Source organism: Papio anubis, chromosome 12 (assembly GCF_008728515.1).
Source record: "Papio anubis isolate 15944 chromosome 12, Panubis1.0, whole genome shotgun sequence".
Lineage (NCBI taxonomy): Eukaryota > Metazoa > Chordata > Mammalia > Primates > Cercopithecidae > Papio > Papio anubis.
In genome coordinates this window covers 6,811,492-6,955,670 of record NC_044987.1, presented here as the reverse complement: position 1 = coordinate 6,955,670, position 144,179 = coordinate 6,811,492, and the positions used below count along the sequence as shown (strand labels likewise).

The 144,179-nt window shown below is 37.8% G+C and overlaps 1 long non-coding RNA gene across 1 annotated transcript; it reads right to left on the bottom strand.

Annotated features, from left to right (window-relative positions):
* Positions 1–70,030: 70,030 nt before the first annotated feature.
* Positions 70,031–143,675, bottom strand: LOC103878000. The gene is made up of 5 exons (XR_001895286.3): positions 143,529–143,675; positions 142,085–142,235; positions 127,206–127,344; positions 124,641–126,328; positions 70,031–73,882 (listed from the first exon to the last, which is right to left on the bottom strand). It is a non-coding gene; the product is annotated as an uncharacterized LOC103878000 (long non-coding RNA).
* Positions 143,676–144,179: the final 504 nt, after the last annotated feature.

Sequence of the window (144,179 nt, the reverse complement as noted above, 5' to 3'; positions counted from 1 at the left end):
CTCCTGAGTAGCTGGGATTACAGGCATGTGCCACCACGTCCGGCTAATTTTTGTATTTTTAGTAGAGATGAAGTTTCATCCTGTTGGCCAGGCTGGTCTCCAACTCCTGACCACAAGTGATCCTCCCGCCTTGGCCTCCCAAAGTGTTGGGATTACAGGCGTAAGCCACGGTGCCAGGCCTGATGTATCTTTATGTATTCAAATATGCTCTGCTTATAAGAACAGCAGTCAGATTGGATAACCTCACTTAACCCTAAACGCCTCTTTAAAGACCCTATCTCTAGATATAGTCACATTCTGAAGTACTGTGGATTTGAAATTCAACAAGTATTTTGGGGAGACCCAACTCACTTCATGACACCCAGGTTCACCACTGTTAACATCCAGCCACATTTTTCTTATTACTCTATTTATGTATGCTGCCATTTTTTCCCTGCCACTTGGGAGTAAGTTGCACACTTGGGTGGTCATTACCCTTTAGTACTTCAGTAGGTATTTCCTAAAAACAGGGATGTACTTCTAGAAAACCACCGTATAACCATCCAAATCTGAAAATCAACATTAAGATTAATATTGCCTTCTAACTCAAAGACCCATTTCAATTTTGCTGTTTGCTCCAAAAATGCTCTTCAAGGATTAGATTCCATCCAAAATTCTGTGTACTGTTTAGCTGTCAAACTTCTCTGATAGCCTTCAATTTGAAAAATATTGCAGTGGTTTGCTTGTCTTCTCTGACCTTGACATTTTTGAATAGTATAGGCTAATTATTTTGTAGAATGCCTCTTAGCTTAGGCTTGTGGATTTGGTTCCTCCTGATTAGGTACCTGCGATAGAAATACCACAACAGTGATGCTGTGTTCCTCCTAGTACCCCACAGCAGAAGACACACGATGACATGTGGTATTCAGTTTTATCATATATTTAAGATAGTTTCTGCCAGACTTTTACACTCTAAGATTAAAGAAGAAGGATTCACATTTATTAATTAATATTAGTTGACATTTTACTGTGTGGTAGACACTTCCCTTCTTTATTTATTTACTTAGTTATTTACCTTGGTACAGGCTCATACATTCCTATTTTATTCCAGGTACTATAATCTGTTGCTATAATTATTTACTCTGATACTCAAATTGTTCTTTGTTTGGCTTTCAAACAAGTTCCTATATCCTTTTGATATCTCTACGTTTTTCTATGGGGGAAGTGCCACTGTAGCTTGTCTCACTGTATGGGCAAAGATTGACAGGGGACAGAGGAGAGAAGGTAAGAAATCTGGCCCAAATATTTCATGTAGTATGATGCTTAGAATTTATCATTTTTTTCTGACACAAAGCCAGTCATGCTCCCCATACCTGCCAGGGTAGATCTTGGAGTATCCTTGGAACTAGGCCTGGATGAGTAACTTTCACCTCCTCTGCAGCCATCTGTTTTATTTTTTTACTAAGATTCCTTCCCTCCACTCTGTCCCTCATTGAGAATTCTCTTACTTTCCATTTTCCAGAAATATTTATGGTTTTCTCCTGTACATGTTCTCTACTCCACTTTGTATTGAAAGTAAAAATAAGCTACTTTTGAAACATGGTTACTCTTATGACTCATAAATAATATTACATCATAACTTCAAATTTGTACAGCATATTTTACAATTACCAAGGATAAATCTTTTATCCTTACACTCTGATGAAGGAAGATTAAGAATTATTTTCCCAAAATCAAAAAAAAAAAGATTTTTGAAATTAAACATATTTATTGATATTTTCAAGTTCCTAGAATAAGCAAATGACATATCCAAGGGCTAAAATCTATGGCTTTTCACTTTCACCCATTGGGTTGCAGTGTCTTCTTTCCTTGGAAGGTAAGGTCAGTCTACAGCCCCTATTTTGAATTTTATGACTAAAGGAGTCCTTAGCAGGCTATTTTCCATCTATATTAAACATTTTATCCTTATATTTTATGAAGTCAGGATTATTAAAATCCTTGTTAAGATATATACATTAATACCCAAATACTGTGTGTTTATCATGAAATGATACTTATTGTAGAATTATGCAAATACAATAATTTGAATGTAAAACTTCAAATTAAGACTTTGTAAGAAGAAAACAACCCTTGGTCAGTGATCTTTTTTGTCTCCTTACCTTATAGGAGAAAAGGTAATAAAAATATCTTTCTACCTCTTGAGAATGGCCTTGACACTAATATTTGTAAAGTGCTTCAAAGAAGAAAAGGACTGACTGACTGGTGAGGAGATTGGGTAAATATAAAAAATTCTCTACTATGATAGTGATACTCTTAAATGACAAGTCAGGGAGGGGTTTATCAGGTTCTGTGTCCTGTCTCCATTATTAATAAACTGACATAGCTTTTTGCTTAGATGTTTGTAGTCACAACCAAAGGCAACGTGAGTTTAGCTTAAACCAGTTGAGAACAATTGGATGATTCAAAACCATGTATTTCTATAACACCAGCAGAATGCAATTAAGCAGTTTTATTTTAAGAAAACACTGAAAACAATTTTATCTAATAGCAAAAAGCCTCATTGTTGTGGCTGGACTTTTGGTATTAAAAATATTGTCCATGTTTAAATGCCATTATTTGTTATCAATAATTATCCCACTGGTGCATTTGGGAAGGGGGAGATGAAAGTGGTTTTTATCTCATTAGCATGTCTTCACTGTTAACTGTTTGTAATATTAGTTTGCTTTGATCTTCCTTTTGATGATAGTGTGCAAAGCTGATATAATCTGTTATTATTTCCATTAATAACTAAGTATCTCTTGTGGTTGACAAGACAATTTGTTATTATCAGACTGCCTTTATGCAATGCAAAGAGGTTTACACCCGTTCCCCCACCCAGCCTGTGTAAAACAACAGAAGTTTATCTGCTCCCAGCAGCCTGGAGACATTGCCCTCTTCAAAGAGGTTCCATGAACGCCGCTGGACAAAGACAGGAAGCACCTTGACAGTGAGCTGGAGACGTGGGCACATAGATTCTAATCTGGATATAGTTTCTACCTCAAGGGGATTTGCAAATTGGACAATCTAACCAGGAGCATATTCTGCTGACCCTGTTTTGTTCTGTTTTGTTTTTTTCTTGAGGTTTACGTTGGGCAAGAGAAGGGGGGTTAGAGACAGAAGTGAGATAGTGGTGGCGAAGCTGAAATTTCTCTTGCAACAAGCAGAGTGTATTCTCATCATTATGTCCGCAGCATCTCAGGCTTCCAAAATGTGAGTTCTGGCAGATTATGAAGGCAAAAGATTTGCAACTCAAGGGGCTTTATTGTCAAGTTTCTATATTTGTCTTGTGTTTAACGTCTCTGCCATTCTCATTCCCAGAGATTTTGAGATATTTGACAAATTTTGACACATACAAGGATAATTTCTCTCCACTTCCAAAATGACTGCACTTCCAAGAATAATACCATGGTTGACTCATTAGGAGAGAAAAGACTGTGAGTGGAGTTGAGTTCGAGATACGACAACTTCACATCTTTTAAACAGAGTGGGAGAATTTCAAAACACAAACTTTTTCTAATGGATTTAGTTGGCACTCTGACTTTATTATCTGCCAGTGGAAGTTTCATTTTCTCCAAATCTATTGGTTGGCAGGGCAGATTATATTCTCAGAAGTCTTGCTGGTCCTATAAATTTAACCCACCTCTAACAATAGCACAGGGAAGGTGAGGGAGCTACCTGAAGTGGCAAAGTCCATTGGAGGCAGCTGTTGACAGCTACATGAATTCCCCAAGGCATGTTTTATTTGTGGATATATGTGCTGTTGCACAAAAGACATTGATGATCTTTGCATGTAGTCATGGAAAGCTACCTGCCACCATATTTGGATGTGTCAGAAAGAATAGAGAGAAAGGAATGAATTAGGGGAGTCAATGTCCTGACATCATTTGGGGCCTTTGCTGACCTCTGAGATAGTTGAGGGGCTTTTGGATGTTCTTTTCACCTTCAGGTTACTGAATTCATGGCAGAAGCCCCTAGAGATGGAAAGGATAAACAGAGTTTCTGTAGGTCTTGACTCCACAGATTTCAGCTCCTTAATTGATCCATTCAGATGATGTCATAGTTGGAAGTACATCCTCTGGGCTAGGCTAGAGCAAGCTAAACACTCTTACTACTAAGGACTTATACCACAAGAGCCCCTTTAACTAGCATGAGTTGGTTGGTTAGATAGTACCTGGCTGTGCTGAGAAGTATTCACTCACTGTCACCTTAGTAACAAGCAAGAAGTGGAGAACAACTACCTTTTTCTTTTTTTATTTTTATTTTTATTTTTTTATTTTTTATTATTATTATACTTTAAGTTCTAGGGTACATGTGCATAACGTGCAGGTTTGTTACATATGTATACTTGTGCCATGTTGCTGTGCTGCACCCATCAACTCGTCAGCACCCATCAACTCGTCATTTACATCAGGTATAACTCCCAATGCAATCCCTCCCCACCCCTCCCATGATAGGCCCGGTGTGTGATGTTCCCCTTCCACAGGTCAAGTGATCTCATTCTTGTTCCGGTTCCACCTATGGTGAGAACATGCGGTGTTTGGTTTTCTGTTCTTGTGATGGTTGCTAAGAATGATGGTTTCCAGCTGCATCATGTCCTACAAGGACACAAACTCATCCTTTTTTACTGGCTGCATAGTAGTTCCATGAATTGTATATGTGCCACATTTTCTTCAATCAGTCTGTCACTGATGGACATCTGGGTTGATTCAAGTCTTTGCTATTGTGAATAGTGCACTTAATAAACATCGTGTATATGTCTTTTCAGCATGATTTATAATTTCACGGTATATACCCAGTAATGCAAGGTCCGGCTGGGTCATATGGGTACATCTAGTTCTAGATCCTTGAGGTCGCCATGCTGTTTTCCATAATGGTTGAACTAGTTTACAATCCACCAACAGTGTAAAAGTGTTCCCTGTTCTCCACATCCTCTCCAGCACCTGTTGTTTCCTGACTTTTTAATGATTGCCATTCTACCTGGTGTGAGATGGTATCTCATTGTGGTTTTTGATTTGCATTTCTCTGATGGCCAGTGATGATGAGCATTTTTCATGTCTATTGTGTATGAATGTCTTCTTTTTGAAATGTCTGTTCATATCCTTTGCCCACTTTTCGATGGGGTTGTTTGTTTTTTCTTGTAAATTTGTTTTGAGTTCTTTGTAGGTTCTGGATATTGGCCCTTTGTCAGATGAGTAGATTGCAAAATTTTCTCCCATTCTGTAGGTTGCCTGTTCACTCTGATGGTAGTTTCTTTTGCTGTGCAGAAGCTCTTTAGTTTAATATAGGATCCCATTTGTCAGTTTGGCTTTTTGCTGCCATTCTTTTGGTGTTTTGAACATGATCTTTGCCCATGCCTATGTCCTGAATGGGTACTACCTAGGTTTTTCCTCTAGAGGTTTTATGGTATTAGGTCTAACATTTAAGTCTCTAATCCATCTTGAATTAATTTTCGTGTAAGGAGTAAGGAAAGGATCCAGTTTCAGCTTTCTACTTATGGCTAGCCAATTTTTCCCCATCAAGCTACCAATGAGTTTCTTCACAGAATTGGAAAAAACTGCTTTAAAATTCATATGGAACCAAAAAAGAGCCCACATCTCCAAGACAATCCTAAGTCAAAAGAACAAAGCTGGAAGCATCACGCTACCTGACTTCAAACTATACTACAAGGCTACAGTAACCAAAACAGCATGGTACTGGTACCAAAACAGAGATATAGACCAATGGAACAGAACAGAGTCCTCAAAAATAATACCACACATCTACAGCCATCTGATCTTTGACAAACCTGAGAGAAACAACAAATGGGGAAAGGATTCCCTATTTGATAAATGGTGCTGGGAAAAGTAGCAACTACCTTTTTCTTCATGTCTGATTATAAGCCTTCACAGAGCTAAGAACTCTACAAATGTCTTCTGTTTTCAGATTATGCCATAATTTAGGATGACTCTTGTATTTGTGTTATTTTTTATTTAGAGCAAGAATGAGGTCTGATGTTTTTCCCTGAGCAAAAATGAACAATACAGTAGACATTTTGAGAACTTATGAGCCATGAGAAGTCACAGGGATTTTTCTTGGATTTCCTGATGTCTGCACAAACTAGAATTTATATTTATATATTAACTACCTTGATTTCAGCCCTTCTGCTTGCCCATTTTGGGAAGGAGTGTTTGGGGGACAGACATAGAACTTTGTCCACCCCAGGTGACTATTTACCCATGAGCTATTCTGACCCTTACTATTATCTGATTGCATACGGAGATGATTGGCAGCTTAGCGGCTTTACCTTGACCGCCCATGCAGGGAAGTCAGTAACAACATTAAACACTAAGCAGGGACATCATGTTCCATTTGTTACAAGGCGTGGAATTTATCTTCTGGGAAAGCTGCACATAGTTCTTCATGTGACTCACTTTAGTACAATAGAAATCAGCCATGATTTGTTAATTTCATTTGTCCCTTCACAAGAAAGGAAAAAAACATTAATTGTGTGGTATTGGCAGAGGTTTTTCAGCCCATAAACTGAAATTTGACCAATGTTTTTCCAGAACACAGTCTTGGGAAGTAGATGTCATTAGTCTAACTTCAAAAGGAACAAAGGAACCATGTTTAGAGAAGCTGACTAACTTCCCCAAAGGTAGACCACTACTAAAGATGAAAACACTTTTTGAAATGAAAGCTAAGATTTTTTACATAAACACATCTTCAGCTATTGTTTTCCCTATTCATTTCTTTATTGAAAGGAAAAGAAGAAAAAGCTATAAAATTTTCAGGGAATTAGGTTCAGGGTGATTTTTGGAGTAATGGGCTTTTTGACATGAATTACCTGACTGTCATGGTTTAAATCATAACCATTGTAGAAGGTGTCAGAGAGACTGAGCAAGACTGAGGCTACTTATTAAGTGTAATTATTTTATTGAGCTGCTGTTACTATAACTACATGTTAGAGAACATTATTTAAAGCCTATCTCAGTATATAATTTGTGTAAATTGATTGATAAGACATTTTTATTTATCAATATAAAAACATTCCTTTTTAGCTTGGAGACATGTACTCTTTCATCTTAGAGACTATCACTCTTGGCAATGTTTAAATTTGAGCTCCCCATCCTCATCTGACCACGGCCTTCTCCTGAGTGGCTTAGAAGAGCAGGATAACTGCCCTTGAAATGTACGGTGAACACGTGGGCCAAGTACACCTGGACTTGAAGTCGGATGTAAGTTTGCAAATGTGTCCTTGGACACAATCATACGCCCTCTTGAAGTTCCAGTTGCCTCAGGAGCCAAACTTTACAGAGATACTATAACAATTAAATGCCATATATATGTGAAAGAGTGTAACAACGTCTTCCAGAAATAGTAGGTGCCTGATAAATATTCTTTGACTCTGTATCTATTTACAAAGCAAATTGAAGTTATATGAATATTTTTTTTCCTAACTGATTAAAAAAGGTTTTTGGCTTTCCTTTACTCAGCAACCAGAGTGCACTGGTTAAAGAGTGAAACTGCTTAGATGTTTCAGAAAAGCACAAAAGCTACGTGGATTTTTTGTGACAGCCCAGTTCTGAGAGGACAGATGTGAAATTGTAAAACACTGAAGAATCATGTATTCTGGCTACACTAGGCCTATATACCCTTCCAGGAACTCCTGTTATTAGCCAGGCTCGTCAAGAACTAATCACTAGCTTTCAAGTTTTGTAAGGATACTCTGAAGGCTTACTTTAACCCTACTATACACAAAAATGTTTGTATTGCTACCCACTGATAAGAAAACTATTAGCATTCATTAAGTACAGCCATAAATCTCTCTCTTGGAAGAGCAATAATGCAGGCTTGCAGCTGCCATAATGAATGCAGTGTTTAATCTCTCCTTGGGAAAGTGTCCTAACTTCAGACCTCTACTATAGTTAGACACCCTGGGAAGAGCATGGCATTGTGGAAATGAGACTGATGACAAAGAGTTATACTCTTGCCTGATTTTAGGTCCAGAAAGCCTCCAAGATACAATTAAAACAGAAGCCTTAATTTTAAAAAGGAAATGAAAAGTAAAGTGACTTGTTCAAAGAAGATGGAATGTTAACATTTATTGTGCGCCTACAGAAATGACAGGCACAATAGGAGGAAATTTCTATTTGTACTAGCTCATTTTCTCCTTAAAACTACCCTCCAAGTTATTGTTGGAGGGTACCAATGTTGCAGAGGAGAAAAGAGGAACACAGAAAGATTGATATGGCAGCCCAGCGTCAGAGATAGAATCCAGCATAAGCAAAGTGAATTTAACTGTCTCTGATTCTAGATGCTACCAGGTGCTACTGGATGCTATCCCTAAGAGCAGTATCTTATTTTTAGAAATCACACCTGTCTCAGTGAGAAGGAAGGTGTGAACTTCAAGGTAGAATATGGAAGTTTGGAACCTTGTTTCCATTTTGGGGAACATTTATAGCGTATCATATGAAGTCTTCTTTGTCTCACTTTACTTACACACTGTTCCAGGGTTCCCTTTGAAGAACAGCATCCCTGCATTGCAGTACCCTTAAACTCATTTTGTCTGTAGGCTTTTCCTTCTATTTCTAAGTTCCCTGACTGGAAAACACCTTGTGCCCCTTGTCATCTGATGCAGCCACACAGCTCAGCTTTGGAGAATAGAACCAATGGCCCAGGGACAAGGAGAGATCTCTGTCTCTACGGAACAATAAGAAAGGCATCACTTGAGGCTCTGCTAAATTAACAACCAGAAGGGAGAAGGCTTAGGCAGTTCAATGGCTCCTTGTCTTCCCCCTCCATGAGTTTCTCGCACAGGAATCTAAATTTCCAACATTTAATAACCTCTGAGTTTGAGCACATGGTAATGAAATGATCTTTACTTCCAGGAGGAACTCAAAGAAAAGAAAAACCAACATCTCCAAGTCTAACACATTACCTTCCCATAGGCAGTACCATGTAGTGACCACCCTCATGATGACCTTCCCTAGGCACTTCCCACCCATGGGAGAAGATACAAGATAGAGGTTGTTACATGGGATTTTTGAGCATCAGGAGAGTGCTGCTTTGATAATTTCATTTGGAAAAATTGAAAGTTACCTTAAACATAAGCTTCAGCATCTAGAACAGCATGGTCTACAAAAAATGGTGAACGTTTGCCTTCCAGTTCAACGAGGGAAGAGAAAATCTAAACAAAATAAAAACAAACAATTAATATGGCTTGATATTTCAAAAAGCTAAATTAAATTCGGCATGTGATCAACTTACTAACAAATCACATTAGAACATGGAGATCCTCTCCAAAGTGGAGAGCTGGTAGATGGGCTGACTGTGTCTTTCCAACTAGTGATTGCATAGACTGTAGAGCAGAACCCACCAGCTCAGCTTTGTTTGGTTGGCAATTCATCCTCTTTTGAGTCTATTCATAAATATTACACAGAAATAACAGCTTTAAACAAGCTTTATGTGTGATTGCTAGAGTTGGTTTAACGCTTTATTTAACACTACATGTTTAGCTTGCTTGAATACACTTGCACAGACGTTCTGTTCTATAAAGGATAGAAAAGGACATGAGGAAACTTGAAAGGAATTGTTCTTGTGATTACTTCATCATCTCTATCTCTGCAGAGTTTAAGTCTCTAACTTGGCTGTGAGTCATATGTGTACTATTTCATTTCTCTAAGAATGAACTAATAAGAATATCCATGTACTACAAAGAGAAAATATATGTGTATATGTTTGTTCGTGTGTGTGTGTGTGTGTGTGTGCATGCGTGCTCTTGTGTGTGTATGCATGCTCTTGTGTGTGTGTGTGTGGAGTGAGAGAGAGAGAGAGAGAGAATGGAGGTAGGAAAATAAAAAATCTCTCTTCAAATGAATTAAAAATAAAACCTGTGTGATCTTATGATGCTTAATAAACTACGGAAATGGTATTTTAGTCTCAGTAGGAGTTTAACTATTTGCATGTATTTTGAGTTCCCTTAAGGCACTTCCCAAAAAACAAAAAAGCAAAAGAAGATTATTAGTTTCCTCTGTAGGAGTGAGCTGGACAGATTCCACAGTTTAAGATGAGAGAACTCTGAAAGGTCAACGATTGGAAAGGAACCAGAAACAGGCTTGTGTTTCGTGTTTCTTTTCAGGTGTAACACCTGGTTTTGGAAGGGCCTCTCTACTCTGTGGCTCGTATTCCTGCTTCTTTATTGATATGAAACTTATAGCAGAAAAAGATGGGGTCAGGTGTGGTGGCTCACACCTGTAATTCCAGCACTTTGGGAGGTAAAGGCAGGGGGCAATGCATGAACTCATGAGTTCTAGACCAGCCTGGACAACATGGCAAAACCCCATCTCTACAAAGAATGCAAAAATTAGCTAGCATTGTGGCACATGCCTATAGTCACAGCTGCTCAGGAGGTTGAAGTGGGAGGATTGCTTGAGCCCAGGAAGTTGAGGCTGCAGTGAGCTGAGATTATGCCACTGTACTCCAGCCTGGGTGACAGAGCAAGACCCTGTCTCAAAAAAAAAGAGAGAAGGAAAGAAAGACAGAAAGACACAAAGAAAGAGAGAAAGAGAGAGAGAGGGAGGGAGGGAGGGAAAGAGAGAGAGAGAGAAGAAAGAGAGGAAGGAAGGAAGGAAGGAAGGAAGGAAGGAAGGAAGGAAGGAAATAAGGAAGGAAGGAAGGAAGGAAAGAAAGTTACAGCAGAAAAAGAAATGCTCTCAGTTCCCTCCTGTGTCCCAAGATACTGTGAGCATTTTTTATTTTGAGGAGTGTCCATATTATAAAAAAACCCAGAAAAACTTTTTTTTCCCCTACTAATTTCCATTATAAAGTAGAGATTTTTGTTGTGTAATGGTGGCAAGCCAGATTGATATTGCTTGGCTGTGCCCTCACCCAAAATCTCATATTGAATTGTAATCCCTGTAATCCGCACGTGAAGGGTGGGACCTGGTGGGAGGTCTTTAAATCATGGGGACACTTTCCCTTATGCTGTTCTCATGAAAGTGAATGAGTTCTCATGAGATCTGATGATTTCATTAGCATCTGGCATTTCCCCTGCTGGTATTCATTTTCTCTCCTGCCACCCTGTGAAGAGGTGCCTTCCTCCACGATTGTAAGTTTCCTGAGGCCTCCCTAGCTGTGTAAAACTGTGAGTCAATTAAACCTTGTTTCTTTATAAATTATCCAGTCTTGGGTATTTCTTCATAGTAGCATGAGAATGGACTATTACACAGAGATTTTCCAATAGGCTCTACCAAGTACTAGGAATAACATAGATTGTGGTAGGCAGCTTCATGGAATGCTGGAAAGTGCTACTAATAGATTTCTGCTACTGGTTGATATTTACCAGGTACCAGCAGTCATCTGACACTTGTGTACAGGGACCTCAAAATGTTTCCAATTTGATGTTTCAACTTCTTGTTTTATTAATCCAGTTAGTTAAAAAACTCTGAAAATAATTTTGAGCATTTGCACATAGAACAAAAAAAGTCTGTGTAATAAGGTGTCATTGATTTGATTTTGTTTCATTCCAAGTACTGCCTAAATTTATCCATGTGTATTCCCATATCACCCAGCTAGAATTTCCTTATTTACAGTGTTAAATTAACCTATTGTATAAATGATATTGAAGTTGAAGGAAAAACCATATCCCTGGAGTGCTTTCTCACACTTGCTGCATAATAAAAGTGGCAAATCAGATCTGTGAATTATTATTGTGTCTTGATAATAGAAAAAAGAAAAATTTGGTACTAGAAATAATGTACCATTATTTCCCAACCTCCCTTTACTTTGGCCCCAAATATTACTGAACACTTTAAAAATCATTATTAAAGATTACTAAAATATTAAAAATGACTCACAAAATGTGCTATGGTTTCTGTTCTTTTAGATCAGAATCATACCTCTGATACTTCAATTCACACTCATTCCAAGACATTTATTATGTCATTTGAACTTATCTGGTGCAAAATATTACAAGTCTGCAGTCTTACTAAAGAACTTACATATTTGCCATTGTTTTTATTTATTTATTTATTTATTTTTATATCAATGGAATAATACACTGTGTGCTTTTCTATTATTTTATATCAGTGGAATAACACAATGTGTGCTATTACTGTCCATTTGTTTTATTTCAGAGTAGATATATGTGCTTATACCATCGTCTGTTTATCTATTCACATCATGTTGGACTTTTGAGTTGTGTCCTGATTTGGTCTGTTACCTATAAAGTTAATAAAACATTTGTAAACAGTTTTATTTATGGGCATAGGTTTTATTTCTCTTGTATAAACATCTAGGAGTAGAATGGTTGGATCATATGATAGGGTGTTTTCCAGAGAGGTTGTACTACTTAATATTTCCATCAACAGCCTATGGCTACAGCCTCCCAACACTTGATAAGGTCAATGTTTTAAATTTTAAATACTCCAACAGATATATAGGAGTATCAAATTGGGGTCTGAATTTATATTCCCCCTCTGGTTACTGAGATTGAAAAAAAAAAAATATATATATATATATATATGCTTTTTATGACCCATATATTTTGTTTGATAAAGAGTCTGTTCAAATATTTGGCCATTTTATTGGGTTGTTTGCTTATGTATAATTGAATTTTTAAAAATGTTTACATAAGTCTGAATATAAGGCCCTTATTGTTTTCATGATTTGTAAATATTTTCTCTCAGTCTGTAGATTCTCTTTTCATTCTCCTAATGTGTTTCAAACAGAAGTTTTTCACTTTTATAAAATTCAATTTATACATCTTTTAAAAAATGAATTATACTTTTGAAATTATATATGAGTTCTTTGGATACCCCAAATTCATAAAGATTTTCTTTATTTTTTTTGTACAAGTTTAAAAGTTTTAAGTCTTATATTTAGGTCTACGATCTGTTTTGAGTTGGTTTGTACAGGTGGTGTGAAATATGGATCAAATCATATATTTTTGCACAAGGATATTTAATTATTCCTATAATTTGGTTTAAAAGACTTTGACTCCTTGACTAAATGATGTTTGCATCTTGTCACAGATTAATTAGGCATACATGTGTTGGGCTATCTCTGAACATTCAATTTTGTGCTATTGATATGTCAATATGATAGGGTCTTGAAATCAGCTAGTGTGATTTCTGCAGTTTTGTTCTTTTTCAAAATTGGTTAGGATACTCTAGGTCGTTTGTATTTCTATAATTATTCTAGAATCAGCCTCTCAGTTTCCAAGAAAGCCTAATTGAATTTTAATTAATATGATATTAAATATTATCTTTGTTCATTTTCTGTTGCTTATAATAGAGTACCTGAAACCAGGTAAATTATTTTAAAAATAAATTTATTTCTTAGAATTACAGAGGCTGAGAAGTAGAAGGTCAAGGCCCTGCATTTGGTGAGACCCTTCTTGCTGTGGGGACTCTACAGAGTCTCCTCTCGAGGCAGAGCAGGGCATCACATGGTGAGGCGGCTGAGCATGGTAGCTCAGGTCTCTTCCCCTTCAATCTTCAAGTGCTCATATCCTTATTTTCTGTCTACCTGTTCTATCAATTATTGATATCAATTATTGAGGAACATATATTGAAATATCTGACAGTTGTGGACTTGTCTATTTTTCCTTGAGATCCTATTAGTTTGCATATTTTTAATAGACTTCTAAAAAAGCAATTTAAAGTTCACAGCAAAATTGAGCAGAAAATACAGAGAATTATACATATTCCTATTTCCTTATATGCATGACCTTCCCCATTATTAATGTCTCATGCCATGGTTGTACGTTTGTTAGAATCAATTAACCCATAGACACAGAATTATCACCTCAAATCCATAGTTTACATTAGGGTTCACTCCTGGTGTTGTACATTCTGTGGGTTTGGAAAAATGTATAATGACATGAATCCACCATTTTAGTGTCATAAAAAATAGTTTTTGTGCCCTGAAAATCCTCTGTGCTCTGCCTATGTATCCCTCTCTTTCCCCTAACCCCTAGAAAATAGTGATAATTTTACTGTCTCCATAGTTTTGCCTTTTCCAGGATGTCATACAGTTGGACTCACACAGTATGTAGCCTTTTTAGATTGACTTCTTTCACTTAGTCATATGTGTTTAAGGCTCCTCCATGTTTTTTTTTATGGATTGAGAGCTCATCTCTTTATAGAGCTGCATAGTATTCCATTGTATGGAAGCACCACAGTTCACTTATTCATTCATACACGAAAGGACATCTTGGTTGCTTCCAAGTTTTGACAATTAGGAATATAGTTATATACATCTGCGTACAGGTTTTTGTGTAGACGTCAGTTTTCAACTCCATTGCATAAATACTAAGGATATGAATCTCAATACCAAAGAGCACTATGGATGGATCGGATCATATGGTAAAACTATGGTTAGTTTGTAAGAAATGGTCAGAATGTCTTCCAAAGTGGCCATAGAATTTTTCATTTCTACCGGTAAAGAATGAGAGTTCCTGCTGCTCCATATCCTTGCCACCATTTAGTGTTATCATGGTTCTGGATTTTGGTCATTGTGATAGGTATGCAGTAGTACCTTATTGTTGTTTTAATTTGGAATTTCTTAGAGACATATGATGCTGAGAATTTTTTCATATTATTATTTTTCATCTATGACTTTTCCTTGGTGAAATAGCTACCCAAATATTTTGTCCATTTTCTAATCATAGTGTTTGTTTTTTTATTGTTAGGTTTCAAGGTTCATTTTATTATTATTTATTTATTTGTTTGTTTGAGATGGAATCTTGCTCTGTCACCCAGGCTGGAGTGCAGTGGTGTGATCTCAGCTCACTGTGACCTCTGCCTCCCGGATTCAAGTGATTCTCCTGTCTAGCCTCAGGAGTACCTGGGGCTACGGTAGCGTATCACCACACTTGGCTAATTTTTGTATTTTTGTAGAGATGGGGTTTTACCATGTTGGCTAGGCTCTTTTTCTTTCATACGAGTATTTTAAGAAATATGGCTTTTGCAATGTTTTCTCCAAGTCTATGGCTTGTCTTCTCATTCTCTTGATAGTGTTTTTAGAAGAGTAATAGTTTTTATTTTAATGAAGTCTATATTATTAATTACTCTTTTCATGGATTGAAACTTTACTGTTTGGCAACAAGTGATGGCCAAACCGAAGATTTAGATGTTTTCCGATGTTATAGTCTAAGAATTTCACAGTTGTGCATTTTACATTAAATCTATAATTATTTTGAGTTAATTTTTTGAATGATGTAAAGTCTTTTTCTATATTCACTTTTCAACATGTGGACGTCCAGTTGTTCCAGCACCATTCCTTGAAGATACTGTCTTGTTTCCATTGTATTGCCTTTAAACCTTTGTCAAAGATCAGTTTGTGGTAGGTACATTTCTGGGATTTTTATTCTGTTCCATTGACCTATTTGTCTATTTTTTTTTTCACCAAAAGCACCCTGTTTTGATTACTTCCTTTTTAGTAAGTCTTGAAAATTCATAGTGTCTGTCTTTAAACTTTATTCTTTTTCAATATTATATTGACTGAGTCTTTTGCTTCCTGCATAAACATTAGATTCAGTAAGCCAATATCCACCAAATGACTTGCTGAGATTTTATTGTGTTCACATTGAACCTACAGATCAAGTTAAGAAGAACTAACATTTTGAAAATATTGAGTCTTCCCATGGAATCAACCCAAATGTCCATCAATGATAGACTAAATAAAGGGAATGTGGTACATATATATCATGGAATACTATGCAGTCATAAAAAGAAATGAAATTACGTCCTTTGCAGGGACATGGATGGAGCTGGAAGCCATTACTGTCAGCAAACTGACTCAGGAACAGAAAACCAAACACGGCATGTTCTCACTTATAAGTGGAAGCTGAACAATGTGAACACACAGACACAGGGAAGGGAACAATACACACTGGGGCCTGTCAGAGGGATTAGGAAAAGCATCAGGAAAAATAACAAATGCATCCTGGTTTTAATACGTAAGTAATGGGTTGATAGGTGCAGCAAATTACCATGGCACACATTTGCCTGTATAACAAACCTGCACTTTCTGCACATGTACCCTGGAACTTAAAATAAAAGTAACAGTTATAAAAGAAAGAAAATATTGAATCTTCCTATGTGTATTAGGCCATTCTTGAGTTGCTGTGAAAACATACCTGAACTGAGTAATCTAGAAAGAGGTTTAGTTGGCTCACTGTTCTGAAGGCTATACAGGAAGCATAGCACCAGCATCTGCTTCTGGGGAGGCCTCAGGAAGCTGTTACTCATTTTGAAAGATAAAGTAAGAACAGGTATGTCACATGGTGAAAGTAGGACCTAGAGAGAGTGGGGGAGGAGATGTCCCAGACTTAATCAGATCTTATGAGTGCTCACTCACTATGGCACAGACAGCTCCAAGCCTTGAGAGATCTGCCCCCACAACCAAAACACTTCCCACCAAGTCTCACCTCCAACACTGAGGATTCCATTTCAACATGAGATTTGGGTGGGGACAAATATCCAAACTTTATTATTCTGCCCCCTCTGCTAAGTCTCATGTTCTTCTTATATTAAAAAATATAACCATGCCTTCCAAACAGTCCCTCAAAGTCTTAACTCATTCGAGCATTAACTCAAAAGTACAGTCTAAAGTCACATTTGGAATAAAGCAAATTCTTCCACCTATGAGCCTGTACAATTAAAAACAAGTTATTTACTTCCAAGACACAATGGGGGTATAGGCATTGGGTAAATTTTCCCATTCCAAAAGGGAGAAATTGACCAAAGGAAAGAGGCTACAGGTCCCATGCAAGTTCAAAACCTAGCAAGGCAGTAATTAAATCTTAAAGCTTCAAAATAATTTCCTTTGACTCCATGTCCCACATCCAGGGCACATTGGTGCAAAGGGTGGGCTCTCAAGGCCTTAGGCAGCTCCACTCCTGTGGCTTTGCAGGGTTCAGCTTGTATGGTTGCTTTCACACCTTGTTGAGTATCTGTGGCTTTTCTAGGCATAAGATGGAAGCTGCCAATGCATCGATCATTCTTGGATCTCATTCTCACAGCTCTTCTAGGCAGTGCCTCAGGAGGGCTCAGTGTTGAGCACGGCAACCCCACAATTCCCCTCTACAGTGCCCTGGTAGAGGATCTCTCTGAGGGATCTGCCCCTGCAACAGGTTTCTGCTTGGGCACATAGACTTTCTGTACACACTAAAATCTAGAGGCTGCCAAGTCTTCACTTTGGTACTCTTCATGCTCACAGGCTTAACACCATGTGGAAGCCACCAAGGCTTATTGCTTGCACCAAATGGAGCTGGAGCTGTGGCCTGAGCTGTACTTGGGCCCCTTTGAGCCCAGGCTGGAGCTGGAGCTGGAGCTGGAGATGATGGGATGGAAGAAGCAGTATCCCGAGGCTGCATAGGGCAGTGGGGCCCTGGACCTGGTCCACAAAACTATTCCTCCCTCCTAGACCTCTGGGAATGTGATGGAGAGGCCACTGCTAAGGTCTCTGAAATGCCTTCAAGGCCTTTTTCCCATTGTCTTGGCTATTTGCACTTAACTCCATTTGAGTTTGCAAATTTCTCTAGCAAGTGGTTGCTACACAGGCTGCTTGAATTCCTCTTCTGAAAATGTTTTTTTCTTATCTACAACATGGCCAGGCTGTCAATTTTCTAAATTTATACACTTCAATACCTCTTTAAATATAACCCAACTATAAGTCATTCCTTTGCTCCTGAGTGTAGGCTGCTAGAAGTAGTCAGGTCACATCTCGAATGCTTTGCTGCTTAGAAATTTCTTTGACCAGGTACCCTAGGTCATCCTTCTCAAGTTAAAAATTCCCCAGATCCCTAAGGCAAAAACACAATGCAGCCAAGTTTTTTGCTAAGGCATAGCATGCACAACCTCTCCTCTAGTTTCTAATGAGTTTCTCATTCCCATCTAAGACTTCATCAACCTGGACTTCACTGTCCATATCATTATCAGCATGTTGTTCACAACCATTTAACAGGTCTCTACAAAGCTAACCTTCAAACTTTCCCTCATCTTTTGTCTTCCGAGCCCAACAAACTCTTCCAACCTCTGCCCACTACCCAGTTCCAAAGTTGCTTCCACATTTTCAGGTAACTTTATTAGCAATGCCCACTTCTTGGTACCAATATTCTGTATTAGACCATTCTTGCATTATTATAAAAAATATCTGTGACTGGGTAATTTATTTAAAAAATAGGTTTAATTGGCTTATAGTTCTGCAGGCTGTAGAGGAAGCATGGTGCCAGCATCTGCTTCTGAGGAGGCCTCAGGGAGCATTTCCTCAAGGTGGAAGGGAAAGCAAGAGTTTGCATGTTCTAGGGCAAAAGTGGGAAGCAAGAACAAGTGGGAAGGGGAGGTGCTACACACTTAATCAACCAGATCTCACAAGTACTCACTAATTATTGGAGGACAGCTCTAAGCAATGAGGAATCTGCTTCTATGACCAAAATACCTCCCACCAGGGCCCACCTCCAACACTGGGGATGATATTTCAACATGAAATTTTGGCAAGGACAAACATCCAAACTATATCACCCTCCATGACGTGAAATATCTCACCACTTATTTAGGTCTTTGATTTCTTATTCAGACTTTTGTGGTTTTCCTCAAATATATTTTGTACATAGTTTGTTAAATTTATGTCTAAGTGTTCATTTTTTATGGCTAATTTAAACAATATGTTCCTAATTTCAAATTCCAATTGTTTATTACTGGTATACAAGAAAGCAATTAACTTTTCTCTTAAATTTTTATTCTGTAATCTTGTTGCAATTTTTTTATTAGTTTGAGAAGTTTTATTGTTGATCCTTTGCAATTTTCTACATAGACAGTCATGTCATCTGCAAGCAAATACAGATTTATTTGTTCCTTCCCAAACTGTGTACCTGTTATTTCCTTTTCTTGTCTAATTACTTTAGCTAAAACTTCCAGCCCAATGTTGAGAAGTGGAGAAAGGGAACATCCTTGCCTATTTCTGATTGTATCAAGAAAGTTTCAAATTTCTCACCATTCAGTATGATGTTAAGATTAGAATTTTGTAGATTCTTTTCTTTTTTGGTCAAGTTAAAGAAATTCCTTTCCATTCTTATTTGGCTGAGAAGGTCCTATTAGCTTTTTCTTCACGTATTTTGAAGCTGTATTATTAAGTACATAATTCTTAACACTTTTATAATTACTGCTTGATGAATTGACATTTTACCATTATAAAATGTCTTTAATTTCTGGGGACTTTTTTTCTTTTACTCAGAAAGCTAAATTCCTTCATATTAATGTAGCTACCTCCCACTTCCCTATGACTTTAATACTTTAATCATTTTTATTTGTTCATTTATATTTAAAATGTGTTTTTTGTAGGCATCATATAGTTGGATTCCACTTTGTAAACTGAGAATAACAAGTCCCACCTTTTAATTATGGTATGTTGTTTATTTACATTTAATGTGATTATTGATACGGTTAGATTCAATACTGTCATCTTGCCATGTGTTTATTATTTGTCCTTTCTATGCTCTGGTTACTTTTCAGAAAAATTTAATGCCTTCTTTAGGACTGATAGAATATTCTTATCACAAAATTTTGTTTCTTCTGCTTATCAGAAACAGAAAATAATTATAACTCTTTAAAAATTATTTTAGTCATTGCTTTAGAGTTTATAGAATACTTACCCTACTTATCAAAGTTCACTTTTGAGTGATATTATGCCCTATCCCATATAGTGTCAGAGACTTACAATAGCATAATTTCATTTCTCCTCTTTCCATCATGTTGGTGTTATCATATGTTACTTATCTATATAAGCCCTACAATATGTTGTTATTATTGTTGTTTAGGTAGTTATTTTTGTATGTTAATCACATAGCCTACAAGCTTGCTGAACACATATATTAATTCTAATCACTTTTTAATGAATGTATTAGGATTTCTAATATGTAGGATCTGAGAATAGAGATAATTTTACATCTTGTTTTCCAATCTTGTATAACAAATACTTTTAATTTATTTTTCTTTCCAAATTCCCCTAGCTAGGGCCTCCAGTAAAATGTTGACTAGAAATAGTGAAAGCAGATATTTTTGTTTTCCTTCTGATTTTCGGAAGAACACATCTAGATTTTCATTAGTAAGTATGATATTATATGTGTATTTTTGTAGATGTCCTTTATCAAGTTTTATTCTTAATTTATTCATTATGTTTTATCATGAAAGAATATTGGCTATTATCAAATGATTTCTTTGTTTCTATTGAGATAATTTTTTTGTGTTATTGAAATGGTGTATTAAAGTAATTTATTTTCAGATGTTAAATCAATCTTGTACAGTTAAGATGAATTACATTTGCTCATCATCCATAATTCTTTAAATATTTGCTGGATTTGGTTTGATAATATTTTAAAATTTTAGCATAAATATTTCTAAAAGATTTTGGTGTAGATTTCTTATCTTGCGATGTCTTTGTCTGGTTTTAGTATCAGGGCACTCAAATTAGTTGGGAAGTATTCAATCCTCTACTATTTTTGGGAAGAGTTTATAAATCATTGATATTATTTTTCCTCGAAATATTTCATAGAATTCAGAAGTAAAGCCATTTGGATTTGGACTTTTCTTTGTGATAGGTTATTGATTACTGAATAAATCTCCTTGCTAGTTATAGTTCTATTCAGAAAGGCAATTTCTTCTTGAGTTAGTTTTTGTAGTCTATATCTTTGTAGGAATTTGTTCATTTTATCTAATTTATCTAATATATTCACATGCAGTTGTTCATAATATTCCTTTTAATTCTTTTCATTTTCAAAAGTTGATAGTAATATCTCATTTCTTTTAGTTCTGATTCTACTAATTTGAATTTTATTTATTTATTAATTCATCTTTTAGTCAATTCATCTAAAAATTTGTTTGATCTTTTTGGTTTTATTGATTTTATGTATTGTTTTTCTGTTGTTTTTCATGTATTTACACTAAATTTTATTATTGTCTTATTCTCTTGGCTTTAAAATTAGCTTTTTCTTCTTTTTTCCATTTTTAAGGTGGCAAGTAAGGTGATTGATTTGATTTCTTTCTTCTTTCTTAATTTAGCCATTTCAAATACAAAATGTGGTACACTTTAAGTTTTAAGTTCCAAGATCATGTGCAGGATGTGCATGTTTGTTACATAGGTAAACATGTGCCATGGTGGTTTGCTACACAGATCATCCAATCACCTAGGTATTAAGTCCTGGATCCATCAGCTATTCTTGATGCTTTCCCTTCTTCAACTTCCCACCCTCTGATAGGTCCCAGAGTGTATTGTTCTCCCCATGTGTCCATGTGTTCTCATCATTCAGCTCCCACTTATAAGTGACAATATGTGGTGTCTGGTTTTCTGTTCCTGTGTTAGTTTGCTGAGGATAATGGCTTCCAAATCCATCTATGTCTCTGCAAATGACATAATCTTTTTTTTGTTTTTATGGCTGCATAGTATTCCATGGTGTATATATACCACATTTTCTTTATCTAATCTGTCATCGATGGGCATTTAGGTTGATTCAATGCCTTTGTTATTGTGAATAGAGCTGCAGTGAACATACGTGTGCATGTATCTTTATAACAGAATGATTTATATTCCTTTGGGTATATACCCAATAATGGGATTGCTGGGTCACATGGTATTTCTGCCTCTAGGTCTTTGAGAAATCGCCGCTGTCTTCCACAATGACAGAAACAATTTACACTCCCACCAACAGTGTAAAAGCTTTCCTTCTCCTCAACCTTGTCAGCATCTGTTGTTTCTTGACTTTTTAACAGCCATTCTAACTGCCACAAGATGGTATCTCATTGTCTTTTTGATTTGCATTTCTCTAATGATCAATGATGCTGAGCTTTTTTTTCATTTGTTTGTTGGCTGCATAAATGTCTTCTTTTGAGAAGAGTTTGTTCATGTCCTTTGCCCACTTTTAATGGGGTTGTTTGCTTTTTCTTGTAAATCTGTTTAAGTTTCTTGTAGATGCTAGATATTAGACCTTTGTCAGATGAATAGATTGCAAAAGTTTTCTCCTATTCTGTAAGTTGTCTGTTCACTCTGATGACAGTTTCTTTTGCTGTGCAGAAGCTCTTTAGTTTAATTAAAACCTATTTGTCAATTTTCACTTTTGTTTCAATTGCTTTGGCATTTTCATCATGAAATCATTGCCTGTGCCTATGTCCTGAATGGTATTGCCTAGATTTTCTTCCAGGGTTTTTAGAGTTTTGGGTTTTACATTGAAGTCTTTAATCCATCTTGAGTTGATTTTTGTAAATGGTGTAAGAAAGGAGTCCAGTTTCAATTTCTAGATAGGGCTAGCCAGTTCTCCCAGCACCATTTATTAAATAGGGAATCCTTTCCCCATTGCTTGTTTTTGTCAGGTTTTTTGAAGATGAAATGTTGTAGGTGTGCATATTGGTCTGTTGTGTTTTCATTCTCATTCATCTTGAAGCATAAAGTGTTTTTTAACTTCTCCTTGACCATTAGTTATTTCACGGTGTTTTCATATTTTTGAGTTTTCTAAATTTTTTTCTGTTATTGACTATTAATTTTATCCTATTATAGCTGTAGAACATAATTTATATCATTTTTATGCTACTAAGTTTATTGAGGTTATTTTTATGGCCTAGCAAATGATCTATCCTGGAAAATGTTCCACATGCACTTGAGGAAGACTTTATATCCTGCTGTTGGCAGAGCGTTCTGTAGATGCCTGTTATTGATTGGTTTACAGTGCTGTTCAAATCTATATTCTTATTGATCTTTTGCCTACTTGTTGTATCCATTATTGAAAGTATGATATTGAAATCTCCAACTATTACTGTAGGACACTCCATTATTCCCTTCAATCTGTCAATATTTGCTTCATATATTATTTTTAGGTGCATATATACTTATAATTATGGTGTCTTCTTTACAGGTTATTCCTTTTATCATTACTAAAATATTTCCTTTTATTTCTGGTAATATTTTTGCTTAAGGTCTATTTTGTCTGATAGTATAGCCATGATGGTTTTCTTGCGGTAGATTTTTGCATAATATATCTTTTTCCATTCATTTACTTTTAATCTCTATTTTCTTTGAATCTGAAGATTGTTTTCTATAAACATCAAACAATTATATCTTTTTTAAAAATACTGATGTAAATCTGCCTTTCAATTGGATTATTCAGTCCACTCACATTTAGTACTATTATTTGATAAAGTCAGATTTACATCTGCCCTTTTACTTTTCATTTTCAAGGTTTGTTTTCTCTGAGTACTTTTAATGTATCCCACTGCCTTTTGGACTTCAGTATTTTTGTTAAAAAGTCAGCTCTGAATTTTACTGGGGATCCCTTGTAACTGTACAGTTGTTTTTCTCTTGTTGCTTTCAAGATTTTTTTGTCTTTATCTTTTAGCAATTCAATATTATATGTCTGTGTGTGAGTGTATGTCTCTTTTTATTTATCATATCTGTAGTCTGTAATCTTCTTGGATGTGTACATTATTGTTCTTCAGTAAGTCCAATAAGTTGTGAAGCTTTCATCCATTATTAACTTTTTTTACATCTTTATCTTTCTCCTTTAATAGTGCCTCACATTTCTCTGATGCTCTGTTCATTTTTTTTCTTCCTCTTTTCTGTGTTCTTTGAGTTGTGTAATCTCCATCAATCTAGATTCAAGTTTGCTAATTATTTCTTCTTATAATTCAAATCTATAGTTGAGCCCCTCTAGGGAATTTTTATTCAATTTTTATGCTTTTTATCACCAGAATTTTTTATATGGTAGTACTTTAAAAAATTATAGCTCTTTATTGATATTCTTTATTTGATATAGTGTTGTCATCATACTTTCTTTTACTTTAATGATGGCTTCTTTTAGTTCTTTGGACATATTTACAGTGGCTAGTTTGAAGGTTTTCTTTTTAAAAAAGAAAATTTTGATAGTTTTAGGGGAACAGAAGGTTTTTGGTTGCATGGATAAGTTCTTTAGTGCTGATTTCTGAGATGTTGGTGCCGTAACCTAAGCAGCGTACACTGCACCTAATGTGTAGTCTTTTATCCCTCACCTCCCTCCCACGCTTCCCCGCAAGTCCCCAAAGTAGATTACATCATTCTTATGTTTTGCATCCTCAGAGATTAGCTCTTACTTATAAGTGAGAACATACAATATTTGGTTTTTGATTTCTGAGTTACTTCACTTAGAATAATGACCTCCAACTCCATCCAGCTTACGCAAAGGCCATTATTTCATTCCATTTTATGGCTGAGTAATATTCCATAGTGTATAAATACCTCATTTTCTTTATCCACTCATTGACTGATGGGCATTTAGGTTGGTTCCATATTTTTGCAATTGCAAATTGTGCTGCAATGAACATGTATGTGCATGTGTCTTTTTCATATAACGATTGCTTTTCCTTTGGGTAGATACCCAGTAGTGGAATTGCTGGATCAAATGGTGGTTCTACTTTCAGTTATTTAAGGAATCTCCATACTTTGTTCCAAAATTGTTGTATTAGTTTACATTATCAACCCTGGTGTAAAAGTACCGCCTTTACACCACATCAATGCCAATATTTATTATTTTTTAATTTTTAAATTATGACCATTCTTTCAGGAGTAAGGTGGTCTCTCACTGTGGTTTTAATTTGCATTTCCCTGATAGTCACTGATATTAAGCATTTTTCAATATATTTATTGGTCATTTGTATGTATTCTTTTGAGAATTGTCTATTCTTGTCCTTTGCCCACTTTTTGAAGGAATTGTTTGTTTTCTTCTTGTTGATTTGTTTGAGTTCCTTATAGATTCTGGGTAATAGTCCTTTGTCAGATGACAATTTTGCAGAGAGTTCAGGTATGTGTTGAATTGTGTCAAGTGATTTTTATGTATCTCTTCATATGATCATTAGATTTTTCCTCTGTATTCTGTTAATGTAGTGAATTATATAGATTTAATCTTGATTATTTACTTTTCTTGGATACACTTCTCTCCACATAACTCCTTCATTTCCAGTGAACCACCCTGTATATTCTAAACTCTTTAGTTGCTGTAAATTTTTATCTCTGCCTCTTCAAGTCTTAAGCACTATGCTTCATTCCAGCTCACTTTGCTATAGTTGAAAAATGGTGCCCAAGTAAAGAACCATTGTGATCACTGGGCTCAATTAATGAGTTTTCTTTCTCTTGGGGAGTAGCTTCATGTGCTTGTTTCCCATTGTCAAATAATTTAAAACAATTACTCATATTTTGTCCAACTTACTGCTTATTGTTAACAGCAGAAAGTGAGTCTTATGCCAATCACTCTATCACATTGAGCAACAGAAATTCACAGGTGTTTAATGAAGGATATTCTTGCTGGGTGGAGAATTTCAGGTTGCCCCTCTTTTAAAAAAAATATTTTAAATATATAATCTTATGGCTAAAAGACACTTGGTGTTCTTATTGTTATTTACTCATGGCGATGTGTATCTTTTTCTCTGGCTGTTTTAATATTTCCTATTTGCCTTTGGTATTCAGCAGTTTAACAATAAAATGCCCAGAAGTGGTTTTATTTAAAATGTTATGCATGGATTTTATAAAGCTCCTTAAATATGTGTCTTTATTTTATCAGTTTTAGAAAATTCTCAGCCACTGTTTTTTCAAAGATTGTATCTTTTTCTCCTTCTGGTGCTCCAATTACACATATGTTAAACATTTTTGTGTCTCATAAGGTTCTGACAGTCTGTGTGCTTTTGTCCAAATTTGCTACTTAGCTGTCACTTTATCAATCTTTTTAAATTTCCCTAATCTACTGATAAATCCATCTATTGAAATTTTCTTTTAGTAACTGCATTATTATTCCTAAGTTTTTTATTTTACTATATTGTGTATAGAGTACGGTTCTCTAGGGAAATTATGTATCTTTTCACCAATTATTTGAGTAATTTAAAGGCAGTTCCTCTAAAGTCTGTGAAAAATAAATCTTTTATTTGAAAATACTTGCATTCCTTTCCATTTTTTTTCATTCTTTCTATTTTTGCCATTAAAAGTAATGGCAAAAACCCAATTACTTTTGCACCAACCTAATATTAGTTTTCAATAATTTGCAGCTATATCCTAGTACTCCTGATAATTTTTATTTGAATCTTAAACTTACATATGGGACATCGTGTAGCCTTTGGATGATCTTTCTTTCTTCAGAAAAGATTTAATTTTCACCTGACTCGATGTTCGAAAGAAAGCATATCAGATTTATTTATTGAAAGATGGAAATCATGAAATACTAAATTTCAGGGTTTGAGGGTGGATTTATTTCTAGTTTGCCTTTAATTCTAAGACATAACCTTTCACATTTCTAAAATAAAAGCCGGGGATATTTATCCATCTCCAGGAAGAAACCCTGAATTACAATTTTTTATTTCTCTGTTCTATTACACTGCCAAAAGCTCTCTTTAGTTTTTTATCTTCTTGGAAACCACTTTCTTCTTGTTTTCTCTTGTTCCTATGTAGCATAGGATACGGCAAAGCTTTAAGGAAAAATAGTCACCAAGAACGTTGATGTCACATGTGTCGCGTCTTTTTCTCCATGTTTTTGGCCCCACAACCCTGAAAACTTGTTAGCCATGATCCTCAATAGCTGTTTTGTGTCTCCCATGATATTTCCAGAAAGCCTTGTCTTCGATGTTGTTTGCCCATTATGCCTCACGCTATTCACTGGTGAATCCCCAAGTGGAAGAAGCAGTGAATAACTTTTTCCTCACCTCAGTATGTTCCCTTCTCTCCAGTGTCCTTTTAATTCAGCATTTAAAAAGTTGCTCTCAGGAAAGGAATCTACCTGATACAAACCACTTCACCATTTTTAAAAGCAGAACTTTCCTATTCTTCCTTTTAATGCCATTTGCTCCTCTCAGCTTTCCTGAAAGATGACATGTTTCTTCCATTTTTTGTATTGATTGGTATAATGAGTTAGACAAGGTTCTTGAATCTCTGAATATTTATCCAGCTGCCTACTACTTTTGAGACTTAGAACGTGATACATTCAGAAACAAACTATTTACAAACCTCTATAAGAAAATGGCCTCCATTAGATTAAAGGCATATCTAATCCGTCTTATCTAAGCCTGCTTTTCCCTATTCCTCATCCTTGACCTTTGTAGCAAAAAGAGAGACATCCAAGAAAGGGGAATATTCCCCTTAAAAATCAGCTGTATGGGACTCAAATAAAGACCACCCAGAGAAGTACGGGATCCAATAAAGAGAGAATAATAAGAGCACACAGAATTCATTTTAGATTTGTAAACTCATTATGCTTCTCTTTATATGTAAGGACTTCTCCCACAGATTAATCTCAATAGTGTCTTGAATCATGCCCTTATCAAATTTATCTTCTCTTTCCTCCTACTCATTTTCTTTATTCTATTACTCTTGAATAATATTTATTAGAAATCTAAGTCCATGTGGCTGTCTAAGTAACATACAGAACAACATTCCTGCTCTTTGCTAGCATGTGGTCTGAAAGCAAATATGAGATTGTGGATAATGACACATTCACAGATATGGAAAATAAAACAATTAGGGAGAAGATGCAACAGCAAGATCCAAGCCTGTGATTAAATGAGTAATTCATTGTACTAGTAATAAATTCAGTGTTCTGGTTGCGTGCTGAGAAAGTGAGCAGGGCCTAGATAGGGAAGTAAATTTTCTTATTGGAGAAGGCTTCCTACTGTTCAAGACACAGGCATGAATCAGCCTTGAAAATATTTTTTAAGACTCAGACGGTGTCTTCATATTTCTCAGTATTCAGTTCCCTCTCCTCCCAATCCATCTGCAGCTTGCTCTGCTCATCTCCTTTTAAAGCGCACACTCAGATTCTCCCCCAGTTGTATAATTATGTTATTAAATACAAAGAACCATTTAATATTAGAAATGGGAGAGAGCTTGTATATCACATAAGCTGAAAACTAGGTTTTATCTCACTCACCAGCTCCAATCAATCAAAAGAGATTACTTGGAAAGCTGAGTTGAGAAGGTTGTAATACTATTTTTAAACTTAGTAGAAAAGAGGGGGTAATGGTTTATAACAAGAAGATAGACTAGGGGATTAGCATGTTTACCAGGTATTTGTCATGCCAAATTTAATCCAATTCTTTTATTTTTTTTCAAATGAATGAAGTGGAGTCCAGAGGGTCAAATGACTTCCCTAAGTTATATAACTGTTATTGGTAATATTGAAAATCAAATCTATGTCCCCTTTCTCAGTTTCTCAATACAATGCTTGTTCTCCTCTGGCCTATAATCTTCTAAATACTAGAGTAAAATACTAGAGTTCACTGATTTTAAAATCCAATCTATCTTTCTGCCAGCAGATTTTGGTGCTAAGAACCAATGGAAACCAAATTGCAAGAGTCTGAACCCCAGATCTGACACTTTTTATCTAACGAAGTCATAATTAATTTATATGCAAATTGCATTTATTATATGAGTAAATTCATAGCAGTTGGATCAGAACCTGATGTAGTAAGTGTTCAATAAATGTATATTCATAATTGTTACCTTTATGGTTCTGATAATATACTTATTCAAGATGATCATTTTCAAAATGAACTGAGTCTAAAATTAATTGCAGTATCTTCTGTTCTTCCCTATGAAGACCCTTTAACCTGTTCTGAAGTTTCCTTAATCTTCACACAAAAAATAAATCCATTAAGCTCATTAAAATTGGGACAGAAAATAGTAACAATCAGCATGAAAACAAGAGAAGGAGCCGAATCTGGCTACTATTTTTATTTATTCCAGTGTTTTACCTGTTCTGAGTACATCCTGTCCCTGGGAGCCTCATATATTTTACTTCCAAACAATAGAGTGCTCATTAACTAGAAACCTTTAGCTCAATTAATCTTTCATAACTTCTTCTTCTGAAGTTCAGGGGGATGCTGTACTGTTAGTGAGAAAGAGAGGGGAAAAGATACATATCGGAATTAAGGAGCCCATTCATAAGATACTCAAAGCTGCAGACCAGGAGTGTTGCCTGATATTTTCACTTTTAAATATTAAATGCATGAGATTCTCTTTCACTGACAGAATCCTTGAAGCTTCTGAAAGATCCTGCAAGTCACTCGCTGATCTCAAGGGCAGGGCATGCACACCTGCGTAAGGTGTTGACAAGAACCCTCTGTGAAGTCCCCCTTCTTGTACTAAGACTAACCTGTGTGGTGTAGGGAATACATCTGTTGGAGAGAGACCTGAAGGGGCAAATCTGAGGAAACACAGAAGCCCACCTGGAGAGAGCTTTCCTTCCCTGATGTCTCAGTGCCAAGGAGACTGAGCACCTTAGCGACCACTCTAATTGGAATTCTGCCTGCATACCTTGGGAAGATGAAGCCCCATTTGGGGACAGGAAAACTACAGGCCTTTGCCAGCGCTTAGAGGATAGAGGAAGCTTGGACATGCAACATAAGATGACATCGCCACAGTGTGGCAATTGATTTAAAATTTGTGGGGAAAAAATGCTAACTCTCTCATTGGTGATAATATACAGTCATCACATGTACTTTTCTTCAGGACTGTTTTTAAATTAAATTGTATCATGGCTTGTTGAATTACAGACCTCACATACATCTTCCTTCTGATTAGTGGATACTTTACTGATGTTGCATGTTTAACAATCCCAGGCTTGACTTCCTGGAATAAAATTTCTAAATGAGGCCTTTGTAAAGTCATTTTAAAGATGTGGAGGAAGTTGATCCATTTTCCCTGCTAGTAAGCATCCTCTTCAGCTGCTCTTAAAAGTTCTGTTGATAAGGTAATACAGATATTACACAGCAGTGATTCTCAAAATTGTATGTTCCAAGAACCACTTGAAGTAAGCCTGTTTCTCACAGACCTCAAAAAGACAGCCAGGGATCTCAGTTTGAGAAACATGCAATTAAGAAAACAAGATCTTATACTTTGAAAATATATTTTGATAAAAAATTATCACTGTAAAATAAGTCTTGTAGAGTAAAAGCAAAATCTGTAAATTCTGTAAAAAGTACGTTTTGTAAGAATATAATTGAAATAAAACTCAAAATATAGCAAAAGTTAGTAATCTTCTCACGATACGTCCATGAACTTTAGTTTGGGAAAGTCTTGTAAGAGTGCTTTAGGGTTTACCAAGTACATTCTCATGTCTATTGTCTCATTTAGTTCTTAAAACCATACTGTGTAATATGTGATAGTACCTTCCCAGAAGCACCCGCATGATCATTACAATGCTGACATTTTAGCTCTGGTCTTATAACTCCAGGTATCACTACTACCACACTGAGGACTATTTTTCTCTGTTTTGTAACCCATCTTATGTGGACTTCATAACCACCACCAAGATCATAGGCTAGGTATTATTTCTGTGAGCAACCTAAGGGTAAGGCCCAAATAACTCTTTATTCCTTTTCTGCATCCAGTGTCTTCTGTCATTAGGAAAAATGTGTTTATACTGCCATTCATTTTAAGTTATTTGAGTATTATATTTAACAAGATGGCGATTATCCTAACTAAATTAACAAGTATTTGTGAAATTTTATTGTATCTAATTCTGAATAATAATCTAATCATTTAAAACAACATTTCCCAGAGTGAGACTCAAAAGAAAATTAGTCATGCCTTGGAGAGGGAGCTGGGGAGAGAGAACGACAAATTTGTTTAAAACAAAAATTAAATTGTCTCAAGTTTTTGAAGACTTAGTATGGTGCCATAAAAGCTATGAGGTATTCTGCAGTATAAATCTGTTTATTTCACACAGTATTTCTTAGACTTATTTAGCCCCTCTTATGAGTGTGTGTAACAGTCTAGAAGTGTACGTCATTCTATAGTGGCCCACGACTCATTTATGGAAACTAAGGAACTCATTGCTGGAAGGCAGAAACATACTTCAGACTATCCTTCTGAAGTCTCCAATGGCCCAAGCTCTCTGATTACCTGAGATGTGTATCTTGCAAATTTCAGTTTCTCTTGTTCACTGAAGCTGAGAGAGTGAGATAGTTTCTAACAATAGCCTTTCTTCTGCCAAGGGTGACTCAAGCAAAGATGTGTGTTTCTCTATTTAATACAATGTATTATCACAAATGTTTTTACCTCCATAAAGGGTAAACTTAGTGTCACTCAATAGGGCGATGGAAAGATATTTTGAGTAAACCAACAAGCAATCCATGATTGCAAAACATTGCAGGAGAGGCTTCTATGTATAAGTGTTTAATAAATGTTAGACGTTATTATTATTATTGTATCATCTAATCTATTAAGTTGCTAACCTTATTCCATGCAATGCAGGTGTTTAGAATATTTGAATGTGTACTATATTTTCATAAACTAGAACATGTTTAAAGGTAAAAGTGCAGTTGGATGTTTAAGGGAATCATGGTTAAAACTTAAAACTAATGATCGCTTGCAATATGATTATAATGACCACATTGGTCAAGTATATAGTTTTTCCTATTATTTTAGGCCTTCTAAAAATGAGAATATAACAGAATTGTGATAGAGCATCCATATAGAGAATATATGGAATATAGAGAATATAATGTGATGACTACCTCTAAAGTGATAGAGTTTTGTAGAGAAGATGAGGAATGATTATGTCTATAAGGAGAATGTCAATGCATTTTGCAGTTGTCTCCCTTCGGGAAAATCTCCTGAAACTCCATAGCATGTTTCACTGTTGAGACATTTATTCAGGAAAATGTTTTCACTGTGCTTTGCTCTGGATACCCATGCTCTGTGCTTTGTAAATGTCTGTACATGCATGTTATACACTGATGACATTTTCGTCCTGGAAGTGTATTGTCTCCATAACTGAACACCTGCCACAAATCATAATATCAGACTCAGAATGTGCATTTGAATATTCTAGAGTCAAAATATTAGAAGTTTTTGCTAAACACACACACAAATTAATCAAAATGTCTTGTTTTAGCTTTGCTAGCAACAGCAGGGCACAACAGAATACAGAACTGATCAGTTCCTTATTAAATAAGAATAGTGGCAACAGAGTTTTAAAATATCAAATTAGCTTAACAGAGGTCTCAGCAAAATGGAAAAACCTAAGCACAAGCTGGGCTGCAGACACAGCAGGGGGCCATCCATCTATGAAAGGTAGAAAGAATAAAGGTTCTTGCTGAGGTTGCCTTCTGACAAACTTTTCATACTTTTGGGCTGTTAAGAGTTCCTCTGGCTTGTTCTGCTTTTTTTGATCTTTTCCATAGAGCAAATTTTCCCGTTTTATCTCTGATGACACCAAAGAAATCAAGAGCACTCAAGATGTTAAACCTGATGTAGAAAATTCTCCTCCACCTGGCATAATCTTGGCTGCTGAGAAACTGGAGATGCACCCAATCTTGACAGTAAGTAAAGCTACTGGGCGGCATCACCAGACAATCTCAGTAGCCTATTTGAAACACAAAAGTCGAGGAAAGTTTTAAATAAGCAATCACATACCCTGCTGTCTTACATATATCACTAGTCACCTTTAATAATTGGCAACTCATTGTCTGACAAAGTAGAATTAGTGGTTTTCAGGGGCTAGAAAGTATGGGTTAAGGTTCTGTGCAGCTCCCTCATGTAAGATGAGAATCTGTCTATGTGGGTTCTTCGTCTATGTGAACTTTGAATATTGGTATTCAATGTTAAAAGATTGTTGAAGAGGTAGTACACACAACTTTCTCTGAAGTATAGCACCATCCCAATTTGGGACCAAATATATAATGAACTCTTAATGTTTCTTATCATCTATAGTTTCCTTTTTAAGCATTTTGAATAATCAGTATCTACTTATTGACATTGAGTCCAACCAGGCAAGCAAAGAAGAAAAACCAGCTGTGAAACAGTTAAGGAGAAATTGCCAAGTTCATAATTTTCCTCTGTGCTGATAATGCCTCCAAATGGATGTATTATTTCATGAAGAATTCATCCCCAAGTTAGCACATGCCCTGGAATATCTTTCCAAAGCCTATCAACTATGTAAGGTGTTCATTATGGGCCTAGGTTTGGGAAATGAGGCTGTTTATATCTTAAATTAACTTCTAGTCAGGCTTTCCTCCACACCTAATTGGCATGACCTTGGGTGTATCTACTCTCAAATATCCTTGACATCCATCTGCTATGAAGATGAATTAGTTACTTAGGTAGCAATCCCATCTCTTGGGTTAGCCAATGTGCATCCATTCCTCTTCAGGCCTATTAAGCTGGGGATGAACTTTCAGGTTAATGCACAATGCAATCACTACCACTCTGGAGATGTCAGACACCTAAATATTTTCTATTCACTAATGAAAAACTTCTTTCTAAAATAAGAGGGAGAGAAAGAAGAAAGGAGGAGGGATGAGGAGGGAAAAGTCAATAAAAACCTAGAGATTCAATTAAGAGTTTAGGTATCTTCCAGCTTTTATTCGCTCCAACTTTGACTTACACTGCTAAAGTCAGCAAGTGGTCAGTATGGAAGCAGTGGGGAAGGGGAGGACTTGCATCAGAGTCTTAGGGAGAGGGAATGTCAAGTCTCTTAAATGGGTAAGAAGAGACAGTTGGCCCTGATAATGGGGAAAAAAATCACTTTTCATTACTGGAAAAGGATAAATTTCTCTACATTACTCTAGCCAGCATGAGAGACTTCCCCACTACTACATGGCAGGTCAGGATAACCACCAAACTCCTTCCAAATGCTGACTGTCTCTCCTTATACACATACATGTACGATCCTTAGGGAAACAAAAGGTGTGCTATCCACACCTGACTTTAAAATAACACATAATCTGAGGGATTTGGGCGATTTATTTAGTAACAGACTATGAAATGGTAATACATTTTTTTCTGAATGGGATTTTTGTTCACTGGAATAGAAAAACAAATATATATTTTAAGAAAATACTAGACAGGAGAATTTGACCAGGTGCAATGGCATACATTGTCCCAGAATGTCAAAGCAATATCTATTGGGTAAACATTATTGTCTAGTTTTAGAGCTAAAGACGTGGATCTCAGTGGGGTGTCAACCTTGCTTGAAGTAATTTAGCTGTTGTCACCTCACATCCAAGTGTTTTGATTTTACAGTATAGTTACTGTCACTACTATATCCAAACAGGACGCAAACATTTATTCAGCATTCAGCATCTACTATATGACAGTCAGTGTACTAGACACTGGGGATACAACTGTGCGTAAAACAAAAATCCCTCGTTTCATGGGTCTAGTGTTAAGCAAGGTTCCCCATGTTCTGTTTATTTTTCTTCTTAACACTTGAGAACAATAAGTAGATGACATATTTTGGTTTCCTCGCTTGTGTCTGTCTATGTCAAGATTTCTTCTCAATTATTCTAGGTCACATTATGCCCAAGAGAGTCACGTTACTTTGGTTTCATCTAATTTTTAAAATACCTACTCTGTGTTAGTGACTAGACCAGGCACTGGAGATGTATAAATAAAACTATGATAGTGAGGGTGGAAAAGAGAGTGGATTATAGATTTTAAGGAAATAACAGGATTCTTATTTAACCTGTTGCATTAAATACATTTGTTTATCCTACCTCCCTTTGAAACATCACTATTTTGAAATTAAAAGAGTATAAAAAGTAGAAAGTTATAAGAGAAGAGTTAACAATACAGGAAATGTTAGCAAGAAATGGGATTATATATAGGCAGACAGAAAACAGTTTTATCAGTGAAAAATGACTAAGTTTAAAGGGGAAAGCCAAAAGCTCGGTGGTTACAGGGGAAGGTAGTTAGGTGATGGCAGTAAGTAGACCTGTTTGTGTTTCCAAACACTGGAAAGGCTCAAGAGTTGAAGGATGTGGCACATCAGAGGTCAGGGGCTCTGGTGGGACTATGAGTGGGAGGATTGGTTGAAAATCTTCATAAGATGCATTTTATTAAATACTTCTCATCCACCACCCCACACAAAGGATAACACCATCTTCCTGACCTCCATAGAATATAGGTAATTAACTCTCAGGAGGAGCTGAATTGGAAAGGGTGTTGTTTTGGGGATGCTGCACATAGTGAGGGGCAATTTTGAAATCATGAGAACTCAGTCCCAATCTGCCTTAAATCCCCTCACCATCCAGCCCATTCCCTTCTTGGACTCTGTGCTGGGCAGCTTCTGACACACACTCACTATTCCCACTTCCGAGTGCTTGCATCCTTTTGGAATTCCCACCCTTAAGTGTGGTCTGAACCTGATGACTTGCTTCTCCTTAACGGAATATGGCAAAGAGATAGGATGTCACCCCCATGATTGACAAGGCTATGATGTCTGTCTTGCTAGCACTCTTGCTGGTATTTCTTTTGACTTCTTGTTTACTGGGTCTGACAAAGCAAGCTCTATGAAGAGATCTTCAGAGAAAGAAAATAAGGAAGACATTTGTCCATTTCCCTGCATGGACCTGTATCTTACCCACCACTATATAAGTGAGGTAGGAGGAGATCCTTAACAGAGCTCTATGCTAACCACAGCCTCGTAGAGCGACTATGTGTCCTGGTTTGCCCCAGACTGAGGGATTTTGCAGGACCCAGGACTTGTGAGGCTAAAACTGCAAGAGTTCTTGGAAAACTGGGATGATTATTCACCCTACTTATGGGAGATTCAGAGCCAGAAGTCCCAGCTAAGGTACATCCAATTCTTGGTCACAGAAACTGTGAGATAACAAATGTTATTTGAACCCACTGTTTTGGGCTAATTTGTTATACAGCAATAGATAACCCAAATAGACTCCCATAACACTGACAGGCGGACTTGCACCAGCAAGTCTTGCTATCTAGGTACTTCTTTCTGGGTAAAATGATGATGAGAAGAGAAAAGGCAAATAGTCACTTGTTGTGGGAAGTCAGGGACCCCAAACGGAGGGACCAGCTGAAGCCCGAACGGAGGGACCAGCTGAAGCCCTAACGAAGGCAAGCCTACACGAAGGCAAGCCAGTGTTATGGAAAAACTCCCAAACCAATACCTGGAAACCTGGCACAATTATAACATGGCAAAGAGGATATGCTTGTGTTTCATCAATCCCCTGTCTGGCTACCCACCAACAGACTCAAGCTTCGGGTGAATACTGACAATGAAAACCATAGGGAAAAGACGTCCGTGTCAGAGATCGCCCTCAGACGTGGTGAGATCTATGCCAACTCCTCAGAAGCAGGCACACCAAATCACAATGGGTCTAATTCAGTCCTCCCTGATGGCAACGGAGACCCACCTAACTAATCCCACTTTTCCTGATTACCTTTCTTTTTCTCCTTACGCACCTGAAAATCTCACCATTTCTATTAGCCTGAAAATAACATCCCTCTGTTCTCTTCCTCCTTCAGCACGCAATCTCGCTTACAATAGGTTTTATTTAATGATTCTCCTCCTTAGACTTTCTGTCTCACCAGTTTCCTCTCACACTGATTTACCTGCTACACAAAATTATTCTTATTGGGCTTATGTGCCTTTTCCTCCACTTATTTGACCTCTCACCTGGATAAATGTTCCTGCAGAAATCTACACTAATGATAGTGTGTGGATACCTGGAGCTATAGATGATTGTTGCCCTGCTCAACCAGGAGAAGAAGGCACTGCATTTAATGTTACCACGGGTTATAAATACCCGCCTCTGTGCCTCGGACATGCACCTGGTTGTATCCATCTAGAAACTCAAGTCTGGGCTGCTTATCTTCCGGAGAGATCAGCTACAGAGGAACTGGGACATTTGGTCTCTGGCCTCTCCCTTTCTCCTTAAAACAAATGAAAGGGGGAGTAATGGGAGATACCCCATATTTTTAATATAAACCTGCAGGAAAACCATGCACTAAAAATTTTGAGGGCCCATCTAAAACTTTAATTTGGGAAGATTGTGTTAACTCACAAACAGTAATATTAAAAAATGACTCATATGGTTTAGTAATAGACTGGGCACCAAAGGGCTGTTTAAAAAACAATTGTTCCTCTGGCAGAAAGGAATGCCTGGAGGCTACTTATTTTATTTCTTATTGTGAGAACGAGAATCATCATTCTACTTTGTATAGGAGGTTCAACTCATTCTTTCCCTTAAAAGGGGAAGATAAAGGCATAACCCCGCCGAGGCCTCGTTTGATACTCCCCATTCTGAGCCCAGAACATCCAGAACTTTGGAAATTGGCTATTGCCATGTCTGGACTGTGAGTATGGGAAAGGGAACCTATTCTGTCTGTTGTCCCCACTACCACCCCCTTCTCTCACTATCAACGTAGATCCAGACATTCTGCTTTACTTACCTCCAACCTGACTGTTCCCATACAGAGTTGTGTTAAGCCTCCTTACATGCTGTTAGTGGGAAATATCAAAATTTGGATGAACAACCAAACTGTCCAATGCATTAATTGTCATTTATACACTTGTATTAACTCTCATTTTGACACCAGGAAAAGTGTAATGTTGGTTTGAGCTCAAGAAGGAATCTGGATTCTGGTAACTTTGCCCAGACCTTGGGAATCCTCCCCATCAATACATTTAATTAATGAAGTGTTACAGCGAATTCTAAAAAGATCTAAGAGATTTGTTTTCACTATAATCGCTGTGATCATGGGTCTAATTACAGTCACTGCACTGGTCACCACTGCCGGAATGGTGTTACATCAATCTATTCAAATGGCTCATTTTGTTAATGATTGGCAAGCCAATTCCACCCAAATGTGGAATTCTCAACAAGGCATTGATCAAAAAATGGCTAATCAAATTAATGATTTAAGACAGTCTGTTATTTAGCTTGGAGATTGGATAGTGAGTCTCAAACATCACATGCAAATGCAGTGTGATTGGAACACTTCGGATTTCTGTATCACCCCATATTCCTATAACAAGACTGATCATTCATGGGAAATGGTCAAAGGACACCTTCTGGGTAGGGAAGATAATTTATCATTGTATATAATTAAATTTAAAAAACAATTTTTTGAAGCCTCTCAAGCTCACTTATCCATTGTGCCTGGAGCTGAGGCGTTAGATCAGGTGGCAGAAAATCTTTATGGACTAAACCCCATGATTTGGATTAAGTCTATTGGGGGCTCCACTATAGTAAATTTTGAAGTTATATTTCTCTGTTTAATCAGATTGTCTTTAGTGTGCCGGACCAGTCAAAGAATCCTGTGTCAAAATGGAGAGAACAAACAAGCCTTCATAGCCATGGTACATTTATATAAAAAGAAAGGGAGAGATGTTATGGGAAGTCAGGGACCCTGAATGGAGGGACTGGCTGAAGCCATGGCAGAAGAACATAAATTGTGAAGATTTCATGGGCATGTATTAGTTCCCCAAATTAATACCTTTATAATTTCTTATGCCTGTCTTTACTGCAGTCTCTGAACATAAATTGTGAAGATTTCATGGACATTAACCACTTCCCCAATCAATACTCTTGTGATTTCCTATGCCTGTCTTTACTTTAATCTCTTAATCCCGTCATCTTCATAAGCTGAGGATGTATGTCACCTCAGGACCCTATGATGATTGTGTTAACTGCACAAATTGTTTAAACAATATGAAATCTGGGCACCTTGAAAAAAGAACAGGATAACAGCGATGTTCAGGGAAAAAGAGAGATAACTATTAGGTCTGGCTTCCTGAGAGCCAGGCAGAACAGAGCCATATTACTCTCCTTTCTAAAGGAAATATCGCTGAATTCTTTTCTCAGCAGGGAACATCCCTGAGAAAGTGAATGTGCTCCTAAGGGGAGGTCTCTAAAATGACCGCTTTGGGGACGTCTGTGTTTAATGGTTGTAGATAAGGGATGAAATAAGCACTGGTCTCCCATAGTGCTTCCAGGCCTGTTAGGATGAGGAAATTCCCATCTAATAAATTTTGGTCAGACCAGTTGTCTGCTCTCAAACCGTGTCTCCTGATAAGATGTTATCAATGACAATGCGTGCCTGAAACTTCATTAGCAATTTTAATTTTGCCCCGGGTCCTGTGATCTTGCCCTGCCTCCATTTGCCTTGTAATATTTTATTACCTTGGGAAGCATGTGATTTCTGTGACCCACACCCTATTTGTATACTTCCTCCCCTTTTGAAAATCACTAATAAAAACTTGCTGGTTTTGTGGCTTGGGGGGCATCACAGAGCCTGCTGACATGTGATGTCTCCCCCGGACACCCAGCTTTAAAATTTCTCTCTTTTGTACTCTTTTCCTTTACTTCTCAGACCAGCCAACACTTATGGAAAATAGAAAAGAACCCACGTTGAATTATCAGGGGCAGGTTCTCCTGATAGTTACTTACAGTAAGGGGCTTTCCTAACAAAGTTCTAAGATTCCTGCTCACACATCCCCACAATGAAGTCTACCTCTTGTCGGGAGCTGCCTCAGCACACAAAGCTTCCTAAAGGCATTTTAACATTTATCTCTTAAGAGAACTGACAACCAAGATTAAAATGATATTTTCAAAGAAAGCTTCTAATACAAAGGTCAAAAATAAGAGGAAATGAATAGAAAAAAAAATGAGAGGAAAGAGAGTGTGTAAAGAACAAAAGAAAATTTCACCAGCATCATTAATGCACCCATGGATATACTCAGAAAGGTAAAAGAAGACATACATCCGTGAAATCATAACAAATGCTCTAAAAAGAGCATGAATGGAATAAATAATCTTGGAAATGGAGAATATTATGAAAGATATTAAATCATCACAGAAGTGTTAAAAGATAAAAGTAACTGTCTCAGAAAAGGAGAATTGAAGATATAAAAGAGAAAAAAGTATTAAAGCATCAGTCTAAGACTAATAGGAATTCCAGAAAATCAGAGAACTGAGAACACAGAGAGAAGAAAATTATCAAATAGTTTTTGAAAACCCAACTTGAAGAAGCAAATATTCCACACAGTAAATAAGAAAGATCCACATCAGAAACAAAGAAAAATTCATATCACAAAATTTGAGAATACTAGGAATAAAGACAATAATTTAAACTTTGAACAGGACAATAAAAACCCACATACAGCAGATAAAAAATTGGAACTGCATCAGGTTTCTCACAAGCATCACTGGATAATTTAACAATCCTCAAAGGAAATGATTGCCAATTCTGTTTCTAGGAAAAAAAAAGTAGACAGTAGTTTACTGGAGAGGAAATGGGATAAAAGGAAATGCAGGTGGTAAAATGTAGACCACCAATGGCAGAAGTTTAGCTGAACGGTGGGAGAGACCTACGTCTGTTGAGCAAGGGCGTGTGTGTTTATGGTAGAGTTTCATAGTGCTCATTAACATTTTGAGAACCCGATTTATTCTGGGCCCACAACTACATTGCCCTGTTTGATCCCTAAATTTAGACATGGCCATAAGACTTCTTTGGTCATAAATTTAAAAAGGAAGTGACATATGTTACTTCTCCATATTCTGTTTGAGCACTGAACCCTGAAGCATTGGGTTAACATGGTGGAGCCTTGGTCATCCTAAGTCTCTGAAGGACCAGAATGGGCAGAGCTCTGTGACCACTGACAATAGACACATAGCCCACATGAGGAGGAAGTAAAGCTAGTTTGTTTCACAACATTAATATTTTTGAGCCATTTTCAAAGCATGGTTTAACCATCCTGGTGAATGAGATATGTTTCCTGTCCATTTGGGTTTAATATGGGAGATAAGTTTTCATAATTGTATGATAAAAAAGCACTAAAGAAGGAGATGGAGAATATTCCAAGCAGAAGGACAATGATAAAGACACAGAGGACAGAGATACTGAAAAATTACAGATGAATAGAAGAATTAACCTTCAAGAAGGAAATAAACAGTTCATCATTTGGGATAGAATGAAAAGAACTAACATGGCATAGAAATGCAGATATGATAACGAATGGGAAGTCGGTATTTTTTTTCCATATACTTCTGTTTTCTTTTCTGAAAAGTGGGAAGTGAGATTATTTGTGCATTGTTGAAATTATGGGGGAAAATTGTGGAATGTGAATGTGTCAAGTTTAGTTGGGAAAACAGAAGGCATCTTTATTCAAATGCAAGAATGAGGGATTTTACTTCAGGGAACTGGTGGTTTGTACAAATATTACATATGCTGAGAGAACGAAGGTCAAGTGGTCAACATTAAAAATCTTAGCCTTCAATTACAAACAAGAGATTCCTAAAAGATTCTCATGAAAACTATGAGAAATTACAAAAGCCTTTAGAAAGATCTAAGTATCTTGGTCTGCATAAGCAGATGAGTGGTTCTTAAACTGCCGAAAATTCTTTACCTACGCATCTGGCTACCGTTGTCTCCAGAGAAAAATGGCTTTTTCTCCCCCTCCACCTGAAAAATCCCACCTGAATATCTCTCACTGGCAGATAACAAGTGGCTATGGGAAAGGGGACTCTGGGAAGTGTGATTTCCTCTCAGCAATTAAGAGGACATTTGTGAAGTTGCCAGTAATGATAGCATATTGAATGTCCTTTTCACATTTTGATAGCTTCTCATAGTGCAAATCCTATTTTACCAATGTGGCATTCTCCCCAAAGCTCTACCTCCTAGTTTCCCTTGTGGTTAAAAACTAGACACGTATTTTAGTTTCTTCAATTTGATACACTGTGAACAACTGATTCAGAGCAGAGTTCTGAGGGGAAGAGGGCAGAACATGAAGAATGTGGCTTGCCCACACAGAAGACAGCAACACAGTTCTGAGCTCAGCTGAGGTTGTGTATTTCTGATGTGAAAGCTCCCTGGGCATGGAAGAGGCAAAGCTCCTTTGGTGGACTAGGTCAATGGTGTGGCTCTGGGAGTTTTTTCTAGAACCTTAGCCTAAAATCTGTTCTTCAACCCTCCTAACAATTCCATAAACTATTTCTAGACTTAACAAAGACTTGTCTACTACAATCAGGTAGTGTTTTCTGTTTTTCTCAACAAATAACCCTGGTCAATACTGTGTGATTAGGGAGAGTGGCGAAGGCTTGGAAAAGCTGTTATAGGGATGAGAGAAGAGGATAATTAGGGGGCATCTCAAGGGATGGACTGCTAGCTGATGTAGTTGCGTTGTGTTGACGATTACCCCAATGTATGAAATTTCTCTCTAGCAGTCCGAGCAGCTTGTGTTATGAAGTGGTGAAGGTAGATTTTTGCATTAACTCAGCATTCTCCTAGTTTCACCATTTCAAGAACTGAAGAACTGAAAGTTGATGCACGGTCGCAGGCAAAGAAGTAATGGAAATGTAAATTGAATCCACATTAATTAAGGTCCACATATAGTAATGAGTTTCTGGGAGGTGATGGTTTCTTTCTCACAGTTTTCTTCACTTAACAACTAAAAAGCCATTCCAGGGAAAGTAACTATCTCAATATCAATTAAGCCTTGTTGACAAAGATGGTTTCTTACATGTATAAATATTAAGATATTTAATATGAGTCAAGTTTATTCATTAAATGTGTCATGCTTAGTTATCTAGAATAAGAGTTGCTGGAATCTATCAAAATTTCTCTATAATTCTACTTTGGTAGTTAATTCTCTCATCGCCCTACCAAAGTGTGCATCACTGTTTAGAAAGTTGCCAATAAGAAATACAATTGGTCTGCTAGGTTACAAAACAAAGGAACTAATGCCCACAGCTGAGGTAAAACAAAGAAACAAAAAATTAACTATAACATCACATTATCACTCTTTCATTGTGTTTAAACTTCAATGTATTCAGGAAGATGTTCACAAAGAGGAAATTTGTGAATTTAAAGAATTATCTCTAAAATATAATTTCATATATATACCCAATTTTCATTTCTAATTTCTCTAGACATCCTACACTTATCTATTCACAAAAACTCTTTGCTAGATATTACTAGGTAACGGGGAATAGGAAAATTAAACAGAAAAGTTCCCTGCCCCAATGAAATATAGAGTTTTTTGGAAGAAACAGACATTTAACAAATGATGAAATACATAAAGCATCATACATTGCTATAAGAATGTAAAGGAAAATAAAAATTAGCATGTAATGGGCACTATGTTTCATATTTGGGATATTGAAAAGGTCTTCTCAGAAAGTTATGTTTAGTTAAGACAAGAATAATGAGTAGGAATTAGCCATTTTAATAATGAGCGTCACTCATTTCCAGATAGAAGAAATAGCACATGCAAAGGTCCTGATGCAAGACGTAATAGCCTATCAAGTCCTGTACAGAAACAATTATTTGAAAAACATAATAAAACATGTTGGCAGGACCGGGCATGGTGGCTCATGCCTGTAATACCAGCACTTTGGAAGGCCGAGGCAAGTGGATCACTTGAGGTCAGAAGTTTGAGACCAGACTGGCCAACGTGGTGAAACCTCGTCTCTACTAAAAATACAAAATTAGCCGGGCATGGTGGCTCACACCTGTAATCCCAGCTACTCGGGAGGCTAAGGCAGGAGAATCACTTGAATCTGGGAGGCAGAGTTTGCAGTGAGCCGAGATGGTGCCACTGCACTCCAGCCTAGGTGACAGAGCAAGACTCCGTATCCAAAAAAAAAAAGAAAAGAAATGAAAAGAAAAAGAATATGTCATCTGTTTGACATAATAGAAAGCAAAATTCTCGTAATCCCTGTAACACCACCATGCGCGCACACACACACACACGATGCATGCACATGCACACATGCTTGTGCTTTGCATTGTTATGACTTCTAAAAGATTTCTTTTGATGGTGAATTTGGATGACTAGATTTCTAAATTTATATTTTAAGCCTCAAAATAAATGTTTCAAAACCTTTAACCGATTATAGGTACAGAGTCTATGCTGAGCTCTGGGATCTGATTTGACTGGGTCTCCTATGGCAATTCATTTTGAATGTGCTCTCCTGTGCATGTGGCCACCTGGTGGTTAAGCCTTCATGTTTCTGTCGCCTCGGTGTGAACCGTCTATATGCTTGTTTCATTTCCTTTCAAATCTTCCTGGCCCTGGATTAACCCTCTTTCTTGAGCTTCAGGTTTTCTAAACAAGCAATGTTACCTCAAATGACTAAAAATGATTTGAGAGCTTTCGAAGCCTTGCTTAAGCAAGTACATTCTGAATATACTTCAAATCTTTAACTATGAATTTGTTTGTCAGGGAAAGAACATTCAGCACATAAGTAGGAGGAATATAATACCCAAATATGACACTGTAAGAAGAGGTGAAGCCTGGAGAACATGTTATCAAATTAGCAGTGCCAGATTAAACAAACGAAGACGCCTGTAATATCTGCTGGTGAATTATAATTGGTGACAAAGGAAAATAAGAATACCATCAATGCTATTTCAGAGTAGGGCTGGCTTGAGAATGTCGTGAGGTGTTGAAGAAAAGAACTAAGAAATGAACTGTGCTCAACTCAAAGAACAGGATAAAAGCAAATTTCATTTTATTTATGTTTTTGAAGACAGGTAGTAGAAATGCTAATTTTGCCATTTTAAAACTTACTTAAAGCTGAAATCGATGGAGCAAAAGCAAAGAAACCCACAAGGCCAGCCAGCCTTATGGTTTGGATAATGCCCATTGTGTGGTTCATTAATCGTGTGTCTCATTCATCATCTGTCCCTGTCCCTTGAGAGTTTCCTGGGAGCAGGGCTGGAGGCTTTTCCTGAAGTACGCTGAGGATTTGGAATATGTGGCTCTGGGAACTCAGGGTAGGCAGAGATTTCAACCCTGTCAAACCCAATGTCTCTTTTTTATTATAGATATTTTGTAGGACCTCTTAACAATTTTGAAATGTACCTATTCCTATGCACATCTGCATGCTTTACCATAATGTCAGCGTAGACAGAGAGAAAAGACTTTCCAGACAGCAGCAATGGTAAAGAAAAATTAGAATACCTGAAAGCCTTGAAAATAACATAAAATAGAAACAAAAGAAAATTAATTTATAATAATATACTAGCTATACCATAAAGTTAAAAATTAAACATTTTTTATACTAAAACAATAAGTATTACAATATGTAAATGCTCAGGTATATGGCACGGTGGCTTAAAATGAGACACTTTCTTCTACATATTGAAGCAGTCTAACAGCAATAGCCCCCAAAACAAAAGAATTCAGATATGCCGTAGGTGATTCAATTACTACAGGAAACACTGCTGTCTGCAATATAGCTTTCCAAAACGGTGAACAGTACTTTTTTTTGGAACTTCTGAACCAAACTTAAGGGTGATATTTTCTTGATTTACATGATAGTTGCTTTCCAGGGAAATACAATAGATATTAAAACTGTGCACAGAGTACTTTTTTGTTTTTATGTAAAACTGAACTACAGTCTAATCACAGATAATTATAAGTAGTTTGTTCCTACACACTATACACACTATAATTGTGCATCTCCATGATGGAAACATGAATATGTAGGCATGAACATATTTATTTTTCTGAACTGTACCTCTTCTTGGGCTCTCAGCACTCATATATCCAAATTTCAACTCAAATATTTTTCCTTAAAGATACAAACAGCACTTCTAACTTGGTGTGTCTGAAACCAAATTTCTGATGTGCTGCCCACCCCCAACCTTGCCCTCCAAAATAATCTCTCCCTTTCCTCCTTCACTATCTCTCCCTTCAGCGAATGTCACCTCTATAGTTCTGTTTGCTTGGGCCAAAACTTTGGGCTGCTACTTAATTCCACTCTTTCTATGTGAACTACATCCATACACCAAAGACTCCTGTAGGCTCTACTTTCAAAGCTATCCAGACTGATCCAACAATTTTTCCATGACAGTTACCACCTGGGCCTACGATGCTAAAAGCATTCACCTGCATTATTCTAACATTCTCTTGACTGTCCCCTTTTGTGCCTGTCGTTTACATTCTATTGCAGCAAGCCGAAATGGAATTCTGATCACATCTCAGTCATTTGAAGCCCCTCAATACCTTCCTTGGCTCCCTTCTCACTCAGTCAAAGTCTATACTGCCACCATTTTTTCCCTGCCTCCTCCCTTACTTCTCACCTTGCCCTCTCATCTCCCTTCACTAGGGCACTCCAGCCCGCTGCTCAAAGACACCAATCACACTCCTGCCGTTGGGTTTTTGCCTGAACTCTTCCTTGCCCAGGTGTCTACATGCCTTGCTCCTCTCCTTCAGCCCTCTGCTCAGTGGGATACTTCTCATCGTGTCCTGCAGGGATGGGAAGAAAGGGCATTCCAGGCATCAAAGTCAACCTGAAAACCTTCAAAAAATAGCAGAAAGACCATGAAGACTACAGTTTGACTGTGGTTTAGTGGATAGAAAGATAAATAATTCTGAAAATGTTACCAGGAAAAAGATCTAGAATGATGTTGAAATCCTGACTAAGGAGTTTGATGGTCACCCTATAGTTAATGGAAAGTTGCAGAAGCTTTTTGGGCAGGGAGTGAAATAATTCAAAAAGGTTCATCTGGATGAATGGTGTGGAATGGGTCACTAGGGAAAGAGATGGATATTGAACAGCTAAGCCACAGTGTTATTGCAACTGTACAAATGCAAAATAAAAAGGCACTAATATAGACAATTTATCATTGCATGAAGAGATTATCCACAGAGAGATTAACCATAAAATATGTCAACTGGATTGATTCGGAAGATAAGTGGTATTTGCTCAGTTAACACCTTCTCAGCAAGGCTGTCTCCGAACACTCCACTTATTCATTCAGATTATATTTATTACTTATAGTTATTATATTATATAATATGATAGTAGCATCTCCCCACACTATTTCCTTTCCCTGCTTTATTTTACTCTATTGTATTTGCTATAAACTGAAATACTATTTACCAGTGGTCAGCAAACTTTCTCGGAAAAGGACCAAATAGTAAACATTTGAGGCTTGCAGACCATACAACCTCTCTTAAAACGATTCAGCTCTGCCATTGCAGCATGAATACAGCTATAGATAATATTTAAACAAATGGATCTGCTCTCCTCCAATAGAACTGTATTTCCCAAAGCAAGTAACAGGCCAGATTTGTTGCAGGTGGCTGACCTATGCTCTGCATGATAGTTTGATTTTTTGTTTATTTGTTTTATATTGTCTATCTCCCACTCTAGAATGTAAGGACCATGAGGATAAACACCTTGTCTCTTTTGTTCATTACTCTATCCTCAGCCTTTGGAGCTGTGTGGGTACCGAGTTAGCATAAAGATTACTATCTAGTGATTAGTCGCGTGAAATTAGGTGGGATGAAAAGAAAATGAAATGTTCCCCAACCTCGTCATACCCATACGTGATAGTTCTAAATATTTACTAAAACAGACATATGCAAATCTTTTACTTAAAAAAATAAATGTTGGCTCTCCATTGCTGTCAGATTAAATTTAAACTTCTTAGCACAGCACATAAAGCGTTGTTTTAAAGAAGATACCGAGGAGCTGGTGTAGAGTGACCTAGAGGAGGGTCATGTTTTTAAGGATTAGAAGTGCAGCTATGACTGAGACAAGTCAACTTAAAAGGGACAGTGAACAAATGAGAATTCCAGTATATTCATTTACGTGAGAAATACATCTATTAGATGAGCTGTTTTTGCATAGATGCATCCCTGGCACCAAGAACAGAACCTGTTTTCTTATCAGGTCATCGCCTTCCTGTAATGGAATCTATTTGAGAAGAAAATTAATTATCAGAAGGTTCCTTGATGAAGTAAGAACTGCCACAGCGAGATGTAGCTTGTTCAAATATTAATTGTATTATTACTACAGATATGAAGGGAAACTGAGTTCCCTGGAATCTAGGTCTTCCAAGTCTTCCTTATCTAAAGAGTCTTTTCTTCTGTATTGGATACTGAATTTATACATAAAATTTCATGTGAAAAAAGGATTTACTCTGAAAAATGCAATCCACTGAATTTCTTAGTTTGATGATACTACCAACAGTCTCATCATCTTCTGGCGTCCTGATGAATGTTTTGGAGTAAAACACACCCTGCTCACTGGAATGCGGTGCATGCAGAATGCAGCTGTTGGCTTTGATTCATTTCTCTGTGTGATTCTATTGCTGAAAAAAATTTTGGATTAACTTTTAAAAAATATAAGTTAATATATTTAATTAGGTCATAGTCAAAGTCTTAATCTTGGAAAGTGCCAGTCTATTTAAATGGAATTTGCATCTTGGCTCTAATCCATTACATATTTATTTCATATTATAACTTTCAGAGGTTAACGTTATCTGCCTATTTCCACATCCTCATTGTTCTCCCAGTTATTATCCTCAAAACTCTTTATCTCCCTTCTAGTTTCTCTCTCAACACAACTTACATTTAAGCGGCACTGAAATCCTCACTTTTGCTCAATACAAAGACCTTATAAGCTGGTATGTTTGCATTCTATATATTTTTTTTGGCATGTGTAATGTTCCCTTCATCTTTTTATTTCTATGTTTAGAATTTAAATTCTGAAACCTGGCTGGTTGAATGTGAAGCCCAGCTTGATTACTTCCTAGCTGAATGACCACAGGAATTTACTTCACCTACCTGGGCTTCAGTTCCTCATCTATGAATGGGGGCACAATTATAACTTGCTAGTTGCAGTGAAGGTTAAATGAGCTCATTCCATTTCTGGCATATAGTAAGCGCTCAATCATATATAGTTCTCAGTATTTTTACTAGCCTTTCAAGTCCCATATCAAATGTCACCTCCAGTGTTAGGCCTTCTCCAGGGATAGAAAAAGCAGTGTTTTGATGTCATTCTGACTTAACAGTTATATGGCTATCATTACACAGAGGCAAATGAGAAGACAACGAGACAATGTGAAGGCTCAGGACTACTGTTGAGAAACAGTGAGGTAGAATTGAAGGAAAAAAAAAAAAAGGTCACTTTGGAATTAATCTGGATCTCCTGGGGCTTTCCTCAGAGTAATCCACCTCTGGATTTCTTTCATGCCTCTAAGCAGTCTGGCCAATGATGAAATTCAAAGGCCGGGATAAAAATGCATTATTTTATTAGAGTTTTATGTTAATACGTTGGTTAAAGAAGGATGCTGTTCCCTGAGGAAAAAGGCACACGCCAGATAGATGGGAGGAGGAAAATGTCACATGGTGCAGGAATGTATGCAAAATTAACTACAGGCACCAGTGTTAGGAATGGAGAAAATAAATAATGATAGAGGAGAAAAATGTATTTAGCTAAATATTATGCAGTTTGACTGAAGCTGCATCTCCCCAGTGTAAGGACCTCTGAAGGTACCAGCATCAGCTGTGACTTTCCTTCAGTACTCAGATGTGCCTTCTAGGGTTCACAGTTGCAAATAAAACTGCTGAGAGGATAAGAAAGAGGAATTCAGCTTAGTGCATGCTACTGAAACTGTCCCTGACCCTCTGATCCTTCTCCAGCCTCGAGTATGTCAGGCAGGCATGGCCTTCTGAAGATAACTAACTATATATTAACTACATATCCCCAGCCAGTGGATGCATATTTTAATTTTGTATGAAGCCTAAAGTAAACAGAAAGAGAAATCTGTTATGAAAGGGCAATGGCTCGCTAAGCTACCTATTATAAAACAGTAAAGGAGTCGGTGATTCAGGGAGTTAGTGGAGACTACTCCAGAGACATCATCCCACTGCACTTACACATCTAAGGAAAGAGATATTTTAAAGAAAATAAAAAATAATGTAATTTTACAAACAAACCACACAAGTTGGCACATATCTTCCAAATGTACCTTCGAATTTTCAAACTCTACATACTTGCTCCTGTATTTTCCTACACTTGGAATTTCTTCGATTTTTTAAATGATGAGTCTCAGATGATATTTAAACTCCTCCATGAATATTTTCTGTTTTTAGCAGTCTAATATTACACTCTAATCTTTCAAATTTCTAGAATTTCCTTGGCTCTCCTCACACAAATTGCAAAAAGCCTCACTAGCCCTTAAGAAATTATTTTCATTTCTCACTTGCTTTTTTATTTGTTTGAATTAACATTTCCTCCTGTATACTCTTACAGTAGTTTTCTTGTTTGAATTTGTGCTAATAGTCTATGATCATAAAAGCAGTATAGGTTTATCAGAGAACATTTGAAAGATGGAAAAAGAGTAGGAAGATAATTTTTAAAGTACCTTTTATAATCTCATTATGCAGATGGAGATAGATGTTCTTTACCGCCAAAGACACAAATAGTTGAAAGCAAATGGATGAAAAGAAGATATTCCATGCAAATAGTAAGTAAAAGAGAGCTGGGGTAACCGTTCTACTATCAAACAAAATATATTTAAGTGTCAGGTCTAAGAACTTTTTGCCTAACCCTAGATCACACAACTATTTTCCCATGTTTTCTATTTAAAGTTTGATAGTTTTAAATAAATTCAGATCTATGATTCCTTTTGAGTTATTTCATGTATAATACATAAAGTTTAGCTTGAAGATTTTATTTAGTTGGTCTCTGTTTTGACCTGAGGAGTCCAACTGTTCTGACACCATTTATTAACCAGACTAGTTTCTCCATCGAATTGGTTTTGTACCTTTGCCAAAAATCATTTGGTAGTATTTGTGTGAGTCTATTTCTGCACTGACTGTTCAGTTGTGCTATAGGAATGGTCTCTGTCAATATTGCACTATCTTAATTACTGTGACTTGCTAATATTTTGTTGAGAAATTTAAATCCAAGTACATGAGGGATAGAGTGATCTGTAGCTCTTTTTTTCTCACGCTGTTTTTGTTAGATTTTCTTATTAGGGGTGTCCTGACTTCTAAAGATGAGTGGGAAAGTGTTTTCTCCTCTTCTACTTTCTAGATATTGTGTATATTGGTATTATTTCTTCCTTAATAAAATGTGTCCCTGAAACCATATGGGTCTATATTCTCTTTAAGAAAGATCATTAAGTACAACTTCAATTTATTTAACGTATTTAATTTGTTTAATAGATCTCTTGTTTTTCTGAATCTCGATATGGATAGTGGTAGGAGGGATGGTCCCCGGTGAAACTTGACTTTCAAGCCAAGGACTGTCTTAGGCCTGAAAATTGAGCTGCCGGTTCTGGGTAGAATCCATAGACCAGAGTGAGGACTCCCACTCTCATTTAGTGTGCTTCCTCCCTGTTGGTCCTTATCTTTCACCTACTTTACATATACCTATCTTTCTGTGATTGGTCACTGGCCGACTCTTCATTTGCATAGAGTCAAACGTCACTCCAGCCCCCAACTGGTTGTGGGTCAAGCCTTCACTTCTGCCTTGAATTGGTTCTTTCCACTATGGTGTCTCTTTCTGAATGGTGCTCTTTCCAAAACGGCCCGCAGACCAGTCAACACACTTCTCCTCCTTCCCAATCCACAAAAACCCTGAACTTAGCCCTGCAGCCAGCACCCCTCTTTCGGGCCCTCTCTCTGCTGAGAGCCTTTTTTGTTGCTTTAATGGATACTCTGCCTTGCTCACTCTCTGGTGTTCACGTGCCTTATTCTTCTTGGTCGTGGAACAAGAACCTGGAACTTGCTGTTCTGTAAGAGCACAGGAACTGTGGCTCTCCAGCTTGCCAAGTGTGGGTGGCAGGTACAGAGCTGTTAACACTCTCTCCCTCTAGCCCAACTATGGGAGTGAAGAAGCCGCTGGGTATCACTCCCTCCTGCTCCAGCGAAAGTAGGAAAGCCACAACAATAGCCTGTAAATTTTAAGGAACTAGTGCATTTTATCTCCATTGTCTAATTTTGGGGTATAATTTTGTTTATAGTATCCTATCATAATCATATTACTGTATGAACGACATCTTCTCTTTTGTTCCAGTGAGGTAATGTGGGTAATATGTGCCATTTCCCTTCTGTTTTGGCCTGTCTAGAAGTTTAGTAATTTTATTTATCTTCTCAAAATACAACTTCTGGTTTCACTGATATTCTTTTATTGTTTTTCTGTTTTTAATTTTATTGATTTCTTTTCTGTTTTCCTTTTAGGTTGGTGCAAAACTGCAATTACTTTTGTACCAACCTGATATTCCAGCTTGATCTGGTTTGGATCTCATTGTAGTTTTCTAAAATGGAAGCTTAGATTATTTGTGACCTTTCTTCATTTCTAAACTAAGCATCTAATGCTATAAATTTACCTCTGAGTATTGCTTTAGCAGCATTCCAAAAATTTTTTATGTTGAATTTTTTATTTTCAGTCAATTCAAAATACATTCTCATTTCTCTTGAGACTAATTCTTTAACACATTGGACATTTAAAAGTTGTTTAACCTGTTGCTATGATCTGAATGTTTGTGCCCTCCCCAACTCCTGCCCAAATTAATATGTTGAAAGCTAATCACTAATGTGATGCTATTAGGAGGTGAGCCCTTTGGGAGGGGATTAGGTCAAATGGTGAAGCCTTCCTGAATGTGAATAGTGCCCTTAAAAATAGGCCCAAGGAAGCACACTTACAGCTTCCACCCTGTGAGGACACAGCGACAAGACATTATCAGAAAGCAGAAAGTATGCCCTCAGCAGATACCAAATCTACAGGCGCCTTTTCTTGGATTTACCCATCTTCAGAATTGTGAGAGAAACATTTCCATTGTTCATAATTCACCCAGTCTAAGGTGCTTTGTGATAGCAGCCTGAATGGACTAAGGCACCTGTCTCTATCATTACATTTAACATAAGATTTTTGTAGACATTATATAGTTGGGTCTGTGTTTTACTAATGAAATCTGAAAATCTATATATTTTCAATGGTGTATACTTGCATTTAACATAATTATTGACAATGGTTGGATTTGGTTCTACTGTTTAGTTATGAATTTTCTCTCTACTTTTTCAGTTTTTCTTTTTCTGTTTTACTTCTGCTTCTCTTTCTTAACTTTTTTGTTTGAACATTTTTTTGTATTACATTTTAAGTCATCTTTTGTGTTATGAACGCTATCATCTATCTATCTATCTATCTATCTATCTATCTATCTATCTATCTATCTATCTATCTATCTACCTATCTATCTATCTCTACCTACCTACTTATCTATCCATTTATCCATCTTCTATCTATGTTTGCACTAGAGACATTCAAATCTTCACAATTTATTCATAATGTTTTATCCTTCAAATAAAGCATAGAAATGTTAAAATGAAGGCCCTCCTGCCCTTCTCCTTTTTTGTAGTTGTCATATTATTACATTTGTGCATATTAAACTATCTATCAGACAATGTTGTAATTTTTAATTTTAGCAGTATTATGTATTTTAAAGAACTTAAGAGGAAAGAAGTCATTTATTAAATTTGCCAGGTATTTATTGTTTCTGACGCCTTTCATTTATTCCTGAAGCCTTAGTTTTTTTTCCTATCATTTTCCTTTTGCATTAAGAACTTCTTTTTGCATTTTTTAAAAAGAAGTTTGCTGACTATATATTACTCTAATTTGTATTTTATCTGAAAATGCCATTATGTTACCTTCATTCATGAAGAGTTTCTTTACTGGATCTAGTATTTGAACCTGACAGTTCTTTTCCTTCAGAACTGCCTCTGGCCTTCAGGACTTCTAGTGAGAGAGATCTGCAGCAATTTGAATCATTGCTCCTTTATCTGCTATTTGTTATTTACCTCTGGGTTTTTATGAATTTTTGTTAATCTTTGATTTCTAGCAATGTGATTATAATGTGTCTGGTTTTTTTTTGTTGTTTATTTCTTTTCTTTTTCTCATTCTTCGTGTATCATATTTAGGGTTTGGCACATCTTCTTGAATTCATGAATTTGTGTCTTTCACCAAATTTGGGAAATGTTTAGCCTTTATTTTTTTTTACTTTTTTAAATACACTAATCTCTTTTCCTTCTTCTTTTGGGACTCCAATAAGATTGACACCAGACCTTTTGCTATTGTTTATGAGACCTATTGCCATAGGTCTCTGAGTCTATGTTAATTTCATTTCACTCTCCTTTATCTACAGTATTTTGATTGGATAATTTCTATTGATGTATCATTAAGTTCATCAACTTGAAGTTCAAAAGTTCCTTTGTAATTTCCATTCTTTTCCTGAACTAATGTAATTTTTAAAATTTCAGATCCTATAATTTTCTATTTCCAAAATTTACATTTCCATTTTCTTCCATCTGTAGTTTCTATTTCTGGGTTAAAAACTCATCTCTTTTCATTGATTTTTTTTTTTTTAAAGTTTCCTTTCACTTCATAAAGCATAGTCGAAAAGTTGCATTAAAGTCTCTAAGACTTCTAGCACTTAGGGCATCTGTTGATTTTACTTTCTGTTGAGAATTGGTCACATTTTCCTGTTTCTTTGTACACCAAGAAATATTTTATTTTGTTTTTGACATTATGAATTTTGTGCGATACAGACTCTGAGTCCTGTTATAATCTGCTAGAGCAAAGGTTGGCGGATGTATTTGCACAGGGCCAGTTAGTAAATATTCTAGGTTCGTGGCCCATGCAGTCTCTGTGTAACTTCTCACCTTCACTGCTGTAAAGGCATGCATTAACAATGCGTAAATGAATGGACATGATTGTGTTCCACAAAAATTGTATATACAAAAAAAAGGATAGTCAAATGACCCTGCATGCTGTAGTTTGCTACTCCCTACTCTTTTCATTCTAGTTGTTTATTTCAGCAGGCGGCCAATTCATTTAGGTTCAGCTGTAAGATCTGTTTCAGCACCTGTGGTCAGCGGTTCAAATCTCAGTTCAGGTCTCCACATTTTTGCTATGTCGGCTACAACTTATGTGGACTAGTGCACAGTATCAAGGTATTATTTTTCTCCATCTTTCTCTGCTCTATGATTCTCCTGTACTCTTCAGTCTCTAGGACTTTTCTTTCTTTTTTATGCCATGTTTTCTCTGACCAGAAAGATAGGGTTTCTATTGATGTTTTGCTGAACTACATTGACACCATTTTCTTCATAATTGGAGTCCACACCTTTGGAGTAAAATTGTGAGAAAACAAAACATAATGGAAAAAAACTCACTCCTTTGTTGTTGTTGAGTTTTGACTTCACTCCAAAATCCACCTGTATTATTATTTTTTTTAACACATACGAGGGTCCAGGTACTTGTATGTTACATTTTCTCTAGAGCTTTTGGTATCAGTGGGAGGGATGGACAGTAGTAGCTTCAGCCACTGAAGAAGAATCAGACTCAGACAATTCACTTTTCACGCATACATCTACTTCTCCACATAGATCAGAAACATCCTGGGGAGAGGGACCGTCTCAAATTCTTCATTGCATTTCTCTCACCTTTGAGGAGAGGGTCTTGAGATATTAGTTCTTCTGAAGTATTGGTTAATTGACAAGTTAGTTTCTCAGAAAATGTAACATACAAGTACCTGGAATGACAAGAGTTTATTGTCAGAAATAAACTCAAAAGTCATCTATTCCAAGCTATTTATTTTACAAGTGAGGTCCAGATAGGTAAAATGGCCCATCCAGATTTGCACAGTTCATGAACATGGCAGAACTGGGACTGGAGGAAGGGCCCTCTGTGTGCCATTTTTTTATGGATGATGCTGTCTCCTCTTGCCATGCTCATGATCTAATCAGGAGAAAAACATAAAAGAATAAAAGATGAGCTTTCCTATGAAAGATCAATGAATGAAAAAGAAAACTGACTGAAAGAGTAAAAAATATTGGGCCTAGAGGCATTGCCTTTCTTGACGGGCACATAATTATAAAACTAATTTCGCTGAAAATGATAAAGCTGTATATAACACTTTTTAAAGTATATATATCAAGCAGTTTTTATTACTTTCATATACATTGTCTCATTCTTCATTATCTCTGTAAGTGCTTTTTAATCCACATTTTAAAGATAAGAAAACTGAGACATAGAGCTATTAAATAATTTGTCCAAGGTCATTCAAGTTCTTAATAATCAAACCAAGACATTTTTAGACACTATCTTTACTATACTTGTCCTCAATCTTGGCTGTATATTAGGATCACTTTGAGAGCTTTTAAAAATATTGATGCTTAAACCACAATTAAATCAGAATCTTTTGGGGTGTGGCCCAAGCCTGTCTGTCTGTATGTATGCATATATGTTTGTATGTATGTATGTTTCCTTCTTTACCACTCCCCAGGCGACCTTGACTTGCAGCCAAGATTGAGAAATACTATTTTATTGTCTCCCATTATATATGATACATACTGGGAAGATGTGTGATTCTTTATGGACAAAAGGCAAGGCTGTTTACATGGTAACCATGTCAATTTCTTAGAGTTGGAATTAGGAAGGGCAACTAATTACAGCTACCTACATGGTGTACCAAAATTCATTTGGAAAAACAGGGAACAGAAGTAGGCAACATTTAATAGAGGATAAGATTTAAGTCTGGGCTGTGCTCTGGACTCCAGACCTGGCCCCACTGTTAGTATTCTTAGTCCTTTCACCTCTTTGTGACACTATTTCTTTTTTTTTTAATGTTTAAATTTTTCTTTTTAGTTCTGGGGTGCAAGTGCAGGATGTGCAGACTTGTTACATAGGTAAACGTGTGCCAGGGTGGTTTGCTGCACCTACCGATCCATGTCTATGCCACTATTCCTAAGTCCGAGACATAAAGAAGTTATGCGAACATTATACCTCGGTGTCCCTTAGTACCACTTTTCTAAGAATGGGTGACCATAAGTATGGCCCAGTATAACATTTTTAATTATTATTCCGATAGAATACAAACTTCAAGAGGGCAGGAAATGTGTCTGTTGTCTCTACTGCTTCTAATCTGATGCCCAGAACAGAACTCAGTTCTTAGCACATGCGTGAATGAGTGAACTTGACTTTCTTTAAAATAGCAACTATATGTTATTCATGTGTATCCCTCACAGCTCCTAGTGCAGTGTCTTGTTTATACTAAGCGTTCCTTCATTTTCTGAATCCTGAATTTGACCAAGAAGGTCAAATTTAAATTTTATTGTCGGTTTGTTTTATCGGCTCACATATTTTCTGGTTCACTGGCCCTTTCATTTGCATGGATAATTCAGAACTGACTTGGAAGAAGAACATTTTAACAGCTCAACTGTAGGAGTTTATATCTCATAAAATGCATACAATCCTCATTCTGTATTTTCCACTGAAGTTGCATCATTACTTATCTAGTCACTGGCAGAGGTTCTCAACCTGGTTGCTCTTTAAAGTCTCTGGCACCAACCCAGATAGAGTAAATAAAATTGGCTAAGGACATGGTTATATTTCAAAAGATCTTCAGGCTATAAAAATGCTCAGTCCAGATTAAGAACAACTGTGAATGTGTTACAGATATGATATTGCTTTCATATTCTTTTTCTTCTTTTTGACTAGAGTCAGGGCTATTTAATCCTTGTGTTCACATTGAACTGATTCTCCAGGAAGTTCAAGCCTCGGCTTCGTTAGCAAATAACAAAGGGCACCCTTGATGTGTATTTGTAGCTTCAAACCAGTTATTCCAAGATCCAGCTGTTTGTTCTAAGCATTTGCTCAGACTCATTTCGTCAGTTAAGATCTATGATCAAATGGCTGCAGCACTGAGACCCGGACAGCATGGAGGAGAAAGTTAAGGCAGGAAGGTTCCAGGTTGTACTTTTTCCGCAGAATGACAATCTCCAGAAATCTGTCAACACTTTGCTCTGCACTATTTGGAGGACAGAAAACAAAGGATCATTAGATGATAATCAAAGAATATTGAGAAGAGGTAAAATAAACACTTCACTTTGCATTCTCCTTGGTTCCAGAAATACTGGGCTAGAGCCCGGGGCAGTGGCTCATCCCTGTAATGCCAGTAATTTGGGAGGCTGAGGCAGAAGAATCCCTTGATCCTAGGAATTTGAGACCAGCCTGGGCAACATAATGGGATCTTGTCTCTGTGTTCTTTTTTTTTTTAAGAAAAGATCTTCATAAATACTGGGCTGGGATGGACAAGTGAGCCCAATGGGTTGGGCAGATTCCTCAACGATCTCAGGGAAACTTTTCCACTGAGAACAGCATAAGCACTTATTCAGATGTCAGGGCGATCAAATCAGCCATTCTGGAATGTGAACTGATTACTTGTGCCTTCTGTAAATGATCCACCATGCACAACCTTAGTTCTAACAGTTGGTGTGAGCTGAGGAAGTAAAGCAGCTGGAAGTAAATTGTTCTCCTTCTTCCTTTCCCCCAGTTTAGCAAGTGTGAAAATCCAATTTCCTGAATGCTTTCAGGAAGATCTTGCCCTTCCTTCTTCAGAACCATCTCCCCATCTTATCCACAAGGTTGAAGAGGCAGAAGAGGCGGCTGGCAGGTGGCTTTCCCAGTGTGAAGCCCTACAGGGGAAGGTCGGAGAGGGGATCATTCTTCTGGGGGCAATGCCCAACATCTCCCTCTGTCACTGCTTGGGATTTTAAAATCCCAGATGGCGGGTATCCATTTGTTTTAAGAGCATCTTCCTTCTGCCCCCCAAACCTCCTTCTTAGACATACACACACAGAATAAACTGCTTGACGTGACTTTCTGAAAATCTCTGTAAAGGGAAGGGCCCTTGACACGCTATTGATGGTTTTCCCAAAGTTGTCAGAGAACTCCAGCCATCTTTTTATTTTACTAAAGCCAGGCAGTCTCTGAAATTCCAAGGCCCTTGCTTCCTTCCCTCCCTGTTTCCTTCCCTCCCTCCCCCTCCTTCACCCCAGCTTCTTCCCCAGGTTTCCAGAGCTCTTGCTCTGCCTCCTGAGAAAATCTGAGAGAAGGAAAGGCTTCATCAGTCCTGTGACTGGAAGTTACACTGTTACTTCCCCTAGCAGGAGCCTTATCTAATGGTGGGATAGGAGACCTGAAGGAGATAAATGTTTCCAGATAAGAACTGCAAGGCTAGAGATTCTCCCTGGGGCCCCTGAAGTCCTAATCTTGACTCTTCCTTTGTGTGAAACTGTATGGTTGCTCTGATGTGCCACTCCTAAGGCCCCGCTCCCCACAAGGAAACAGTTACTTGGCTAAACAACCTGATAGAAATGTCTGTATTGAGTAAGAGTAGAGTCTAGGTAAATATGTATTCTGAGGATAGAACAGTGGAATCTCTTGTTTGTGTATTTTGCTTTGTCTTGCTTTCTGTTTATGTTCAAATGTCAGTTCTTGTGTGCATGTCTGGTCAGCTGCCTCATTTCTAACTTCTTAAAGCTTACTTACACTGTTCATGCCACAGTCACTGCCACAGTGGTGAAGACTGAGGAATGGTAGACATTTTAAAAAACCGACAACTGCTTGAGAGTTATGACATTTTCTAAACTTTGTATATTCTGGTTCAAAGTGTTTCTGAATCCACTGCCAAACATTATGAGATAGTAGCCTGCCTTCCTTCTCCTGTCCCTTCCTCCCTCTTTCCCTACCTCATCTTACCTTTCCTTCTTTCTGTTAATGATGTTGTTTAATATGTAAAGAACTTTGATAAATGCTGGGGGGTGGGGGCAGGGAACACATCCAGTCCTAGATTCCATGATGTTTTATAGATCTTGACTATCTTAAGCTAACCCTTTTGCAAATAAATAAAAATGCTTTGGTTTATTTCACAAAATTTCTTTGTGTATGTGGTTTTCATAGGTATGCAATATATAAATATATCTCTGTGTAAATATCTGAGTACACGTATGTATGTGCATACATGTGTTATATGTATATATGCATATGTATGCATACAGCTCTCCTATTAAAAATAATTTATTCTTATTATAGAAACTTGGGAACAATAGACAAAACAAAGAAAAAATAATCACCTATGGCTCCACTACACACAGTTAAAATACTGATATATTTCCTTCAATTTTAGCATTCAATTTTGCTAAGTCTCTCTTTTTACTTAGTATATTTTAAGCAAAATACTTTACTTCTCAGCCCTCTTCAGTCAGATGTCAAGTCTTACACAGAAGGTTTGAGAATGGGATTGGAATCTTCTTCTGCAAGCCAGGCTGGGACAGAGACCTCCCAGGACATGAATCTCTCTATGGGCAACTCCCCTTGAGAAGAGCTGATCTTCCCCTTTTAATGATGTGGCCTATAAATATTAAACAGGAAGGGCTTGCACTTTTATCTCTCAAGCATTTTTTAATGTAGAAAGTGTGTAAAGGCACATCATTAAGATCTCAGGGGAGACATTTTAGAGCATTTTCATGCCCACCAGGTTAAAACTAAAGCTTTGAAAATCACCCCTCTCCGTGGGATGTGACTAATCTCTCTCATGCAGAGGTGCTGGGCCAAGCCTGCACCGGAGGAATTACTGTATGATGGTGTGACTGATGCTAAATAGCATTGACCACTTTTTTAAGATTTGACAGGATACGGAGAATGTATTAATAATTCCCCTTTAATAAGGAATCATCTCTCTCCTTATGAGTTGGCAGTTGTTTCTTTTTTCTCCCTCATTTTGGCTCAAGAGCATTCTTTTTAAAACCTTGAATGGGATCAGGCCACAACAGGTAGGAAATGCAGAGCCAGAGAAGTCTGCAGTGCATTTCCAGAACACTGTGGCTGCTCTGCCACCTTGCACAAATGGAATTGGCTGTTACCTTCCTATAACTTTTAGAAAGCTCTTCTTCCCTCTCAATCTTTTGTCAGTAGTGATGATAGCTCTAAATATTATGCACCAGCTTCCTGGGTTCCTTGGTTTTCAGGCTATTCTCAAAACCTTCCTTCTTTGTTTTCCCAAACCCCTGTTCTCTAACACTGTTGCTTGCCACCTCTAAGGTCAGCTTCATGTGTATGCGGCCAGCACAGTCATACAGGGCGCTGCTCAGAAAGGCCTCACACTCAGGTTTAACACTCTGCGAACTCAGGGTTTCACGGAGGGCATGCTTGGGCTGAGAGCTTCAGCTGAGAGCTCCCACCTCCATCTGCCTCTTGGCATCCTGGGCTGGGTGGCTGGGTTCTCTGTTTTCTGTTACCTTTTATTTGGTTCCAGTAACTGCTGGCCTTGGCTCTCATTCCTTGCCCTGGCTTGAAGGCCTTTGCCATCCTCTGCTGTCCAAGCTGGGTATAGGCGAAGCCCTCTGTCAGCCTTTCTTCTGCCCCCAGCGGGGCATTGGAGCAGGTTTGGCAGGATTGGGTTTGTACCTACACCCTGTAGTCTTTTTGGGTAAAGCAAGGTGGTGGCCATCCTTGCCCTGTGTTGGCAGTGCCATGGTGCATTTGATGACCTGTTGGGGAGCAGAGGTGGGAGAGAAGTGTCTCTCATTTACCCTGAACCCAGGGCAAAGTGACATTCCCTTGGGGGTTGCCCTTTGCCATGGGAAGGGGAGACTGCATTTTCAGTTTCCACTGGCTCTGCACATTATGTAGCTGGCCCCGACTACCTGGCATTCACTCCCTTCTCCTTCCTTAAAAGAATCATGATTTCCAGGGTCCATGCAACCATGTTCACAGCAGAAGTTGTCCTTGGCCATGGCTGCCAGATTGGGCCTGACTTGTCCAAGAAACCAATGTATTAGTCCATTTCTTTAGCCATGAGTTTGACTTCAAGAATGGAAATGTGACATAATTCCAATCACAGGGATTTGCGAGAATGTCTTTCGAAAATTTTTAGACAATTTTTTTCTTTTTTAACTTCAGAAAAAAAAAAAGCCACTCTTTCCCTTTAGCATGGATGCTTTGGGGTTCAAATGTCATGGCTGGGCCTGATACAGCCACAGTAACAGGAGTCAGCAGACAAAGCCATGGCTGAGAAAGGCAGAGCTGAGAGAGGCAAAGAGCCTGGCTTTGTGAGCTGCCAGCCTTACGGAGAATCACTGCACCTATCCTATGTCTGGACTAGGGACTGTCCTTTAACACCTGCTGATTTGTACCCATTTGATTTGCAGCAAAATTTACCCTAACTTACAACACCCAATCTTCCTCTTTACTTTCCACTTCTATTTTCAGTCAGCATCATTTTCCTGTTGTAAGCTCAGTCCTCAAGTAAGTTTATAGAAAGCTGCAAAAGACATACAATGCATATGTTTGTTTTCCTTTTTTAATTTTGAAATAGTTGGCAGTCTTATGACAGAAGGCTCAGAAAACACACCGGGAGGAGATGAAAATACATGCTCTTAAAGCAAATATGTCCGTCATTTTCCTTAGATTTCATCTTTTCTTGTTTACATATACAAATGCAAATGTAAAAAATGTTTGATGTTTCTTTTTCTATTATTTCTTTAAGAGACAGGGGGTCCCTCCATTGCCGTTTTGGTGTTTCTGACATGACCCCTCTACCTCTATCACCTAAAAAGATACTCTGAGAAGAAAGAACACAATAACTTGTATGTCTATACGTATAAGTTCTCTCTTGTTGGAGGCTGTGTATATGGGGAGGGAGTTGATTGAGAGAGCAGGTCATGCTTACATACACGGTGAGCTGTAGTTATTTCTCCCTGTTTTAAGGGAGACTCTCCCATGTCTTCTTCTCCCAATAATGTAATGTAATTGAAGGCAGAAATAATGTCTCATTCATCTTTGAAACTCTTTACTCAAGAGAGCTGAGTACATAGAAAGTGCCCTGTAAAAATGTGTTGGCTAAATGGACAAATAAATAAATGAAACAGTAAATGAATAAACACCTATTACTGCTACTGTTCTTATGATTTAATAGTTTATTTTATAAGGCCTTTTTTCCCCTCTCACTTCTATAGCTAAGTTGTAAGTCTCTAGCAAATTGTGAGTTCTTCAGGGGTTGGGAAGATTTATTAGTGTCCCTAAGTATAGGATCCAGTGCGTTACCATGCCTTTTTACTTAACAGATACTTATTGAGTGCCCACTTTATGCCAGGTACTACTCTAGATTCTGAAGATAAAATGATGAACTAAATTGATAAGGTCCCTGTTTTGAAGAAAATTAGAATCTAGTATGGGCTAACAGAAAATAGAATTTCAAAAAATCAATGAATTAAGAGGATAATTCCAGATCACTTGGGTTCTAGTTCCTAACTGATATAATGGTAAAATTAGGAATATGACCAAGTGGCTGGCTGAGGGGGAGAGGAGGAATAAAACTGTGGAAGTGAGTGAGCAAAGGAACTGAAAGACAAAGAAGGAGGAATAATGCATGTGGATGCTGAAGTCACCAACAATGATGACAAGAATAAAGGTGGGGTGCAGACAGTATGCCAAGACATAAGAACTTCCATGAAAGGAAGAAATGATGGGCAGTTGGTGATGGCAAACATGATGTGGGGTGGGGAGTGGCATAGCCTGATAGCACAAACTCCAGAGGAGATAGAACAATGGATGGAAAACTGTGAAATAATTGTTTGGAAGTGGAAATGAGGAGCAAGACAAGCACCCACTCTAATCATCAGGTTCAGAGGTTTGTGTAATTTGACGGGTAGTAGCATTCTTAGGTAAAACTTTCATTCAGGACAACAGAGGAAGAGAACATTTAAGGAAAGATTGAGGATATTAAAAAGTTTGCCAATGGAAGACTATGAGTTCAAGTTCCATAAGGTGCCTTGGAAAGGAGCATTGAACTGTGGAAAGCCGAGTCAGTTTCATCGATGTTCAGTGTGGAGATGGATGTCCTGGTGGCAGTGATGTTGCAGAGGACACGGTTTCAATGATGATCCAAGAAAACCGTGATTCCAGGCAAGATGGCTTAATTTTAAGCATAAGTTCTGACTGTTTGGCTATCAGTTTAAGTTGGAAAATTTGGGAAGGCTGAACAGCTGACTCAAAATTTTTATTCATAACTATAATTCTACATTGAATTCAAATTTGTTGCTGCTTTGTTGAGAAACAGAGTGGTATAGCAGAGAGATTGCTAACGTGGGAGGATTCCGAAACGTGGATTCCAGTTCCAGTTTTACTAACTAGCTGCATACACTTAGTAACACCACTTAACTTCTTCACCTGTAAAATGAGCAAGTTGGACAAAATGACCCTGGCTTCGATCTATGAGAGGTATCAGACTGGAAAATTAGTTGGTGTGGGTTTTAAAGTTGATGCTTCTCCTTGAACTCATTTAGTTTTATTTTTTCTGAAAAGCACACATTCATTATGAGCTATGGTTCAACAGTTAAAGTAGGATTTTTATCCCAAGTCTATGGATACTAGTTGCATGACCTAACTCTCTAAATTTTCTCTAAACCCTGATTTTCTCATTTGGAATGTATGATAATAATAACAATATAAAATAGTTATTATGAAATTAAATGGCAGAGTGCCTGGCAAATAGTGAACATTAACACATTTTAGCTGTTTATTAAAAATGTGAGAAAAGTTTCTGGACTGCTTTCATTTAAGTATTGAAAATATATGATAATCATTCTATGCTTCAATATTTTAAGATACTAAATCTTCAGCATGTTGATGATTGGGTATACAGCCTCTGGCGTTTATATTTTCAGGTGAAGAGCAGAAATGCATCTAAATCAGGGTGAAAAGTCCTCTCTAGCAATATGTGAATCCAATGACTAAAACAAAGTTATTTTTTTCTGTGTTTTTCCTTTGTTAAGTTAATTACAAATGCAAAGATAATCAATTGTTCCCCAAACTAGTTGTTTTCCTATATTTCAGAAATAAACTTCTACATGAATTATCACGTTAAATTATCCATATCTCACAATACAGTACAATTTCACAACTGTGTCAGTGGTAGTGGGACAAAATGGGTTCGTCCAATATTTCCTTTTGTTTTGACCTTGACAAAGAACAGTATCTATTATAGAAATAAACTAGGTAGGATGACTAGAAAGATATAACACATTTGGATCAATATATGAAGCTATACTATTCATCATTTTCCACATAGGTGAAATGGGGGATTCTAATATTTTTCCTCCCTCCCACTATTTACCCATCGATTCATGCATACCACTGAGACACTGAGGATGGTGATAGTGAATGTTATCAAGGTTGAGAAGTCTTAAGAGAAAAAACAAAATCAGAAACAAAGAATGACTACCCTGGCCCACACATCCTTGAGAAAATAATAGAGATCAAGCCATATTTATGTTCTCACTCTCTCTCTCTCCCACTATATATATATACACACACACATACACACACACACATATATATGCATATATATAGAGAGAGGGTATGGTTTTGTGTTCTGTGTGTATATACATATATACACACATATACATATATACATATATATACACACACATACACTTATATACATAAACATATATATACACACCCACACATATATGAATTCACACTTTTTTCCTTTTCTCATTAGTATTTTAGTGTTTTGAGGAACAAGTAGAAAGGTGTCTTTAGAAATAACTTGGTTCAGTGTTAGTTATGAAGTTAGAAGAACCATGCCCATCACCTCTCTCCTTGATTGCCTGCTCATGAGTAATCCACCCCATTTCATCTAGGATACATTTTCTTCCCCAACACAACCAGTCCCTTTAATGCTATCTTACAGTGTGCGGTTGCTTTGAGACCAGAAGAAATATAAGCCCATCGCTACTTCTGGAAACCTAACTCACCACTTGTGTTCTGAAGGATTACTGGAGATGGTTATATGTGGATGGAAATATTATAGGTTATTAGATCAAGACATAGCTAGACTGAATATTAATTTGTTTGACTATGCTAAGCTATGAACAGAAAATTCAAGAAAAGCTGCCTATGTGTCCTTTTGTTTAATAAATATGCCTTTGGAGCTTTCTTATGCCTATGCAGGGGGAACATGGTAATGAACAATATAGACACGGTCCTGGACCTTTCGTGGTATGTGTGATCTTGTGAAGGTGTGACTTAATTTAGAAGATATATATTTTTTGTTGTTGCATGTGTGCATGAAAAAGGCAACTGGACCAGAAATTAGGAAAACTAGCTGGGAACACTAGTCCCAGCTCTGTTACTAAATAGCTACATAAGTTTGGGTTATACAGACTCCCTCTCTGATTAGTCTCCCAATCGGTAGAACGAAGGAGTTTAACCAGGTCATCTACAAATCCCTTTACAATTTCTAAAATTCTATGACTCTCTGATTATTGCTATTTCCTGAGTAGTGCCACGAATATATTACCAGAGTAGATACAGTGCTTGTGCCTTTCTTCTCCTGCCCCATGGGAGCAGTGAGCTTCTCCCAATACACACAAGGAGCAGTGCAGAAAGATAAAGTTTGGGAAACAAGGGAGAGCCAAAAGTAGTCCGAGGAGCACCCACCAATCAGACCTGCCCTCACAAGTCACATTTCAACCATGCAAAGAGGAAACATGGAAGTTCTCCTTTGATAGATACAGTTGACACGTGGCCCAGGAACAAAAAAGCAGAGGCACTGTCAATATGTTGTAAAATATTAATGCATACAATTTTGGAAATAAGATTTTCAAGAGGTGTTATGCCCACCAAGATTTTTCAATACCTAATCAACAGTTAAATCATTTGAAATAAAAGAGATGAAGCCAGACTAGAGAATTTAACCAACAATATTGGGAAAACATTATTTCATTACACAAATCAATACTATGATTTTCTTTTCTTTTCAAAACATACTCTGTTTGTGTGTGTTTATGCTCGTGTGTTTGTATGTGCATATACATGACTTAGTTGACAAAAAAAAGCTTCTTCAAAAATTAAAATCATGACACAGAGATTCTGAGGCATTCAGGGATGACCCCAGGCTTGCCGTCCAATTCAAGGTCACTGGTGCTCCTGAATATGCATCCAGGCAGCTGTGAGTACTGCAAGCTAAGAGAACTAGAAAGGCAATAGGAAAGAAGAGAAAATCTCTAGCTTTGCAGGCTGTTAAGTTAATTTTCTTTAAAAACAAAAAATGACTATATACCATGAATACTGTCTAAGCCACAGATAAATTCAGTTGTTTATCTGGATCTGATGCTTAATGGATAAATGCATCTTTTAAAAATGCAGATTCTGATTTAGTGTATCTGGAGGAGTACCCAAGATTTTGCATTTTAACCAGCTACCATGTGATGCCTGATCGGCTGATCTATGGGACACATTTGAGTAACAAGAATTCTATAGATCCTGTTTCTAGGCAGAATTGCTTTAAGACACTTTCCTTATGCTCTCTAGGAGAACGTTTTTAAATTATATTTTACTCATTTGTTCCAGTACCTCCTACACCTCACAGAAAGGGATTTTTTATAACTAACCTGAGGTTTTTCTACTACAATCAGTCACATTTCTTCCCATGTCTTTCTCAGTGAAGGATGGCTGGCTCTCTATCTTCTTAGATTTAAGGATAATGTCACAATATTACCCTGCCTCCTTCTCTGCCAGGATGATATATCCCAAGCTTTCTTTTATTTTCCTTTTTTTCTTCTTCTTTTCTTTTTTTGAGTTGAATACATTTTCAAATTGATTTAGAGATGGGTTTTGAGTGTTTTTTTCTATAAATGTCCCCAATTGGTTGTTTTCTACTGTTTATCTCTTGCCTATTTTGGATACAGGACATTCCACCACTGAAGAGAGTCCCTGGTGGCCAATAACACATCTATGCATCCCCAAGCAGCTACCATTTAGGGACATAAATGGAGGGATATATGGAGTTCCATTTATTTATTAAGGGTTCTGAGAAAATGCCAGCATAGGGATGCACCATGGTAGCATTCTCCAGATGTTGAGAAGTCTGACTTGGTTTGGGGGCCACTGGTGATTATTTCTCTTCTAATATAATCATAGCACCTGAAGGGAATATTGGGTCTCCAAGCATGAACAATGCAAAGAAATCTTGAATTGAATGACCCCTATGGGTACAAGTCTAAGCTGACTGACTGTGACTGTGACGGTGACATTCATTTCCTGCCTGCTGCCAGTGCTGAAATCATGGTTAGAGAGAAGAGCAGAAGTTAATTGCCTCAGGGAAAAGATCCCTGTGCTAATCGTCACATTAAAGTTCACATTGCATTAAAGTTTCTAGCTCAGGTTTATTCCAGCAGCTGGGCTCAGACGAGCCATGGAATCTCATGTCTGTACATAGTGACTCTTCTCCAGAGAAATTTTCCACTTCCATTGAGACTGAAATGGGAAAACATTTAGTTTGAACTATAGTTTGAAGACCTCAGTGGGTCCAGGAAGCCCGCAGTGAGAGAGGAAACTTAATTGTCTTGTGTGGGCCAGATCATACCAAGAGGGGCTGGCTCTCAGACCTAGAGATTCAGGTAGGCTAAAGGGTCATTTATTAGACCTGATAAAGATGATTCTGAATCATGTTTTCAACTCACCACAGCAGGACAGATAGCAACCACAACCAACTTAACAAAGAAACCCCAGGAAATATCAACATTTGATTGGTTTATTGGGTGGAAGGCAAGAGCTTGAGATCAGGAGTTATCTTTTTTTTTTTAATAAATGGGGCCTGACCTATCACCCAGGCTGGAGCGCAATGGCGATTTTTATAGGTGCAGTCATAACTCACTAGAGCAAACTCCCGGGCTCAAGCAGTCCTCTGCTTCAGCCCCCTGAGGAACTAGCATTACAGGTGTGCACCACCACGCATGGCACAAGTTATTTTTTATGAGTACTCAGCATATCAGAGCCATTCTCACCTTCCCTATAATCCGTACCCTTTTACATCTCCTTCATGTTACATTTATTATACAAGGCAAATCTGCAGAGTAAAGTCACCAAAGTGCTGCCAAGGTAACCTGGACTCTAATTATGAGTCCAAGTTAATCATTTAATAGTGCCGTGTGGTCTCAGACAAATTACATAGTCTATTTAAACCTCAGTTTTCCAATCCTCAAAGTGGAAACAATAACATTTATTTTGCAACTTAAATTTTTATTTTATTTTTTCAGCATTAAATGAAATTGTATGTAAAACAATTTTAATACTGTGCAGATGGCAGACACTTGGGAAATCTTCTTCAGATCTCATCTGTTTTGACTCCTGTCTTCTGAATCCTTCTAATCTGAAGCTGTCTAATTGTGTTCTGCTTGAGGTTTTTACATTTTGACTTAAATGTAGGTCATTTGTTTACCAAATATGAAAGTCAAGTCCCCAGGGATAATATTTCTTCATCTGTTGCTTTAAATTTCCCTGAGAGACCCAGAGAGTTTTGTTTATTTAAATCCACTTTACATTTTGAGCTTCTGCTAGTGCCAGGCATCCTACTGGGCACTGTGAAGTGCACAGCAATGAACAGGACATGGCAACTGTCAGGAGGAAATATGGTATTTATTAGAGAACTAGCTAATTATATTGTAAAGAAGACTCTGATAAACACCATAGAAAAGGTGGAATTAATGAGGAGGGAGAAATTAATTATCTAGTGGGAGTAATGAAGAGAAAGAAATTAATTCCTTCTCAGGAGGTAGGGGAAGACTTTTAGAGGAGGTGGTATTTATGCTAGACCTTGAAGGAAAGACCTTTATTTCAACCTCTTGTTCTTCTGTACTTAGAAAGCAATCACTCTTTGAATCATGCTAAATTGCTAGTAGTCAATAGTGAAACCAACCCATAGCATTGTCTGTTGAATTCCTGCATCACTGCATTACGAAAAGAGCATTGGACAGTCCCGTAGAACTGTACTTCCACTTCAAGGCAAGGCATTCAACCTTTCAATGCAAGTAGCTGATTTTTTGTTTTTTGTTTTTTCTTGGCTTTACACATTGCTATGGTTTGAATGTTTGTCCCCTCCAAAACTCATGCTGAAATTTAATTGCCATTGTAACAGTATAAAGAGGAAGCACATTTTAGCAGTGATTAAGCCAGGAGGCCTCTACCTTCATGGGTGGGATTGGTGTAGATATAAAGGGTAGGTTCAGTCAGACCCCACTTTCCCTCTCCTGCCCTCTTGCCTTCCACTATGTGATGACATAGCAAGAAGGCTCTCGCCAGATGCTGGCACTGTGTCATTGGACTTCCCAACCTCCAAAACTGTGAGCTGATAAGTTTCCATTTTTATAAGCTACCCAGTCTCAGGTATCCCGTTATAGCAGCACAAAACAGACTAAGACACATTTCTTTGCAACTTCCTCTACCTCAGTGTAGTTTAAAACCAATTTCCTCTCACTCAGTAGAAGCTGTATTACCATATGCCTCATATTCCAGAAGAAAATAAGTTTTTTAATGTAGTTAAACACAATACTATTTCAGCCATTATTTTAAAACAATTATTGACTCATTATTCATCTTTATTTATTTTTAATTAATTTATTAACTAATTTATTTTGAGACAAAGTTTCACTCCTGTTGCCCAGGCTGGAGTGCAATGGCCCAATCTCAGCTCACTGCAACCTCTGCCTCCCAAGTGCAAGCAATTCTCCTGCCTTAGTCTCCCGAGTAGCTGGGACTACAGGCGCTTGTCACCACGCCGGCTATTTTTTTTATTTTTTAGTAGAGACAGGGTTTCACTATGTTGGCTGGGCTAGTCTCAAACTTCTGACCTCAGGTGATCCACCTGCCTCAGTTTCCCAAAGTGCTGGGATTACAGGCATGAGCCACATCGCCTGGCCTCATTATTCATCTTTAAATGTCTTCCTTAAACCCTATCAGCTCCTTCATATCTCCTGTTTGTTGAAACATACAGAACTGGACGTAGGGTGCTGGGGAGGCTGCAGCCAAGATTTGGAATGAAGAAACTGATTATCCTCGGCTACACTTTGCTCAAGGCCCACCCATTTGTTCATGCAAATACAACCAGATATAAGCTGCCTTGAAAGAGTGTGACCCTATGCACTCTCTGTCAATTGACCTAAATTCCAAATTGTCTCAGTTAATAAAAAATAAAAATAAAACAAACAAAACTAGCCTTTAAAGTGTTTCTCTAGGTCCCAAGACTGTGTCTGCTTGCTTGCTGGGTGGGTGGCATTGGGCTCTCAGCCTCAGAGCTAGCTGAGAAGCAAGATATGCTCCACTTGCCTCCTGCAGAATTTCTCCCTCCTGGGTTAAATGTGTTTAACCTTTGGAATAAAGCAATATGATATTCAAACATCTTCTAATGAGGCTCTTCAACTTAGGTCTTTGAGTTTTTATTCACCTGAGTGATTTCCCTTAAGCCTGTAAAAATAGACAATTGCCAGGTTTAATACCATCTCTTCTTGTTAAGAAACCAGCAACCAAAACTGTCAGTCAGCTAGGACACTGTAATTGTGTTAGTGCTTTAGCCACATGAAAGCACAGACACATTGCTGCTCAGTCTCATCTGAGGTGTAGCTTTGGTTAACACCACTGACAGTATCAACAGTCTTTCACAGACTCTAAAAAGAACTATCTTCTGAACCTGCCGAGAGAAGTAGGAGGCTACTATTTCTATACATAGGTAATATGCATATTTACTATGACTGTTCCAGGAGAAGAAAAACTAACCCCCCAAAATAAATCTATTCCTAAATAACTACCTAAGGGAGTGTTATCTTTTAGGATAAACACTAAGGGGAAAAAGCATCCTGATTCTATAAAATGTCCTGTGTTTGAATTGAAGAGATGGGCTACAGATGAGCTCCAGAAAAGTCTAGTTTGGTCATGACATTCATTTGGGTCTTAATTTTGTTTGTGTTTTGACTTTGTTTTACTATGAGAAGGGATACTAATCTCTTTTCTCCCTAACGATTAAGGATATTGTGCACATTACATAACACAAAAGATGTAAAACGTCTTTAAGAGTAAAAGCAATAGGAGAAAATTAGTAAGGCAAAAATACTTTTTACTTTAGCTCCCCAATTATATCGATGAAGTGAATCAGACTTATTTTGCATTACTTTTTCTACATCCACGTCAAGGTTTTGTGGGTCGAGGATACCAGGCATACCTGAAGGATTCATAGTTGGGAAACAATGTGATGCTCGGAAAAATCACTGGGCTGATGATTCCAGATGGGAGAGAGGATGCAGGATCCTGGACCTAGGGAAAGAGCAGTAGAGGTACTGATGTCCTGCTTATTGCCTATTGCTTGGCAGTGTCTTTAGAATTAAAGGGACAGGAAGAAACAATTATATCACATTTTTAAGTTAAAAGAGACTTTTACAGATGAGCATCTCTAGAATAAGTCACACTGATACTAAAGTAACCAAGAGGGTTCTGTCCTAGGGGACTGAAGACAGTATATCTGAAAAAGGGTGACTATAGAATTGCAGTTTAGTGTTGTTACTCACATATAGAGCTCTTTACCCCCAACTTGATAAAAAACTGAGCACTATTTCTGGTCTTTGTCTTGACCCATATTTGAAGCCAAGAAAGGGGACATAATCAATGTTTCCTCAGGGACACAGAATTCATGGGCTTGGCTTCAGGAATCCCTGAAGACAGCTTGTCCTGGTGACTGGGCTTCTTCAATCCTCCTACCGAGGTGCATTTAGGCCATGCACAGGGAACGAGGAGTTCAGTGGTGTTTTGGAGGCAGGGCTCTATGACTTTCACTCTGGCTTCCATCTGATTGGAATCACAGTCTGCACAGGTCCTTATTGGACATGGGTCTTTTCACACTGTAGAATTCAGAGAAGTAGAGTATGGGCTTTGAAGAGCATAGAGTATAAACTAAAGAATAGGGCCTGGACTTTGGAGTCAGACAAATGTCAGGTCAAACCACAGATCTACCCATTATCCAGTCAATGACATATTCTGTCTTCATTTGTCAGTTGGTAACAATCATGTTTCCTCTGTGCTCGTGAGAATTAAAATGCAACCCAGCATATGTCTGGCACAACTAGAAAGTTCTGAGCACTAGCTCACTTCTCTCATGCAATCTTTATGACTGGTACACAGCAGGCACCTTGCTAGTGGGAACAATGGTTACAGCTGAATTTGAACAAGTTCAAGAGAAAATGTAATTTATGGTTAATAAAATGTTAATTTAGAATATTCCTAAAGGAGCAGGAAGCTGAATTCTCTAAACATGGTTAGTATTTTATAAAGTAACTCTTAAGACTCTACAATTTTTTGTTTTGTTTTTGTTCCTTTTTGTTTGTTTGCTTTTTTTCCTCCTAGCTGCTGAAATAAAGATAGTATCAGCATTACTATTTGCAAAATTTTATTCACAGCAGCAGCACATATCTCCCAAGCATCTAAGTAGCCTGGGGTCTTCCACGAAGAGTTGTATGCTTAATCAGCCCCCAATTCCTTGAGGATGAACTTGAGTATAAATTGTTAAGGTAGCTGCTTACCCTGGGAACTGAATTCCATCTTTCTGGCATAAATGCCCCATCTGATAAATGAGAATATGAGGGTAATGAACAGAATTTGCAGTCCCTGTGCTTTCTGGTAGGAGGTGAATTACTAAGAGTGACTAGACCCCAAAACATGTCTTTCTGGCAACTCCTTCTCATTCTCTTCTCAGGAATGTCACTGTCTCCTCTCACTTCCTGATGATTGCCCCACAACCCTACCACCAATGGGTCCACCCATTCATTCCTTCTTTATTGATGAACAAGCTCTGAAGACTTAAACACAGCACCTGTTCACAGAAAAGCTAGGGTCCCTTAACTAGGTAAAGTCTAAGGTCAACTCACTGATAAAAAACTGTAGTGAAAATATAAATATAGCCAGCTCTGCAGCACCGCTGACTCTCACAGCAAAGCTAACGAGGTAGTTGAGGACAAGGCTTCTAGCCTGGGTCAACTTGGATTTGAGTTCCCTTTCTGCCATTTAATCATGATATGGCTTTAGGAATCTTAAGTCTCTGAAACTCATTTTTTTTGGTTTGTTTCTAGAGTGGATATCAAAATAGCAGCATTAAAAAAATTAACATTTAAATTAAAAAATACAGCAACATTACATATATACATATATATGAAGAGAGAGAGACATTATAGTGTCCCTCACAGCAAGTCCTTGATATGTCTCATTTTGTTTTTCTCTTAATTAATTCAATTAATATTTTTTATTATATGCAAGTGTCTATCGCTAGCAGTTGGGATGGAAAGTATGGCATGATTGATGTTATAATGGAGGAGAAAGGTGTTGCAATGATGGTAGAGTCTCAGAAATCCTCCAAGATTCCAGGAGGGAGGAAGGTAGAGTAGTTAAGAGTGGAGACACTGGCATGACAGGATGCTTGTCAGTGAGGACTAAAAAGGAATGTTGTACACATAAAGACTCACTGAACATACGGATTTCAGGAGCTGCACAGTTTTTCAGACAGCACTGAGTCTCTTCCATCTTTTTGTGACCCAGATGGGAAGCGAGGCTTTATAGGATGTCCACTCTGGCTGCTGGAAAGTCCTGCCGGGTAGTCTTTAGAGTGCTTCTGGGATGATGCATCAATTCCACATCCTCCTGGAGTCCTCTGAGGGAGTGGTAGACTGGGAGGGGAAGAAGGAAGGACAAATGGAGATTAGAATCATAGGAGCTTCAGTGATAGCTCACCTTACTACAAGTTCCAATATCAAAGCAAGTCTTCTAATTTTCCCAGACACAGACAGGTAGCTCTGATGGTTCTGGAAGGTTCCCAGAGTACTCTGAGAAACAGATAGAGAATTTGCATAATTCCTGATAAATCTTCTTATATTTTAGGGGTAAACATACCTGGGTTCCATTTCCAGATTGGCCTCTTATCGGCTGTGCAACCTTACACAAGTATATTTAATTTCTTAAATACCCATTTTTCTCACTATAAAATGGAAATAATGAGAGAATACAATGGGTTTATAATTTTTGAGATGCACAAAATACATGATACTTTTGATATATTTTAGTGTCTGACCTTCAATAGACAGCAGCTATTGTAATTAATATTTATTTATTTATCTATTATTTGAAATGCCTATAGTCTGGCTCTATTAAGGAATCAGCCCATTTTAGAGATCAGGTCTATGAAAGATAAATGAACAGAAACTGCAAACTTTAACAAAGGAGAAGAAAAAAGGTTGGGACAGTTGCATGAGATGAGCTAGTCTGGTAGACTTGGTGAAGGGCCTTCACGCTAAGAGGAAGGGGTTAAACACTGGTGCCACTGGAGAGAATGGCACAACAAGGTTTGTGGGGAGAGGGGAGGGCATGCATTTAAACCAACAGACAGAGAAGATGCCTTTCACATTTCCTACCTTCTAAGTCTCTGTGGAATTGGAAGAATTAATGAACTAATATCTATAAAGTACTTGGAGGCTATCAAATAAAAGAACTATAGAAATCCCAAGTAGTAGTATCATGTTATTAAACATTTATTGAACATAGTACAGAATATATAGGAGCTATACTTTCTACCCAGAGGGTTTAGAACCTAATTGCAATATTTTATTAATCATCTTGAGGGCAGAGGGAATTCTAAATAAACAATAAGTTTAACATATCTCCAAAGGATTAAAATAGATATTGCATCTGATCGCCATAATTTGCTCCCTGAATTTCTGGAATGTAATTTTATTGTCATTATACAATACAAACAGTTATACTGATACTAATGATAATGATACAAATCAAATAAATTATATGCCAGACACTTTTCTAGGTACTCCGTGTATGTTATCTCCAATCCTGACAACAAATTCTGAAGAATGGGATTAATATCCTCATTATAAAAATGAGTAAATTGGGGCTTAGGGAAGTTATCCAAGATTACAGAGCTACAAAATAATGTATTTGGCCCTATAAAACAGCAGAGACAAAGATATTCTAGCTTATAGATTATCTATCTTTTCCCCATAATCTTTTGAGATAGTTGAATAGTCTAGCTGTATACAAGCACTATAACTCTAGTATCTGTCTATTAAATTAATAACTAAAAGTTCTTAACATAGACTCTATAGATACTCTTTAAACTGTTCATGGAATGCTGTAAAATTCTTTGCAAATTTGTATTTCTAATGTGTTCTGCATTTTTCAGAGGAGTGGATTTAGAAACTTCATTAGATTATTAAAGGAGTTCATAGTCCAAATAAGATTAAAAACACTGAGCCCACCTTGGGCCAACTGTGTGTATTGGACAGGGTCCAGAAATATGCTTAGCATGAACCCCACCCTTAACTTCATATATGGCTCAGATATCGAGGGAGTCAGGGATCTACATGTGAATGAGAGATTCAACGTTCTTGCAGCTTTCCCCAGTTGATGTTTGTACTTCCTGTTTTTCAGTCACCCCTTGTGAGCCAGGGATATTAACTATACTACAAAGAGTTGTACCAGTCTAGTCCCAGGCCCCTGTCAAATACCATCTCTTCTGTAATATATTCCTTAACTCTCACAGAAAAGTTAATTACTCCTGCATTTATGTGTATCTCAGTATAAACCCATATTCAAGACATTATATAGCATTGCAATTATGTATGTGTTTATCTCCTTCATCAGAGTCTGCAGTTCTGCAGGGCAAGAGCAATATCATAATTCAGTTTTTTTCCTATCTATATCACGGGACCTAGAATATAATCAGTACTCAACTGAAACTTAATAAATAGACAGGTAGTTAGACAGATGGATATACTGGCACATGAATATTCCTTTTATAGTATTGAAAACTAAGATATTGAAGGGCATGTATTAGGACATAAGAACCCATTAATTTTAGGCCAAGTTATACACAGACTTATATTAGTAAAATTGGTTATGATCATGGGAAGAAGATGCCTGTCACACATTAATTGATGCTTTCCCTTTACTAATGGTTATAGAAGAATAATTCAATGCAATAGAATTTTGCAAAGGGTATATAGCTTTTCCATTTAGAATAAAGTTAGGTGATTGGCTATAGTGTGCTGTAAAACTTATTTCAGTTTTCCAGTTCTCTAAAAAAGACACACTCCAGTTGACTTTCCAGCTCCTGCTTTATGTAACTTGGCTTAATAGAGCAAAAACTTCTCATGATCACAAAAGCCTAATATTAGCACCTCAGTAATGTATTTAAGTTGCCACCTACCCATATAGGCTACCGATCCTTGGAGGAGCCTAATAGGACAGGAGAATTCCTGCTATTTTAGAGTGCCATTGACAGTGAAGAGGATAATAATCTTAAGCAATCTATCAGGCTTACATTTAGTGAAAATTCATAGCTTGTTAGCCTGGCTAATCTTTGAGTTACCTGTGTTTGTACAGAAAATCCTGTTATCTCTTATCCTATCTATTCCCATGGTGATCAATGGGGCTGTATTCATGGCAGAAACCAGTCCTGATGATGTCATCCTCATCACCATGGGAACACTGTCTTTTTGCAAAGATGAGAGTTAAGTCCCTCCTAACAAAAGTCCAAGGGCTCTCTTGAAATATGATGAGAATTTTCCAGTGGGATTTAGCTATAATCCATGAGGGGTGACATGAAAGAATAAGCATTTATGAATTTTACCGAAAGCCCATGAATTCTAAGACTTAAAAAAGAAAATCTTATCTTCAAATAATAAAGAGATAAAAAGAATCCACTTTTACAGAGGCAGTTAGGTGTTTACCCAATAGAATAATCTGTGTGTTTTATGCTTTCCTCAGGTGTACCAGAATAGCCTTCCAACCCTTCAATCTACACTGCTGCCTGGCATCTCAGGAGAACCTGGTCCTAGAACAGAGAAATGTTTTCTGGACTATTTTGGTATAAATCTCTTATTTCTTCAGGCTGTAAAACAGAGTTGTACATTTACTACTCTTTGGTAAAGCATACTGACTTCATGAATTTGTGGCTTATTTTTTTCTCATTTGTTCAGTGGTGGCTATAGTAAGAAAGTTCTGAGATTTTTGCCCAGGCAAAAAAATAAAAATAAATAAAAAATTATTGTGGCATGAAAGATAACTCTTTGGTTTCTAAATGGACATGTTATATATTCCTTGGATACAGTATTCTCTAGAGTAGGAGGCCCCAAATTCCAGGCCATGGACCGGTACTGGTCCGTGGCCTGTTAGGAACTGGGCCACACAGCAGGAGGTAAGTGACAGGTGAGCCAGTGAAGCTTCATCTGTATTTACAGCTGCTCCCCATCACTCACATTACTTCCTGAGCTCCACTTCCTGTCATATCAGCAGTGGCATTAGATTCTCATAGGACTGTGAACCTGATTGCAAACTGTTTATGTGAGGGATCTAGATTGAGTGCTCCTTATGAGAATCTAATGCCTGAGGATCTGTCACTGTCTCCCATCACCCCCAGATGGGACCATCTAGTTGCAGGAAAACAAGCTCAGGGCTCCCACTGATTCTACATTATGGTGAGTTGTATAATTATTTCATTATATATTACAATGTAATCGTTATAAAAATAAAGTACACAATAAATGTAATGTCCTTGAATCATCCCAAAACCATCCCACCTCCTTCCCACTCCACCCCCGGTCCATGTAAAAATTGTCTTCCACAAAACCAGTCCCTGGTGCCAAAAAGGTTGGGAACTGCCACTCTAGAGGAAACCTTGTCTGTGGCAATATGGAGGTCACAGAGAAATATTTTGGTTTATACTTTATTCTGTCACTAAAGTTTCATGTTCATGAGGAGTCTATTTGCATTTTCCATAATGTCAGAAGTCATGGATAAGTCTATGAGAAGCTGAGGATATGGGCATGATCTCTGTGTTGCATCCCTAAAAATTTCTGGCTGCTGGTTTCAACAGCCAATGGGGCCCTAACAAAGTAGGCAGAGTCCTGTCCTTTGATGCATGGAACCAATCACTCTGCTGTGGAAGTTGAGGAAAGGGGGACATAAGTACTAAATCCATGACTTCTGGGGTCATAAATCCCTGACTCTGAGATGCAAATATAAGAAAAATTTGACACTTCAGGAGTTAAAGGCACTTCTAAAGTGCAAGACATCATTTCCTCTTACATCTGAAACCCCAACATCCCCCAGACTCAGGCTTAGAGAAGCAGAGTAGCTTACTTAAAATCCCAGAATTGATGGATGGTAGAACTGGGTTTGAAGCTGTACTCTGAGATCCATGCAAAAAAAATTTGAGTCCTTTTTAGTAAAAAGATTCAAAGCTGTTAAAGCTGTTCTTGTATTGTATCCAGACACCATTCTAGTCTGAGTTGCTTACCACATGTGCCTTATTCCCCACTTCACCACACGTTACACTTTCATCTTCACAAAAGACACTGCAATATCAATGACGCAAAAGTTCATCTATTATTTTTCCAACATTAATAAGAGACAGGGAAGATCAGCAAAGTTACACAGCAGAGAAAACCTGAACTTTTACTTAGCTTCAGCATTGAATCCAGTGTAATTTTTGAAACCGATTAATTTTGGAAAGCTTTTGAAATTCTGCACTTACTTGGAGATTATAGGAAATTGAATTAAGAGGCTCTTTGACTCTCTGCTAGCTGGGATATAGATCAGGGCTCAGACTGGCTGCTGCCTTATGTTGGCAAAGTAATTTAGGCAATTCATCCACAGCCTGCCTTCTGATCTGTTAACATGGATGTAAGAACTCATGATGGGTTTAGTCTTATTGATTGGGTGCTCTAGTGCTTGTGGGAACTAGGATGCTGTGATATTGCAAGCATAGTTCAACACGTGGCCCACAGTGTTGCTGATAAAGAACCCTTCTAAAATGTAAAGCTGATTCTTACTCTCACTTCCCACCCCAACACTCTAGTAACTTTCCTTTCCATCAGAACAATGCCAAGCTCCTTTTTCTGACATTCAGGTTAACCACAATCTGGCCCCACTTCACACCTATCAGCTACCCTTTCTACTACACAGACCAGCACCTGCTCCTTTGCAAATGCCAAATTCTTCATTTGGGACTTTATACTCCTCACTTCTCCAGGAACTTCAGGAAACCTTCTCCCTGTCTGCCTGAGTTTTGTAGGAATGTTTTCTTTACTAACATAGCATCTTATACATGGTATTCAGCACACTGTATTGTAATCAGTGGTTTTCTTGTACATACCACTACAATTCGAAGACTCTGGGAACAGGCACTCTCCTACCTACCATATATTTATTCCAAGTATTTACCTTGGTATATTTAGTAAACTAGTAAATGAATCCTCAGGGTTCATACTTCAAGAAGACACTGGGGATACAAAATATACAACGGGACTTGCTTATCACAATTGTATAATTTTTTAATCTCAACTTTGGAAACCTAAGTAACTTATGTGCCAGGAAAAAACATGCACATTTGCTCTGGGCATATTCTATGACTTTACATTTGTGAACTGGCTGGCATTTGTGGTTCGGTTTCAGGTACCAACTGAATCCCCAGGTTCTGAGCTACAGCAAGGCTGAAGGTGAATTTTTTAAAAAAGGCAGCTGAGTATAGGCTCTAGAAGCAAACATGTAAAATTCAGAAGGGTTGAACTGGTGAGCTGATTGGTAGGAAGTGATGGCCACATCCAGAAACCAGTTAAATGTCAGCACCAGCATGTCGTGAATAAAAGAAACAGCCACACTATTTATCTGGAAAATCTCCAGAGATAGAAACTGGGCAGACTGTAGAAATGTTCAAAATAGCCAGAGACCTTTAAGGTATACTTTCCACCTCCAATAATGCATTGATTTATTTTTCCTCGCATATCAGTTCCTTCCATAGCTTTTATTATGTCTTTCAGGGTGCCACTATCTTCCCAATAACCTAAAAACATGACACTTAAAGATTTGGGTGATTTCTTATTTCCAGGAGGGAAGAAGGAAGAAAAAAGTTACGGTTGGTATATGGTTGTTTACATAACTGGTTACAGGGAAGTTGCTTCTTTGCTCAGAACCAGAGGTGGTGCCTCACAGAAGCATCGTTTCTTTGGATAAAAAAGATATATAGAGAAGGTGTGGTGCCCCTTGGAGATGCATCAGCAATCTGAGAGAAATAAGTACAAGGGAATAAGTACAAGGGGAGAGATTAAGAATCTTAAAAAAAAAAAAAAAGAAAGAAAGAAAAGAAACAAGATAAGCAAAGCCATATTTTATTTCTCTCCACACCATATGCATCATCTATTAAATTAGCTGCACTTGAGGATATGGTTAGACAAAAGCAGTCTATCCATAAAATGCCTTGGAATGGAGCAGAAAAAGCAAAACAAATGAAAACATTAAATTAATTTCATACAAAGTGTCTCTAAAAAAATAAACACATAAAATAGGAATAAAAGCATTTAACCTCTGGTTTCTGGTCTGGCATGTAAAGAGGTTAGAAATTACTGTTCCATTCTAACAACATGTAAAAGTCTAAACAAACTGAAAAGAAATAAGCAACTGTGCGTAGATCCATCACAGGGCAAACTGCTGCTCCTAACTTGGCAAGATCAACAGACAAATACAGAGAAGCACAACTTACTGGAGCAAAAACCCTGTAGGGGAAACCACTATGGGAATCAGTGCCAAGGTAGGAAAAATCTAAACTGTAATTGACAAGTTGCTTGAGGGTTACTGTGGACAAGTCTGAGAGATTAAAAATTTTAGCTTCTTATTAAGTCCTGCCCTCAAGAGAAACTTTTTTATTTATTATTATTATTATTATTTTGAGATAGGGGGTCTCACCATGTTGCCCAGGTTGGTCTCAAATTCCTAGGCTCAAGCAATCCTCCTGCCTCATCCTCTGGAGTAGCTGTGATTACAGACACGTTACTATGTTTAGGGGAAACAGTTTAATCATGCCCTAACCTGCCAGTGTTTTTTCAAAGCCTGACTAACCTAGGGAAGGAGAATGCCCAATTCCAGCTCCGTCTAGCCATCCTGCCTGACTTAACATGGCAGGAGGAACTGAGAAGCACTGGAAAAAATTCACAGTCCAAGGGCAGAGGCTCATCAAAAGACTAATACCTAATCATAGAGCTATCAAACGCTTCCCCTCCCTCTGCATCTTACCATATTACTAAGGCCTATTTACAACCTAGTACATCATGTCCACCTTTTGACAACAGCAACAACAAAATTACAAAGCACACTAACAAGCAAAAACAGTTTGGAGGATGGAACACGCATCAGGACCAGAGTCAGATATAGCAAGACTTGGAATGATCAGACCAGGAATTAAAAAGCATATAACCTAAGGATTTTAATGAACAAATGCAGACAACATGCAAGAACAGGTGAATACCATAAAAAGAGAAATGCAAATTATAAGAAAAAATAAAAAAGAAATGCTAGAAATAAAAAAACCTTAATGGAAATAAACAATGCCTTTTGTGGGTTCGTTAGTAGACTGGACACAGAAAAGAATCTCTGAGTTTGAACATATTTCAATTGAAACTTCCAAAATTGAAGAGAAAAGACAAAATACTAAAAAAGAATTTCCAAGAACCATGGGACAACCACAAAAGGTGCAATACATGCCTCATGAGAACACAAGGTGGGGGAGAGAGAGACAGAGAGAAAGAGATAGAGAGAGAGACACACACACACACACACACACACAGAGAGATGAATCTAAAAAAATTAAAACAGTAGTGACTGAGAACTTCCTTAAATTATTATAAGACACAAAGCTACAGATCCAGAATGTGCAGAAAACACGAGGCAGAATAAATGCTGAAAAACCTACACCTGGGAATACCCGATTCAAACTGCAGAAAATCAAATACATAGAAAAATATCTTCAAAGAACCTGGGTGGGTAGAAGGCCAGGGAGAACCGCTACCTACAAAGAACAAATATAAAAATTACATCTGACTTCAGAAGCCATGCAAGAAAAAAGAGAGTGGAATAAAATACTTAAGGTGTTGAGAGAAAACAACAACAACAAAGAAACAAACAAACAAAATCCCCACCAACTTAGAATTCTGTGCCCTATAAAATTATTCCTCAATAGTGAAGGAGGAAAAAAGTACTTTATCAGGCAAACAAACATTGAGGAAATTTGTTGTCAGTAGGCCTGTCCTACAAGAGATGTTCAAAGAAGATCTTTACAGAGAAGAAAAATAATGTAGGTTGGAAACTCAAAACTACATAAAGAAGGGATAAAAGAGGCATACCTCAGAATGAATACATGAAGGTAAAATAAAAACTTTTATTTTTCTTATTCTTAGTTAATCTAACAGATAGCTGTTTGTTTAAATAATAGCAACAAAGTATTTGTGTACATATGCACATACTTATGGACACTTACAGATACTTATATATAAGTGAAATGAATAACAGCAATGATAAAACAAACAGGAAAGAAGAATTAGAAAAATTTTGTTATTATGAAGTACTTGTGGTACCTCTGAACTGGAATACTGTTATTTGAAAGTAGACTTGGATCCATGGTAATATATATCACAAACTCCATGGCAAGTATTTTTAAAAAGTGAAAAAGAGAAATATAATTGACTAAGAAAGCAGAGATAATGAAATTCTATAAAATGATCAGTTAAAACCACAACAGGCAGAAAAAGTATGGAAGACAAAAACAAGAACAAAGAGAAAAGGCAACAAAGAGAAAACAGTCACAAACATGGGAGATATTAATCCAACTACATTGACTTTAAATGTTAATGGCCTAAGTATGCCAATTAAAAGACAAAGATTGTTAGAGTGGATCAAAAACAAAACCCATGCATATGTTGTCTATAAGAAATCACTTTAAATATAAAGGCACATATATACTAAAAATATAGGGGTGAAACAAGATATATCAAGCTAATGCCAATCAAAAGAAAGCAGGAGTAGCTATATTAATTTCAGACAGAGCAGCCTTGCAAGAAGACATAATAATCCTTGATGTGTATGTGCCTAACAATAGAACATCTAAATGTGTGAGTCAAAAACTGATAAAGTTACAAAAAGAAATAGATTAATTCACTATTACTATTGAAGACTTTAACACTCCACCAGGCAAGAAATCAGTAAGGACGTGGATGGACTCAAAATCATCAATCAACTGGAAATAATTGACATCTATAGATTATTTTGTCTAACAACAGCTGATTATGCATTCTTCTCAATCTCACATAGAATGTTTTTCAAGATAGATCACATTCTGGACCATAAAACACATCTTAACAAATTAAAAAGAAGATATATCATATAGGATCTGCTTTTAGACCACAATGGAATTAAACTAGAAATCGTTATCAAAAAATAGTGCGAAAATCCCAAAATACATGGAGCTTAAACATCATGCTTCTAAATAACAACTGGGTCAAAGAAGAAATCTTAAGAAAAAATTTAAAAATGTTTTGAACTAAATAAAAATTAAACTATGAATTGTCAAAATTTGTGAGACACAGCAAAACTAGTGCTTGGAGAAAAATGTATAGCAGTGGATGTATATATGTATTTAAAAGAGAAAGATCTAAATTCAATCTTCTAAGTTGATATTTTAGGAATCTAAAAACAAGAACAATTTAAATCTGAAATAAGCAGAGAAAAGACATAACAAACAGTAGTATAGAAATCAAGGAAACTGAAAACAGGAAATCAATAGAGAAAATCTACAAACCAAAAGCTGATTAGTTGAAAAATCAATTAAATTTAATTTAAGCCTGTAGGCCAGGCTAAACAAAATTTTAAAATTACTAATGTTAGAAATGAAAGAGAGGATATCATTGCAAATCCCATGGACATTAAAGGATAATAAAGGAATATTATGAAAAACTCTATGCCCACAAATTTTATAACTTAGATACAATTATACAATTCCTTGAAAGACATAATCCGCCTAAATATATATTTTTTAAAAAACACTCTGAATAGGCCTATATTTATTAAGAATATTGAATCATAAATCAATAAACTCTCAAAACAGAAAGTAGCAGATGCAGATGGGTTCACTGGCGAATTCTAGAAAATATTTAGGAAAGAAATTATACCATCTATTTACAACCACTTCAAGAAGATAGAGCAGAGGAACACTTCCCAACTCATTTTGATTATGCTAGCATTTCCCTAATTTGAAAACTAGACAAACCATTACAAGAAGAGAAAAATACAGACAAATATCTCTCACTGACATAGATGTATAAATCCATACCAAACTAATAATAAATCAAGTCCAATGATGTACAAACAGATGAATTCCATACCATGATCCAGCTGAATTTATTTCAGGTATTCAAGGCTAGCTCAATATTTGAACACCAATTAATGTAAATCATCACTTTGCCAGGCTAAAGAAGAAAAATTATATGATCCCAGCAATAGATACAGAAAATAACTGACAAAATCCAACACTTATTTATGATAAAAATTCTCAGTAAACAAGGAAAAGAGGGGCATGCTCTCTACTTGGTAAATAACATCTACAAAAAACTTACAGCTGACACTGTACTTAATGGTGAAAAAGAAGATGCTTTCCAGGTAGTATGAGGAACAAGGAAGTCAAGGATGTCTCCTCTCATCACTGATTTTAATATTGTGCTGGAAGTCCTTGATAATTCAATCAGATGAGAAGAAGAAATAAAATGTACGCAGTTTAGGAATAAAGAAATAAAACTATGTTTCTTCACAGACGATATAATTGTATATACAGAAAATCCAAAGGAATTGACCAAAAAACTCCTGAAACCAATAAACAATTCTAGCAAGGTTGAAGGATACAAGGCTAGTATACAAAATCAATCATGTTCCTATATACCAGTAATAAATAAGCAAAACATGAAAAATTAAAAAGACATTACCATTTACACTAGCACTCAAAAAATAAAGTACTTAGGAATAAATGTCACAAAACACACAACAATCTATTTCAGAGAAAATGACAAGACGCTGATGATAAAAAATAAAAAATAAATATATGGAGAGATATTCTATATTCTTGGTTAGGAATCAATATCATCCAGATGATTGTTCTTCCTAAATTGATCTATAGAGTCAATGCAATCCCAATAAAATCCCAGCAAATTATTTGGCAGATACTGACAAAGTGATCCTGAAATTGATACGAAGATGCCAAAGACTCAGAATAGTAAACTCCATTTTGAAAAAACACCAAGTCAAAGGACTGACATTGAATGACATCAAGGCTTACTCTCAAGCTACAGTAGTCAAGACAGTTTAGTATTTGCAAAAGATTAGATAAATAGCTCAATGGAACAGAGTAGATACCTCATAAACAGACCACATAAATACAGTCAACTCATCTTTGACAAAGAAGCAAAGTCAATACAATGGAGTAACTGGACATCTACATAAAAATAAAATAAAACTAGATACAAACCTTACACCCTTCATGATCTACTCTAAAACTCCTAGAATATAACATCACACAATACCTAGACGATCTTGGATATGGTGATGACGTTTTATGTACAAGACTAAAGGCATAATCCATGGAAGAAATAATTATATACTGAAGTTTATTACAATTAAAACTTCTGCTCTGCAAATGACAATGTGGAATGACAAGACAAGCCACAGACTGAGCAAAGATATTTGCAAAAGACTCATCTAAAAAAATAGTTTCTAAAATATACAAAGAACACTTAAAACTCAACAGTAAGAAAATGAACAACCTGATTAGTAAACGAGCAAAAGATCTTAACAGACGTCTTACCAAAAAAGATATATAGATGGAAATTAAGCATATGATAAAATGTTTATCATCATATGTGATTAGAGATTTTGAGAAGTTCAAGACTTCAGTGAGGCAGTAACTGCTAATGTGGTGGAAATAGCAAGAGAACTAGACTTAGAAGTGGAGCCCAAGGATATGACTGAACTGATGCAATCTCATGATAAAGCTTTAATGGATGTGAAGTTGCTTCTTACGAATGAGCAAAGAAAGTGGTTTCTTGAGATAGCATCTACTCCTGATGAAGATGTTGTGAACATTGTTAAAATGAAAGCAAAACATTTAGAATATACCATAAACTTAGGTGATTAAGCAGCAGTAGATTTTGAGAAGACTGACTCCAATCTCGAAAGAAGTTCTATTGTGGGAAAAATGTTACCAAACAGGACTGCATGCTGTAGCAAACCCTTTCACGAAAGGAAGATCCAATTGTTGCATCAACTTCATTGTTGTCTCATTTTTAGAAATTGCCACAGACACCCCAAACTTCAGCCACCCCCATCCTGATTGGTCCCCAGTCATTAAGATTGAGGCAAGATCCTGTGCCAGCAAAAGGATGACCACTGCTGAAGTCTCAGATGATCATTCGCATTTTTTAAGCAACAAAGTATTTTACATTAAGGTATGCACACTGTTCTTTAGACATAATGCTATTGCAACTTAATAGACTACAGTATAATGTAACCATAACTTTTATTTGCATCGGGAAACCAAGAAATCCTGTGACTCAATTTATTGTGATGTTTGCTTTATCGCAGTGGTCTCAAACTGAACCTGCAATACCTCCAAGGTGTGCATGTATATATACACACCATCATACTATACAGCTGAGACTTAAGGTGCAATAAGGAATGGACTAGTAATATGTAAATGCTGTATTTTCTGAAAAAAGATAAAATCATATAACTGAAAACTACTAGAAAAAAGGACAAAATAGAATAATATTGACTGTTGTGTAGTTTACATGTGAGAGTCTAAAACTACTGACACTAAATAGTAAAAAATTAAAATCAAACTGTAAAATATTGAATAAGAAAAAAGATTAGATATATGATTTAAAAAGAATGCAAAGGTTATTCCCGAGAAAAATACAAATTTTTCTAAATTCCAAAATATACTTTTAAAAATAGCAGGAAGACATACTCAATAGAGAAAAACATTGTACATATAATATAAGCAGTAATCATATAAGTTATAATGCAGTGTTAAGGTCAAACATAACAATCATATGTTAAAGAAGAATAGTTTTGGCTCGCCTACTTATATAAAGTAGGTTTTCAAATTGGATAATAAAGTTAAATTCAATTATTCTGTACACAGGAGATATATTTAAACCATAAATATCTAAAATAAATAACATAATCACATTGAAAGGTGGGGGAAAAAGAACTAAACCAATCAATTTTTATCATAGAATTTTGACTATATGTTCTTAGTACTGGAGGAAATAGAAGTATAAACACATCTTGAACTTTTTGTAGGTTAAATATTTTTGTTGGTTGGATGTAGCAACTATGAAATCTATTTTGTGTATATTTTAGAATTAAACAGATGAGTGGCTGTGTGTTAATATTGTTGGAATCCAGAGTTCTTACTGTGGAAGAAATATGCAAATGTGCAAATATGGAAGGTGGGAAGGGAAGGAGTTGTGGGGTTGAACTAGCAATGGAAGTGGTGATGTGCTGGGGGCCCTGGGGCTCTGGTTTTAAGAAATTTTGCTTGGTTGAGGATACATTTCAGTGTATTCCATGGTACAATCTTAAGTATATTTGTGCACTCGGTGCCTAAATATTCCGATTTTTCTTTATTACTAAGACATACCTGGGACGACCATATATTTCTCTTCCAATATGGACATTTTTCAGAGTGAAAGTGCTATTATTATAATAATAGCTACCCTGGGTCTGCCCCAGGCAAACTGGGATTTGCGACCATCCTGCATATATTCCTTAGGCTGCATGTGGTCCATTTGGTTTCTTTATCCCCATTTAACAGCTTTCACCTTGATAAATACATGGGTAGTAAGGAAAGGCAATCCTGAACTAGACCCATCATATATACTGGGCGAGCAATTATGGGAGGTTTAAGCTATCCTGGAACTTACATATTTGGATTGGTTAAAATCTAATGCCCATGATTAACTCATCAGAGACTAGTTTTCCTCCTTTGTAAAATGTGGGGAATAATAATTAGCTCTAGATTTCAACAAGATAATATAAATTACCTGGAATAGTTAATTGCTCTCAATAATTGCTTTTGTTATTTTTATTGTTTTTACTTTTGTTATTATTATTTTTTCCTTAACATCAACTTCAAAGGTTAGCTTAAAAACATAATCAAATTTTCATTAATAACCCATTACAGATCAGTCATCTATGAATTTATTTAAACCCCTTTAGGAACATTAATTCCTGTTTTACTTCTTAATGAATTCCATAAACTTTATTACCTGCTGTGTAACATGGCATTTCCTTTAAATTGCTTTAACTTAGCTTTTCCAAGCATTGATAGATTCCTTAGAGTTCTAAAATCCAAGTATTTTGCATATAAACCTCTTTTGATCTAATTTCCCTTTATGAAACTATTACTGTTGCCAGTCATAGCCTTTCATATTCATTTTAATTCTAGACCAAACGATTTTACTAGTATTGTTCAAAATTACATTTGAACCCAGAAATCTGAAACTTAGCTCTAGCTTCATGAACACGACGGAAGAAGCAGGTCCTTGAAGGACGGAGTCCACTCCTTGGTCTTTCCCTTATGGTCTGTATTACCATAGCCTTTAGAATAGAGTTCTGAAGGTCTGGATGAACTTGGTCACTAACTCAATGGATTACATGAGAGAAAGTTATCCCTAACGAGGGATATTACTATATAAGTATCATGACACTACCACATCCATATGAATTATCTCCCTCAAATCAAAGGGAGATTTCCCAGAGCCTTCCTCTTATTGCACCTACCTTTCTGATTTTAGTCTTGTTGAACTTCAAATAGAACATTGTTCCAAAGATTAGAACAGTAGCAACAGTAACATGCACTTATTGAGTGTGTTTTAGGGTTCAGTGCAGCGTTGTCTCTTTGTGAGAGAGACTTAAGAGAAATATGAGGTATGATGTTTATCTTGGTGGACCAAAAGTCTAACTGGGTAGACTAGATAAAGACACATAAAAGCTAGAAAACAAGACAGTACAGGCTACTTGTGCTGTACAAGTTTAGAAAGAAAATTAGTATGAGGAAGAAACTGATGGACCTCACTACTATATCCTGGGCGAGGGGAGGAATAATATAGGAGAAATCATATAGGAGAAACAATATACATCTATAGATAGATAATGTACACACGCATATATGCATATGTCTATAATTGTTTTATCAAATATAAATGTATCTATTCTTTATAAAGATTTTTATGCATATGGTTGAAAATCATAGAATCAAAAATTTATAATTTAAAAAGCAGTTCCTGGCCACACCCCTCCTCAGCACGAATTCCCAGATGTGAATCATTTTCAATAGTTAGAGATTTACCCCCCAATATTAGCCTCAATATTTCAAAAACATTTAAACATTTCTAATCTCTATTCTTTTAATTTTTCTATAGCTTCTATCAACTTTTTACTTTGTAAAAGGTTGACTTCAATTTTCACAACTATAAATACATATGTTCTCTCACATAAAAACATACAATCTTACACATATACTCTCAAAAATTTTACCTTCTCACATCTTCCCAATATAGCTATGCTATAACTTTTATTTAAAACACATCATTCTTCAGGCATTACTTACTGCTGAGCCACATTGTTTTAAATTTAACTTTCCTGTTGGAAATGTTGGTTTACATCTCCTTTCCTGTGCCTTCTTTTTATGTTCCTTGGTGTTGATGACAGAATCAATCTTCTCCCTCTCTTCCTCTCAATTTCTTAGTTTTCCAGGGACCTAATATCCATTTATATCCCAACATTATGTCAGCAGTATAAATATTTTCTCAGAATTGCCCATCTTTATTTGTGGGTGCCCTCTGTCTTCTCCAGTTCAGCCTGGTACTTGCTGGCTTACTCCGCGCCGGCTGTCCCCCCATTGCCTTTGTCATCACGCAGGAGTTTCCCACACCTCTCTCCTGTATTGGATTCCTCACTTTTTGGATATCATCTCTTATTGGTTGTTGATTTGCTTCTTCATTGTACTAAAGCATGTCCTTCAGTAACCTCCTTAGAAAGAATACTTGGAGGCAAACTTTTGAGTACTCACACATCTAAAAACGTCTTTATCTTCACCTCATATTTATTTCATAGTTTAGCTGAAGGGAATTCTAGGTTGAAAATTCTATTTTCTTAGAATTTTGAAGACATTGCTACATTCTTTTCTGTCTTCTAATATTGATGTCGAGAATATGATTCCTGATTATCTACCTGTGACATTTTTTTCTATCTAGAAATTTTTAGAATCTTGTCCCCAAGGTTTTTGAAACAACATACTTTTACATGGCTCTTTTATTTTTTCAGTCATTATTTTGAGTATATGTTGAGCCTATTTAATCAAGAAACTCATGTTCTTTCTTTCTGGAGATTTTACTTTAACATTTTTCTTATTATTCATTTATTTTATAGGTTCTTACTCTGTTTTTCTGTCCTTTCTTTTTGCTACTTATATCAGAAAAAAAGTTAGTCGGATATAGACGAACTGCATTTTCTAATTATTTCTCTTATTTTCCTAACTTTATTTTGTTTTACTCTTTTTTGTTTTCTGGGATATTTCTTTAGATTTAATCTCCAATCTTGAACTGAATTTTTAATATCTGCATTCACATTTTTAATTTTAAGAGCTTCCTTGTTCTCTGAATATTTTTTCCACCTCATTTTCTTCTTATTTCAATGATCAATAAATTAAATCTTGTCCCTTTGAAGAATGCACATTTTTAAAGTTTTCTTCTGATCATTATATTGCTTTTCTGTCCTCCAGTTCCCTTTTTTAATATTGTTGTTTTTATCTTTGTCTTTTATATGAAAGATTTTCCTGAAATATCTGGGATTTCTTAGTTGACCATTCATATTTGAAATGTGACTGACTAAACATCTCTTGCAAGTCTGCACCCCTAGAGGAGCTTCTGGGCTGGCAGGTTTTCCTGACTGGGGTCATTGTGTGACCCCTTCCCATTAGTCTGTGCAGGTCTCAGTTCAGTATCTCAGAAAGAAATCTCTATTCTAGATCTCCAAACCTCTAATCAAGAAACAGGAGTTTCTTGGTTAAAGGGGTTCAACATATGCCCCAGATAATTTCGAGCATTACAAGCCTGGCTTTCAGCCTTTTGAGAGCCAAGAAGGCAGGACAGCAGATGCAGCAGGGAACAGTAGCAGGCTCGCAGTCCTCCCTTTCCAGGAAGTCAACGCTGTGTCCAGGAAGCAGTCCCTTGGGTGTGACAGTTCTATGTCTAGAAAGTTTCTGCTTCATCTCTTCTAGGAGTACATTTCTAGTCTTCTGTCTGGAAGAGGAGAGACAGTTTCCTCTTGGTGCTGGGTGGGAGAGAGGATCTAGGGTAAGGCTGCCAGGAAAAAGTACAGGACACAGTAAAATTTCACTTTTTATTATTTTCTTTTTGAGATGGAGTTTCGCTCTGTTACCCAGGCTGGAGTGCAGTGGCGTGATCTCGGCTCACTGCAACCTCTGCCTCTGCCTCCCAGGTTCAAGTGATTCTCCTGCCTCAGTCTCCTGAGTAGCTGGGATGACAGGCACGTGCCACCATGCCTAGCTAATTTGTTGTATTTTTAGTAGAGATGAGGTTTCATCATGTTGGTCAGGCTGGTCTCGAACTCCTGAACTCGTGATCCGCCTGCCTCAGCCTCCTAAACTGCTGGGATTACAGGTGTGAGCCACTGCGCCTGGCCTGAAATTTCACTTTAAGGTAAACAATGAACATTTTTGTTTGTTTGTTTGTTTTTGTATAAGTATGACCCAAATTAAAATGTGTATTTTACATTCAATTTTATTTTGATTTTTTTCAAATTTATTTTAGTTTCTGGGGGTATATGCGCAGGTTTGCTGCATGAGTATATTGCATGATGCTGAGGTTTGGAATACAAAACCATGAAGTGAGCATAGTACTCAATAGGCAGCTTTTCATTCCTTACCCGACTCTCTTCCTCCTCCCTTTTGTCTCTGCAGTGTCTATTGTTCCCATCTTTATGACATTCAATTTTAATTGGGCATCTGCATTTTTTTATTTCAGTAGGTTTTTGTGGAACAGGTGGTGTTTGGTTACATGCATAAGTTCCTTAGTGGTGATTTCTGAGATGTTGGTGCACCCATTACCAGAGCAGTGTACACTGTACCCAGTGTGTAGCCTTTTATCCCTCACTCCCCTCCCACCCATTCCCCCAAGTCTGTATTTTTGTTTGCTAAACCTGGCAACCTCAATCTGGAATGACTTTGGACTTTTCACTACTATTGTTCCTTCTAGGCCAATCTGCACCTCCACATTCCAAGGTATCTGGCTGGAATCACTAATATTTCAAGTTTCTGGAGTTCTGTGGTAAAAGACTGCATCTGGCCATTCTTGCCACCCGCCAACATAGGTTTCAGTTTTCTCTTACTAGTCAGCTAACATTTCTAGTTTGCTTCCGGAGTTTCAGGTAGTGTTATCGTTTCCTCTTAGTTCCTCTGTACTTGAGGGTTCATACTTTAAAAACAAACAAACATACAAACAAACAAACTCTTTGCTCACATTTTGGTGGGATCTCCAGTGTTCTTCAATTCACTATGTTTAGTCAAGAATATTCAATTATATTATTTTTAAATGTGTGAGTAATAAGTCGTAATGAAGATCATTTGCTGTCTGGTTAAACAAAGCAGTTTAACCACATGCATTTATCTTCCCCTTCTTCCCTTTCTCCCTAAACCCCACTACATGATGCCAAAATTTTCTTAAGGGTAACAATTATAGGAGACCAAGTTTCAACTAGTTTTTTGGAAGACAGAACAAATGAACTGACTGTCAAGGACTGAGAGGACAGGGGGAGCTCCAGCTTAGCACCCGCGCATGGTGAATACTGTCAAAGAACAGTCCATTTGCCCGCCCCACCCTAACTCTGCTTGTCCAATAGAAACACCAGGTGTCTTGGCAGCGGGAGATGATATGCTGAACTGACAAGAGGCTCCTTAGTTTAAGGTCCTTGTACTGGAAAGCCCCTCAGAGACCTTCCCAAGTGCTGGGTGTCCAGACGATGCTCCCTTCACCCCACCCCACCCTGATGCAGGAATGATTATTCTCTGGAGATATAGAAATGGAAATGGAAAGGGCTTATCATGTGCATCAACACAGAAGACAGCATGAGTGAGGTATGAGGCCCAAAGTAGGGAAATGGTTGAGAAATACCTACAGAGAGAACCTCAGGGCCCTTCCCTGATCTGGCTTCCAGAATTCTGCCTGGCATCTATCTTCCCATCTCATCCGCATCCCTCATATAAGGGATTAGGAGATTTCCTGGAGACATAACAGCCCAGAGCAAAGATCTTCCTGCATGTACTGATAGTGACAGGTCTCCGAATAAAAGGACAATTATGATTCAATGTATTTTAGTGCCCCCAGAACTCAAGAGGCCCACACGTATCTACGCAGAAACTCACAGTCTGCCTTTTGTGGCCTTGCTCTTTAATATGAACAGACTTTAATGTGAACAAACAGGCATTACCAGACTTCAGAACTTTGAAGAAAATCTTTGATTCCAAGAAAAAGGGAGAAAAGGAACTAAGAGAAAAGTGAAACAATACAGAGAGTACATGCACACAAACCCCCTTCAAAACATCATGATTAATGTTTCCTGAGAACAAATCGAAGATATTGAATCCATCACAAAAAGCAGGGTGCTGTTAAATGAAATAATCAAACCAGAAAGAGAAGTGGTAAATATAACTAAAGTAAGAATAAAAGGTGGAAATATAAAATTAAGGAAATCTTCTAGAAAGTGAAACAAACTAAAAGAAGAATAGTAGAAAGATAATAAAAGTAAACTAAGGATAAATGAGTCCAACATTCAACTAGGAGTCCAGGAAAAATAAAACACAGAGATAAAAATTACCGAAGAAATAATGTGAGAAAATTCTCAGAACGGAAGGATGCTTGTGAGTCTTCAGAGCTCTTGAGTGCTCAGCATAATAAATCATGCACACATGCACACACATAGGCATGCACACACACACACACATGCACACACACAGGCATGGATACACACGCACACATGTGCACACATATACACACATGCACACAAATGCACACACATACACACACGCATGCACACACACACATGTGCACACACATGCACACACATACATGGGGACATAAGCATATTATTTTGAAACTTCCAAACAATGGGGCAATAGGAGAGAAGAAAAATATAGAACATCGCACCAAAGATCTTGGATAGAATAGTGACAGATATTTTCATCAGCTATCTGATTTGGGATGATAATAATGTCTTAAAATCCTGCAGGAAAATAATTCCCAGTCTAGAAGTCTATATCCAGCCCAAACAGCTCTCGATGTTTAGAGAACTGATTCTCAAATCTTTCTATGTAACAAGTCACCTGTAGGTGGGGCTCGACACTCCGCGTCTCTTACAGACTCCCTGGTGATGCCAGTGCCGCCTGCCAGTGACCTACGCTTTGAGTAGCAAGGTTTTAGGAGATGCCTGAAAAAACTAAGGGATTAAACCAGATAAGAAGAAGCCAAATAATCTTGGAAACAGGTGAATAAACACCAAGGGAAAACCCAAGATTACGGATATGCAGAAAGACTAGAGCTATCAGTTCAGACTTCAAGAGATGGAGGGAGATGGATGTAGTTTTTCAGAGAAAAACACCAAGAAACTGATATTTTCAGAGATGTGAGAAGGAAAGTATTTTCAAGGATTGGAGAGATATGGAGAAGCTAGAAAAATAGCCTCAGGTGGACAGAAAATACACACATTTAAAAAGGCACGGCAATTATTAATTCTAGGGAAAACAAAGCATTGTACAAGAAATAAAACATGCTCGTAGGACAACACGTGGCTCAGTATTAAACTCTGTGAGTCATTATTTCAATCCAAATTTCTGCTAGTTAACAGGAGGTTGGTAGAAACTGAAAAGTACATATTGGTGGGTAACTAGTATAAATGAAAATAAGTAGGGTCTATATAAAATTAGTAAAACATGAAACAGCAATGTAAGCACATTTGTTAAAAAATAGAGAATAACGAGCAAAAAAGAAGCGACTGATTCCTTTGAAAGAGGCTGCTTCTGGGGAGGAGAAGGAGATCGTGAAGGAGTAAGGCAAGGAGGGGCTGATTTGGGCATACACTTTCAGTATTATCTGACTTCAAATGTCCTATGTGTATGACTTTGATAAACATTGAGCATGTGTAGTTCTAGTGACGGTAGGAAAAATGTTATTTTTGTGTTCATCCCACTGGATTGTGGCATTGTAGCTAATTCCATCATTTGTTACTCTCTGAAGGTGCCTGCAGGCTTAGGGAACTAGACACTGAAAACTCAGTGCCCATTCATTGCTAAGTCTAATGAGTTTGTTCTTCGCGTTCCATTCATCTCCACCAGCAGGCAGACCTCTGGCCTCAAAGGCCCAGGCAAGGAGATCAAATCAGAAATGGCAACCTCATCTCACCTGTGTCCTTTATTCATTCTGACAAGCCACAAGAAAAGGTCACTTGGTACCTTTTAACAGGCCACTAGCTAGATCCAGGAGAGAGGATTTTTATCAGTGAGGAAAAAAAATGCTGCTGTTCTGCAAAACTCCAAAAGTAAACAAAGACATTTTCTTTATAAACCATTTACAAAATGATATGGCAAGTTTGGAGCAAAAGAGACTGTGCATTTTGCCAAGGAACTGAGCCTCTTTTGGGGATGCTCTCAGATTTCCTAGCCATAACCATTTCATGTCAAGTGCCACACAGCCATTCTCAGAGATACACACTACATAAGGAAGAAATGCAGTGAAGCAGATAATCCCAAATACTTCTTAACCTTCAAATAATCATTTAAAATTTCCTTTAAAATTCACTTATTTTTCCAAAGGATTTCCTTTTCTTTTTCTTTTTTTTCTTTTTTTGGCTGGACTAATCGTTGTTAGAATACCCTGAATTTATGCCTCCTTTATTGCTTGTGTAGCTAATACCATGGGAATATGTGCAGTTCAGAAGTCTGTTGGAAATGGGAAAGAAGGAAAACTAGCCTTGGCTTGATAATTTGCTATAGCTAATTCATAAGCCACACATGAATGTCCATTCATAAATTACCTCTGTCTCTGCAATGCAGAGAAGTCTGATTAGGATCAGACTTCAGCTGAATCAATATTTCCAACGTTTTAGAATCCTCTATATTAACCAAATGTTCAAAAAAATCAGCTGTCCTTTGAATTTATTCACCCCCTCCATCCTTTCATTCATTCATCTATTCTTTCATTTATTCATGCATTCTACATTTATTTATTTATTCAACAAATACATAGTGAGCACTACTATATCCCAGGATCTATGCTGGCTACAGGGAAAATAAGGAGTAAGTAAGTCATGAATAATCCTTTCCTTTATGAACGAAGCTTACAGGCTAGTCTAGAGCATTAAGCACAAGATTCATCTGGTGAGCTTATTATAATGCATATTCCTAGGTTCCATCTCTGTAGGTTCCAGGCAGTAGCTATGGGTTTGAACACAGAAATGCGTTCTAAGGGGAGACTGAGGAAAACAATCCTACAACCTCACTTTACAAATCACTGGGAATAGAATTGCTCCAAATATCAGTGTAGAAGAGGTCATGGATTATGTGGCAGTTGATCTCAAGGACAGTCTTATAGACATACGACACCATTTGTACATATTTGTCCCACTGCTGCCATTCTCTCTACTGCTGGACTAGCTGAGGCCAGTGTTCTGGAGCAGTTGTTTGAGCTCTCATGGGTGCTCCACAAGCCCAAAGAGTGTGTTAAGAATGGTGCTATATGGACCACCATAAGCTACAGCTGCTACTATGCCATAGGGACAGCAGTTAGACTCTGCTAGCAGGGGCTGCCAGTGCTGAGACTGCTGCTATATCAAAGCAATCTAACCAGATGGTAGATGGCAATACCATTTGAAGGTGGAGGTAACACTACCATTTGAAGTGTACTTCCCATAGAGGTCCCTGTGGATCTCTGCAGAACAAATACCAGAAATGTATTGACTGAAGCAGAGGTTCTCAAACTTTGGCAGGGATCAGAATCACCCGGAGGGCTTGTTAAAATCAGATTTCAGGCCCACATCTCCCAAGTACTTGAGGCAGTAATTCTAGAGGTCATGGTGGGGGTTCTGAGAAGTGGTAGTTCCAACAAGTTCCCAGGTGATCCTTGTTGCTGGTCTGGATTAGGAAGTCACGCATGTTAACAGAGTAGGCTTCAAGGTGCTCCATCCTACGTCGCTCTTTGAAAAAGACCTGCCCAGATGCAAATGATTGTAGAATCTGGAAGTGTCATTTGCAAAAATAAATAGTAAACAAATGAATAAATATGGTGTACCTTTTGCAAAAATGATACTACTTTCTTCAGGAAGAGAGGCAGAGGCAAAATTATAAAGCTCACATTCCTTGCATTTGCTTTTTCTTTTCCAGTATAGAATCCTGTAGGTTGGGAACTATTTATCACGATTTTGAGTAAAACCAATAGGTGCAGGTCTTTTTCTATACCTCAGCTGAATATGAAATTATACTTGGAATTAAACTATACTGCAAGTTTGATAAGATATGTCTTTTTACTTTCCTGTTTCTTTTGCTTTTTAGTTTTTAAAAGAGTAATAAAATAACCTTAATAATAAACCTAACCCAGACTCATTTTTAACAGCTAAATAATTTTATTTCCTAATTATAAAAGTAGCAAATGCTCATTTTTGGAATATACAGAAAGTTATAAGGTATGTTTTCACTTAAATATTTGATATATCTGAGAAGAATGTTCCTGCATATGACATTACGTCATAAGCATTTTCTCATAGCATTAAACTATTCCTTGGAGAAAGTAATCTATTCATAAAGTGTGAGAAGAAAAATATGGCTGCCAAAATATAGTTGTATCTGTAGAGAGGAGACAAGGTAAAGTTGTAGATAGAAGTTAGCTTTTATTGTTTAATCAAGTTCTACAACAAGACATTCAGAGATGGGAACAGAACACAAAGTGCAATTTCCAAAAGTACAGTTGTCCTAAACTGTCATAGCAATGTAAACAAACAATTACTTTTCATCTACCTACAGCTCCTAGATGAATTAATAAACAAATCTCCCTACTCTTAGTCTAACTTTTGCTGCTCTGTTAGTGTGTAAATATTACATAGCTACCTCTTTCTATCCTAAAGTTGTCTTTTCAACCATACATCTTTACCCAATAAATATATGTTTTTAACACCTTGTGAAACCACGAATCAAGTCATTATTTGAGCTAGTCAAATAAAATATTTCTTTTTAATTAATCAAGATACCCTTTGTTAGTGATTCTCAAATTTGGCTGCGCAGCAGAAACACTGGGGTGCTTTTAAAAAATTGCTAAAGCCAAGGACCCATCCCTCAGAGATTCTATTTTAAATAGTATGAGGGAGTGAGAATGAGAGATATCTGGACTAGCATCATAGGCCTCACCTGGGAATTCGCTTATACATTTAAACTCTCAAGCTCCATTCTGGATCCAAACAATCTGAAACCCATGGTGGGACGCAGCCATCTGTGCTTTAACGAGCCCTAAAGGGGGTTGTTAAAACACAGATGGCTGCGTCCCACCCAAGGTTTCACGTGATTCAGATGCCCACTAACGTTTAAGAACTGTGGCCTTCGGCCATCAAAGCATTTAGATACATTTTTAAAAGGCCAAAGTATTTGTTTGACTTTACAAATTATCATTAACCACTTAACAGTTAAGAGCATTGACTTTGTGGCCAGATTCAGTGGCTCACACCTGTAATCTTAGCACTTTGGGAGGCTGGGGTAGGAGGTGGGATGATTTCTTGAGACCAGGAGTTCGAGGCCAGCCTGGGCAGCACAGTAAGTCCCCATCTCTACCAAAAAAAAAAAAATTAACTGGGCATGGTGGCGTGTGCTTGAGACCACTGGGAGGTTGAGCATGCAGTGAGCTATGATCACACAACTGTACTCGCCAGGCCTGGGTAACCGAGTGAGAACTTGTCTGAAAAAAAAAAAGCATTGACTTTGCATGAGGCCTGGTACTGACTGATTGTTTTACATGACTTTATATTGATCCTTTCATCAATCCACCAAGGAGGTACTATTATTCCAGTTATTTCAATGAGAAAAGAGACACAGAAGTAAAGTTATTTTCCAAGTGCCTACAGCTGCTAAGTGATGGATTTAGGGTTTAGGATGTAAATGTGAGTAGTGTAATTCTAAAAACTCAAGCTCTGAGCCTAACGATAGCATCACAAAGACTCTAAATACACGCCCCAATTTTGCCCACTTTCTGGCAATAGTTACCTGACCTCCACACTATCAAAACGTTAATTGTGGTTTAAATACATAACCCTTTTAAGTAACCGCCTTCATCAGCAAACTTTAGAGGGCTCTCCAGTCATGGTCTCCTTGCCATTTGGAGTGTCTTGGTCAGTGTAACAGGAAACTAGAGGTGTCTTTGTGAAAGGGGAAAACAATCTGAAGTTCTGATGGAATGATTTCCATCTAGACCATGCATACCTTTGGCAGGGTCAAAAACACTCTGGAACTAGAGCCCTTTGCACTTCAGTCCTACGTCACTTAAAGTTCTCATACAGACTTGACCTTGGTTTCTGGACTCGAACTTGGATCTTTGGCTCATGAGCCGGCACAGTGTTGTCCTAGATAGCTCTGAAGAGATCTGGGTAGTAATCCTTTTGATTCAGTAAGTGGTATAATGTAGGGGAAAGTGCCTTGTAAGTAGTAAGCTCTGTATAACTGCAAGGCATTACCGTAAAGAACAAAAGAACATGCACCACAAGGGAGAGACTTAAGCAATTAGGAAAGAAAAAGAGTTTGGCTTATTTAAAGAAAGACAGATTCTCTACAAAATAACTTCAGGTGATGAGACGGACGCTTTCCATCTCCTTTTTGGCAAGGCACAGGGCACGAGGGAAATCATCCTGTATCTTCGGGTCTCGGTTCAAGTTCTGTCCTTGATGTTAATATTTTTATAACTGGATTTGACAAGTCTTCTCTCTTTCTCTGATTTTCTGAGTTACCACTGCAGTAAAACATTGTTGTCCTATATCTACAATTTTCTCCCCAGAAAAATCCCTAAGTGGGCTTTTTTCCTCAATATCATTTCCTCCTTTTCTATGACCTAGAAGCACATTCTCCTCCATACTGACCCAAGAGGCCCATCTCTCTGTCCTCTCATGGGCCTGTGAGTTGCTTCTGGTCCCCAGTGGACTGTGTCCTGCTATGCTCTCAATTATTTAGACCTGGCTCACCTGGGGCTTTCAATGGGACAGTGGTTTTCTTACTAGTGGGATACTTTGTGCTTAGCCCAGAGAATTGCTTTCCAACAATTCCTTCACAAACAAATCCTTAAAAATACAGTTGAAAAAAGGAAAAAATGGCTATGATAATTCCAGAACATAAAAAGAAATGACTAATACAATTTAAAGCCAAATTGGGAAAATGATCCAGAAGTGTGTCCATCCAAAGATAATTCTGTGTTGCTGTCATCAGAATTCACCTCGAGCTTTTAATTTTCCAACTAGGCTTGTTTTTTTTTTTATTATTATTATAGCAGTCCAATCAATATCAGCCTTTTATTGTATCTCAGAGCCATGCTATAATAGATTACTGAAAAGAATCAAAAAATATTATTATCAGTCCAATACTTGTGTTAAATCCTTATAATAAATAATATAGTGAAGAGAAATGCCATGATAATTTCCACTCAAGGTGAAAAATGAAAAAATAAAACAAATTTTGCAAAACCATTCTGTTCTTTGAAGGTCAAGGCTAGGCAGATTGCATCCCATATCCTTCCAGGGTAAACGTTGACCCTTGAACAGATGCCTGGTTGCGTGAATGTCAAGCTGGCAAAGGGTTAGATCACTTGCTTATGTATGGAACACAATGAAATATAGAAGCTTGCTTTCTTTGAAATTGTAAAACTTTAATTTTATAAATGGAAAACTTGCAAATTTCAATCATTTATGTGAAATAATTTGTCATTAAGGCATCTCCCAGGAGGAGCAAGGGATAGAATGGTCACAACCCTTTATCTAAGGGAGCTGGAAAAGAAAAATCAGGCAGGCTAAACAGAGAAGATGGGCAAAATCTCTCTTATTCTAATGTCTTTGCTTTTGATCCAATTCAGTTTGTGTTTTTAAAACAAAATCTACCCCTAGATTCCGTCTCTGCTTTTATATGGCAGCAGAAAGAGAAGCAATCACTATGGACACTGAACATGTCATGTGCTAGCTGAAGAGAATTTTGACTTCTCAGATAAGTGACTAGATTAAAGACAGAACATGTTTTTGTTTCTGTTGCCCTTGTCAGCTTTTTACCCAGATTGCCTTTCTTGTTTTCCTTTCACTTTTTGCCTTTTTGCCTTTGGCATTCCTTAGTTCTTCGTTCAGTGGCCAATCCTTGGTCATAACCTCTCACTTGCCTGATAATGAGCTAGTCTTTTTTTTTTTTATACTTTAAGCTCCAGGGTACATGTGTACAACGTGCAGGTTTGTTACATATGTATACCTGTGCTATGCTGGTGTGCTGCACCCATCAGCTCATCAGCACCCATCAACTTGTCATTTACATCAGGTATAACTCCCAATACCATCCCTCCCCCCTCCCTGCTCCCCACAATAGGCCCTGGTGTGTGATGTTCCCCTTCCAGAGTCCAAGTGATCTCATTGTTCAATTCCCACCTATGAGTGAGAACATGTGGTGTTTGGTTTTCTGTTCTTGGCGATAGTTTGCTGAGAATGATGGTTTCCAGCTGCATCCATGTCCCTACAAAGGACACAAACTCATCCTTTTTTATGGCTGCATAGTATTCCATGGTGTATATGTGCCACATTTTCTTAATCCAGTCTGTCACTGATGGACATTTGGGTTGATTCTAAGTCTTTGCTATTGTGAATAATGCCGCAATAAACATATGTGTGCATATGTCTTTATAGCAGCATGATTTATAAGGTACTTCCACTCATCTTTTCCTAGTGTTTCAGCATTCTAGTTCACCGACTATTTTTTGGCCATATCTTTCCTGAGCCAGGGTCGACAGCTCAAATATAGGAATGAATGATTTCTGCTGGTGCACCAAGTCAGATTGGTGACACCTTCTCTTGTCCTGTGCCTGGAATCCATAAGCACAGTAAAGGAACTATAAATCAGCCCCTGTTTAACCTGCTTCACAGTGCATTCAGATGGAATTTTCTTTCTAAACAAACAGCAAATGTATTTGGGTTAAAAACTCAGACATTAGAATGAGGAATTGTGTTTGCATAAAGACAGAGAGACAGGTTCTGATGCTAAAGAAATATTAGGGAACTAGGCTTTCATTGAACAATGATGATATAAACCCTCCCATGACCTTTATGCTTTATGTCCATTCCATCTTTTCAGAATGTACTTTGGGATCTCTTGTCTTTATCCCCTCCCATGCTGCAGGTGCAGCCTGGTGGCTGCTGCTGGGAGCAGTGTGGTCTTCCTCATTCCTCCTTTGAAATATGGGCTCAGCCTGGAAAGAGGAGGTATGCTTAGGCTGTTTATGCTACTTTTAAATCTAGGCTTTGAACATTAAAAACAAGCTTTCTGGTATTGCTTGAGGTCCAGTCTAGATCATTTCTAAAAATCACATGGGAGGGAGCCTAAAGCCCTGCATAGAAATTAAGTAGAAATTAAGGAATAGTCATTTGCTTGGTGTATCCCTCTGTGAGCTCAATTGACCAAGGGAACCTGAGACAATAGCAGAGAACTAGTGAATGTTAGAGGTTTCTTCACCCTGGCCTGAATTTCATCTATCCTGTCTAGCTGGAAATAAGTGAAAACATGGTAGCAGGAAAAAAAGAAAAAGAAAAACAAGAAACAAACAAAAACCAACTTCTAATAGCCAGAGATCCTCTTTCTAGTTTAGACCTCATCATTTGCTAAGCAAGTCACTTTGAGGAAATCAGTTGGTGTTTCCACTCTAAATGTCACGGTTACCCAATAAGTATAATGATGTCCTGTTGGAATTGTTCAAATGAAACCAAGAATGCAAAAATAGTCAGGAAATGTAAGGTACTGAAAATTACTAAGAATCATGGGTTTTATTTGACAACAATGTGTCTTTCCTATTAGATGATAAATCTCCTTGAGAGAAAGTATTTGCTTGATACTTGTTTGTACCCCATAGAGGGATGGGGAGGTCCAGGGGTAGGCTGGTCCAGCACCATAACATCATAAGCATTCAATAATTACCTGTAGATGGATTGCCCATCTTCATGCTCTTGCTGAATGGGAATATACTCAATACGGTGTTTTTACTTAAGGAGGAAAATTTCAGGCAATTATTTAACAAGATGATCAGGTTGATGCCAGAATTTCAGCTGTCAGCTTCATCTTCCTTCTAAACTAAAAATGACATCTTCCCTTCTTTTCTTGAACTAAGTTTTCTGCAGACTGTAGAGCAACTCCAGGGGGTGTGGTTATAATGAGGCATCAACTCCCTGGGGCCTCAGGCATTGGTTCTGTGCTCAGGCTTTACCCCCTGGGTATGATTCCATCTTCATAACTTCCTCTTCTTCTCGACTCAGCCCCATCCCAACAGTTCAGACATTCTCACTGCTTACTCATTTAAGTAAAATAACACATTTTAAATAATTGCAAAATTGCAAGTTAATTATGTCTTATATTTGTAAATGCAATTGTTTCAGGCACTTTAATCCCAGCCTTTCCTGGGAATATTAGATTTGATGCTGCTGTCCTCAGTTCTGCCTTTGAGGGCAAGCCTACTGGAGAGCCCAGTGCCAACAGAGGATGCAACTCAATTAGCTCAAATCTTTACAGTTTTACAGCCTGAGTGGCGAGAGACAAATCCCAGGAGCCCCTCTCAGGAAATCAGGATATGCGCAACGATGCAAGAAGCCTGAGATTTACAGGGTCACTTTTTGATTACTGTTTAGTATGAAGTGCAAATAGCTTTGAAGAAATGATAGCTTTGAAGAAATGAAACCCCAGAGTACACTTATTAAGAGTAGGATGATCAGGCCCCCTATAATGGTGGTTGATACATGATCTACATAGGTCGCTGCAAGAATATTGCTAATTCCATGGGGAAATTTGTCTAGAATCAGTTGAAAGAGGGATTGCCCATCTTCATGCTTTTGCCTATTTTCTGATTTCTAACATTACCAAAACTGAACTAAATGCACAGGTATTTGAAGAACTTCCTAGTTTTCTTTAAAAATGATGACACTTACGAAAACTTTAGCATACTTTCTAACTAGTAAGCAACACTTTTTGGTTCTTACAAAGCACTCCATAGTAAGCTAGGCGTGTGTGGTGGGTATCCCTAAATTAGGTAGTCAAGGACCTACACCATTTGGGAAAAAAAAAAGAAATAAAAGGTAAATAATGAATGAAGCCAAAAACATCACAACTATGAAATTTTACAAACCCCCTTTGCCCAATAATAAGGATTATTTCATTTTTTAAGTTATTGCACACTCCCTCTCTTAATCCAGTGTGTAGTACAGCACTTAACATGTAATAGATACTTAACGACTGTTGGATAAATATATGAATAAATGATAAATAGTGTGGGGCAAACTAAAAGTAGTCAACGATATAAGAGCTGCAGGAAATGATTGGTACCCAAAGTAGAATAGTATATCCAGGAGTTGGTAGAGAACTGGCAGAACATCATGATATTGCTGCTTAAAAAAAAAACACACACACAAACAGCTTCATTGAGATACAATTTACATATCATACAATTCACCCATTTAAATTATGCACTACAATATTTTGTAGTATATTCATAGGCTTTGCACAACCACAATAGAATTTTAGAACATTTTAATTTTTCAAACAAGAAGTTCCGTATCCATTAATCATCACTTCCCGTTCTCCCCACCCCAACCCTGGTTTTGGCCATTGATGATCCTCTTTCATTATAGATTTGCCTAACCTGGACATGCCATACAAGTAAAGTCATAAAATATGTGATATTCTTCCACTGATCGTGTTTTTAAGATCCATCCATATTTTAGCATATATTAATATTTCTTTCACTTTTTATAGCCAGGCAATATTCCATTTATGGGTTCACATTTTATTTATCCACTCATCAGTTGATGGACATTTGGATTATTTCCACTTTTTAAACAATTGTGACTAATGCTGCTAGGAAAATTTATATACAAGTTTGTGTAGATTATCTTTTCATCTGTCTTGGGCATATACCTAAGAATGGAAATTCTGGGTAATATGTTTAACCTTTTGAGGAATCACAAAACTCTTTTCTAAAATGACTTCATCATTCTATATTTCCATCAATAACGTGAGCATTCCACTTTCTCAGCATTCTTGCTAATATTTTTTAAGGTCAGTCTCTTTGATTATAGCCATTCTAATGGATATGAAGTGGTATCTCATTATAATTTTGATTTGCATTTCCTTAATGCTTGATGATGAGCATTTTTTCATGTGCTCATTGATAATTTTTATATTTTCTTTGGAAAAATATCTATTCACACAGTTTACACTTTTTTTTAATTTGGGTCATTTGTCTTTTATGGTTGAATTGTCCAAATTTTTATATATTCTTGATGAAATCCCCCATCAGATGTATAACTTTCAACTGTTTTCTCTGAGTTTAAGTTGTCTATTTATTCTCTTGATGGTATTGTTTTTAGTTCAATAGCCTTTAATTTTGATGCAGTTCTAATTCATCTCTCTTTTTTTGTTTGTTTTTGGCACTACTGGTGTCATATGTAAGAAACTATTGCCTAATTCAAGGTCATGAAGATTTATGTTTTCTTTGAATAATTTTATGGTTTTAAGTCTTACTTTTAAGTTATTTATCCATTTTTGTGTATGGTGTTAGGTAGGGGATTCTAAGTTCATTATTTTGCAGGTGGATATTCAGTCGTTCTAAGGCAATTTGTTAAAATAGCCATTCTAATGAATTTTCTTGGTACCCTTGTTGAAAATCAATTAGTCATATGAAATGGGAAAACTCCCTGACTCCCATCGCAGAATGTGCAACAGGGGTGTGGCTCAACTGTTCGACCGCCACGTTGTCAGACCCCTTACAGGAGGGGGAATACCTAGATGGGCAGGTGCAGGAGCCGGGGTGAGCACTTTTGGGCTCCGTCCCCACAGTAGCATCTAGGAGTGGGTGCCTGTGACTCCTGAAGTCCCAGTGGGCACGTTACAGTGCTCTTTTATCTCTGCCATCTGCAGATAGCTTAAGTGTTAACCAGCTCAGTGCCCTCTTGGTACCCGGGCTCTTGTCTTGCATCCAGGAAGAAGCAGGTCACATGGACAAATTAAAGGATGGTAAGTGCTGGGGATTTTATTGCCAGATGGAAGTGGCTCTCAACAGGATGGATGGGGAGCTGGAAAGAGGATGGAGTGGGAAGATGATCTTCCCCTGGAGTTTGGCCGTTCTGCGGCTGATTTCCTCTCAGACTGTCCCCAGCTGAACTCCTCTGGACATTCAGATGCTCCTTCTCTTCCCTCCTTCTCTGCCTCACTGCTCTGCTACTCTGTAGCTATTCTATTCCTCTGCTCTTCTGCTCATGGAGCCTAGGGCTTGGAGTTTATGTGGGTACAGGATAAGGGGGCGTGATGGGCCAAAAGGCAACATTTAGGCACAAAAGCAAAATTGCCTGTTCCCATTTAGGGCCATGAGTTTCCAGGCTTAAGGGTGGGGCCTTTGCAGGGAAACTACCCTCTTCCACCCAGTATTTCCCTGCCTTCTGTCCATATCACATGCATGTAAGGCTTTATTTCTTGACTCCTAATTCTAATCCAGTACCCTATTTGCGCATCTTTGTACCACAGTGTTTTAATTGTGGTAGCTTTGTGGTGAGTTCCAAAATCATGAAATGTGGCTTCCTCCAACTGTTTACTTCTCTTTCAAGATTAGTTTGCTTATTCTGGGTCCTTTGCATTTACCTAGGAATTTCAGGATCAGATTGTCAATTTCTGCAAAAAAAAAAAAAAAAGCCAACTGGGATTTCACCAGGGATTGTGTTAAATCTGCCAGTCAATTTAAGTAGTATTGACATTTTAACAATAGTAAATCTTCTGATCAATCACCATGGGATTTCTTTTCATTTATTTAGATGTTTTAAAATTCCCCCAATATTTTGTAGCTTTCAGTATACGTCTTATACTTTTGTTAAACTTATACCTAAGTATTTTATTCTTTTTGATGCTATTTCAAATATAATTTTCTTAATTTCATTTCAGAATGTTCATTTCATTGCCAATGTAGAGAAATACAATTGATCTTTGCATACTGATCTTGTATTCTACAGCCTTGCTTAACTCCTTTATTGGTTCTAATAATTGTTTTTGTTTATTTCTTAGTATTATGTATTTATCATGATGCTTCTTAAAGCTTCTACCTGGGTGGAACTCACGTCATGATGTTAACATTCCATTTGCCAAACCATCTTACCTAGATAAGCCTCAAGTGTTTATGCATTCATTTTATTTTGTCACACAGAATATTGACAGTAGGGGTAGTCAATGGTCAAGATTTAATGACATTAAAAATTTTATTAGTTTATCAAATTCCATTTTATGTGGAATTTTTTATTTTATTTTATTTTTATTTTTGTTAGATGGAGTCTCACTCTGTCACCAGGCTGGAGTGCAGTGGCACGATCTTGGCTCACTGCAACCTCCACCTCCCAGGTTCAAGTAATTCTCCTGCCTCAGCCTCCCAAGTAACTGGGATTACAGGTATGTGCCACCTTATGTGGAATTTTTTATAAGCACCTAGCAGCATTGCAATGACGACATACACACAGTTTATTTCTACTACATTGATTCATGCCTTGGTTCAGTTTTCAACACAGTGACAAAGGAGAATAATATTTTGGTATTAACATTAAAATAGTTTTCAAATAGTGGGCCCATTAAAAGGACCTCAGAGACTGCTGGGTGTCTGTGGACCCAACATTGACAACTGAGAATTGCTCCAGTATACTTTGGGAGGTTTTAGAAGAAAGAAAGGAGGTTCTTCAAGATGACCAAAGGTGTGATACTATATGTGGAAGCAAGCAACGTGTGTTTATTTGGACTTTAAGAAAAACAACTTTGCTGAAAAGAAGACTGCATATTTTAAAAGATCCTGTAGAGAAAGAAAGAATGAGGACAGATAAAATATTCAGAGGATATTAGCTTAGTATAGCAGGGAATGAGAAGCCTTGAATGGTTGGCAATAATGTTCAGGAATCTAGAGATTGATTTTTTTGTTTTTGTTTTGCTTCATTGGTTTGGTTTCTGACTCCTGAATCAAGTAGAATTAAATGGCCTCAGAGTCATCTTGTCATCCATTAACCCAAGTTTAAGGCCCATATATGTAAGTGTTCAGCCCACGCTGTATCTTAACTGGCTTTAGCACTTGACTTGGTGAGTGATAGATGCCCCAGGATTAACCCATGTGCTGTAAGGACATCTGTCTGGGCCACTGACAGTTATGGATTCATATTATGTTAAGGCACAGGGTAGTTAATTCAATTCTAAAAATAAGCAAATACTTTAAAAAGAGTTCAAAGACGCCTAAAGCTAGATAATAAGGGGCATTCAAACCTGTAGTTCCTCCCCAAAGGAAAAAACAAACTCAGAACTGTCAATAAAATGAAAAAAGCAGACATTTTAATGAGAGGAAAACACACTACCATCTTTAAAGAAATAAAATCCCATTATATTCCCCGTAGGGCTATAGAGATCAAATCGCCTGATGTTGTCCAGCCCTGTGGATTTGATCTGGAGCTTCAAAGCTTTGAAAATACTCATTCCTCTTTCTGTGGCATAGTCATGCCTTAACCCATCAAGATGTATGAAGTCTCCAGAGAGACACTAAGAGAGATAGTGGAAGAGTGGAGAAGACTGTGTTTTTCAGCTTCTTCCACACTGAGGATGTAGGAAGGGGTAGATTTGCAGCAGCCTATCCACCAACCATGAAAATCCAACCTTTCTTATTGATAAAGGGGATGTCTGGTAACCCACATTCTGCATATCTATGGTCTCTCATTCCACTTCTATTTATCCACTTTTAAACTGACTATTTTATCAGGTAAGAGAGGTCATACTCTAGGGCTCCAACTATTGATCTTATATTTCTATTTGTGTATGCGTGGTCAGGTAGACTAAGGCTATGCATTATTCTTCAAAGTGTTGACAGCAAATTGTACCTATCTGGGGGGAATGGGCTATGTCTACAAACTAAGGTAGCGGGCAGATGAAGGCACTTACATTTTCTTGAGTAGTTTCCCATCCTTACTTGGTGACAACAAACAAGATCGACAATGGGTATGTTCCTACAACATACAATAACTATGGGGAGCAATATGTCCAATGGAGTGTTCTTGAAAAAAATTTCCCTCTAAAACTAGCATGCTCTTAGATTTTTCCCTTGCGTCCATATTTCCCATCTTCCTCTCATTGGTTTGTGGTATGTATTTAGCCCAGTCACACTCAGAAAGATGGAGATGGGACTTTCATTTTTAATCCCTCTATGGTTTTAACTGTTTTGTTTTTGTTTTTGTTTTTACTGAAGTGGATATAGTAAAAAAAAGAAAGAAATATAATTTCTTAAGGCTTTTATTTTTTCTGAAGAAGCAAAGATTGCTTTGCTAACCTAGAGACCTAGAAGACTCACAAAATCAAATAATGTATTTCTCAGCTCCTCTGGGGCCCTTAATTTAGGTGGAGGCAGTGGGTATAATCCCTAATATATAAGTTATAGGCTAAAGATATAAACTATTACTATGGAATAGTGGCATATCACGGGGTTTTGAGTCAGAATTTCAGTGTTGTTTGCTACTTTCACTTAAATAATCTAAATTTCAGTAACTCAAAAGTAAAAATGAGGTAACTGATACATACTTCAAAGATTTGTTCTGGTTAAAAAAAAAAAGACGATGTGGATCAAAAGGCTGGTAAACTAAGAATAACTTCAAAATCTATGTTGTTAATAATTTCTGAGGAAGAATTGTAACTTTGTATGAAACCTAATTTATCCTCCTTATGTAAAACATTCAGTGGGGCTCCCAGGTAGGCAGCAATTACCATGTGAAAGTAAATGACATTTTTGTTTGCCAGTCCTCAGCATTGTTTTTATGCATCCTTTGACTCACATGGAAGCTAGGATAGGAATGTCCTGATGAGGACATTCTGAACCATGCATGCACTTAGGGCTTAAGTGTATGCTTGATAAAATTGTGGGCCCCTATTGAGAGTTCAGGGCATCTGTGAGGAAATCTATCACGGGGAAATGAGTCAGGCAAAATAGATGGACTTGAAAGCCAGGCAGAAGAATAAAATAGTGCAATGTTTCAAATCACAATATGGTGGCTTTTGTTAAATTCCACCCAGACTCAGCCCTCCTTGTGTTCTGTGTGTGCCTTAGGGAAGGAACAGCTTTGTATCTCAAAGTGTAAATGTCAGGGCCCAAGCAAATGTACTGAAGAGTCTCTTTCTGAAGGCAAAATAGAGGAAAGAAAGTTGTCTTCTAAATTGGGGGTCAGGGGTGGGAAGAGCAACAGTAGCCTGAACTGGCAGCAGTGGGATCCCTGGGGCAGCCCTACAACACTCTGCCTGTGGCCACCAAACCACCCCAGTGAGGACAGAGGTTCACCAGAGAATGCTGTCTGTAAGTCAGGCCATTCCCACTGTGTTCTTAGTAGCCTCAGGAGAGCTGTCGGTACAGCCTGGGAGATATTAGTAACAAGATAGAGGTCCCTGGAGAGATCAACAGCTTAGAATTTGGGGGCAACACGACAACAGCAGCTCATGCCAAACAGAAAACAGTGGGCTGTAGTAGGCAATGGAAGAAACATGGGCTCTGGCCAAGAAAGTGTCCAGAGAATAGTTCTGAGCAGGGTGACAAATGAAGCAGACACTCAAGGAAAGATTCATGATTAATACTCAGAGCAGAATGGAAAGTCGGGTCTTAGCCGAGACAGATAGGACTTCAGAGCACAGATGAGACAGCTACAGAAGACTGACTATATATTACCAGGGCAAAGCCTCAAAAGTAAGCATTCAGGTCATCCAGGTGACATAATATTACACAGACATTAAATAATTAACCAATCAATTAATTAACATTAAACTCAGCCCCACCAATATGTACTGTGCACCATTTATGTAAAGTCACTGTGAAAAAAGATTCAGATAAAGAAAATCATGTAAACTAATCTATCTTTCCTCTCTTAGAAAGAAAACTCCTGAGTTCTCAGACCTAACCTATCTCAGATGCTGTTTCATCTCACTGAGTGGAACAGTACCCAGTAGACAGTAAGTACTCAATATGTATTTACGGAATGAATAACTAAATGACCAGATGAAATCACAAGGCAATGTAGTAAATACAACAATATGAAGAGGAAATAGGGAAGAGAGAAGAATGTCTATTGAGAAAATGAAGGTGTCAGGGAAGCTCTGCAGAACAGATAATGAGAAAATCATTTTATTTTTAAATAATAATTTGCTAGATAGATAAGTCAGTGCCAGAGCAGGAGCTAAAAAAATTAGAGCATTTTATGCACATGGAATCATGTTTACTAAGGTATACGTTTAAAGAATTACTAGAGAAATTACCTAAGATCTTACTCATTAAAGAACTGTTGATTATTGCAACCCCTGAAATAATGACAGCCAACAGAAATCTTTGGGTAACTATTTATTTGTTGACAAGTTACTAGGATGAGAAAAGCCCATGGAATTCATTAATAAGATTGATTTATTTGTGCAGAGCACTCATTTTAATTCTTTCAGTTTCCTGGATAAACCCCTTCAGGGAAAGAAAATGGTTTTTACAGGTCTACTGAAAATTGCCTTGAGGTTTGAAAAGGCTAAGGTGTCTAAACATCCAGTCCTGGGTCTTCAGATTTTGGTCAATTCCTCCTGTGCATTAAGTTATGCATGTGATTTTCTAAACTCTAGATGTAAATTATGAGGACTGACTTTCCAAGAAGGCTTTTCTTCTTAAAAGGATTTGGGGACATTAATCACCCTGTCTTATAAAGTACCGTGATTGATGTGGTTGGCCCTGTAGCATGCAAGATTACTAGCATGGATATTCCTGTTCACCTTTCTTGATGTGACACAGACTTACTTTTCTGGAAAACGCAAGTTAATAAAGATTAGATACTGCTCCTGAGTACAACCACTGCTACTGACAAAGAAAGAAAGTTCAAGCTCTGCTAATCTCATTGTCAAATTTGATTTGATTTATCTAGAAAGGTAGTCGAGCTGGAGAGATGGCCTAAGTTAAAGTTGGGGAATTCCCTTATCATTGTAGCTTCTCTAGCCAGTTATTTTTTTCTGCCTTATTTATGTAAGTATAGACCAACATTGTCTCTCAATTTGCAACTTTGGAAACGGAGAACAGAAAAACCTTAATTATAACCAATCATGGGAAGTTAAAATTGAAGCCAAGACATGTTGCCAAAGACTGGACCGCAAAGATAATGTTTAATCATGTCTGAGACTCGGTTCGATCTCGATGAAAGTAGAAAGGTGGAAGGAAGACAGAGTTTTAACTTACTGCTTTAAAATTCTGGGTGGAACTGGCTGGGCTGGGTGCCTCATGCCTGTAATCTCAGCACTTTGGGAATCAGAGGCTAGCGGATCACCTGCGGTCAGTAGTTTGAGACCAGCCGGGACAACATGACAAAACCCTGTCTCTACTAAAAATACAAAAATTTTCCAGGCGTAGTAGCACACGCCTGTAATCCCAGCTACCTGGGAGGCTGAGGCAGGAGAATCGCTCAAACCTGAGAGGTGGAGTTTGCACTGAACCAAGATCGCGCTGGTGAGCTGAGATTGCGCCATTGTACTCCAGCATGCGTAACAGAGAGGGACTCTGTCTCAAAAACAAACAAACAAACAAAATTCTGTGTGGAACTATGCACTCAACAGCACCATGTATCAAAACACAGCCCAATTTGGGGACCTTTTAAGATGAATGGGAATTTCTGCGATCATTTTTAAATTCCTTTTGTTGTCTCCAAGATATTAAAGATTATCGACAACTATTTCTTCTGTAAAATTATTGTTCATAGTCATACCATAGAATGAGTTAATAATGACTAAAATTCATTAGGATTCACTGGCTCATGAAAACAAAGGAGATCCACTAACAATGATTAAAAATTTTCATCACCATCTACAAAACAACACAATTTACTTGAACCAATCTCTCCAGGCCAAAGTCTTTCCCTCTTATTACTTGGAGGCCGTGGCGGGTACTTGTATGGCAGACATACCTGACAGCACTATCTTAACTTAAGCATAACCTGAGAATGACCCTATGGTCTAAGAAGAGTGTGTTGTTGGTTCCTAGCTAAGGAATCTAGGAGTGGCCAGCCTGAAGATTCATTCCTTATCTGTGAGAAACATCTGAATGCCCATCCCATCCCATGGTATGTAGGCCGCACGGGTTGGAGTCCCTTTGTTTTGGGATGGTTGTCAGGTGGAGTTTGCTAGGGGGAGGGTGCTAAGTGAAAATGCTATATAACTGAATTTTTTTATGATGTTAATACTTTATTTTTTTATTTGTTTTTATTTCTTAATTATTATTATACAAGTTCTAGGCTACATGTACACAACGTGCAGGTTTGTTACATAAGTATATATATGCCATGTTGGTTTGCTGCACCCATCAACTCATTTTTTACATTAGGTATTTCTCCTAACTCTATCCTTCCCCCAGCCCCCAACCCCCCAACAGGCCTTGGTGTGTGATGTTCCCCTCCCTGTGTCCACGTGTTCTCATTGTTCAACTCCCACTTATGAGTGAGAACATGCGGTGTTTAGTTTTCTGTCCTTGTGATATTTTGCTGAGAATGATGGCTTCCAGCTTCATCCATGTCCCTGCAAAGGACATGAACTCATCCTTTTTTGTGGCTGCATAGTATTCCATGGTGTACATGTGCCACATTTTCGTTATCCAGCCTATTACCAATGGACATTTGGGTTGGTTCCAAGTCTTTGCTGTTGTGGATAGTGCCACAATAAACATATGTGTGCATGTGTCTTTATAGTAGCATGATTTATAATCCTTAGGGTAAATACTCAGTAATGGGATTGCTGGGTCAAGTGGTATTTCTAGTACTATGTTTTTCATAAGGGATTGTGGTTCTCCTATCCAGCCCACTGCCAACGGATTGCCTTATATGTAAGTCCCCTCAATAAACCTTTGTCTTGTTCGCTGGCTCTGGTCTCTTTTTTGGCCTCTCGAGTATGGTCCCATCTCTACAGAAGTCAGTAGGGGTGCTGCACAACAATACTTCACATCTCTTCACCAATAGCCCTGTGGTATTTTCCTGAAGCTTTCTCCAGTGTCACATTGACTTAGGTAACCCCTTTATAACCAGGAAATGCTATTTAAGAAGAAGATTAAGACCTATCCATCTTTTTATGTGGTAAGATCATATCAATTAAAAATGATGATGAAGAGCTTTTAATAGTGTCTATAAACCTTTGGGAGAACATTTGTTTTTACTTTACTTTTTAATTTCTTCTCATTGTGTGTGTGTGTGTGTGTGTGTGTGCATATTGTTTGGTTTTGTTTTTACCATGAAGGCCCTTAGGGTTTTCCATGATCCTACCAAGTACTCTAAGATAATACTGGCTGTCACCCTGTGAAGAGGCAACCGCATGCATCGTATGGAGATGGGGAAGTCTTCTGCCAATTCAAAGGAGAACGATCATGGGTAGGAACTGTGCCAAACATTTATGTATTTTTTCATTTAAAGATTAGAGCTTAAGAAGAAGCCTGCTATCCCTAGTTAATTCTGTCTCTCATTTTTTATCTTGTTCTCACACTAACTCATTTGTGTGCACATACACAGACACTCATGGATAGACACACAGGAACACATGGTACTGGGTGAATAGTAAGACAGTTTTCCATAATCCAAGTAAGAAAGCCAGGCTCATCCCTTTATAGGCTGTCCTTTTACTATGAAATTCTTTGTGCTTTATCCCACCAATGTTTCCTTTTTACTTCCTGCAATCTCTAGATCTCTAGCTTATTTTTTTTCTTCTAGGGCTTAAATTAGCCTTCTGAAAATCCTTAAGGTAGGAAAAAAAATCCGCCTCAGGAGAAAAAGTGAGGACCTTGTATCCCTAAACTTTGATGAAAATTCTGCTTCCCAGGCAGCAGTCCCAGGCTTACAAACAAGCTATAACACCACGAGATGCACCGGAGACAGGCCTGTCTGTTCCCCCCACCTCCCCTTGCCTGGCTACATATTTCTAACCAGGTTTCACTGCCAATAGAATGCTCCTTGGGTACCTAAGCAGGAAATGGAAATGTCACTTAGAGGTTAAAGGCAGCAGGGATTAACAACTGTAAGATATTTAATGGCAAGGTCAGCATTTGTGTACCAGAGAGATGGGTATGAGGAGAAAGGAGTAGAGAGTGGGGGTAGCAGTGAAATCTGCCCAGTTAATTCATCTCCCCCGACTGACATATTGTTTGATGGAAACTTACATCACTGGCACCATTTTCTCTGAATCCACAATCAAATAAGAAGGAAAGAAGTAAATGATTGGTATTCCTATTTTACTGGTTTAAATTATTTTAATATGACTTACATTATTTTACTATCAACAATTATTATTGCTAATAGATTTTAAATTATATTGCTAAATTATTATTGTTTATTTAAGGAAAAAAATGGCATCATGCCTTTTCTCCGAGATGGGCGGAGAGCCTCCGGCAAGCACCATTCAAATCTAATTTATACATTTGTGGAAGGATGAAGCCAAGACTCTCCTCAGGCCATTAACCTAAACTGGATTTCAGAGATGAGAATCTCACTTGTACAATTCAAAAGGCAATCTTTGTGGTGTTACAGCTTTAATTTTTTTAAAGCTTTGACTCTTCACAGGAAACTCTTTACCTTCTACTTTGTTTTCTCTCTCTCGGCTTCGTTCTTCCTTCTCCCAGAGCACATGTCTATTTATACCGCCCCACGCTGGCATGAAGGTACACTCAAAAAGACTGTAACCCAGATAATAATTGTTGGTTGCCGATTATCCAATTATGACTTCACTTATTTCTCTAAGGATTACTTAGGACTCTTCTTGGCTGCTGTTTGGTTCTTTCTGCAATCATTGCAGGCAAGAGGGTAAAATGGCAATGCATTAAATTTTTTTTTAATAAAAATAGAAATGAAAGACAATCCCTGTAGACAATCCCTTCATTTCCAAATGAGGATAGAGGGGTGAACTTATAATAGCCAAAGAAAGCTCAGTAGTCGGGAAACTAATAGCCTGAGAGTAGGTGACACTGCCATCCAGATCCACAGAAAATAACAGAAAAGCATCCGCATCGAAAAGGACTCCCAGGAATAAAAAAGGAAGTATGATTCTCCTATAGGATCCATTAAGAAACTTTTTGCTCCAAGTTACTGAGACCCTTTCAGTAATCCTGATGACCAACATGAAGGTGAAATGGCACAGGGAAAATGAAGTTATAACAAGTTAGAGAAAATGTCTGCAAAATTCAATATTTGCACATTTCATCTCATCTTAGTCATGTTCCTACTGTGTGCTCTGGGAAAAAGGAAATTCTTCCTCTTTTGCAATGTTCACATCTTTAGAAAGGTATGTTAGGAAATTAGAAAATTTTAAATTGTCTTTCTCTCCACTATCACTATCCTCTCTACATTTTATTCACTTCCTAACTTCCATTCCTTCTGCTTCTGTCTTGCTTTTATTTTTCCTGAGTTGTCTTCCTTTGCAGACTAGACAATCTGCAAAGGCAATAAAGGAAATAAAGGGATCATTATTACCACTGCTGGTAAAAAGAGTGAGCTCACAGGCTGCATGAAAGTCAGAGTTGATAACGATTTAATCAAGCTGAGAAAAACAAGGGAAGACTAGAATGCTAAATAATTATCTATACATGTGAAGTCTTGCATATAGGTAAAAATCAATTGAATCAGTAAAAGATAAAGAAAAAATTCCTTGGCTAGCAGGAGGTGAAAATGATGTGGCAATGTTAGCTGATGTTAAACGTAATAGGAGTCATGAGTATGATGTGTCATTGTGTAAGATAGAACAGAGTCTGGAATAAGGGAGGTAAAATCTCATTTTGCTCCATGCTAGTCTGACTGTATCTAGAGTACTCAGTATATATTGTGAGCATCACACTTTAAGAAGACTCAGAGAGAAGAGGTGAGATTTTATAGAACAGTGAATAGAATGGACACACGAAAGAGGAATGTTCTACCTGATAATGAGAAGACATACCATTATGAGGAACAGCCAGAAGCCTGACAGCCGCCTTTTAGGTTTTCATTACTTCCAGGGCTGAAAAGCCAGCAAACTGGTGCTACTATAAAGAGTAGAACTAAGGCCAGAGATGGGCAACTCTAAATTTCAAAATGCCATTATTTAAACTACTTAGATCTTTGAACCTAATAATCCATGAGTTTAAGAATGAGGCTTTTGCCTTTGTTTTCCCTCTGTGTCTTTAGGCAAATGGGTTCATATATTTATACCTCAGTTTTTCCATCATGGAAGTGAGAATCAATGAGCCTAATCTATGGGTTTTTTTAAAATGTATATTTTGTAAAATATTTTGAAGTGAACAAAATGGTATGTATATGCCAAGAATTAATTCCCACCGGCCTCTGCAGTTCGCCTTAGGAAACTAGAGGGCTCTTAGGGTTCCACGGAGGTGGCTGGGAAGGCAGGAAGTAATGAGAAGGTGCTCTCCACTCTTCAGGCGCATTGCCACTTTTCAATTATTTATGCAGTTTAATCCTATTGAAAAAGCACATTTTGCAAAGAACACCCTCAGGTTCTCTGCATGCTGGAGCTGGCAAAAAGTAATATGGGAAAAATGGGAGTGAGGGTTATGCTTAAAAGAGCTCATCTGCCCTTCCTCAAGACCCTTAATATTAAAACAGGCAGGTTGCTTAGCTAATAATAACTATGCTCAGGACTTGTCATCTTCAAAGAACTTTAATTAATCCTCATAACACCCTGGTGGGCTGCAGAAGGTAAGTGTTATTATCTCCATTTCATATGAGGAAAACGCAGGCACAAACAGCGAAGGGAAATGGCGTACGGAGATAGCAAGCATAAAGTTAAATTTAGCACTAAGGAGTACCTGAGGCCACATGCCTTCCTGCGGCAGAGTCCCTTCAGTAATGAATCTGGGACAGAACATGTGGGGCCACTCTTAAGAGCTATAGAGCGGGCAGGTGGAAAGCCATGGCCAGACCAAAATGTGTAACTTGAGACATACAAAGGGAAAAAAGGATAAAGAGTTAAAAATCTAGGACAGGAAATTTCATAGAAAAGGAAGGGAAATAGTGACACTCTCCAGTTTTGGCCTGAACATATACAATTATCTGCCTCTGAAGCCCTGAGATGCTAGGCCAAAATAAAACAAAACAAATAAAATAAAACATTAGGATAACTTCAAAACCTTAGTTTCTACATAAACAGGAACTGAGGAGGAAACTGAAACATTGGGCTGCCTAGGTAAATGATCGTTACAATGTCTCTGGCTGGATGGATGAGAGACTGGGAGCAGCTTCTACTTCTAAATCTCTTGCTTCTGCTTCTAAATCATGGACTTCCCCTATCATCTACCTAACAACGTTGGACCCTGCAATTTCAGCCTGTGAATTTTATGATATTATTATATGCAGTTTTCAAGCTCTCTTAGTTTGCTTTTTCTTAGATGGAGAAAAGACTCATTCAAGTTGATGTTGATAGTGGATATCACCCCACCAGAGACTGTGATCATAAGATTAGAGCTTGGAGAGCCCCAAAGAGCATCTGGTCTTCTTTTTCAAGCTGAGGATACAGAAAGCCCAGGAAAAAAAAAAAACAACAAACAAACAAACAAACAAAACATGATTTGCTGAAGGTTACCTACATAGTAAGTAAATGCATGAGAACGGGAAAACAGGTATTTTGCTTTCTGTGATCATTCTTATCAGAGGAAATTCTTATGGCTGCACTTACGACAGCTGCATTAAGAGTCTGTACAATGGAAAGCTTTGCAGGAGCTATTAAACATATGGAGTCTAAGGAAATGAGAGGCAGAGAGACGGCTTCAACTTATCCCTTATCTATTACTTAGCAGTATAAGTTTCAAGAGCTCCAACCGCCAAAGCTACGGTCTGCTTTCTGAATTGGTGAAACCACGGTGAAAAAGGAGAAATAATAGGAGTGTACAGTTTTTGGTGTGTTCTTTTGGCTTTCACATTTATCTAGTCCAATAGATTCAACAAGTATTTCATTGCAAGTTGAATGATCGTGTACAACTGTGAAGTATATTTTCCCAGCCATTTCTCTGAAATAGAGTAAATAATGTTAAGAGAATCTCTCAAGGATCATCTTGTACCTTCCGAGTTTCTAAAAATAATATATTAAAAAAGTAAAAAAATATATATATATCAGAAAAGACCAACCTTATCCTAAGGAAGAAATTTTAAGTAGGACTTAAAATGGAACGTAAAATATGTGTCCATTGGCTCAGTGCACTAAGAGCAATTACCCCCAGCTCACCTGGCATGATTTGATGTGTGTGTTGGAAGTGGAGGCGTAAGAGAAGCAAGAGAATAAAATCATGAAAATTTCGTATTTGGACATATATGAGTTGTGGGAAAGAATAAACTTTATTTCTCAGCAGTCCCAGGTAGAATGACAACCAACATAGAAAAGAAAAAAAGATTGCAGTCGCCATGCTAAATTGAGTTAGGGAGAGCAGAATTTGACAGGATAATGTGCATCTGTTTTGTGTCTGAGTCGACTGTTGGTTTTAGGTTCAGGAGGGACGCTGGAAAATAGGTTTAGTCTGAGTGGATTGGTTGTTTTTCACTCACATGTTTGTTTCAGAATGAAGCATCACTCACTGCCTCTGCAAATGAACACACTACGTGAAACTCATGTCTCCACTTCCCAGTTCTCACACAAAATAGACACTTTCAAAGGCAAGTTATATCTCAGGGGCAGTGGGCATACGAAGACCTAAGAAGTGGCCCATGATGAGTGTAAGATGGCCATGGTCACGTAATGCCAGGGGCTCACTGACAAAGGAGATTCCTGTCCACGTGATTCTCATCAGGGGCCTTTCTCCCTTCCAACAGTACCCACTCAAAATGTTTAGTATGTGGCCAGGTGCGGTGGCTCAAGCCTGTAATCCCAGCACTTTGGGAGGCCGAGACGGGTGGATCACAAGGTCAGGAGATCCAGACCATCCTGGCTAACATGGTGAAACCCCATCTCTACTAAAAAATACAAAAAACTAGCCGGGCGAGGTGACGGGCGCCTGTAGTCCCAGCTACTCGGGAGGCTGAGGCAGGAGAATGGCATGAACCTGGGAGGCGGAGCTTGCAGTGAGCTGAGATCCGGCCACTGCACTGCAGCCTGGGCGACCTCCAGCCTGGGCGACAGAGCGAGACTCCGTCTCAAAAAAAAAAAAAAAAAAAAAAAAAATGTTTAGTATGCTTCATCTACTAGAAGAGTCCAGTGAAAGGAAGAATCAAGTGACATCTCTGACAATTCCCCAGATGTATGTCCTTTCCTGTAGTCTTGTAAGACCCATTGTCTTATAAAGAAATGCCTCTTTAGGAAACTATACATTTCTAACATAGTATATGCATCGTCATCTTCCCAAACCAACATGCTTTTTTGCAAAGGACATTAAATTGAATCATACATTTATTTTGAAACTCAGTAGAGTTGGGCTGAATCGAAGAAAAAAACATTTGTCATAGGGTTTAAGTGGGTTGTTTTTTTTTTTTCTATTTTCTGTGGACTGATTATTTATTTTTTCATGCTCACTATCCTAGAAAAACCGTCTTCCAAAAGCCAGTCCACACCTTACATGCACTTTCAGCACTTGACTCAGTTCTATTTATTCTTAAAGTTTTCGCCCTTCTAAATGTCTCTGATTTAATTGCTCCCTTTTTTGCCTTCCCATAATATTTTGTTGATACAAGTGTCATTAATGTCAATTAAGTAAATGAATGAACTGACCAATGAGCACAATGACCTACTTTAATATGAGGGTAATGACTTTGGATTCAAAAGAATCTGAGTTTAAATTCTGGCTTTACCATTTAGGAGCTCTTTGACTGTGAGTAAGCCCCTTGCCTCTCAGTGCCTCGGAACCCTCATCTGTAGAATGGGAATAAAATAGTTACTCTGCAAGGCAGTTGTGAGATTTAGGTATCATACACAGAAGGCACGCAGCACAGCTTACTTAAAAAGGGCTCAATAAATGCTATTATTAGCTTACTGTATTATAGTTAATTGTGCATGCAATTTTATTTTATAAGCAATAGAGAGTCAATGAAGCTTATTCAGCAAGGAAGTGGCATTAGAAAGGTGTTTTGGAATCCAAACTAGGAAATAGTAAGGAAATGAAGAGCTAACAAGTAACCTAGATAAATAAGCAAGAATAAAATCATACACTTAGTTATATTACCCTGGCAAAATGAACACAGCATGAGTGAAAATGCCTAATAATTAGCAAAAGCTGTTCCTCAGATCCTTGCCACTTCCTCTGTGAATGAGGACTGGAGAACAGGCCAAAGAATTAGAAGACTTGGTTTATGCTGTTTTTCTCCTACTTAGCAGCTGTGTCCCTAAGGAATCCACCTAGCCCGATGACTGTCCTTGGTTTCTGGGTAGCTATCCTTTCCTCTGTTTCCTGTATCTGAGCATGGAGCTCAGTATCATTGCATAACTTGAGCTGAAGACATCCTCCACTCTCTCTGTCCCAAAAGTTCAGCAAAAGCCAGTAACATGTAACCCACACTCCAAATCTCTAATTCTCCTTAGTTGTACTTCAATATTGGTGATACAAGACCAAAAAAAAAAAGATTAAAATTATGAAGATGGGATATTTTACACGTAAAATGTGTGATGCTTCCCTTCGGTGGTCAAATTGTAGCATTTTTTTTCTAGGGAAGCAGGGAATAGATCTGAATAGGGCATTGTTGTTGAGCGGACTGCCTCACTATTGCTGAATAACGGAGAGGAGGAAAGGAAGACAGAGAGACTTAAAAGGAAGGATTGGAGTTAGACATTATGGGGAATGCCTTGAATTTCAGTATGGACATAGAGACAGGCTACACAGAAAAGTTCTGAAAATCTTCTTCCCTAACATGCTGAAGAATAGGGGAAAAGAGTCTCATACCTCAACAATCTCAGGTCACTAGGGTCGACGTTACTACAGCATTCTGAAGGGCCACTGGAAGCCTTGATCTTCTGTGTCTTTGGATGTAAACCTAAGAATAGAAACTACATTTCGAGTGGAAAATAAACTTCTACTGTGAACTCCTGTAGTCTCAGCTTGGGCTCTAAGAATCCAGAAGAGGAATCACACCTTGTAGGTTTTTCACCACCAATGATGTGCTGACACTACTTAAATAAAACCAGGGCCCCTAAGACTTCATTACTCTGCTTCCAAAATCTTGGTGACCTTCGCTGGCAACAGGATGTGGATCACAGGGAGCTGAAGTAACCCAATAACACAGGCATCTTAACCATTTTAGGAGAGTGAAAACCATTTAACCCCCAATGTAATGGCTGTGGTGTCTGTCTGAGAAAGAAAGAAATTGGCTTTAACTTACACTGCATTGGCTTGCGAGAGAAATAGAAAGGCAAAATAGGAAGGCAGAATTGTTGAGCATCTCTCAGATCTACCTGTTAGCAGTTTGTGACTTTAGACCCAAGAAGCACTGGCATGGAGTAAATCTAATCACATTTAGACATAGCCCTGTAGTAAATAGAGGGAAAAAGAAAGATATTACAGCACTAGAATCTTCTTGGAGATGTAAGCCGAAAAGGAAAATCCAGTGAAGGATGATGAAGTTAGCTGCCCTGCTGTTAAACACAGAAGAGTTACAGAGGTGAACATAGCCTGTACAAGCCCAGTGTATATCTGGTATTGACAGGGCCTTTAGTGGCAAAGTCTGTAGAACTGGAGGTAGCCTGTAATGCTGCCCTAGTTTAGCAAGGGCTGGAAGCAGCTCAGCAGCGAGCTTTGGGCTGAAGCTGCCTGTATTTGTCACCTGCAAATGATTACAAAGAAGTAACTTGAGAGACAGCTGTCAACACCTGCCATATTCCTTGCCCTATGATGCTCCTGTCTATGTTGTTATTGGCACATGATCTCCATCTGCAGGCTATAGTGTCATCTTGATGGCAGCACCAATCCTGTTCTTTGTCAATGAGGAGGTAAAAGCACTAGATAAATGCTCAGTATTTGGCATCAAGGTGGTCACGCTGCTGGCTCATTCTGACCTTGCACTGTAATTCTGGAAGTTTGATCCTAATGTAGTTCTCATACTTGCTATTTTTATGATTATATACAGTCAGGCACATGATCATAACACGACCTAACGATGGGGATACATTCTGGGAAATCGCACTGTTAAGTGATTTCATTGTTGTGCAACATCATAGAGTGCACTTACACAAGCCCAGATGGTACATATATTTATATATACATTTTTTTGAATACGGAAAACCAAACATCCCAGCACCATTACTAAATACCAATAATTTCCCCTACTTGATCTGCAATGCCAATATCGGGTTACTCTATATGCTCCATTATAATCTTATACAACCACTGTCATACATGTGGTCCATTATTGATTGAAATATCTTTATGTAGCATGACCACATATATAAATATAACATATAATAATGTGTATAAGGATTATATATAATTATATGAGATATGGTACTGTATATTACACATAATGAAAGCAGTCACTCTGAGAACTAAACTATTATGTATATTATATATGATTATGTTATGATTTAAGTTATATATAATTATATAATACATAACTTAATATATTATATGTATATATAATTTGCATTTATATACTTATGTAGTACTCAATATATAGTTATAAATTATTTATATACATTATTTATATATACTGTATGGATACATATTAAGGTTTGAATGTGTTCCCCAAAGTTCACGTGTGGAAACTTAATCCCCAATGCAAGGCTGTTGAGAGGCGGGGCCTTTAAGAGGTAATTATGTCACAAGGAATCCTTATGAATGGATTAATGGCATTGTTCCAGGAGTACGTTATCACAGGGTAAGTTCCTAATTTAAAAAAAAAATGAATTTGGCATCCTTTCTCTCCCACAAGTATGCTTTTTTGCCCTTCTACCGACTGCCATCAGATGATGCAGCAAGAAAGCCCTCACTAGATATCGGCCCCTCAACCTTGGACTTCTCAGCCACTAGAACTGTGAGAAATAAATTCTTGTTCTTTTAAATTACCCAGTCTCAACTATTATCTTATAGCAGCACAAAAAGGACTAAGACCATATATATACACATACACACACACATATATAAAAACACACGTGTATATATGTAAATATGTGTCTACATATATTTATACAAACACACACACACTCAAGTAGAAGTACATATCTTGCTCACATAAATTTTCAAGCAAGCAGCTGTCATTCAAACAATGGTTGGAGGATCCCAGCTCTACCTTTTTTGGGCTTTATCACCTTGAACTGTAGCTTCCAGTCTCTGTATCCAACTGCAACAAGTCAGCAGAAGGCAAAAGAGCAAGAAGAGCTGTGAGGAGAGTTTTTATGGACCAGACTGGGGTGAGTGTCTTTGGTTTAAAATCCTGCCTACATTCCTTTAATGTTTATGTGTAGTTTTAGGTGACAGCTGTATCCACTCCTGCAAATATTTTTATCCTTTAGTGAACCACATTTTAAAGGTATTCTTGGAATAGAACCTGGACCAAATAAGTGAGATTTTCATAAACTGCCTTTGTTCTTAGTTCTGTGAAATATTCTGCTATGATAAATAGTAAGCCTTATTACCATCGATCTTTTCGGTTTAGGTAAAATCTGTGAGGCCTCTCTCTCTGTATGGTTTTGAAAAGGGAATTTTCCCACTGCCTAATTTTGTGATGTACTCTTCTGACTGTGCAAAGAGAAAAAGCAACGCTTCAAAATGGGAATCCAAGAATTCTGTTTCAAATTACACTTATTCACACAATAATTATTGTTACTATTAATACTGTAGTACTTACAGAGCATAATTTATTTGCAAACACTTCATAAACACTAGTTTCTAAACAAAATAATAAATTAGCAAATATTAATTACAAAGTCATTAAATGGAAGAATAGTTGAATGGGGACTGCAATTTGAGGTTAAAATCCCCATTCTCGGGGTTTCTTTCACAGACACTCACTCTATCTCTTTGGGTTCTGTAACTTCCTTACTTGAAAAAGGAGGGCTATAAAATCTCAGTGATAAGAATCAGATCCTGTTTGAGCACTAACAATAGTCCACATTAAGGGCCTGCTACATATTCATAGCCTTGGAGAGTGCAGATAAAAATATGACTTTTGAAATTTTGATTTGTGATCATTTCTGAATCCATATGTACTCATTAAATGCCACTGAATACATTTTTAATAATGAGGAGGAATTTGACAAACGACCTGTCTGAGCTGAACAAAGAGATTTCACACAGTGCATTTCACACAGCAGAGAAAATACCTAGAGAGTGTTAAAATCCCATTTGTTAAAGTATATTATATTATGTTCAAACTATCCATTTGAAGACTGGTTGCTTATAATAATTATTGTCATGGTGCCTTATATGCCTATCTTAGTGACTAACGGGGAAATTTACCCCATATCTGCAAAATAAATAGGTTTGATGCGAATTTTGAGTCCACACACTTCCTAACAGTATTTTTACTGCAAGGGAAACTGTTCTTATTGTCACATTAAGCTCTCCTTTAGAACAAGGTTTCAACATTTTCTTTTTGTATTTGTAATCTCTTTGTTCTACAAGAATTCAAATCAATAGAGAAGAAGTGACCTTCATATAAATTAAGAAAATAGAAAAGGAACCTGTATTAATAATCAAGAAAAAAAGAGAAATCAATATTTATTGAGTTGTTTTGTGCCAGGTACTGTGCTAAGATTATTTGTGCCCTAGGTTATTTCAAGTTGGGGATGGCAAACAGAGACAAGTTTATTTAGTTAACTTTCCATTATCCAACAGATTCATTTGTTGACTAGTATTACTGTTATTATTGTTGTGACATATTATGCATTTTTAAATTATTTAATTACAGTCTGGTCTTTCCTCTTCTATTAGAAAGTTCAGAACTCTTCATCCTCATACCTCTCAGCTGATAATTACCTAGAGAATGTGAATATTTAATTTATAATGCTTAGTTTATAATGGTGTAATTCAGAAAGTATACCTGCAAAATAAGTAAATCAAGGTGTAGTCCAAACTCAAATATAAACTTTTTTTTATTACTTAATATTTGAATTCTCATCAATGATGCTAAGTTCTATTAGTGTGGCTAACCAAGAGTTATCTGTAGAGATTACTGTATTTCCACCAATTTCGTCTTTTGGGAAGCAGAAGAAAACCACATGGATCTCAGTTATTTAAAGTTCATTTTTAGCAAATAGCAGATATAATTCCAAAATAATTGAAAACTGGTAAAATACAGAAGGCAATGTGGTAAATAGGATAAATACAAAGAAATAGGACTCTAGACCTAGGTAGATGCTTGGAGATCATACGGTCCAGCTTACATTACAGGTTAAAAATTCAGAACAAACATGTTAAATGATTTGCCCAAAATCAAACAGTAGGGGATACCAAAGGCTAGCATTCTGAATTTTTTTAAATAGCTGATTAGTTTTTTATTTCCCTAAACACAACAATAGGCAGATATCTTGCTGCTTTATTAACTCTTATTTTTGCAAGTATCAAATACCAAAGGAAAAATGCAGTTTTACAGCTAGTAAAACCATATCAGGCTATTTTGGTTTTGATCCTCAAAAGGTGAAGTAACACTAGAGAGAATATAGTGAACAAATAAGAAACTTTGTCCCAAGTTATGGAAGCATTGACAAAAGTAATAGTTTTTGTACTGGGTAATACCAGAACAAACAGAACAAAATCTCTTATTTTAAAAATATTTAATTGACAAAAATTGTATATATTTAAGATGTGCATGTGATAATTTAATATATATATATACACATTACATCATGATTACCTGAGAATGCTGTTTCTCTGCCACATCTCAAAAAGCGATGGTTTATTTGTGAGACTGTATTCCTTCATGCAGAAAATAGGGTGAGTATAATCTTTTGTCTTTAGTGACATTTCTAGATGTCTCCCTTCCCCATTTCCTCCTGAAACAAATGAATAAACAAACAAACCTTTATGTTAATGGCATTGCCCCTTCCTGATTGCTTTTTAGTAACCTTCTCTGTCTTTCTGAAGACTAGACTTTTTTTCTTTAACATTCAACATTTTCAATTGTTCTTTAATATAGCTCAATACCCTAATCCCCTCTGTTTCAATGACCTTTCCTACAATCAGCCAATCAGTCCCCTGACTGCCAGTTCTGAAGAAGAAACTCACACTCAGACTCACAATGCTTCTTCTAGTCTCTTACTCAACAATCAACACAGAAAGCTTCTGTGACCAAATGTGAAGGATGGGGTTTCCCCATACACCAGTCAGTTCTGCAGCAGACACCAGTTGGTGTAGTCCAAGTCAATTCTGACATTATTTACCTGGCAACAGTGTCAGATCCCACCTGCTGAAGGCTCAGTCCCACAAGACTGCCCCACTCTCCATCAGACACCAGTCTGAAGCCTGGGCCTCAGGGACTTCTGACTTCTGACACTGGCTTCAAGTTAGGGCTCCCACAACCCCTTCTTTAGATTTCATCAATTTGCTAGATCAGCTCATAGAACTCAGAGAGACACTTATGTTTACCAGTTTATTACAAAGGCTATTACAAAGGGTAGAGATGAAGAAACACACAGAGTGAGGTAGGGAGAAGGGGTGAAGCACTTCCACACCCTCCTCGGGCCCACCACCCTCCAAGAACCTCCAGAAGCTCTCAGAATCTAGAACTTTTGGGATTTTGTGGAGGCTTCATTTCCTAGGCATGATTTATTAAACCATTGGCCATTGGTGATCAACTTAACCTTTAGCTTCTCTCTCTTCCCCGGAGTTTGGGGAGTAGAACTGAAAGTCCCAGCCCTCTCATCCTGCCTTGGTCGTTCTGGTGATCAGCCCCGTCCTGAAGCTATCAATCAATCACTAGCACACAAAAAAGACAGCACTTTCAAGATTCCAAGGATTTTAGGAATTGTATGCCAGGAAATTGGGTCAAATATCAAACAGGCTGGGTGGTGGCTCAAGCCTGTAATCCCAGCACTTTGGGAGGCCGAGACGGGCAGATCACGAGGTCAGGAGATCGAGACCATCCTGGCTAACACAGTGAAACCCTGTCTCTACTAAAAAAATACAAAAAAACTAGCCGGGCGAGGTGGCAGGCACCTGTAGTCCCAGCTACTCAGGAGGCTGAGGCAGGAGAATGGCGTAAAAACCCGGGAGGTGGAGCTTGCAGTGAGCTGAGATCTGGTTACTGCACTGCAGCCGAGGTGACAGAGCAAGACTCCGTCTCAAAAAACAAAACAAAACAAAAAACAAATATCAAACATACATTTGTCAATATCACACTGGTGTTTCACCTTTGTAATCTTTATACCAAGTATTCCCGTATCTAATTCTCACCCTGCTGCAGTTCATATCACATCTAAATCTCCAATCCATGAACACCATCAGTTCTCTCTATTCCTAACCTCCCTCCTATCTTCACTGTACTCTTTGCCCAGCTTAGATTTTATGATCCATCATTAGATACAATCATTATCTACTATCCCCTCCCTCCTTTCTTCTACTCCAGTAAAAACTCCAGCTCATCAGAACTAACTTTCCATCTTTTCTGTGCCTGCACTCAAGCAGTTAAATATTACAAGAAAAGGGTTTGATGGGGATGACTGGATTAATACTAAATTCATAAATACTAAGTCATAATAGGCAGTAAACATGTTGAAAATCCTACTTTGGCAGAAATTTTGATTTTGTGTTCTTTGACGCATGCTTTCTCCTCTCTTCTTACATATATCCTACATGCCACACATCCTGGCAGTTGCTGGCGTGGCCTCACACTTCACTGAGGAAATAAAACCCATCAAGCAGGAAATCCTTTACTTCCTTCCACCAAAGCCTCAACCATCTCCTCCAGCATTTCTCTTGTTATGCTGGAGTGATATTTCACCTAGTGTTAAATGCTGGCTCCTCCACTTGTGCCCATGATCTTGCACCAATTTAAGTTCCTTATTCCTTCAGTAATGTTTTCTCCCATTCATTTATTTATCCAACAAATATTATTTGAGATTCTATAAAATATAAAAATTCCTTTGGCTTTATGGAGACCACAGAAAGGAACCTGTATTTTGTTTCTTTCGTGAGTTTGACCAGGATGGTGGCATGATGTGATTCACATTTATTTATTTATTTATTTTTGAGATGGAGTCTTGCTTTGTCACCCAGGCTGGAGTGCAGTGACACAATCTCGGCTCACTGCAAGCTCCACCTCCCAGGTTCAAGCAATTCTCCTGCCTCGGCCTCCCAAGTAGCTGGGACAACAGGTGCATGCCACTACGCAGGACTAATTTTGTGTGTGCGTGTATTTTTAGTGGAGACGGGGTTTCACTGTGTTAGCCAGGATGGTCTCCATCTCCTAAGCTCATGAACTGCCTGCCTCAGCCTCCCAAAATGCTAGGATTACAGGCGTGATCCACCGCGCCCGGCTGTGATTCACATTTTAAAAGATACCAGTGCTATTGTTGAACTATAGAGTTAGAATGAGAAACAAAAGAAACATCCATTGCCACAGAGCAAGGAAGAGAAGACAGTGGCTTGGACTAAGATGGCAACAGTTGAAGTGGTGGGAAATGGTAGATTCTGGAGATATATAAACAGGTATAGACAGATAGATATAGAAACATAGATATAGATTTTTTGAGACAGGCTAGAGTATAGTGGAATGATCATAACTCACTATAACCTCAAATTTCTTGGCTCAAGCAATCCTACTGTCTCAGCTTCCCAAGTAGCTAGGAATGCAGGCACACACCATCATGCCCAGGTAATTTTAAAAAATATTTTATAGAAATGGGGTCCTCATTACTTTACCCAGGTTGGTCTCAAACTACTAACCTCAAACAATCCTCCCACCTTGGCCTCTTGAAGTGCTGGCATTACAGGCATGAGCCAGTGAACCTGGCCATAAGATTTATATTTTGAGCTAACATCAAAATGACTTGCTAACAGCAGAGAGGTGTGTGTGTGTGTGTGTGTGTGTGTGTGTGTGTGTGTCTGAGAGAGAGAGAGAGAGAGAGATGAATTATGAATACAACCTAAAGTTGGGGCCGGGGAAATTGGGTGGAGAGTGGGATTGGTTACCCAGGTGAGGAAACAAAGAGGAGCAAGTTTTGTTGGGAGCAAGAGTGGGGAATCAAAAACTTGTTAGGCTAAGTTTGGAAGATCCATTGGATATCCAGATGGAGATGTGGAATAGAAGTATGTACATATCAGCCTACCTCTCAGGGGAGACAGAGTCCACATACAGATGCTGCTTAAAGTTAGAGATCTTGATGAGATCAACCAGGAGACAAATTCTCTGATCAAATTCTCTAGACTCATTTCCTCTACCTCCTCAGCTATCATTTATTAAAAAACTAAGAATGAAGAAATATTCCAAACATATATAAAACTGCAAAAAACAAGATAATAGTCAAGCAACCCCTACCAAGATTGAAAGAGATTAACATTTTTTCTGTATTTTCTCAGATGTCTCTCTTTTAGCTTTAAGAATTAAAGTATTACAGAAATAACTAAAGGTCTGTTCTACTATATTTTGCCTCCCCAATCTAGAGGTAACCATTTTCCTGAAGTTGATGTATATCTCTCCCATGAACATTTTAAAATTTCATGTTTCTATATACATATACACTCACAATTTTTTAAACACTATGCCATGTCTTTAAATTTTTGTAAATGATATTTATGCTATTAGTAATAATTTTCATTAATTACCACTGTTATTACTATTATGCAATTATTGACAATGCTCTTTAACTCAACATTTTGTTTTGAAATGTATTCACACTGATATAGATTAGTTTCTTATATTTTACTTCCTATCTATATTATATCATTGTCTGAATAAGAAAATTTTAGCCATTCCATGTGGATGGACAGTCAGACCATCTCCCTTGAATCTCTATTATCCCAGGGCTTCAATGATCACTCTTGCATATGTCACTTGTGCATGTGGGCGAGTTTCTCCAGGGTACATACTGAGAAGTAAAGAGCCAAGTCATATTGATAGGTATACTCCACTTCCCCGACTGCTGTATTTCCAAATTGCCTTCCAAAACAGGTTTTCCTAATTTACAAAGCCTCCTGAAGTGTATGTATGAGAATTCCTGTTTCCTTACATGCTCAACAGCACTTGGTGTAATTAATTTGCTTAATGTTTGCCAATTTGTTGAATATGAAAGGTTATTTTGGTGTTGTCTTTTTCTCTTTTCTTACACTTCTGACTTTCTGTCTTGTCACTCCACTGAATTGTCTGCTTTCAGCCATCAATGATTTCCGTGAAGTTAAATTGAATGGAGCATTCTTCGTCTTCCTGTAGCTCTACAGGCCAACAGCATCCAACTTAGTTGATCACTCCCTGTTTGAAACACTCTCCTCTCAATCATATGGAGAGAATACATTCCCCTTATCTCTCTGACAGATCCTTCTTAATCTCTTTTCTGACTAACTTCTCCTGTTCTGCAAGGGCTGACATAGGCTTTTATTATTTTTCTACCATTCATTCTTAAATGATATAACCCTTCCCCATGACTTTAAATACCCACTTTATAATAATGCCTACCAATGATATTGTTCGGCAATTCTGTGTTTCTAATTTTTGCTTGGTATCTGTACTTTGACGTATAATAAATACCTCAAACTCAGCATGTTAAAAAATGGAACTTTTTACTACCAGTTCCTTCACCACCTAGACTTCCCCCAAAGTGTGTCTCTTTCAGTAAATGACCCATCCTCATCCATTGATTTACTAATTCAAAAGCCTTGGTGTCAGACTCTGCACTTCTCTCAGCTCCCATATCTAATTTATAACCTGGACATGTTTTTTTTTTCCTCCAGAATGCATTCTGTATCACTCCACTTCTCTCCTTGGTCTCTGCCACCACTTCAGTTCAAGTTTACCACAATCCTTAAGTTTCTGTTTCCTCAATTCAGCTACTGTCCCATGAAAGGCCATTTCTGTATGACAGCCGGAGTAGGATTTTAAAATGCAAATCAGATTATGACCATTTCCTGTTTAATGTGTCCAATAATTTCCTATTTCACTTGTTGCACTTAGACTAAATTTAGCATATTTATGGGCTTAATCCTTTTGTCAGCTTCTCCGACATTATCTCACTCCCCATTCCCTCCCTCTCACTACGCTTTACTCACACTGGTGTTCCAGCCGTTCCACAAACACTCTCTCCTGCCTTAACACAAAGGTTACTGCTATTCTCTTCCATCAAGATATCGTTCATATGATTTGCTTCTTATCCATCAAGTCTCAATTTAAATGTAACTTCTTCACAGAGATCTGCTTGAACCATAGCATCCCAGGGCAGTGGGAGTGAGAAAAAAGGAAAGTGAAGTAGGAAAAGATGGGAGGCGGATCCAAGGAGATGTGTTGCCCTGCCAACCACTGCTTCTCTGCTTCCTGACAGTGAGGAAACACAGCTCCACACTTGCACCTGCTTGGCCACAGTGAACATTGCAGAACTGGCTGGGTATCAGAGGGATCAGAGAATCAGAGCTTTTGCCCTGTTTCCTCCCGTCTTCTCTCTCCCACTGGTCCATGTTCACTTTGCAGGGGAGCTAATCCTCAGCACTTCTGATTTACGCCACGGAGCCTTTTGGCGTCAATACAGGGAGCCAAGCCCCACATCCTGCCTTGAATTTTACCTGAGTTCTGGAAGTGGCAGGAGGTGCTGCAAAGCGAGGGCATGTGCCTGGAGGCGTCTGGAGATAGCAGCCCGTGGACTCACATGGAATTCAGCATGTGGTAGCATTTTCTGTGTCATAGAAGTGCTGAGCAGACACAGGTGAGACCAAGAGAATAAAAACAGTACTTCAGATGTATCAGATCCACATGTTGTCGGTTTTATCTCAGGTACCAACCTTAGATTATAAGTAGAGGTAAGTGGCTGGCACACTCACAAGGGTTTTGCTTAAGAAAGGGAAGAAATAAAGTTACCCAGAAGGAATGATGAAGAAGCCAGGACTAGGAAGAGCGGAAAGCTCTTATCACTCCTTGTCCTAAAAGGGCAAAGGGAGGGAACACTGACTTCAAAACCTGGTGAAAGCTGCAGCTATGACAAGCCATCTACTAAGTGCTGTAGCCTCTAGGAAGATGGTAGTTATTATTGGAGTCTTGGCAGGGCAGGGAGGGAATAAAGGGAGTAATAAATACTCTCTCCAGCAGCCATCCAATCTTATACCAGTGTCTCTCACTGGCCAACTCCAACCAGAAACTGGAGGGAAAGGGAAACTAGGGCAGTTGTAAAGGTGAGCATCTCAAGAAAAAAAGTGAAACAAGGAAGAGTGAAAAAGTAGATCAGGGGATGGAGTGCTAACAGAAGCATTCCAGTATAGGAGGACAGACTTTAAGTGACAAGTGGACAGGATTCATTTATTATTCATTGATGGTCCTGCCACCTGGTACAAGTTCACCAGGTTATTTTATTTCAAATGAATGAATGAATGCACTTAGAAAGTATGCTTCTAGTCTTCAGCTTTGCATATAGAAACTGTAGAAATTGTGGAACTCTATAAGGCTCAAATTTAACATTTCCCTGGGAAAACAGAGTTGCTGAAATAATATATACAAATAAATTGCGAGTTTTCACTTCTGTCTCCAGCATAGAAACCAAAGTAATCAGGATTTTAAAAATGTAAAATTCAACACATCAATATAAATTGTACACTTTTATTATAAATTACATTATATATGAGACGTGTGTGTGCATGTAAACACATGTATATCTATCTATCTATCTATCTACCTACCTATGTATCCATCTATCTACCTATAAAGGAATACCTCACAGAGGTATTGAGAACTGACTCCAAACCACAGCAATAAGGCAAATACTACAATAATCTATCATATACATTTTTTGTTTTACCCATGTTTATGAAAGTTACATTTACACTATACTAACTCAGGAAGCTTGTACTAGCATTATGTATAAAAAGAACAATGTACTTGCTTACCCTCACTTAAAAATCTTTATTGCTAAAAAAAATGCCAATGATTATCTCAGACTTCAGCAGGTGGTAATCTTGTTGCTGGCAGAGGGTCTTGCCTCAATGCTGTTGGCTGCTGACTGATGAGGGTGAAAGTCACATCTTACATGGATGGCAGCAGGAAAAGAGAGAGAACTTGTGCAGGGGACTTTTCTTAATAAAACCATCTGATCTCATGATACTTATTCACTATCATGAAAACAGCATGGAAAAGACTTATCCTCATGATTCAATTACATCCCACCAGGTCCCTCTCACAATACATGGGAATTATAGGAGCTACAAGATGATATTTGGGTAAGAACACAGGACCAAACCACATCATTCTGTCCCTGGCCCCTCCAAAATGTCATGTCTTCACATTTCAAAACCAATCATGCCTTTCCAACAGTCCCCCAAAGTCTTTAACTCATTTCAGCCTTAACTCAAAAGTCCACAGTCCAAAGTCTCCTCTGAGACAAGGCAAGTTCCTTCTACCTATGAGCTTGTAAAAGCAAAAGCAAGTTAGTTACTTTCTAGATACAGTGGGGGTACAGGCATTGAGTAAACACAGTCATTCCAAATGGGAGAAATTGGCCAAAACAAAGTGACTACAGGCTGCATGCAATTCCAAAATCCAGTGGGGCAGTCAAATCTTAAAGCTCCAAAGTTACCTCCTTTGACTCCATGTCTCACATCCAGGTCATGCTAAAGCCAAGAGGTGGGTTCCCATGGTCTTGGGCACCTCTACCCCTGTGGCTCTGCAGGGTACAGCCTCCCCACTGGCTGCTTTCACAGGCTGGCATTCAGTGTCTGGGGTGTTTCCAGGTGCAGACCCCCTCTGTGTAGGGGGTCCAGCCCCACATTTCCCTTCTGCACTGCCCTAGCAGAAGTTCTCCATGAGAGCCCTGCTCCTGCAGCAAACTTCTGCCTGGACATGCAGGCATTTCTATACATCCTCTGAAATCTAGGTGGAGGTTCCCAAGCCTCAGTTCTTGACTTCTGTTCATCCACAGACTCAACATCACATGGAAGTTGAAAAGGTCTGGGGCTTGCACCCTCTGTAGCCACAACCCTAGCTGTATCTTCACCCTTTTTAGTAATGACTGGAGCAGCTGAGATGCAGAACACTAAGTCCTAGACTGTACACAACACACAGACCCTGGGTCCGGCCCACAAAACCATTTCTTTCTCTTAGGCCTCCAGGCCTGTGATGAGAAGGGCTGCCATGAAGACCTCTGACATGCCCTTGAGGCATTTTCCCCATTGTCTTGGGGATTCACGTTTGGCTCCTTGTTACTTATGGAAATTTCTGCAGCTGGCTTGAATTTCTCCTCGGAAAATGGGATATTCTTTTCTATTGTGTGGTCAGGTTGCAAACTTTCCAAACTTTTATGCTCTGCTTCCCTTATAAAACTGAATGCCTTTAACAGCATCCAAGTCACATCCTGAATACTTTGCTGCTTAGAAATTTCTTCTGTCAGATACTCTAAACAATCTCTCCCAAGTTCAAACTTTCACAAATCTCTAGGGCAGGAGCAAAATCCCATCAGTCTCTTTGCTAAAACATAACAACAGTTACCTTTGTTCCAGGTTCCAACACATTCCTAATTCTCATCTGAGACCACCTCTGTCTGGACTTTATTGTTCATATCACCATCAGAATTTTTGTCAAAGCCCCTTTGAGCAAGTCTCTAGGAAGTTTCAAACTTTCCCACATTTTCCTGTTTTCCTCTGAGCCCTCCACACTGTTCCCAACCTCTGCCTGTTCTGTTACACATTCCAAAGTTGCTTCCACATTTTGGTCTCTTTTCAGCAGCGCCCCACCCTGGTACTAATGTACTGTATTAGTCTGTTCTCACGCTGCTGAAAAAGACATACCAGAGACTGGGCAATTTACAAAAGAAAGACATTTATTCAACTTAAAGTTCCACATGGCTGAAGAGGCCTCACATCATGGCAGAAGGAAGGAGCAAGTCATGTCTTACATGGATGGCAGCAAGAAAAGAAAGAGAACTTGTGCTGGAGATCTCCTCTTAATAAAGCCATTAGATCGCATGAGACTAATTCACTATCATGAGAACAGCACAAGAAAGACTTGCCCCCATGATTCAATTACATCCCACTGGGTCCCTCCCACAACACATGGGAATTCAAGATGAGATCTGGGTGGGGACACAGCCAATTCATATCAAACCCTCAATGTTCTCCATGAGGATTGGAATCAACTCCTAAACTCTAGGAAATGTTTACCTTTTGACCTCCTCTCATGAATTACGAATATTTTTAATGACGTCTTGAATGGTAAATTTATTCTGGAAGGTTTTCAGGTTACTTTGGCCAAATCCATAAGAGGAATCACTCTCTAAGACAGCTGTAGCCTTACAAAATGTATTTCTTGAATAATAAGACTTGAAAGGTTGAAATTGATCCTTGCTCTTCTATCCATAGGCTACAGAATGAATGTTGTTAGTAAGCATGAAAACTACATTAATCTCCTTGTGTATCTCCATCAGAGCTCGTGGATGACCAGGTGCATTGTCATTGGACAGAAATATTTTGAAAGCAATCTTTTTTCTTAGTAGCAGGTCTCAACATTGGGCGTAGAATATTCAATAAACCATGCTTTAAAAAGATGAGCTGTCACCCAGGCTTGATTGTCCTATTTATATAGTAGAGGCATAAAAGATTTAGTGACATTTTTAAGGGCCCTAGGATATTTAAAATAATAAATGAGCATTCGCTTCAACTTAAAGTCACCAGCTGCATTGCGTCCAGATAAAACAGTTAGCCTTTGTCAGCTTTAGCTAAGGCTTTGAAGCTTTGAAGACAGGCATTGACTTATTCTCTTTAACTATGAAAGTCCTATATGGCATCTTCTTCTGAGAAAAGGCTATTTCATCTACATGGAAAATCTGTTGTTTAATGTAGCCATCTTCATCAGTGATCTTAGCTATGTTCTGGATAATTTGCTGAGGCTTCTACATCAGCACTTGCTGCTTCACCTTGCACTTTTATGTTATGGAGATGACCACTTAAATTTCATCAACCAACCTCTGATTGATAGATTCAAACTTTCCTTCTACAGTGTCCTCTTGTCTCTCAGCCTTCAAGGAAGTGAAGAGAGTTAGGATCTTGCTCTGCATTAGAACTTTTCTTCAGGGAATATTGTGCTGGCTTGATATTTTATCCACATCACTAAAACATTCTCTATATTGTCCATAAGGCTGTTTTGCTTTATTTTCATTTGTGTGTTCACTGGATTAACACTTTTAATCTTCTTTGAGAACTTTTCTTTGCAGTTAGAACTTTGCTAAATGGTAAAAGAGGTCTAGCTTTCAGCCTGTCTAGGCTTTCAACATGCCTTCCACACTAAGCTTAATCATTTCTAGTTTTTGATTTAAAGTGAGAGACATGTGACTCTTTTTATCATCTGAACAGTTAGAAGCCATTTTAGGTTTATTAACTGGCATAATTTTAATACTGTTTTGTCTCAGAGAATAGGAGGGCCCAAGGAGAGGGAGGGAGATGGGGGATCATCAGAATGCACCCAACATTTATCAAATAAGTTTGCTACCTTATATTGTTCCCAGATTGATCAAGGGTTGGGCTACTTATTCTCGCAGCCCAATAATAAGATGCAGATGAACTGGGAAAGAAGAGAGTTTATTTCTGTAACTGAGTACAGGGAGAAGGCTGGGAAACTATTTCCAGACCAATTCAAAATTAAGAGGTTTTCCAGAGCTTACATACCTTCTAAGCTATATGTCTGTATGTAAGTATGTAACTTCTAATCTGTAACTACGGTTTGGGTCCTAAAGACCTTCCTCTGGAGCCTCAGTAAATGTACTTCAGCTTGATGGCTCCAGTCACTAGGGTGATTCCCTTATCTTGTCTCCTGGTAAATCATGGAGGCCTGGGGAGTTCCTACAGGCCCCAATACAACTTGTTTGTGGAGGGCTGGGGAGTTTCTTCAGATCTGCAATAAAACTTGCTTAATCCTAAACAAGTCCTGTTAAGAATTTCTTCATTATGTTGCCATACTTCAAGGCCCAGGAAAGGCCTGTGCAAAACTTGATGGGCTATTGTTACATTCCAGCCTTTGTATAAGGGCACTGGCTGTCTCAGCTGTAATACCTACCTTCACCACTTAAGTCAGTGCTGAAACAGTTGTCATGGAGGCCTGCCTCTTCCACCACTAGCAAGATCTGGCCTGCCACAATATGGGCATATCTCGTGGTATCCAAAAACAAAATGGGTTTTGAGGAAAGTTAGTATTTGTGTTTTCTATTATGAGCAATGTACGTTTCTCCAATTATTTAGGTCTCTATTTCTTTAGGTCTTCTTTAATGTCTGTCTATTTTATACTGATATAATGATTTCCACAAAAGTCTTGTACATGTTTTGAAAATCATTTTTCCAAGGAATCTTATGTTTTCTTTGGAAATGGGCTTCTTTTTTCTCAGATTGCATATTCTAACTGTTGACTTTTCTACATTGTTCTTGTACACTGAGTAACAATAATCAACTGTTTAAAATTAATTTTAGTAAATTTATCTGTAAATTCATATTATTTGAGAGTAATGATAATTCTGTTTCTTCCATTCCAATAATTTTTGTACTTTTACTTTGCACTGACCAGAACCTGAAATATAATGCTGTTTAGATGTAGCAATCGTTATTCCGTATTTTAAGGAAATTAAAATGTTATCTTAAAAGTTTTCAATTTTTAGCTTCAAAGCTACCTTGGAGATAGAATTATATGCAGTCCAAATTACAAGAAGAGTTAACTCAGATTCAGTCCTGTCTCCTCTAATTTTTAGCCAGACATATTAGAAAAGTGAGGCATAGAGGGAATGATACTGGGGAGAAAGAGAGATAAAGACAGCGACAGAGACAGAGAGACAGAGAGTCAAAAAGCCAGAGAGACAGGGACAGAGGGAGACACACATAGAGACATATAGAGACAGAGAGGCAGAGATAGATGGACAAAAGAGAGGGAGAGAGAAATAGAGGGAGAGAGAGGGGGAGAGGGGGAGAGAGGGAGAGAGAGAGAGAGAAAGAGAGAGACAGAGGGAGACCGGTTCTCTGTTTACCTGCAGATTGATAAGAAGGGTAAAATTCTGTTGAATAAGCTCAACTGCTTCTGGAATTGGTAGTTATTTCAGAAAGGAAAGTAGATACTTAGAAATGAAGACAAGAGGCAGAGGGAGGCAGAGAAATGAGGAAAAGCTGAGGAAACAATCATTTACTAGTTTGGTTGTTTTTCCAACTATTCTCTTTCCAACATTTATATTCTAGCATTGCCACTTGTTATACATCTTCCATTTCTGTCCATTCCTTCTTCACTGTGCTACTGATTTCTGTTCTCCTTCACTCACATGACTTGGAAAAATCAGGCAGACTCCATCCTGGGACAAGGGGAATTGACATCTGTTATACCAATAAGCAATCAAGGCACCTCCTAGCACCTGCCTTTGGTCCTGAGACGAAATAACCCTATACAAATAAAAATAAAAAAATAAATAAATAAATAAATAAATAAAAACTCTTATATTCAGTATTTCTAACTATTACATGTTCCCATTATTTGAATTTTCCAGATAGCTAAGGCTTCATAATTTAAATATACTTTATATATATATAATCATTTTGATGGAAATCTTTCTAAAATGTATTGCAAACTTATTTTCCTTACTAAATAGAATATTCTTGACATAAGTTAATCTTTTCTTGATGACTCAGGGCCATTGGTATGGCTCAAATATAGAGATGCCCTGAGGGATGATTGTGGAACTAAGGGCTGTGTGGCCAACACTTACTGGCCGTAGGCTGTTAGACATTTCCAGTTAATGTATCTTCTGTCCCTTCTGTTTCTGACACTTGTCACTTTCCAGTGCGCTTGCTTCTAACAGCACCCCTCCTACTTTTCTGCTTCTAATTTGTTCTCCACTGTAACTTTGGAAGAACTGGTGGTTGCCAAGGGAAACCAGGAAACCAAGGTTATGAAAGCAGTGCTCTGAATATCCTTGGCTGTGGCCTGGGGAGGGTTTCATCCTTTGCTTCCAGAATAGGGAAGAATTCAGGCATTAGACAATTTTCTTTTTTGAGGTCCAGAGGTCTGGTTGGGGTACTTAGGACATTTCACTTTTGAAGCTGTAGCAAAAGGAATATAACCCTATTATAAAGGCTTGGAAATCTTTGAATCATTTGTTCAGGAGAACAAATATGGATTTTTTTCTTTTTGTGAAGTGTTGGTGAGGGCTCAGTATGTCTTTTATATAGGGATCACCCTAGGTTGAGACCCATATTAAGTATAATTAGTAAAACAGAGCCATGCATACTCTATCAATGTTCTAAAAAGGGGTCCAGTCAGCAGCAGGCCCTGGTCAGAAATGTTTCCTGAGGTCAACAAGTCTCATAAATGCAACTGTGGGTTACCTCATTTGAAGAAAATAATGGATTATTTCAATTTTTATTTGGCTGTTAGACATCTGGAAATCTTAAAAGAAAACTAAACATTTAATTTCTTGAAAAGTTGTGGCCTAGGCGCAGTGGCTCATGCCTGTAATCCCAGCACTTTGGGAGGCTGAGGTGCGCAAATTGCCTGAGGTCAGGAGTTTGAGACCAGTTTAGCTAACATGGTGAAACCACATCTCTACTAAAAATACAAAATCATTAGCCGGGCATGGTGGCATGTGCCTGTAATCCCAGCTACCAACTATTCAGGAGGCTGAGGCAGAGGAACTGCTTGAACTAGGGAGGTGGAGGTTGCAGTGAGCTGAGATCTCACCACTGCACTCCAGCCTGGGCGACAGAGTGAGACTCTGTTTCAGAAAAAAGAAAGAAAAAAAGAAAGAAAAACAAAGAAAAGTTGTAGAAGGTAGGTCAGCAGAACTGGGGGACAGCATGTAAGCTCAAAGTACCATTTTTGATTAATTAAACTAATTTCACAGATATATATATTGCTACCAACAATCTTCTGATACTAATGTGGGATATTTTCTTGATTTAATTCTAAAACTCACAAAATAATGAACATCTGAAGACTTGCAAAATAAGCCCCAAATATATAAGAAGTAGAATTCTATCAATGGGTTATTCTATTCTCTCTCGTTCTTATTTTTTCTGTCTCCTTCTGACTCTGCCTGTTTCTCTCTGCTGTGCTTGGACACAGTACAATGACAGGAACCTGGTAATATTGAGAATTGGATGTTGGAGGTGAAATCTAATTAATTAGGCAGTGACTGATCTCCTTAAGTACAAAATCTGGAGAAACTGACAACCAATTGACTCAATGCTGTGTTGATGCTGGAATAATGTGAATCTCTCCCATCTAAGGTATAACTGGACCTTTAGAATAAGAAGGGGCTGATGGCTCAGGAGAATGTCAGATAGTACTTTTCTAGCAGAAAAAAATGTACCCAGTAGGTGATGAGAACCAGGTAGTGTGTATAACACAGTTCTCATGCTGGCTGCTACTTGTGCCTCTGGCTAGAATGAAAAGTCAATTCTGATATGCTTCTTATGAGACCAAAGTTGTTTAACTAAGACACTACAAAAAAATTACGATCCCTGTAAATGTTGAGCAATATGGTTTCCAGCTTTTTCCTAATGACTTCCTCTCGTGCTTTCCTGATGGGTGGAAGTTAAATCTCTAAGGTCCATTTTATGTCCTTAAAGGGGTTTGACAGCCTCGATTACCTGGGATGCTGAATCTGTTCCTTGTGTTCCTTTAGATCCAGGTTACTTCTTTACCATTCGGCTTGGTGACATGGGAAGCTGATGTCTATGTACTGCATCAAGAAGTTCTCCTGTCCTTTGGCTTCTTGTTGATTTTGGCTAATTCCAGGGACTAGCAAGGGATCAAAAAGTGGAGGAGAGTAAAATCAGAGTATTTATTCTCTTCTTTCCCTCCATTCCATTTCACCACAGCTTGGCTGTTTTCTTTTGCTGAGAAACCCCCTCTAACCAGGTTCTCTCCCCTTTGGCAACAGACTGTTCATCTTTTGCTTTTCACCCATTGCAATGAGAGCTGTGAGTTATTGCTAACCCTGGGAGACTGATCATCCTCTTCTATTTTCCCATATTCCACTCCCCATTTTTGTAAAACGTCTCTTTACTAAAACTATTTCATGACCTCCTTTGAGTGCGTTATTTATTTCTGCTGGAACATCTAGCAAAGGTGGAACTACAGAGAGGGAGGTTTCATGGAGAAAGAAGATGGAGGCTGAGGACATAAAACTCGTGGAACTTGCTCTGGTGGAGAAAGTCCTAATTATACTAACACTGAGAAACAGGATGTAGGACAATCATTGAAACAAAAGGCAAACATTGAAACAGATGATGATATCTTCACTGAGCATAGTATAGTGACACAGTATAGTGACAGGATATTTGAACTAAAGTCAGAAAACCTAGAGCCAAATCAAAACTTGACCTTTTTATCACTGCATGTATTTTAGAGAGTCACTTAATGTCCTTGAGCTATTTTTCCTATAAAATTGGTCTAAGGAATAAAAGAGCTAATGAATGAGGAAGCATTTTACAAACTACAAGACACATACAAATGTTCGTTATTATTGTTAATCTCACATATTCTCCATTTCTCCCCATTCTTTTTACAGCACGTTCCAAATTGTATTCTGTGGAACAATGGTTATGATAGATACTTTAAAACAAACAAACAAACAAACAAAAAACAAAGAGACCAGCCTGGGCAATATGGTGAAACCCTGTCTCTACTAAAAATACAAAAAATTAGCTGGGTGTAGTGGCGTGTGCCTGTAATCCCAGCTATTCGGGAGGCTGAGGCAGGAGAATCGTTTGAACCCAGGAGGCAGAGGTTGCAGTGAGCCCAGATTGTGCCAATGCACTCCAGCCCGGGCGACAGAGTGAGACTCCATCCAAAAGAAAAAGAGAGAGAAGGGGATTTAAATCCAAAAAGGTTTGAGAAATATTGCATATCCCCGTAGCCTCTTTGGAGATTCATAATACAACTTAGTTTACTAGAGAATCTGAAAATTATGGCATTAAAATCACTCAGTTAACTTAAACTATTTAGCAATTTCCAAACCAACGCACCAAGGCCTTCATGACCTGGAATTTGTAGGACTATTTGGTGGAACTAGCAGTTCATGGAACATACCTGGTAAATGCTGTCACGTAAAGATTTCTGTTTACCCCGGATCCATGGGGCCTTCCCACTCCAGACTAGTCTTCACAGGTGCTTGTAGGATATGCACTCAACTCCTTAAACCCCAGGGCCTCAACCCTTTCTTCTCCCAGTAAAAAAAACAAATGCAGCCTGGGTCAAGAAAGGGTTTACTCCCTGCAATCCCAGCACTGTGGGTGGGAGGATCACGAGGTCAAGAGATCTAGACCATCTTGGCTAACATGGTGAAACGCCGTCTCTACTAAACACACAAAACTAGGCCGGCTGGGCCTCGCCGAGTAGTCCTAGCCAAGGCTGGAGCCTGGAGGCGGAGAATCAGAACCCGGGAGGCGGAGCCTGCAGTGAGTCCCCAGCTGCGCCGGGAGCCTGAGGCGGGAGAATCAAGGCGGAACCCGGGAGGCGAGTCAAGTAGTCCCAGCTGCGCGGGAGCCTGAGGCGGGAGAATCGCGTGAACCCGGGAGGCGGAGCCTGCAGTGAGTCCCAGCTGCGCGGGAGCCTGAGGCGGGAGAATCGCGTGAACCCGGGAGGCGGAGCTCGCAGTGAGTCCCAGCTGCGCGGGAGCCTGAGGCGGGAGAATCGCGTGAACCCGGGAGGCGGAGCTCGCAGTGAGTCCCAGCTGCGCGG